Raw genomic sequence first — 144,179 nt, forward strand, 5'->3', positions numbered from 1 at the left:
TAAATATGTTAAATTCTGTGCGCAAGGATTTTTTTAGAATTTGAAGAACACATCATGAGAAAGGAAAATAAAAAGATAAAATATACGTAATTTCATAGTGGAAAGAGACAAATGATAAATCTAAGTTAAACATAGTGTGTGTAATACTATTTTCAAGGAAACAGCAAAGTTTTTAAGGGAGGGGAATGAGGAAAACCTATTAAACTGTTACCATATTTCTCCTTAAAAATTTCATATTTGAGTAGAGATGTGAAGAATGAAGGACAGGTGATGTATTTAAGTCAGTGGTGGAGCGGTATATTTGGTGAGAGAAATGTAAGTTGCAAATATCATGGAAGCCAAGGAATCTGCAACAGATTAAGAAGTTATAAAAGGCATCATTAGAATGGAAGCAAGAAATTGCAGATGATTTAGGGTTTGCATAGGTCATTTATGGCAACTTTAGCTTTTCTTTGGGTGAGGTCAGAGATTGTGATGAATATTTCAAGCAAAAGCATCACATGCTATGATTTTTGCTTTTTTTAAATGAGTTTTCTATATATTGCATAGAAGAGAATGAGGAAAGAAAAAGGTAGGGCCAAGAAACCAATTAAGAGGATGCTGCAGTTGTGTTAAGAAGTGCAAACTCTTTTATCATATTGGAGTAGTAGAAATGAGTTTCAATATTTCCATTCATTCTGAAAGTTGGGTCAGCAAGACTGGAAACCAAAATGAATGTTAAGAAAAAGGTAAAGAAGAGTCAAAACTATGTATGGCATGACTAAGTTGTAAGGATCATCTGACAAATACTAAAAAAAAAGAAATACGGTGTGGCCAACAGGCTTTAGAAGGTAGGATGTTACATTTTGAGTGTGTTAATTTTGAGGCAGCTATGAAATCTCTGAGAGGCTCTGTGTGCTTTTGGTTATGACACTCTAAGATTCAGGCAAGAATATCTACATAGAGTTATATTGGTGGGTCATTAGCATGCAGACAGTACTACACACTGTAACATTAAGGAAAATTGTCCAGGAGCTTAGGACAGATATAAGAAATCTAAGGACTGAGTTCTGGTCACTGACCTGATGAGAGAAGGGAAATCAGGCAAACGTGTAGTCCCAAAATGTCTGCGAAAGACCAGTTTCACAGCATAGACAGGCAATGATTGGGATCAGTATTGGACAGACCATTGTAAAACACATCAGTTAATTTGCAAAGTGTATTTTCCATACAATGGTGGATATAAAGGCTTAATTATTTTTTTATTTTTGTTAAAGATTTTATTTATTTATTCGAGAGGTAGAGTTAACAGTGAGAGGGAGAGACAGAGAGAAAGGTCTTCCATCTGCTGGTTCACTCCCCAAATGGCCACAATGGCTGGAGCTGGGCCAATCCAAAGCCAAGAGCCAGGAATTCTTCTGGGTCTCCCACACAGGTGTGGGGCCCAAGCACTGTGGCCATCTTCGACTGCTTTCCCAAGCCATAGCAGAGAGCTGGATCAGAAGAGGGACAGCCAGGACACGAACCAGCACCCATATGGGATGCCGGCACCTCAGGCCAAGGATTAACCTACTGCGCCAAGGTGCTGGCCCCCAGCCTAATTTAACTCACTTGTGAGGGTGACTACAAATGCTTTGAAGCAGATATTTAATTGGCAGATGAAATAAGTCAGCAACTAGAGAGAAAGTGGATGTCAGGAGAAGATGTTTTTCCAAAGAACAGCTGATATTTAATTAATAAAATGTTCTTGTAGAAGTGGGAAAGTTGATGATGTAAACATTAAAGGAAAGGGTTCCCATTTGGTCGGTGAGGGAAGCTAGGGTCTAGTGAACTAATGGAAACATTGCCAGAACAAAGGAATGGAAGCAGCCTGTATTTAGGAGCAGAGGAAGAGTGTAAAAGTCAGGAGTAAACAAAAAAGGTTAGTATCTGGGGAAAGCTTGTGAAAATTCACTTATAATGAAACAGAAAGAAAAAAGCCATTAGGCGGAGTAGAGTAATCCTCTGCCTGCGTGCTGGCATCCCTTAAGGGTGCCAGTTTGAGTCCCGGCTTCTCCACTCCTGATCCAGTTCTCTGCTGTGACCTGGGAAAGCAGTGGAAAATAGCCCAAGTCCTTGGGCCCCTGTACCCATGTGCAAGACCCGGATGAAGCTCCCGGCTCCTGGTTTTGCATCAGCGCAGCTCTGGCTGTTACAGTCATTTAAGGGAGTGAACCGTGGATGGAAGACCTCTCTCTGTCTCTCCATCTCACTGTCTGTAACTCTACCTCTCAAAGAAATAAACAAAATCTTTAAAAAGAAGGAAAAAAACAGCATAAGATGACAATGAGGAGGCTGTCATCCTTGAAAAGACAGGATACCACACCAAATAGTTTCGTAAAAAGATAGGAGAGTAAGGTAAAAACGTTATCCCACAGGACAAAAGCCTTGCTAGTAATTTGTATTGGGCTTTTCCAGGAAACCTAATGTGAATATTTTGTGATCTACATAAAGAAAAAGAAGAAGAAAATGGAAAGGCATTTCGGTGATTGCGCAAGGGAGTCATTAGAGTGATAGATCCTGTAAACTAAGCTGTGCATAAAGGAACGTTCTCTTTTTACTCACCACTTTTTTCGGTTATGATTAATAAATGTGTGATTAGCAAATTTATAACAAATGTTGATTAACATAGTGAATTCACTCAGCCCTGCCATGATGTTAGTATAGCGTTCAGTTTTTAATAGAGAAAGTTATTACAACAATCATACAAAAACATAGAATTACTATGGTGATAAGTGCCACAAAAGAAAAGGGTATTGCGTAGTGGAACTATTTCAACAATTTGAAAGATGATCAGAGAACCCTCAATTAGGGAATCTGACACTTGGCTTTTGATCTAAATAAGAAGTGCCAGCCACAGGCATTGGAAATGGCATTTGCAAATATACTCTGGTGGAAGGAAGTGTACCACACACCAGGGAAGAGCAGAAACTTGGAGCTATGAGAGTGAGAGGAGCAATGTCCAGGAAAAAAAGCTTCAGAGGAAGGGAGAAGGAAGATAATAAAATGCCTTTTAAGTAGGGGGAACATAAAATTTATTGTCCGAATTATGCCCCCCTGTGAATGAAAGGGATGCTGCTAACAATTGTGTTACTTGTATCACGGATGTAAACTTGGACTGCCTTTGGCAATGTAGCATGTATAGTCACCTTGTTCATAAAACATGTGAAGGACTTAAAACGTTATCACGCAAGTAGTAGGCAATCATCAAAAATTCTTATGAAGGGAGATGAGATTTTGAAACAGTTACTCTAGCCACCGTGTAGAGGTTAAAATGGGCAAAATGCAGAATACTCGTTAAAGATTAATTTAGGGGGAAATCACACAAAACAGAACAATAGATAGAAATGGACAAAAGGGATAAATTCAAGAAATGTTTAAAAAGTGAAGTTGCTACAAGTTTGTAATACTGTGGTGTTGGGTGGGGAGGAAGAGACTGCTGTGTTTTAGTCTTAACTAACTTCGTGGGTGATAGAGAAGGTTCCTGAAATGCGGAACATTGGAAGATAATAAAATGATCAGAAATAGTGAGAGCCTGTTTTGAACATGTTCATTTGGGGCTACTCTCCTTCATTGTTAAGTTCTGGGCACGATGTTGTACAGCAGCCGTTTCGTGTCTTCTCATCTCATATGAGAAATCACACCCACTGCGCACCAACCGCCTATTTCACTTCCCCCTTATTCCCTAGTACATACCAGTCTATGCTTTGTCTCTGTGTGTTTAATTTTAGATACTTGTGCTGTGCATAGTTAATGACAGAAATGTCATCCTCCATGCAAAACCTTAAGTAGGATCTTTAAGCGCCAGTTACGCCTTGAGGCCTTTGCCTTCAGTGAATTGTCAATATTGTGAGACTAGGTTTATCACTGTAGGGGTAAATTCCTTATAACAGATGAGTTCATACTCATCTGTCTGCACTTCTCTCTCTCCCCTCCCTCCCTCCTTCCCTCTTCCCCCTCTCTTCACCTCTCCCCTCTTTCCCTGTTCACCCTCCCTTCCCCTCCCTCTCCCTTCCTCTGTCCCTCTCTCTTCCCCTTTGCCCTCACTTGATTTTATACCACAGGACTGCACAGCAAAAAGATGGCTACCAAATGCTGACACCTTGATTTTGGATTTCCCATCCTCCAAAACCATGAGTCAACACATTTCTATTCATCATGAATTCCCTAGTGCAGGCATTTTGTTACAGCAGCACAAAATAGACTAAGACACATCGTACAGGTGGGACCGTAAAAATAATTTTTGTTCTGTGACTAGTTGTTTCACTTAGTGTAGTGTCTTTTGGGTGCATTCCCATTTTTCACCAAAGGCAGGGTTTCCTTTTGTATGTCTATACCGCAGTTCCTTTAGCCATATATCAGGTGATGGACATTTAGGATTCTCACAAATCATGGCTATTGCAAATAGTGCTGCAATTCACCAGAGTTTGCATATAATTCTTTGAGACCCTGTTTTCAGTTTCTTTACATATATTCCCACAAGATGTGTTAATAGATCATAGAGTAGATCCACTTTTCATTTTTCAAAAAACCTGCATTCTGTTTTTTATTGTTATGTCCCCACCAGCAGATTGCAAGAGTTCCAGTTTCTCCAAAGCCTTAAAAATATTTGTTTTATATATATATATATATATGTGTATATATATACACACATATATATACATATACACATACATGTATATTTTATATATGTATATATGCACGTATATAAAACTTCCTGAAAAGTACGAGTTGAAATCTCATTGTGGTTTTGATTTGCATTTCCATAGTGATTAGTAATTAATGATGTTAAGCATTTTTTTGTATACTTGTTGTACGTTTGTGTATTTCTTTGGTGAAATCTTCTGCCCATTTTCAATCAGGTTATTTGATGTTTCCCTGTTGACTCATAAGAGTTTCCTACATGTTTTGAATATCAACCCCTTATCAGACATGTGGTTTGCAGATACTTTATCCCATCCTGTAGTTGTCTTCTCCTGTAGTGGATTCTCCCTCTACTGCACAGATTCTTGTTGGCTTGATGCAGTCCCGCTTGTCTGTTTTTGCTTTTACTGCTTGTGCTCTTTGTTTCATATCCAGAAATTCATTGCCATGAGTAATGTCCTGAAAGTGTTCTTCTGGGAGCTTTATAGTTTCAGGTCTTAAATATTTTATCCATTTTGACTATTTTTGCGTAGGGTATAAGTTTCATTTTCTACCTATGACTATCCAGTTTTCCCAAGATCAATATTTAAAGGGACTTTCCCTAAAATGTGTTCCTCAGACCCTCAGTAAACACCAGTTGATCATATCTTGGATTTCATTGCTGGGATCTTTGTCCTGTTCCATTGGCTTATGTCTGCATCTCTCTTCTGTGGAAAACAGTACCTATTCTCCATCCTTCTCTTACACAGTAGCTTTTACTCATGCAGGAACTGTTCTGCCTGACTTTTCTTATTTTACCACAGAGGTAAGGACTGGGGCAAGAAAGACTGACACAGCTATTATTATGTTAACACTAATTATTTTTCTGACTCACTCAGAATTCCTCATGTGCATATGCCAGATAATATTAATAAAGGTGAATATGAAAAAAAAATCAACAAACCACAGCAGTGTAACTATAGATCTGATTATTAAACTACTTACTAAAGCATTTTTGTCTTACAAAACTAAAAAATCAAAGCTGCAATAGAAGATTAGTGTGGTTATTTAATAAACAGAATTAGGACAAAGCAAGAACCAAAAATAAATATTAGTATGAAAATTTTAAAACAAATCATTATAGATTAGCAATTTTTTTCATTATATGTAGAATATGTGGTATGTGAAATGACTAGTTTAGATATTTAGCTCATAATTATCTTCATAAATTAACAGAAAATACTTGAGGACAACTATGTTTAATAGTTATTAAATAGGAAATAGTAAGTTGTAAGGTTATGAAAGAGAAAATAAAGATTAAAAAGAAAATTTGACAGCAAAGTTAAAAGATACAATGAAGTAGATACACATTAAATGTTTGATACTCTGTCAAGGAAATATGATAATAAATTTAAGTAATACCTATATAATTTAATGCAGAACATTTTTTTGAAAGATGATCAGCTTAGAGAATAAGAAATAAACATACAATGGTGCTTTACATGCACTGGATGTGTAACAAATAATATGTAGAACAATATCTACTATCAATACACTAATCCAATTTGACAGGTGTCATTATAAGGACTAGAGATACAGTTGCACAGATACTGGAGTGGTAGGGAAGGCAGAGAGCACCAGGTGGCTAGAAGAGGCAGAGAATGAAGTGTTGCAGTTGGAAGCTAAAGCTTGACATGGGTTTGCCCAGCACCCGAAGTGGGGAGGAGGTAGGGCAGGCTCTTGAAGAAAGGTCCCAGATATGCATGGCCCTGCTGAAACTGGATTTCAGACATTTTGCCTCCAATAATAAACTTCTGTTAGGAAAACTAATATAATCATCGATTTCATAATTAAAATTGACCATACAGAAAAAATTTTTGAGAGTTTATGTGAAAAGTTATCATAGGAAAGTTGAGTAAATCACAAACAAAGCAATTATTACCTAGCCAGAAAATAGTAAGCATAATCATAACACTCTGAAATGTTAAGCAATAGATAATATTTGGAAAGGAAAAGCAATATAAACATTCAATATTGATTCAACTAAAATTAATACAGGCACAGTAGGATGATGGGTAAATTATAATATAGAAAGAATAACATTGACAAAGATCTAAATATTCAACTACCATTACAACAAGTCAATGTTTTTCAAAAAGAATTCATGAATCAAAAGATATCATTGTATGCATAGTAAAATTTATCTGGTTCAGCATTGCAGAAGAGGTGGGAGAATGGCGAATACTGCAAAGAAACCACCAGGGTAGACTTGTCTTTTGTTTCTTTTATTTTAAATCTTTTTTCTGTTATTTAAAAAATGTTTATATATCACTTCATAATAGCAATATAGATGATATAAAAATTTATAGGACACGTAATGAAATGTAAACATACAGAATACCATATTCTGGGACATTAACAATAGATTAATATCCATCACAAGTTAGAAGATAGGCACTACCATCTCAAAAATATGCCTGAAGTTAGAACACATTTTTGAAAGTACAAGGTAGATAATAAAAAATATAATTCTCTCAAGGATTAATCATATAAATTCCAGAAAAAGCATAAAGTATATAAACAATCGAGTACTAACTGTCTGAACATTCCACAGAAAAGTGGATAATACTCACTTTGGTCTGTTTGTCTTCTCAGTACTATCTCATGAGAGCCTCCATTTGACAGACACAGCTCAAAATTCCTGACTTCTTGTTTTTGTTGTTTTCATTTTTTTGAAAACCTCCCCTTGTCTCTTTCACTTCTGAGTCTTCTCTTACAAACTGCTCTACATGGAGACTTAACTATAATTTAGCTTAAATCTCTATTTTGATGCCATTTTGATGCCTCTTCTCTTCATCAACTTTCACCAACATCTTCCTAGTTTATATCTGGATGACATGGCAGTAGGGCCTTGGTTGGGCTTGGGTTTATTTATTAATGCAACTGTTTAGTTTTTATTGTGTTTAGTTAGTAGTGTAGAAGTAGCAGTACTTATTATTTAGATCACAAATCTGCTTTCCTAATATTGTCCTAGTATGTTTCCAATTTCAGATGGAAAAAGATCATGATTATTGTGTGTCTGTAACTTCTTCAGATGGACTGAAATCTGGCTTGAAATGTTAAGTCTACTTATATACTTAATATTCATGAGATTACTCTTATCCTAATATTCTCATTTTATATAGACTTTCACGTACTTTTTTTTTTTTCTGGAGCATGAAGTAACTTGTTTAAAGCTAAAATTTTTAAAAAATCTTGTCAACAAGTTTTCATTTTCAACATGCTTTTCCCAAGGCAATATTAGTGAAGCTTGAATATATATGAGTTCTGTCCTGTGTGTATTGCTTATTGGTAGACTAAATTATTTCATAAATAGCAGTTAAATAATAGTATTATTGGGTGCTAATTCATGCCTTTTGTAGAAGAGCAAAAGATTATATTTTCTATGTTTCCCTAATTTTTAAATCCATAACTGAAAAATATTTATACTTAAAATATGAACACAGTTTATTCTCTGAATTTAAAACTAAAATAACTGAACTATGAATAATAAAAATATTAGAAGTGATAATACCACATGTGGATGCACCATGTTTGAAGTCATGCTTGTCAGTCCATCTTGTAAAGTGGTTTTTATTGTTTTGGTGATCTATATTCAATGCATTTTTTGCCAATTATTCAAAGGCTATGCCTAACACCTTAAAAATATGTTTTTGAAAAACATTACTAAGCAAGTTTCCTTCTAGTTGGTAATGATTAACATTTTAAAGTGTTATTTTGTTTTTAAAATAATGTAATAAGAATAATAATGTGTTTTTGCACTTCTCTCAAAGCTTTCGTTCTCTAGTAAGTCAAATTTAAATTCAACACAAGTTTTTAGAATGTCTGCTTGCCACATGGGAATGGCATCCCTGGGGCTGAAGCAGACATACAGAGAGATTGCTAGAATGAGGAAGTGCTCTGAGCATCTCCAATAATATTCTTGTGTGGTAAAGAAAAAAGATAACCAAATAACACCCAATTTGGAAAATAAAAAGGAATATAACTAATTAAATATGCCAAAGTACCTCACATTCTTATGAATCACTAGTTTATCAGTTGAAAAATCACAGAAAAAATGAGGGTAAGACAAAAGATTCAGGCCGGTGCCATGGCTCACTTGGTTAATCCTCCACCTGCAATGCTGGCATCCCATATGGGCACCAGGTTCTTGTCCCGGTTGCTCCTCTTCCAGCCCAGCTCTCTGCTGTGGCCCAGGAAGGCAGTGGAGGATGGCCCAAGTCCTTGTGCCCTGCATCCCATGGGAGACCAGGAGAAGCACCTGGCTCCTGGCTTCGTATTGTCACAGTGTGCCAGCCATAGCGGCCATTTGGGGGGTGAACCAACGGAAGGAAGACCTTTCTATCTGTCTCTCTCTCTGTCTCATTCTACCTGTCAAATAAGTAAAAAAAAAAAAAAAAAAAAAAAAAAAAAAAAAAAAAAAAAAGATTCAGGATTACTTGTTCATCTATTTTTTAAAATAATTACCATACCATCTTCATTTATCTCAGAACTGCCATTTTTTTTTCCTCATGTCTCAAACAGATGCCTAACATGGATATTGCAGTTTTAAGAAAAATAATTCATAAATTGAATATAGTTTTAATGATTGTTTTGTAAAACAATTTCTAACAGAAGAAAAGTTTATTCAAATTAGTTATGAACTTGGTTCTTAGATATATAGATAAAATGTTGGTGAACTAATTTCCCTACTTAGGAGTATTTCTTCCTAAATATTTTAACTCATGCTATGATTACATTTGGGTGAGGCTAAGGCATACACATTAAACACTTCTTAAAATATATTTTATAATTGCTACGAATTTTTTAAAAAATATAAAATCTGAATATCTCTAATAAATACTATGGACCCCAATTAATACTGTGATATTTTCCCAATTTAGATTGAAATTTAAGACAATTTTGTAAGCATCTCTCTTTAGAAAATTTTGTCTAAAAAATGGCACATTAAGTCTTACTCAACTTTAGATTTCAAGGACCTATTGTAATTCTCATTTACTTCCATATTTTATCTTTTTTTAAAGTCTTATAAGGGCTATCGTTGTGGCATAGAAGGTTAAGCTACCACCTGCTATACCAGCATCCCATATGGGTGCTGGTTCATGTCCTGACTGCTCCACTTCCAACTCAGTGTTCACCTGGGAAAGCAACAGAGATTGATTCAAGTGTATGGGCCACTATGACCCACACAGGGGAACCAGAAAGTGCTACTGGCTCTGACATGGCCATTGTGGCAGTTTGGGGAGTGAACCAGCAGAAAGAAGTTAATCTCTCTATCTCTCACCCTCTCTCTATGTAACTTTAAGAACTTTTAAAAATAAAATCACATAAAAATCAAAATTCTTCAACTTTCTGCTGATTGTTCTGTATTTATTTGAAAGAAAAGGCAAAGTACACATCACTACTTATGCCACTTGAGAAAACAAGGGCTAACCCCAAACAATAAGAAGTCAAACTTGGGCCGGCGCCGTGGCTTAACAGGCTAATCCTCCACCTTGTGGCGCTGGCACACCGGGTTCTAGTCCCGGTTGGGGCGCCGAATTCTATCCCGGTTGCCCCTCTTCCAGGCCAGCTCTCTGCTATGGCCTGGGAAGGCAGTGGAGGATGGCCCAAGTCCTTGGGCCCTGCACCCGCATGGGAGACCAGGAGAAGCGTCTGGCTCCTGGCTTCGGATCAGCGAGATGCGATGGCCGCAGCAGCCATTGGAGGGTGAACCAACGGCAAAGGAAGACCTTTCTCTCTGTCTCTCTCTCTCTCACTATCCACTCTTCCTGTCAAAAAAAAAAAAAAGTCAAACTCTGTCAACAAAATGTATTTTCTATTCCATGTTTAAAATAACTCTTTGAAGAAAGAAAGCCTGTTGGATAGGGGTGCGAGTTAAATCACTTGTCAAATACAAAATGTGAGAGCTTCTGTCAAAGGCACAGTGGTTCAACAGAATCCATGTATGAAAGGAAACTGACACTGCAGCCAGTGTCCTATGCCCTGTCAGGCTGCACGATTTTGAAAATACTTGAAATGCCTGGCCCACATTTGTATCAGTGAAAAATGTTGAACTATTGAAAAACACTATTTTCTCATTACTGTAGCAATTTGATTAAATGCCTATCAATTCTGAATATTTTGCTTACTAATTGTGAATTTGAAACAAATCTTGAACTTAAAACTCATGTCCACTCATATTACATGGTTCATTAAGTTACAATTAGGATAATACTTCTAATTTGTCAAAGTCAGTTTTTGCATAAGTTTTGCTTTCTTCAAAATTTATAATGCTATAATGTTTAAAAACATTGTTAGTATTTTTATACATGAGAATGATGTAATATTAGGGCTGAAATCACAACTGCATTTCATTTGCAATTTCCTACTCCTTTTGGACATTCATATGCCACAGGTCTGTGGGTTACATTTAGGATGATATTAACTATAAGATTGATTTTCGATAATATTTTGTCCTAAAGTGAGTTCTTTTTATTGATATTAACTCGCTTCCCTTCAGAGCACAAATGCCTCTAATAAAAGGCAATTGGCAGATAATTCAGTTAGAATTTGTGTTTGTATGCCGAAGGCTAATCCCTATTAATAAATGGTACCTATTAATCAGACTCATCAAGAATGTGAATTTCTTGTGGGATACGAGAGTGATCTCAGTTTTTGTCTCACATGGAAGAATTTCCATGGTGACAGGGACAGTGAGTAAAACAAAGTTTACTGAAAGCAAGAAACCTCCTGCTTCACCAGTCAGGAGGGGGACTCCATTGGAGGTGTTACTAGAGAAGCTTGCAAGTGCTGGCTCTTTTATACACAAAGTGTCACTCTCTGATTGGCCCTTTTCTGAAAAGTGATTTACCCAGTTGGAGGAAGAGCAGAATAACAACAAATCAGGAAGTCAGAATAATAACCAATGAGAAGACAGGATTAACAAACAGGTAACAGAAACTGTACACAAATGAGGCTGCTATATGAACTAACCGTGGAACTGACATTGGAGTAGCCTGCTTTGCACTGAAGTGTGCAGCATGCTCAATCAGATCTATTCAGCATACTCAGCAATATTTGAAGATTACATTGCATATGTCTCCCCCTCCCTTAGGGCTCCTCTCTTCTTTTCTTTTTCTGTTTTTTTTTTTTTTCTTATGGTCTTCTTTCCTTTCCTTGGGTTCATGTAGCCTCTATCACTTTCCCCTCTGAAGATACACCTATCTGCTGTTATGGAGAATGTCAAAGACAGGTCTAGCTGTTTCATGCTGAAAGGGGCATTGTTGAGGGACTTAAGCCAGGGAACTCCTTCAGAGGCCTATCCAGAGGTATTCAGTAGAAGGAGGTTTACCTGAGAGGTTCCAGCAGCATGACCATTTGAGACTTGATTGAATCTAAATGAGAGCGAGACCTAGGGCTATCAAGAGTAGGAGGAACCACTAAGTTGGCCTTTTATTGGGTTCCACCATTCAAAGAGGTGGCTTAACTGAGTGATGATGTCTTCAGCCCTATGCAGGGTCATGACCACCTGCCCTATAGCTTAGAGGTGGTGTCACAGGTTTAGGTCAGGAAAACAGGAGTGAGAGAGGCAATCAGTAAGGAAGTATATGAAGCTGTGCCAACAGCATGCTATAGTACTGTATGTTATACCTTATGGGTACTTCACAGATCCCTCCTTGCCCTCTCATTCTCCAGAACCTTGAGACACAGTTCCAATCCCAGGAACCTGCTTAGAGGGCTTACCACTCCCTGTGCCACTCATAGCGCAGTACACACAAACACACATGTAAACATTCATAGTATTCTAAGAAAATAAACCTTGGTCACAGACTCTGCTGTATTACCTACAATCTGCAGTGTGCTAGACCTGGGCCTCTGCCTGGGTAAATACACTTATGTGATGATAAGCAGTTGTTTTATGCCTCTTAACCTTAAGCCATGTCTTGTAGGCTTTGTGGGGCATGAGCGTGGCCAGGCCAGGCCAGGCCCGGGTGCCCCCGCCCGAGCTGCGTGGAACGAAGCCGCGTGGAGCCAAGTAAGATGGGCGGAATCCAAAGTTGTTTACCACTAAAACTAATTGGCTGCGCAACATGAGGGGAGGTAACAAAACTAGTAACAAGTGTATAGACATAGGGCTAGCCCTATAGAAATCCCCCCATAAGGTGATTTTTTAAGTGATTGGTTGGTCCTTAGCCCTGCCCCAATGACTCTGCAGTTTTGTGTTATAAAAGGTACTATTATGCAAAAGGTGACTGAGTCCTTGCTAAACTTGGCTCCCCGCTGCGTCTGATTGTCTCCGGGACCAGGAGGCTGGGGAACGGGTGAGTGGCGCGCTTACCTTTCCTCGGACCCAGTCCATCCTTGTACAGGTGGACTAAGACCCAACAAGGCTTGAATGTACAAGTGAGACTTCACTACAGGCATCTTTGCAAAGGTGTTTTGAGCTACAATGGGCAGGGATGGCGCCAACCCTGGCCGCTGCTTGGGTTAATGACTAAGCCGATGAAGGGATGAAGGAACATGATAGGAGGATGAATATTCTCCCCAGTGAGTTACCTGGGGGATATGGGCTATATAAAAAAGGACCTGATGGAGGTGGACCCAAAAGAGCGAGAGATCAGAATATGATGGAGGAGGACACCACAGAACATGCCAGAGGATCAGTCTCTACAAGTCCAGATCACAGGAGGGTCTGTGCCTAGGGAAGTGACTGGGTGGAAAAGACTGCCTGAATCTCCCAAGGATATCTAAATTCTGACCCAAAATCAAATAGACAGTTAAGGAGATACCAACTAGTAGAATCAGGAATTAGAGCTCATTAGAAATGAAGAGAGCTGGTGGGACAGTGAGAACATCCGGAGGTCACAGTGTAGCAAGGCAGGCAGAAAAAGAGAGGGAGATCTCATCAGAGTGTGGGGTGAAGTAAGGAGTCATTGAGACAGTGGGGCCTGGAGCCCATGGCTTCATCCCAGAGTAAGCCCAGTCTCATTGACAGATCAATCTCCATAGAAAGAAGAGAGCTCAGTTCTCAGCCCATTTCCTTTATGAGCTGGCGGACTCATCAGGAGCTCTTAAAAAACACAAGAATGCTGCCTTGGCCTGGACTTCACAAGTACTCCAAGACCTTCTCCAAGTCTCCCAGGATGGCCTACTCCCTATGACACAAAACAGAGTCACACAGGACTAACATTCCCAGAGTCTAGATGAGAAAGAGTGGGAGTGGAGCCTCCAGTGCTGCAGCTCTTTAGGATGCTGAAAGAGAAGGTTATAGGTGCTATAGTCTGAGTTTAAATAAGAAGGTATTGGGGCATTGGGGCCCAGAGCCCGTGGCCTTTCTCCAGACTCCTCTTTGCAGGGAGTGCTCTTCTCAGCCCAATAGCCTGATGGGTTGTCCGAGTCTGGGATCCAGCCAAGAGAGTTTTGGGAAGCACAGGGTTTAGCCCCAGCTAGGATCCATCAGTCATCTCAAGGTCTATCCCAATTCCTCACAATGGGCTGATCCACACAAGACAGAGGAGAATTAAAACAAAGTCTGGGTTCCAGGGGATTGATCCAGCCCTAGTCAGCAATTCTGACCCTTGTGTCTCAAGATCAGAAGCTATACTAAGTGCTTTTAAGTGGCTGACAAGGTTCCAGTGTTCTTGAGAGAGAGTGGGTATGGAGAGAGTGAGGCTTTCCAGAAAAACAGCAGGAGTAGTCCACTTGCTCACCCATCTGATGAGGTGATCTTAGTCAAATCATTGTATCTAAGTCACAGCACATTTTTGCCAAACGATGAGAATGATCTCAGTTCCTGTCCCATGCCAAAGAATTCCCATGGAGACAGGGACAGTGAGCAAAGCAAAGTTTGTTAAAAGCAAGAAGCCTTCTGCCACAGCAGTCAAGAGGGGGAGTATAAGGGAAGATATGCCAGAGAAGCTTGGGAGTGCTGGTTCATTTATACACAAAGTATCTCTGGCCCCTTTCTGAAAAGTGAGTACAGATTTAACCAATCAGGGAAAGAGCAGAGTAGCAACCAATCAGGAGGCCAGAATAAATGCCAGTCAGAAGGCAGAGATGGCAGCCAATTAGGAAACTGAAATTGTAAGCTAATGAGGCATGCCACATGAACCAATCAGGTGCTACATTACAAAAGCGTGTTCCTTCCCTTGATTGCTGTATCTAACTTTAGCAAGACAAAATGCTCTCTAGTTACAACTGGAATTCCATGCAGTAGAGTGTCACTTATTCTGACAAAGTACGATGCCCTTTCTAGTTGTCACACAGGGTCTTCTTTTGCTGCTGTTCCAGCAGTTCCTAACCAGTGTCCTTTCCGTCATCCTGGAGGAAAGCTCATTTCTACCCTCCAGTGGAGTTTAAGTAGTAATTCATGTCCTTGCCAGAGATGTTTTTCCTGGTTTTTCAAAAATTCTCACTGTGCAATTCTAGTTCTAGCCAGGAAAATAGGAAAAGTGTATCTTCTCAACTCAGCTAAAAGTACTTGTTCATGCCTCAAACCAACAATATTAGACCCAAAATATCAAAAAATTTCTCAGGAAATTATTTTTCTACCTCCTCCATTCATCTTCTTGTCTCCTACAAAAGTAAAGTTTGATAATGAATCCTCTGTTGACCTTACCACAAAATATCCTATTTCGTTCAATTACACATAAAACTTTTTTCTTTTGCTTCCCTATAGTACTCCACAAAGAATTAAAGCATACTTCAGACATAAAATTCCAGCACATCTACATTTATCAATGCATGTAACATTCTGATGGATAAGCTAATTTCCATTTAACTGTTTCCCAACAGTAACTGAATCCCAAGCCCACTAGGATGATTTACCTAAAATGAAGAATCACCCTGCCGTGAATGTAAATTGAAGTATCCAGCTGTAGCGACGAATGAGTTGAGTTTCAAATGACCCTGTCTGTCAAAAATGATGGGCTGCAACCTCACAAGTATACCCTCCTATCCCCTTGGAAATTTGACACACTTTCATTGGATATGAATATGCCTGGTTTCAGTCAAAAGCTTGCCAAACACATACTTACCCTGGAATTGGATAGTTAAAGCCCCAGTTCAATTATTTGTTGTAAACTGCTGTGTTCAAATTAATATACCTATTTTCTGGAGGTGTACTAAATAAATAACATGTATCCAGAAACACTAACAGAAAAACATCCTGAGAGTTCACTTACACCTAGCTCAACTGTACTCTAAGAGAATATGCCATGCCTAATATGGACTGTGAACCAGTGGATATTTTTTAAAATTATAATTACCTTACCATCTGCCATTCTCAAAGCACCAGCTCACAGAGCCTAATCTTGAAACAATACTTTCAGTTTTGTGCCACAGTCCACTGATGCTCCGTTCTCTTTTTTTTAAAGCCTTTCATATTTCATTGGTAATATTGCTACATTCAATTTCAATAGCATTTTCTTCTACAATGTCTAATATGCCATTCATGTATCTAATGTTTGTCTTATCTCACCATCATAGCTTTCATCTTTAAAAGACTACTATGGGTTGCTTTGAAATCTTCCGTTTTTATCTTAAAATTTGATAAATCCCCAATTGTCTTGGACATTTAAAATAAAGCACGGTGTTTGCATGCCTTTGCTACTAATTCTTTCTACTATTACGTTGATTTTAATTGATTTTTTTCTCCATGTGAAGGAGTATAACTTTACTCTTCCTTTGTTGTTATTGGTTGATTTTTTTTTTTGGCATGCCCGTAACTTTTCCTTAACTGCTAGACATCGTGAATTTTGCTTTGCTAAGGGCTGGATATTTTTGTATTCCTTTGAATATTTTTTTTAGTTTGGTTCTGGGATACAATTGTTAGTTGAAAACAATACAGTCTGTTGGGATCTTGCTTTCAAACTTTGTTGAGTGAGACTAAATTAGCGTATACTCAAGGCTTATTTTTTTCTTACTGTTGAATGGTCTATCATCTTTCCCAGGAATTATGAAGTCTTCCACTCTAACTTGTGGTGTTTCTGGCCAAGTGTGAAATATAGAGATTCTTCCTTCTGATGTTTCTTTTCTAATACTTCTGGCAATCCTGATTTGGATGGTTTTCTAATATGCACGTTGTAATTAGCACTCAGTTGAATGCTTATGGGACATTTGCATCCCTGGAGCTCTGCACTGTGCTGGTCTTTTATCTCTCATAAAGCACCTTGCAAACTCCAATCATTTTGGCCTCCACAGACACCTGGTTCCATCACCTTTATTCCAGGAGACTCACAGGCCCTATCTGGTTTCCTTTCTCTGTGCCACAATCGTAACTCTCTTCAAGGAATGAACTGAACTCATTGGAGATTCAGTTCATTTTCCTTCTCAGGAAGATTGTGGTTCACTACCAGTCCTCAACGTTGAGGATCATTGATTCATATATTTAAGGTTTTTAAAAATGTTATAGTTAGTGTTATGAATTGCATGTTTATGTCACCCAAAAACTCACATGTTGAATCCCTAACCACTGTGGCTACATTTCCACATGAGATTCTAAGAAAGCATGGATACCTGATCCAAAGGGTTGCATGCAGATAAGAAGAGACAATAGGGGTAGGTGTTGTGGCAAAGAGGTTAAATTGCCATCCGGATGCCTACATCCCATATGTGTGTCTGGTATTGGGTCTAGCCTCTGCTTCCAATTCAGCTTCCTGTTAATGCACTTGGGAGGCAGCAGATAAAGGCCTATGTACTTAGGTTCCTGCCATCCATGTGGGCACCCCAGATGGAGTTCTAGGATCCAGGCTTCAGCCTGCCTCAGCCCTGGCTCTTGCAGATGTTAAGGAGTGGACCAGCAAATGAAAGATTCTCTCCATCTCCATCTCCATCTCCATCTCCATCTCCATCTCCATCATCTCCATCATCTCCATCATCTCCATCTCCCCCATCTCCCTCAATCTCCCTTAGTAGTACTTGACATAACTAGTATTTTCAGGATAGATATTTCAAAAATTTAGGAAATAGTAATGTTTTCTGCTTTATCAACAATTAAGCAATTAAAAGCTCAAGTCAGGAGTAAATCTCAAATATATAACCTACACTCCCTTTTTTTTAAATATACTGCTGAAATACCTATGAACCTTGCTAGCAATTTATGAGAGGGAACACTACTCAGCCTTTGCTTTTCAGCTGAATAAAGCCTGAGATAATATAGAGAGGAAATTTTAAATGCAGTGGTGTAGGGCACATATGTTTATTTTAATACATTAGACATCAGAGAGCTGTTTTCTTGGTTATCTCTGCCCAAATCAATGTCTACTCTTTGGAGCATTTTAAAGATAGATGCAATAGAAGGCATTTGAGAGACTCCTAACCTCAAGCTGAATTAATCAGTATGTATTCCTTGGATTATAAAATTGGAGAAAGTGAATGAAGACTAAAATTTTAAGTGACAAGTCTTGGATATTTAGTAGTTAATTCTCTCCTATAAGAAAAGCAGAAGAATTTTGTCTTTAGAAAGGAAAATAAAGGTGAAGAAGTGTCAGAGGAAGAAGAGAGAAAAGCAGCCTTTGGCCATTTTTCTTGTGTACTATTAAATTGCTTTTAGCAGAAATGCATAGATTCTTACCATAATATAATCTAAGACTTTGGAAAATTATTTCATTTTGTGTTTTCTTTTTTGGAATTTCTTTGTTTCTATAGTGTGAAATGAAGATTATTTTGTATACGCATATATATGAAACGTATATATATGTATATATATATGAAAATTGCAAAAGATATCATTCATTGACTTGTGTACATTTTTTCAGTGATTTGAGATGACACTTTAAACAAAGCAGTCCATGTAATAAGATGTGCGACACATTCTAGTGTGATATGTTTTCAAGAATGGGAGCTGAGACACCAGATAAGCAGAATGGTATTGAAAGTCACCCTTACCCTTAGGTTGGTTTGTTGCCTGAAAATGAACTTGGCTGCTTATTGTCCCGATAAGTCCAGATAGCATGGACTACATGGCAGGATATATTTTGAGTCTACTACAGTCTAATCTTATACATTGTTTTTTTTTTTAATTTTTTTTAATTTTTTTTTTTTTTGACAGGCAGAGTGGACAGTGAGAGAGAGACAGAGAGAAAGGTCTTCGTTTTTTCGTTGGTTCACCCTCCAATGGCCGCCACGGTAGGCGCGCTGCGGCCGGCGCACCGCACTGATCCGATGGCAGGAGCCAGGTGCTTATCCTGGTCTCCCATGGGATGCAGGGCCCAAGAACTTGGGCCATCTTCCACTGCACTCCTTGGCCACAGCAGAGAGCTGGCCTGGAAGAGGGGCAACCGGGACAGGATCGGTGCCCCGACCGGGACTAGACCCGGGTGTGCCGGCGCTGCAAGGCGGAGGATTAGCCTATTGAGCCGCGGTGCTGGCCCTAATCTTATACATTGTAAAGAGAAAATCATTCTTACTACTGTTTGTTGAGATTACACAATTAAATATATTTATTAATATCATTAGGTAGATAGTAAAATATACATTTTATTTCATGAATATTTAATATGTTTGAAATGCAGAGACACAGACAGATGTGGTCTTCCATCCTCTGATGCACTTCCCAGATGCTTTCTACAGCTGGGACTAAATCTAGATCTCCTCCGTTGGTGGCAGGGACCCAAGTACTTGTGCCATCACCTGGTGCTGGAATTGAGAGCAGAGCCTGGACTCACGGTGAGGCACTCTCGAATGGAATGCCGCTTTCCCAGTAGCATCTGAACTACTGAGCCACACTCCCGTCCCAGCGTTTTAAAAAATAGCTCAAATAATAACACATCTCACAATATTTAAGGAAAGCATAACATTTTTTAATATTTTAAATTCTTCCATAGTTCTGCGTTAGTGATAGCCTTATTTCCATGTACAAGGCTGAGTTCTGAGGAAAAAATCTTCCTGTTCTTCCATTGGGGAAAAAATAGTGTGCTTTCTCATTAACCCATAGGTGAAATTTTAACATGATAATCATAGGATTAGCAGGAAGTTCCATATATGCATATTTAAGTGTGTCATACATAGGTTTGTTGGAAAATGTAGTTATAATTAATATCATCTTTCCATATTTATAGCTTTAATATTGATAGTTGTTATTCTCTATTTAGAAAAGTCTCTTGTTTAAAAATAATGGTCACATTATTTTCTACAAAGGAAATATCTTTCTAGAATATCATGTTAGTTTCTTTAAAAATTGTTCAGGAGAATATTGATCTGAGTAAATATCTAAATAGATGATAACTAAATGGGCATCAAAAACATGGTGTGTCACATCGCCGTACTCCTGCCAGCCTGTACTTTAACTGATATATAAGTGCATTCCAACTCTCTTAAATGAGAACAATTTTCTGTGGAGTTCCTCTCTTATTTTTTTATTTCATATGGATTGTATGTTTTATCTGTTCTTATACTATTAAATGAATCACTAACTGGCTGAAGATTTAATTAATCTCCATTTGCGTCAATTTCTAGATCATTAATAAAAGTAATGTAAAGATTGATCTCTTTATCAATTCCCTTCAACTTGGCAGTCTGCTGTTCTCCATCATTCTTTGTTTACTCTACTTCAGTAGATTGTCAGTCTGTCAGAATCCTCCTAGCCCAGGTTTTATGAGTTAATTTTTCAAGCAAGCTAAAGTGACAAATATGAAACATTCAGTGTCTTACACTGATGAATTTTCCTAAGGCATAATTTCATCAGTGTCTGTTAAAATTATGTATGAAGTTGTTTGTCATTAACATGAGAAGAGAATATAGTCACAATTACTCATCTAATGTATTTCAGTAGTCTTTGCCCTATTAGATGTATGGTAGAGTATTAGTAAAAATATGATTATAAATTGCAACAAGCCAAACCATTTTTATGATAAGATTTTACTGTGATTCATTTGTACTTAATTCATTTCTTTAAAATTTGAGCTTATCATTTTTAAAACGTTTATTGATTGATTGATTTGAGAGGCAGAGGGACAGGCAAAGAGAGACCAAGAATCTCCATCCACTGGTTCACTCTCCTAGGCAGGGTTGGAGCAAGATAAAGATAAGAGTTGGTAACTCAATCCAGAACTCCCATGAAGGTGTCAGAACTCCAACTACTGAGTTCTCACCGATTCCTCCTAGGATGTTCATTGGCAGGAGACTGCATTTGTATTTTCTCTTGGAATGCAAGGCTGGCTCTTTTTTACTTTTTTTTAATTGTTTGAGATCCAGTTATAAATTGGACAACAGTAATTTGATATTATTAATCTAAAATATATGCCAGTTTGTCAATTGTCAATTTAAAAATGGTGTCATTCATTCCGTAGAGGGGCTCAGAAGCAGAGCATCCTGATCACAGGCAAGATTTCTCTTATAGTTTTCAAAAAGGGATATATTTCATTATTATATTGTTAGTTTCCACCAGGGATTCCTGTAGTCTTCAGTCAGTATTCATTAGGTTTATTAATCAAATGATTTTTTAACATTTATACAATTTTTCCTAATATGCCTTCAACCCTGGATCTCCTCAAAGATGTCTCTTTTTGTTAATTTTAATAATAGGCCATTCTTTCTGGTGTTTGTACAAACCTATATTTATATTTCCAAGTAGGTGTTTCTGTTTTATTACAGGGTAGAAGCACTAGTGATACGTGAATCAGCTGAATTTGAGTTATGATAATCATACGATGGCGTTTATTCACAATTTTCTCGACATCCAAATGAATGGTATTAGCACAGATGTCGTTAAATGTTTGAAAGAACACATTTTCCAAGTGAAAATATCAAAATACCTCAAGACATACAACAGATAAGAGCCGACATTTTGGAGGGTGGTCTACCACTCTCCCTGTCACTGGGCCAACAAGATTTTTCATCTCACATGCCCTAAGGCATCTCCAGGAAACTGTAAGATGGGAAGAATATTATCCTTGTCTCTTGGAAAAGTTGGCCTGGAGGAGCATGGATTAAGAGACACACATTCAGAGGTGAATGAATGACTTAGGTTAGTGTTAGTGTTAGTGTTAGTGTTAGTGTTAGTGTTAGTGTTAGTGTTAGTGAAATAATGGTTAAACATACATACACAGAAAGTATGCAAGTGGTCCATAGAAGGAGCTGATTGCAAGGGTGTTCTTTGTTGACAGATATACAAAATGTTCTAAAGGGTGTGAAACTCTTTCCTAAACCATTTGTTATTCATTTCATATTGTGGTTTACATATTACATATCACTCATCTGAGTTCTGCATTTATTTCCAATTGAATATGCTTGAGTATGATACTAGGATGCTTGAGTATGATACTTAGGATACTCTAAGGTGCTTTGTGAACAAAACTGGTTCTCCCATTTTACAAGTAGCTGTACTCAAAAATTTTTAAGCTAATACATAAGTTACTTCCAATGAAAAAATCAGGTATGCAAGAAAGATAATTTTGAGAGAACTTTCCCAGTATGTTCTGAAACGAAAGATATAGAAAAAGAGATTGGGGCCAACACTGTGGCACAGCGGATGAAGCCACTGCCTGCAGTGCCAGCATCCCATATGAGTGCCAGTTCCAGTCCTGGCTGCTCCACTATTGATCCAGCTCTTTGCTGTGGCCTGGGAATGTAGTAGAAGATGGCTCAAGCCCTTGTGCTCCTGCCACCACATGGGAGACCCTGAAGAAGAGTTCCAGGCTCCTGTCTTTGAATCAGCCCAGCTCTGGCCATTGCGGCTATTTGGGGAATAAACCAGCAGATGGAAGACCTCTCTTTTTCTCTCTCTCTCCCTCTGCCTCTGCAACTCTGCCTTTCAAATGAATAAATAAATCTTTTAAAAAAAGAGAGATTGTCATTGAAGTACACTTAAATTCAATAATTGACTTATAAAATTGGGATGACATAAAAATTCAGTTCATTCTCATAGAGAAGTAAAAGTACATAACTGATGAATATTTGTATTAATGTTCAGTGCTGATTAGCAATGTGATATCAAGTAGCTGTACTCAAAAATTTTTAAGCTAATACATAAGTTACTTCCAATGAAGAAAACAGGTATCAATTTCTGGTAAATTTTTTGGTGAATTTAGGTTTGTCAAACATTATAGTTCAACTTATAACTGCTGTCTGAACAGTAAACACAGCATACTCAGCAAACTAAAAATGGTATGCTGGAACTCATGTCATTTTTTTGCATTTCTTTTCTTGAAATGTGCTTATTATACTCAACAAAGCCTTTAAATTTCATGTATTTTCTGTGTAAACACACTTATCTAGCTAATGTTTTTGATTATTCAGAATACAGTGAGAAAAGTTTTTCTTCCTAACTGTGCTCATAATTTGGACGTGAAACAAATATACTCATGCAACTGAGGGTGACTAGACAGTACTGCTAACTGCGACATGTGCACTTTCAAAGTCTGTCCCTTCAATAGACCCAGAATAGAGAGGCACCTGGCTGCCCTTGGCCCATTCTGGCTCTCCTTCAACCACAGGTCTCATCATGTGTGTCCTTGCAACATCAAAAGTCTCAAGGGTTCCCCCTGGATCCCTGGTTCTCCTTTTAATCCCCTCTGCGGGGTGCCTGATACCTATAATTTTCTATCTTGGAAACTGCTGCCAGCACAGTGTGACCACTGCCTAGGAATACACACCTCTAACCCTGCGGGCGGCCAGGCTTCAGCTGCCAGCGGTTTAGGGAAAGGACGGTGAGGGGTGATAAAGTGAGGAGCCGTGGAGAGGATCACAGGAGTTCGTAGAATATTTCTTTGAATTTCGGAGTTGAGTTGGAACTCAGATGAGCAGAAGAAACATAAATTCAGACCTGGACTTCCAGGTTTTTATGAAGATATTTATGAAAGTAAGACAGTATGGACTACTATGTAAGTTGTTTTATTTTGTAATGTTTATATATTTATAAATGATATACAACCCCCGTGTTAATTTGATCCCACACACCCTAATATCAAATATGTATCTAGCTAAAACTGTTTAACATGCTGAATAGCAGAAGAAAATTGTTTAAAATAAGCCATCTTAGTTTACCACTGCTTAAAGAATTTCTGTATATTTGATTTGATTTTAGTTATCCTTTTTGGGATAAACTGAATGGATAGTCGGCATGGCCTAATATGATAGGAAAAATTGGATATTGGCCAGCTGCTGATTCTATTTGGAAAGGGGGGAGAAATAAATGAATGATAAAATTATTACCTATTCCTTTCATTTTTTACAATTATACCCCATGTCATAAATTACTGTAATACAGATATGACATAATATACCTATATGTTATTATAGTTAATATTTTAAGGCTGTAGTCTCATGAATAAATTATTCATAAATTCTTTACTTTGAAATCAGGAATAAAATTATCTTGATTCAAAAGCTAAGTGACACTGAGGAAAAATCACACATTACACGAGGCCAGAGGAGAGAGAAGACCTATAACATCAGGTGATCCTCATATGTGTCTTGGAAGGTACTGAGTTAGCCTTCAGAGAACAGAAATTTTTAAAATATTTTCTCAGAAGTGATTCATGAATAAAAATATTAACATAAGAATTCTGAATGATGAAATAAACACTTTCAGACTCAAAGTATTTGCAATGATAGGATTTTGATGATGATAAATTATCATATGACCATATTTTCATGGATATTGTCTGAGGACCAATTTAATATCTGATTGATTTTCAAAATGTGTTCAGTGGAATACATTTTCAAGGTCCATTTACTCAAGATGAAGTTCAAGTCACATAAATATAAATAATTTCTTATGAGTTCTAAAGACAAAACAGTTCTGAAACACCAGAATTCACATGGATTGCTCTAGTAGAGTTCTTTTATTAAATGATACAATACTTTAATCAATTTTATAGAATAATACACATTTCCAAAAAACTCCACTGAACTCTGTAAACTGATTATTCAACTTAATGTCAACCAGCATATAAGGGAAGTTATTTTTCCTTGAAACTTTCTTCAACAAATGGGTACCAAACACTTGCCAATATCTCATTCATTCATTAATTTCCTTATATGTACATTCATTGAATCAAGTAATTATTATTTAAGAGTGGCAGCTATTGTCTTAGGTAATGGGACACAAATATGCATAAATACACTCACATACACACAGATTGCTACACAAAATATATAGATATTTCACTGAATTTGATATAGATGCTAAAACTTACAATAGAAGAAATTCTCTCCCTGTGTATCTCCAACTGCTGAAGTCATTGAAATTGTATCATCCTTTCTTCAACATGAGCATTATGACTTCTTTCAGTTTAATAAAGTTATTTAATTAAGGTTATTTATATTCTATACTTATACTCAGATGCCACTAGCCCTAACACAAATCAACAAGTTGAAATTAGCTGGCTTGCAATTGATGTGGAAGCTAAAATTAACAAAATTTTGAAAACAATTGCAGTAACTCCATTCTATAAATTCAAAAATTCTATAGAAATATGGAAGATAGTAAAAAATAAAACCCTGAAGAAATGTATGATGATGAAACTTACAATATGTTGTTCAGAAGCTTTATGGGATTAATAGTAGCTTAGACACTGCGGTAGCAAATGATGGCCTTCAAGATGTGGCAGTAAAAAATGAAGCACAAATAAAAAGAAACTAAATAACATGAACACAATACTAGTGAATTGTAAGACAAATTTAATGGCCTACAGATTTTGTAATTGGAGTTCCTAAAGGAAATGAGAGATGGGGGAAATATTTTCTAATTTAAAAAAAATTATAGGGGCCAGCGCCTGTGGCACAGCAGATTAAAGCCCTGGCCTGAGGCGCCGGCATCCCATATGGGCGCCAGTTCTAGTCCCGGCTGCTCATCTTCAGATCCAGCCCTCTGCTATAGCTGGGGAAAGCAGTAGAAGATGGCCCAAGTCGTTGGGCCCCTGCACCCATGTGGGAGACCCAGAAGAAGATAGTGGCTCCTGGCTTCGGATCAGCGCAGTTCTGGCTGTCATGGCCATCTGGGGTGTGAACCAGAGGATGGAAGACCTCTCTCTCTGTCTCTGCCTCTCTCTGTAACTCTTTCAAATAAATACAATAAATTTTAAAAAATAAAGAAAATTATAAATTTAGAGAACAAAAGTCTGCCAAATGGCAAGCATAAGAAATATGAAGAAAAATATAACCAAATTACTCAGAACTGGCAATTTTGAGGAAACACTAAGGCATCAAGAGAGGAAAGTATAAATTGGATACGAGAACTACAGATAATGATGACAGCATGTACCTTTTTGGCAACATTACAGGTGAGAAGACAAAGGTGTAGTATACTTTTTGAGCACAGAAACAAAAATATCTCTGTAAATCTAGGATTCTGTACCCAGCGAAAATCTCTTTCAAAAACAAAAATCAGTTGTAGATGTTTTTAGACATTAAAGATCTGAAAAAAATTAATCACCAGGACATCTGTATGACAATAAATATTAATGGAAGTCCTTTCAGAAGGAAAGTTTTACACAATGGAAATAAAGATGAATATAAATGAATGGCTAAAAAGCCTACATAAATGGAATTGTGAAATGTACTCACTTGATCCAGAAAAACAAACAAAAAGATAGCAGAGAAAGGAAACAAATAATAGGATGAGTAGAAAACAAATAGCAAGACCACAGATACACATGTAACCATGCTATTACTTACATTAAATAAAACAATAATCTCCAACACAAAAGGGAGAGGTTATTAGACTGGATTAAAAATAAGGCCTGTGTGCCCAGCGCCTTGGCTCAATAGGCTAATCCTCTGCCTGCGGCACTGGCACCCCAGGTTCTAGTCCCGGTTGGGATGCCGGATTCTGTCCCAGTTGCTCCTCTTCCAGTCCAGCTCTCTGCTGTGGCCTGAGAGTGCAGTGGAGGGTGGCCCAAGTGCTTGGGCCCTGCACCCACATGGGAGACCAGGGGAAGCACCTAGCTCCTGCCATCGGATCAGCGCGGTGCGCCGACCGCAGCACGCTGGCCGCAGCGGCCATTAGAGGGTGAACCAACCACAAAAGGAAGACCTTTCTCTCTGTCTCTCTCTCGCTTACTGTCCACTCTGCCTGTAAAAAAAAAAAAAAAAAAAAAAAGGCCTGGGTGCCATCTGCTGCAGTGGTTAAAATGTCACTTGGACTACTCACATGTAATATGAGAGTGCATGGGTTTGAATTGTGGTTCCTCTTCCAATTCCAGCTTCTTATTAGTGCACGCCGTGGGAGGCAGCATTATTGGCTCAAATACTTGGGGCCTTGCCATGCACATGGGAGACTCCAGTTGACTTTCAGGGTCTTAATATCATCCTGGCCTGGTCTGGCTCCTACAGACATTTGGGGAATGAAGCAACAAGTAAGAGTTTCTCTTTCTCTCTCTCTCTCTCTCTCTCCACCCCCCAACTCTGGATCCCTCTCCATCTGCTTCCCTCCCTCCCTTACCCCCTTTCTCTCTGCCTTTCAAGTAAGTATAAGTAACCATAAGTTTTGTTTTGTTTTGTTTTTTAAGTAAGACCTACCTATATTCTGCCCAGCAAAAAACCACGACAGAACACTTTAAAGATCTAATTAAATGAAGAGTAAAAGCAATGTGTATTGTTGGCTTCTTTGAAACTCAAATATTTAATGAAACTGGCTCTGGCTTCCAACAGGAATGATGGACTTTGTAGTTCACCCTGGAACACATTGCCAAGGTGAATATCAAGTACATTAATGGCAAGTAGATAGTGTTGGCCTTATGCCTTTTGAGCTGGGTGGCCTTAAGTGCATGTGTGCATATTTTGAATTTGGCTCTGCATCCCAGTAACTAAAGCCAACGCTGCTTATACTATAAAGTGGTAGAACGTTCCAGTTTGGAACTCTTGGTTGTATTTTAGCAGATCAGGGCACTCCACTTTCTACTTGGTGCAACAATAAGAGAAGAACTATCACATTAAATAGACCATTCATATTCTTTATTACGCGCAAAGCAATAGGTTATTAGGGAGTTAGAAGAGAGAAGTGAAATCTGCTGTGAAAGATGTGAGGGTAGTCACAAAGAATTAAAGGGCTGGCTTACAAACCTTTAGTACTGTATAATGCAGTTTAACATTAGGGTAGTAAATATAGATTTCCATTACATGAGTTGATACACTTTTTAGTGAAAATGGGACGCAAGTGTTGGAGATGATGCAGGAACTCAATCGAAATCTTCCCAAAACGTTTCAATGCTGGACCTTTCACTCCCTGAACTGGCTGCAGTTAAGGATCCTAGAGGCTAGCAATTATTCAAAGCTGTATACTTTGACTATTCATTTCATCTATCCTACTAGCTTAACCCTTATTCATGAAATAAGACAATGCTTTTTCATTGTTTTAAATCTAATGTTATGCAACATAATTATCACTAAATTAAGAGGTAGTAACTTGTAGTAACTTCCTTAAAAAAAAAATAAGGTGACACAAGTCACAACGTTGCATATCCTATGGAAATCAGTCTGTATATATGACACAGAGTAAATGAGCATGAATTTTGGAATGAAAAATTACTGGTTGTGATCCCAAATCCATCCCTAAGCAGCTCTTTCAACTTCATAAAAATAATATTCATAAAATGTTATATAGTCAGTTTTGTTTCCCAAATGCTGTCATGAAAATACATTCCACATACTCTTTTGCAACATGACTTTGCCAGTCCCCTACAAGACTCCTTGAATCTGGGCTGGCCTTAGTGACTTTCTTGTAACCAGCATAATGTGAACAAGGAGATGCTACATGACTCTCCAGACTGGGACAAAAGGAGGCTTACAGCTCTGGCTAGGTCCCTTGGATTGGCTGTTCCCCAGAAAGGCTGCTGCCATTATTCTGGAAGCCCGACTCTCATTAAGAGGTCATAACTGTTATCTCCAGTTGACAGTCTCAGCTGGACTTGCCTTCAACTCTTGTGGACCTCAGCACCGAACCCTTCAGTGAAGTTTCTAGGTGATTTTGAGCTCTCAACCATTCCTGTCACTCGTGCTGTTCAAGTGAGAAGTGAGCATGGCCCCAGGCATCATGGAGCAGAGACAGGTGCTCTGTGAATTCTTGACCTAGAGCATTGGGGAACATCACATAATGATTTTTGTTATTATATATCTAAGTTTGGGGTGATTTTGAGAACTGAGAACTTAATGTATGAAGTCATTTATTAAACAGTCTATTAGACCTCACAAAAGGTTAATTTCCTACTTTTATTTCTCCTTAGATTGAGCTCAGTCACATTAGAGTTGGTAATATGCCAAAACTCTGCAATGCCCTAAATGGAAATGTTAGCCTTGGGGCCAACACTGTGGCACAGAGAGTTAAGCAGCTGCCCACGACACCAGCATCCCATGTGAGCTCTAGTTCAAGTCCAGCTCCCTGCTAATGCAACTGAGAGAGCAGTGAAAGACAGCACAAGCTTGTGGGCCCCTGCCACCCACATGGGAGACCTGGATGTGGTTCCAGGCGCCTAGATTTGGCATGGCTCATCTCTGGTCATTCCAACCATCTGGGGATTAAAGCTGAGGATGGACAATCTCCTTTTCTCTGTCTCTCCCTCTCTCTCTCTAACTCTGCCTTTCAAATAAATAAATAAATAAATCTTTTTTAAAAAAGAGAAATGTTAGCCCTGAAAAAATGCATATCTTTGCATAAAGCACTGTGCATAGTTTTTGAATTCACACTTTAGTAGCTACTATATCTCTTTTTTCAAAAGTTATACAGAATTAAAGAAATAAAAATCCTGTGCCCAATGTTCCTGTGCAGTTTAGTTGTTTTTTTTTAAAGGAGAAATGTACTTTCTCTTGAATGTTAACATCCAGTAATAATGATGACTGTATTAGATCCACAGTTAGTAGGGTAGACCTTGATGCATAGGAACAGTCACAGCTAAGCTGGAAGCCTGCAGTTTTCTCAGCATGATCCTTGTGTGGGGAACTCTCAGGAACAACATGCCATTGCATTAAGTTATTCCTCTTTTAGCAAGTGTATTATTTCAACACATAGCTTTCCCTAAAAATGCAATCATACTGTTGCTTTCGATTGTACATACTTCTAAATATATAATGATTTGAATTTTGCTAAACATAAAAACAAGCTATGGGGCACTAACTGTTGAGGATGCAGCCCTGGCTCCAGGGCAAACATAGATTGCTCAAATATAAAACAGAACAGGTCATCCTGAGGCTTTACTTCTTATCACCGAGAGGCAGGACTAAGCTCCCGGAAAAATGTTAACCAGATATGAAATTGTTAATATTTATTAATTAGAAATTTCAATTTTTATGCCTATTGGAAAAGCTTTAGTTTTCTCAACATGGATAAAAGGAAACAGTAAAAGATTCAAATTTACCAAGAAATGTGTAATTATTGTTAATAAACATTCACTTTGGTTTCCAGGACCCACTCACCCTCAGGGTAAGATCCAGACAAAAACCCTAACAATAACAATGGTGATGACAAAGCATATGTAGATGAATAGGAGATCAATACTAGTTGCATCCTCCCAAATGAGTCCAAATGATACAGGCTTCCTAGGTATGATGTGGTATCTGACTTTTCTCTGTGATCATGTCAGCTGTTATAGGGTTCAATTTATTAATTGTGCGAAAGAGAGAGAGAAGCAGGAAGAGGGAGAGCATTCATTCACTGGCTCACTCGCCAAATAACCACAATAGCAGTGATGCCAAAGCTGGGAACTCGGAACTCAGGCCTGGTCTCCTTCATGAGGCTTCCTGCTTCGGCAAACCCATCACCTGAGTCACTAGCCATCATCTGCCAGGCATTATCCATGCCCAGGTATGCTGATACCAGATGTGTGGTCATCCTAACCAATGTCCTAATCACTAGGCTAATTGTTCTCCCCTGACAGCTGTTACAATGACACTGAATGACACTTTTTTTCCTCTGGTCTATGTTTGGCATCAAAATATACTTTTAGATGTGGTTTTAAAGAGTCTTTATTGGACATATCATATATTCCTCTATTGGGCAAGCATAAAATTTTTTCTTCACTGTTTGGAAATAGATTATGATTTAGTGCTGTTTTATGCAAGTTTAAAAATTCATTGCAGGGGGGAGGTTGTTGGCATTGTGGCATAGTTGGTGAAACCTCAGTCTGTAGCACTGTTATCCCATATGGACACTGCTTCCAGTCCTGGCTGCCCCACTTCCATTCCAGCTCCCTGCTAATGTGCTTGGGAAAGCAACAGAGAATGTGCCAAGGGCTTGAGACTCTGCACCCAAAAGGGAGAGCCGAATGAAATTCCTGGCACCAAGCTTTGGCTTGGCCTAGCCCTGGTCATTCTGGCCATTTTGGGGGTGAACCAGTAATGAAAGATCTTTCTCTTCTCTGTCTCTCCCTTTCTCACTGTAACTCTGATTTCATATAAATAATTCTTTTTAAAAATCTCACTTTGAAACAATTTAAATACGAATGAAATATTACATGAGACTAGGGAATTTGTGACTAATTTTTGTTAGAGTGATTTCCTTCTATTCTTTTCAGATACACCATAAATGTCATATATTTTCATTTCCTGTGTATATGTTTATAGTGTATATATTGCTGTCCAAGTGTGTAGACTTATTTTTATAATCTTTTTGGGTTAGATAGAAAGGAGAAAGATTTCAATTGCAAGTTGAGAGGCAATATTGTGTATAGGTCACAGGAATTAACTATAGTTGGGCTTTCTTTTACCAATGGGGTTTCATGTCTATGATGAAAGTATTCTCCCTGGTTTGCTTGCTTGCTGCTTGCTTAATATAGGCTCACGTGTTTCATAATGCAAAATGTATTCTATTAAAAATCATTGCATTAGTACTCATAACTCCGGTTCCCCAGCCATCTCTCTCTCTCTCTCTCTCTCTCTCTCTCTCTCTCTCTCTCTCTCACACACACACACACACACACACACACGTAAAATAAGCACAGTCAACTTAACCTTTAACCTAGGTCCTGCTGAAAATTGAGACTACTTTGTCATCTAACAGTTCTGAGTTTCAGATTATCAATGGGTCTTGGCTAGTAAAATTACAGCTTTAAATGTATATATGAGATTATTGAAATGTCATGAATTGAATATCTGCCTTAAGCAACTAAAAAGGAGAATGAAATAAGTACCGTACTCACTTGTTAGGGAAAATTAAAGAAACAGTAAGCAAAAACTAGAGAAGCACAGTGAATAAAACTAGCTATTTAACTAACTTTCTTTCTTCCTTTCTTCCTTTCTTTCTTTCTTTCTTTCTTTCTTTCTTTCTTTCTTTCTTTCTTTCTTTCTTTCTTTCTTTCTTTCTTTCTTTCTTTCTTTCTTAACAGGCAGAGTGGACAGTGAGAGACAGAGACAGAGAGAAAGGTCTTCCTTCTCCATTGTTTCACCCTCCAATGGCCGCTGCGGCCAGCGCACTGTGGCCGGCGCACCGCGCAGATCCGAAGCCAGGAGCCAGGTGCTTATCCTGGTCTCCCATGTGGGTGCAGGGCCCAAGCACTTGGGCCATCCTCCACTGCACTCCCAGGCCACAGCAGAGAGCTGGACTGGAAGAGGAGCAACTGGAACAGAATCCAGCACCCCGCCCAGGACCAGAACCCAGTGTGCTGGTGCCGCAGGCGGAGGATTAGCCAATATATTGAGCCAGGGCGCTGGCCCTAGCTATTTCATTTTAAAAGCTACTGAAATTAATAAATCACTAGCAATGCTAATTTTTAAGAAATAGAGAAAATACCAATTTTCATTGTTGTGAAGAGTGATAGTAAGTATATGACTACTTTTTTATGGATATCAAATAATATTTTGTTAGTATTATAAACAATTTGGCCGGCGCCATGGCTCAACAGGCTAATCCTCCGCCTTGCGGCGCCGGCACACCGGGTTCTAGTCCCGGTTGGGGCGCCGGATTCTATCCCAGTTGCCCCTCTTCCAGGCCAGTTCTCTGCTGTGGCCAGGGAGTGCAGTGGTGGATGGCCCAAGTGCTTGGGCCCTGCACCCGCATGGGAGATCAGGATAAGCACCTGCCTCCTGGCTTCGGATCAGCGTGATGTGCAGGCCGCAGCAGCCATTGGAGGGCGAACCAATGGCAAAAAGGAAGACCTTTCTCTCTGTCTCTCTCTCTCACTATCCACTCTGCCTGTCAAAAATAAATAAATAAATAAATAAAAATAAACAATTTTATACAAATAAATTCAACCACTTTGATGATTTGGGTAAATCTGTTGAAATATATAAATTAACCAAGAAAGTTAAATAAGAATTCAAAATTTGAAACTGTTTTATATGGATTAAAATATTGATTTCCTAACAACTTCTCCATAAAGATGGCTTGAATGTCTGCTCACATTACATCCGTTCCACACTGTACTGCGTTGGTAGCCAATGAAATGAAGTACATAAAAGGAATGAAATGCATAAAGAACCAAAAGAAAATAGGAAAAAGTCTTCACTATGGGTCACATGATTGGCTATAAAATTACAAGAATAATCCAAAAAAGCCTCTATTCCTTAGGCATGCATTTAGGCAGGTGACAGTGTACCAGATAACTGTATATTTTTCTAATAGCAGAAGAACTGAAATACAGTATGTAGAGGGAAAAGGTTATACGTTGTTAGGCAGGAATTTAGCTTAGTGGTTAAGCTACTAGTTAAGATGTCATGTCCCACAGACCCTGGACGATAGCATTCATGACTCAAGTAACTGGGATTCCTGCCACCAACATGACAGAACTCTGATGAGTTTCCAGCTCCTGGTTTTCGTCTCAGCCCAACCCTGACTGTTGGCATTTGGCAGTGAGCTAGTGAACAAGAGCTCTCTTTCTGTCTTGTCCTCTCCCCAACCTCTGTCTCCCTCTCTGCCTCAAAAACAATTGTTAAAAAATTTAAATATATTGAAATGAATTAACCAAAAACAAGTGAGCCTCCAAGTTGAAAATACAAAAAGCTACTAACAGAAATTAAAGAACATTTACATGATCGATAAGTTATACTATGTTCATGGATTGGAAAACTCAGTAAATATGCAACTTCTTTCAAATGCTCCCATAGTTCTGAAACAATCTCAATTAAAATAATAGTAGTCATACCTATAGACAAACTGATTCTGAAATTAATGTGGCTACAAAAAAGAATGTTATAAAATAAAAATGCACAAAAATATTTTGACTTACTTGTTTTCAAAACTGAAAGTAACAATATTAGTGTGCATATGTACAGGATAGAAAAAGCAGTCAATGGAACCAAATACAGAGCTCCTGAATGGAGATATATATAAGTAGATTTTTGATAGACTCCAAAACAATTCAGATCTAAATGGTAAACACTATAAATCTCCTAAAAGAAATATAATAAAATATCTTCTATATAGCAGACCAAAAAGGACAAAAAGCCCATAAAACATGAAAAAATAGATTTTGTAAATTTTATAAATATCTATTCATTAAAAGTCACCATTAAGGAAATGAAAAACAAAAGTCATAGACAGAGAAAATATTTGCAGAGCCATGAATCAAACCCAAGCTTTCTGACGGGGGAGGTGGGCATCTTAACTGCTAGGCTGAATACCCACTCCCTTCGTGCAATATTCTTTAGGAACAAAAATTATCTATTGATCCATGCACAAGTATGAGTCTCAATATAAACATAACATTACATTAACTAGAAAAAGCCTAATATGAAGAAACTTACAGAAAATAAAATATATGGCTTTTGAAAATTGGCACTGTTAATATATACTAATAGTCAGAAGTGTGACTCTTTCTAGAGGTTGGGATCAATTTGAAGAGACCAAGAGGAAACTTCCTGGAATATTGAAAACACTCTATATGTCAACATTTGACAAATCTCAGCAAACCATACCCTTAAATAAGCTTATCACTCTATAGAAATTTTACCACAAGGAGAAAGAAGTTCAGAAAAATCAAGGTGATGATGTGGAATAGCTGCATTTCTTATTCATTTGTGGGAGAAGTCTAATACAGAACAACTACTTTGTGACACTTGCCAGTATGTACTAAAGTAAACACAGGTAGAATATCCACAAAGTTGATAGGAGACATGTATAATGAAAAACCGTACGTGAATTTCATTATTTTTGCACCAAAATAAACTAAGGTTTTTTATACATTATATTCATTTCTATTTCCTTTGTAATGCAGAGACAAGGAGAAACAGAGAAACAGACATTTCATCCACTGAATCACTCTCCAAATATCTGAAATAGCCAGACAGGCCAGGCTGACACTAGGGGCCCAGAATTCACTCCAGGTCTCCCACATGGATGTTCTTGAGCCATCATCTGCCACCTCCTAGAATGTGCACCTGCAGGAAGCTAGACTGCAGGCAGAGTTTCTGGACTTCAGCCCAGTCACTCTGATGTGCATATGGGCATCCCAATTATTTTCTTAAATGTGGTGCCAAATCCCTATCCATCCCAAATTTGTCTTAATTTCTTTTTCCTATGAGCTTTTAAAGTACCCTCATATACATACCTTGTGACCTGGTATTTCCATATCTAGTTATTTACCCAGAAAATATTTCACTTGGGATACAAGCTTTTCTTATCATAGACCTAGAATTCAAATCACGCATATGCTTCTTATTCTAGCTTCCTACTAATTCATGCCCTTGGAGGTAGCAGGTGATGGCCCATGTGGAAGACCTGGATTGAGTTCAGTCTCCTGGCTTCAGCGTGGCCCAATCCTAACTAATGTGGATATTTCAGGAGTGAAACAGTAGATGGAAAAATCTCATGAATATTTGTCTCTCTGTCTCTTTCTCTCATTCTCTCTCTTTCTGGCTCTCTGCTTGTCCAACAAAATAAACCAAAAATTTTAAATATATATGTATGAATATGTTGACAGAAGAAATGTTAAAAATGACCAGGCCTCTCTATTTATAATTGATATAAATGAAAATCAAGACAAATGTCCACCAAAAAGGAGGATAGTATTTTGTCAAGTGATAATATTGACGTTTTGCACCAAGTAACTATTATGTGGCATATATCTTATGCATCATTCAGTAGCACATATGTCCTCTACCCTCTAGACACTACTGGCAACCTTATTTTTGTGATGACCAAAAATATCTCCAGACATTGTCAAATGTAGCCTCAGTAATCAAAATCACACCCAACTGAGATCAAGCAGAATAAATAAACAAGGTGTATTAATAATTCATATTCTTTAAGAAGGAACAATTAATGAATTTAAGTGAAAATAGTCTGCCGATACATGTTTAACAACTTGTTCTATGAGGAGGAATTGAGGGCGTCGCATGTTCTCTGAGGAGGAAGCAAAGGGAAAGCTGCTAAGATAAGAGAATTTGACAATATCCATAGTGTCTACCAATGTTTTAATGCCTTCCTTTTGGGTGGCTTTACATTTACGTTTCCACAGAAAGCATTTTTAACATTTGGGCTATACCACAAAGTACATGAAAAATAGGTAAAGCTCCATTAGTGAGTTTATAGATGCTGTTTGGCAATTTATTGAGGATATTATGTAAAAATATATGAACCCATAAACTTAGAAGTCTACTAATTTTGTGATTTTATAATACTTCCAACACTGATATTTGTTCTTAGTATCTATAATAACTTGTTTCCAATTAATGAAAGCAGATGATCCCAAATTTTTAGTGATTTATATCTTTAAATATATATTCCCTTTTTATATATTATAAATTCAAAATGTATTTTTATCATTCCCTCATTAAGAAGTAACTGATTTATATTTTCATTTTATATACATATATGGGTATGAAGAGGTCCCTTATATGCAGAAGTAACTGAAAGTCATAAAAGATGTCTCAATGAGAAATCCAGGTTGACAGTGGGATCACTGCCATTCTTTCTCTTGAGACTGTAGGTATACAGAATGTGATACTGCATTCTATTTACAGGTAAACAGAAAGGAAAAGGTAGTTAAGAACAGTAGCACAAATTTTGACTCTGTAAGAAAAGATTCACTATCAGTTTGTCAACCAAATTGAAGGACCAACAAAATAAATAAAATTGCTTTCATAACAATTTGGCATTGACATTTAACTTTCCTTGTTCATCTCCATTTTTTTTGTTTGTTTTTTACTCTGCAGACTCAAAATGGTGGCTGATTAAAACTGCTTATTCAGTTAGGAATTATTTAACTTTTTTTGGCTTTGAAAAATTCCTGGATTGATTTTTTAAATTAGCACCTCATGTATTAATGGACTCCCTGAAGCTACCATTACTTCTTTTCAAAGCAATGGGCATTTTGCTTTGAAATCAGTGTCACTGTGTAATCAGGGGAAATCATGCTTCCTTTTTCTTTTTTCTTTTTTTTTTTTTTTTTGACAGGCAGAGTTAGACAGTGAGAGAGAGAGAGACAGAGAGAGTTATATACAGTGAGAGAGAGACAGAGAGAAAGGTCTTCCTTCCATTGGTTCACTCACCTAATGGCCGCCACAGCCGGCGCTGCGCTGATCCGAAACTAGGAGCCGGGTATTTCCTCCTGGTCCCCCATGCGGGTGCAGGGACCCGAGCACTTGGGCCATCCTCCACTGCCCCCCTCCCCTGGGCCACAGCAGAGAGCTGGACTGGAAGAGGAGCAGCCGGGACTAGTACCCAGCGCCCCAACCGGGACTAGAACCCGGGGTGCCAGTACCACAGGCAGAGGATTAGCCTAGTGAGCCGCGGCACTGGCCAAATCATGCTTTCTAAACTGCGTTCACTCACATCACACATGTGTAATTTCTTAGAAAGCAGAAAATGATATTAAACTCAATTTTCCTCATGTTCGCAGAATGTAAAGTAAATGTTAGTGAGGAGATTGCAAAATTCAGTTATCCATTTCTTTTTCATCTTTCAGTAGAGTTTAAAATAGCTAATTTCGAAAGAATTTCATTAACTTCTTTAAAATTTTAGTGATGGTTCAGGTGCATACAGTGGAAGTTCGTTTTTACTCATCCAGTGGCCGCATCTATGTTCATGAAGCTTAGTTTACAATTCATAAACTCCTCATAAGCCTCTCTGCTTATAATTAGCCTTGTGGACACTAGATAGCAATACAAAATGTTTATAAAAGGAGGGACATTGGGCTATGGAGTCGAAGGATGCCCAGGTCAGAGCCACAGATCTTATTGGCTCTAAGCTGAAAAGCCCTACACTCAGCCCAACTTCCAAAGTAACCACTGCAGCTGAGGGGATGGTCAAGTAGGGTCAGCAACATTGCAGGCAAAACTGTAAATTTCTCCTTAGAGATGCCCCCTGCCTTTACCTGGCCAGCTCTCCTCCCAGGCCAGCCAAGTAATGAAAGTCAACAGAGTGCCTTCCCCTAGGAGGTTCACACCTCCCTTAGGATATACCCCATGTGAAGAGATAGATAGGTCTGGGCCTCTGAATTTACAAGGCCTAAAGCCCACCAGATTATTATCAAGCCCCTTCTGTCAGGTTCTATTTGCCTCTCAATCAGAAAACTTAATTGTAGCTTAGATAGCACCTTTCTTAGCTCCTCTAATAATGACTCTGTCCTTTGTTCTAGACCCTGTCTAGTCCACTTGGGCCTCATTCCTTTGTAATCATAACCTCTACTCTACCACCAATGGCTCTATTCCCAACCTGTGTGTACTGATGGTCCTCTTCCCCACTTAATGCTGTATAATTGTTCAAACCTGGTAGATGCCACTCTTAGGATCATTGGTTACTATCCTCACTCTGTCTTTTATGACCTTGTCTAAATATGATCAGAGTCGGCAAACTTGGAAGGCTTCCATAGCCTTGGCAACTCATGACAAGAGCCTAGGGTGTTTACTGGCGCCATAAACTAGAGTGTCAATTTGTTGGGTCAACAACAAGAGCCACTTGCTCCTCATGTGGGATCTCTGTCCTTAATGTGCTATACATTTTGACTTAATGCTATAACTAGTACTCAAACAGTATGTTTCACTTTGTGTTTCTATGTGGGTGCAAACTGTTGAAATCTTTATACTAAATTGATCTTCTGTATATAAAGAGAATTGAAAATGAAAAAAAAAAAAAAAGGAGGGACATTGGACTTGGTCTGGAAGCAGTCCTTAACAGGTCACACATGTGTATATATGAAGGTGTTATCTAAATTGTTTGTGACAGGCAAAGCAACTGCCCCTTTCAAATACAGAAACATGAACTAGCGTGCTTTGTTATAAATGTAAAAGTATGCCCTAACACAAATGCAGTACCACAATATAGTTGTAGTTATGTGATAAGAAATCTCATTTCATATAATTCATTATAAATTATAATGAATTTACACATTTGCCATTGCATGTCTAGCACAACTGTTTGGTATCTCCTGTTTATAAAATTTGCAACCTTAAAATCATTTCAAAGGCCAGCTGTATGGCCTGACAGTTAAGACAATGGTTAAGATACCCATAGCTTGAATCAGACTACCTGGGTTCAATTTCTGTCTCTGGCTGCTGACTTTGGTCTCCTGCAAATTCAGAAGGAAGCATGTGAGGAAGCCAAAATGACACAAGTAATGGAGTTCCTGCCACCCACCTACAAGCCCTGTATTGAATTCCTAGATCCTGGCTTCAGTCAAAGCAATCCCAACTACTGTAGGTATGGGGAGTGAACCAGCAAACAGGAGCTCTTTGTCTTTCTCTATTTCTCAAAGTATATATATTTTTAAAAATCACTTCTAAACATCCCTAACGATATGAAACACATTGAACTTTCTTGTAATTCAGACCTAAATGCAGTTTGTTTTATGCAGGCACTTTCTACCTTAGTTCTTCAGAATATGACCATAATTTCCTATAATTATGAAGTACTTCATACCTTGAGCAAATTTTACAGCCCACTAAAAATCTAATTAATGTTAAGTTCAAATTAGTTCTCTTGTACTGATGTTGCTCTGAGTAGTTGGCTTGGCTGGAATATAAAGTGCACTTTCCTTCGACCTTATATAACTGAATGCAAGGGTAGCTCATTAAGAGACTTGTAGCATTTCTCTTGCATGGATATATTACTAATGCTTGGCTTTCAGAAGCAGAAAAGGAGAATGAAGGTCAACCGATGAGAGTTCAGGCAAGATCAAAACCTTCGTGCAGTTTGGTGTCTCTGGTAGTTTGCTGTTGACCTTGGGCAGGAAGTAAGTCTCTCAAAGTCAGATGTCAAAGAAAGTTGTTACGCATTCCATGTGCTGACCTTTCTAATTTGGGTTTTAGAGTGTCCAGCCTGAGATCCTTTAACCTTATGGAAAATTTATTCAAGGCAATGTTTTTGTTGTGATTTTTGAGTATATGTATAAGGTAACTGTTGTGTCCACTTCAAATCTTCCTGGGCCTAGGTCTTGCTAAACCTGTGTGCTGGTCATCATTTCCTTATAAACTTTGACCAGATGCATGTACTTGAACATACTTTGGCTCATGCCAGGGGCCTGTATTTCTTCTCTCCTGCCCCAAGATACACGAGTTGCCCAGACATGTGGGGAGATTGACAAGTATGAAACCACTCTCAACTGATGGTGATAACTCCTTTTCCCTCTCTTTCAAATGCAGGGATTCCTGACCTAGTTTAATAAAACTCTAGGTAGTGCATCAGGATGAGTCTCAGGTGACTAATAGCAAATGCCAGTGTATACTTGGATAATGTTCTTCTGTTTCATTTCTTTTTTTAAAGATTTATTTATTTATTCGACATGCAGAAGTACAGAGAGAGAATGAGAGTGAGAGAGAGAGATGTTTCATCTACTGGGTCACTCCCCAAATGGTCACAATGGCCAGGAATGCACCATGCAAAACCAAGAGCCAGGAGATACCTCCCAGTTTCCCATGTGGTTGCAGGTGCCCACAGACTTGGGCCATCTTCCGCTGCTTTCCCAGGTGCTGTAAAAGGGAGCTGGATTGGAAGTGGAGCAGTCAGTACTCAAACCAGTGCCAAAAAGAGGTTCTGGCACTGCAGGCAGAGGCATAACCTTCTATACCACAGCACCAGCCCCATCCCTCTCCCATTTCCTAACTCTTGCTTCCTAGGAGCACTTCCTAAATAAACTACTACGTGACAAACATTCCTTCTCTTTGCTTTGTAGAACCTCAGGCAAGTCAGTCAGTAAGACCCAGAATACTCGACATAGCAGGAGTGGTTATTAAATATAGTTGTCTCATGCCTTATGATATGATACATATTCTTAGACTAATTTCTAAGCTTTTTTATTTCACTGGCAAAATTTTTTTAAAAAATAATAAAAGACTAATTTAATATTGCCAATTTTTTAAAAACCAGCATAAAAAAAAACTTGGTTTTAAATTGGAAATTGCATAGAAAATCAATTTTTAAAAAATATCATGTAGGATCTCTGTCCTTAATGTGCTGTACATTGTGATTTAATGCTATAACTAGTAGTCAAACAGTATTTTTTACTTTGTGTTTCTATGTGGGTGCAAACTGTTGAAATCTTTACTTAATATATGCTAAACTGATCTTCTGTATATAAAGAGAATTGAAAATGAATCTTGATGTGAATGGAAGGGGAGAGGGAGAGGGGAGGGGGAGTGTTGCGGGTGGGAGGGAAATTATGGGGGACGGGGAAAGCCATTGCAATCCATAAGCTGTACTTTGGAGATTTATATTCATTAAATAAAAGTTTTTATAAAATTAAAAAATTAAAAAAAATAAAAACCAGCATGAATATTTAAAAACAAAGTAATCGCTTTTTTACCATCTTAGGTCCTAAAATTGTGAATGTAGTTGAATCTAAGAGATGTTACATGATAGGGGTCTGACGTTAAGCAAGTTATGAACATCTTGAAGCAAAGTTTCTTCATCTGTAAATTGGAGGTTATAATAGTATGATAGTTACAATACTAGCATAGCAGGTAATCGTCAGATTTCTTTTGTGAATAAGTCAACCTCAAATTAAGGGGCTTAGAATACTAAGTTTCGCTTGCTCAGGATTCTACAGAATGGTCTGCACTTAACAGGCATTTCTGGAGTTGCTCGGGCTTCGCTGGTGTGATTCGTGTGGTTGTGATCCTCTAAGTTTCAGGGAGTTGGGCAGTTTCAGAGGACCTAACCATCCATCTCAGGAGCAGGACCTGGGCTCGTTGATTCTCCCCCACGAAGCTGTACTGAGGACTTCAGGGGATTCTTAGTTTGAGACAATCAGCATATTAAGTGGGATAGAGTGGAAAATACAGTATCTGAAAATAAAGAATAGTTTTTCATGTTACAAAGTTAGCCTAAGGGAAACTAAGCATTTTTTTTTATTTTTCTCATTTCAGACCAAACATTAAACAGATGCAGAAATAGAACACTGTTCTTGCTACCAGGAGCACCAGGGTTAATAATTTCTGGTCAGAGCATCAGTTTTCCTTTTATACACTAATCATGTAGAGTGCAGTTTGCCTAGTGTGTTGTAGGTAACTTCTAATAACAACATGGCTGCCACAGGAATTCTGTATGTAATTTTCTACCCCATCAGACTCAGAGGATTGAAATATAATGAGACCATGTCTATTCTACTTGGGAACAAATTACAAGACTGGAATTGTGTGATTTCCTGTTGCACAAATGTTCCTAAAATTTAAATGTGAGTTCAGGCACAAACTTAACTCTAGCAATGAACATAAAACGAGTATGAAACTTTTGCCTCAAAACATCTGACCAGGTATTATTTCCATTTTTTGGAGACTTTCAGCCACGCTCTTTAAAGTTAGGATAATATTTCTCATGTGTGGTTTTAAGTATTATATGAAATAAACTAGGTGTGATGTCTTAGGCCACAATTGATTATTTATAAATGTGTGTATGTGTATAACTTCAAAAATGTAATTAAAAGATAAGCTTCTTTTGGTGCATAGCCTCATGCATAGGTTTTTCATAATATATATTTTCTATGAATTTTTGAAGATCCCTCATGTGCATGGATTTCAAAATATTTTACAGCAAAATAAAATTACCTTTTGATTACACTTTCCATGTAGTTTCTGAAGTTTCCTCATGTATTTCCAACACTAGCCTTTAACTAGGCAGAGAATGTTGCCTCACAAAACCCTCCACAACCATCTGATGTCTGCGTCTCTTGGTTTGCTCAATTTCACACTCCATTTGCATATGTCCGAGTGCCTCAACACTTCTTTTCATGTAGTCTTTTCCTATAGCCAACCTAGGTAATTATACCTGCTAGCATCCTTTAGGTTAAAACAGACACTGTGCTGCCCTCTCAACTCCCACCGGAACATCTATCTGGCTTTGTTGGTACTCAAGATCTATGGTGAAAGGGTAGAATGACTGTGATAATCAGTGTAGTTGACCTTGCACCTCTACTACTTATCTGTTTTAGGTGAATTGGATCAGCTGCTCAAAGATTTTCTCTAAACAGCAGTAAATTCCACCAGACACTCTAATTCCCATCCTAACTTTGCAGTACACTGACATCTTTGGACAAGTCAGCTGAAATCTTCTAAAAGCCAAAGATGCTATCATTCAATTATATATGACTCTGAATTTTTCCAGAGCACTTGTGTCCAGCTTCCAGGATTGATGTAAATCTGATAATGTATAAACACTGAATAATTTGTGCCTTTCAATTTCCTTCAAAAGAAACTGTACATGGTTAGAATTACTTTGTCTAATTCCAAACCAGCTATGTTATTTTCTAAGGTACATTAACTATATTTTTTTTATTTTGCTGAGTTACATAACGGGAGTTATACTTTCAGACAGTCAGACTTTCAGAGAAATCTTCTAAGTCCTATGGTTTTCAATGATTCTCATTTTACCTAGTATATATATTCAAAATTCACAGAAATTTTTTGGATCAGATTTTACTAAGCATAATTTCTATTAACAAGCAAATGCTTTATAATATTTAGAGAATGCTTATCCAATGATAGTCTCTTAACATCTTTACAGAAAATGAGAGAAGAGATTAGAGAGTAAAGAGTACAAGTAATTGGAGCACTTGGGCTAAGAAATCTAGCTATTTAAAAATTAAGATCTTAAATGGGTTCCAGTGATTGAAAACTAAATATTATTGTCTCAGTACATTTATGCTATTACAAAATACCTGACACTGGGTAATTTAGAACCAATTCTGCCCAAGGCCCTGGATGTTAGGAAGTCCAACATCAAGGAGCCATCCTATCAGCCTACAGCAAAGGCCTGCTCCTCAGCGACAGCACCACATAGGAGCTCTTGGGACAGATGGGACAGAATGACAAGGGAGATGGACATCATGTCATTATGCGGCAGAGAGCCAAAGAACAAAAAATGCCTGTTAGCTCCACACAGCCCTATTTTTTTGTTTAACTACTTGGTAGGAAAGGAAAGAGACTCAGATAGGGAGAGAAAGATCTTGCAACCCCCACCTCACTCTCCAAATGCCATCATTGGCCAAGGAGTAGACCACACGTGAAACTGGGAGTCAGGAATGCAGGCCCGGTCTCCTGTGTGGATGACAGGGACCAACAACCTAAGCCACTGCATGCTGCCTCCCATGAGCTTCCTTATCCTGAAGGGAATCCAAGAAGACAAGTAGCACATGTTTTCCCTGATCCGATGCTGCTAACAGAGTACCTGAACTGTGATATATTGGAGCGAAGTAGACATTTTGAGAATGGAAGATGGCTTATAGCCCTTGTCTCTTCCATTGAGGAACAAAATTTAGTTTTATTTTGTTTTCTTTCTCTTCATACTATTTGCTGAACTCCTTTACTTAGAGTAGGGTTAACTATATGATCACTAAGTATACCGATAATAGATCATTGTAAAAATTAAGAATGGGAGGGGCCGGAGCTGTGGTGCAGTGGGTTAATGCCCTGGCCTGAAGCGCCGGCATCCCACATGGGCGCCGGTTTTAGTCCCAGCTGCTCCTCTTATGATCCAGCTCTTTGCTAGGGCCTGGGGAAGCAGTAAAAGACTGCTCAAGTACTTGGGCTCCTGCACTCGCATAGGAGACCAGAAAGAAGCTCCTGGCTCCTGGCTCCTGGCTCTGGATGGGCACAATTCCAGCCATTGCTGCTAATTGAGGAGTGAACCAGCAGATAGAAGACCTCTCTCTCTGCCTTTTATGTAACTCTGACATACAAATAAATAAATCTTTAAAAAAATTAAGAATGGGAATCTGAGATAGAGGGAGGGGTAGTCCCACTATGTTCCTAAATCTGTATGTATGAAATATATGATACATGTATAACTTAAATATATTTTTTAAAAAAGCTAGAACTGGGAATAGAGCCAGTTGTGAAATGCAGTCAACCCCATTCTTGTCTTAACCAGGAGGCCCTAGGACCCAGCCCCAACAGCCCTTTTACAAAGCACTAATCCACCCATGAGGGCCCTGCCATCATGAGTTAATCAGGTCTCCAAAGGCCTGAAACACCAGAAAGGGCACTGGGTTTCACCCTGTGAGTTCTGGAAGGGACACAAAATAAACCAAACAGTTTATATTAGGAATAGTCACAGTTTTGTGTGAAGTGAACAGCTGTAAATGCAGGTGGATAACAGGATTAGAAAAGAGCATTCACCACTTCACTGTATAGGCATTTCTGCTTGACAGTCTTTACTTTGAAAAATGTTCTTGTGAGCAAAAGGTGGTGTAAATTTGAAAAGAAAAAAAAAAGCCTCAGTGAGGACATTTTCATGATTTTGAGAGAATTTGTTTTTCTCATGTGTCTTTTTGACAAATAAAATGTTTTCATCTAACCATTGAGGTTTTTAAAGGAAAATAAAGTCTTTTCCATGAAGATTGGAAGTCAGAGAATGAATTGCCCAGCACTGGAAGCAAGGCTGCAGTAGCAGTAGATGACTTTGGAATGGAAAAGCAAAGGATGAAAGTGCATCAGAAATTGTGCGGAAGAAAGGAATGAAACATGAGAAAAATGTATGCAGAAGAAACAGGAATGCGGATACGCGGCAAGTGTACGGAAGCTTTACAAGTCGCAATGGGAACAGGACAGTGAGAGAGTTGGGGAAGCGGCAGTTAAATGTTCTGAAATGAGCAAGAGCAGAGACTAGAAGAGATAAATCAGGACAGCTCTTGAGGGAGCCTCACCGCAGTTCCAGGGAGCAGCATTTGGAAGACAAAATTTAAGTCACCCGTGGGTACTTCTGTAATTGGATTTGGAATATTTGCAATGATAAATGGTTTAGTAAAAATATTGATTGGAAGGATGATACAAAACGGAAAGATCTGAGAATGTACAACATGACCAAAAAAGCTGGGGCTTAAATTCCAGCTCTCACTTTTAATAGCAATGTGACCCAGAGCCAATTATTTCACTTCTCTTCAGACAATTTTACTGAGATATTTATTGAGATAAGCCTCAGTCTCGTTATCTATGAGATGACATTTTAACTGTTTCTCATTCTGTTGTGAATAATACTGAGTTAAATCAGGTATAATAATTAGAAATGCTATATCTGGGTGCTGCTTAGAAGAGAAATACTTATTCCTGAGGGGACACAAAATTTCTTTAAATCAGCACTCTAGTGTCTGTCACTCCATGTCTTGTTGTCCCTGTTGTTTCATAAAAATTACTAAAGTTTAAATAAAAATGAAGGAAGTGGCTGCATCTAATATTAGTAACATCATACAGTATCAGTATTTAAATGTGTAGAATGATAATTTTATTGTGTAATTTAAAATGGTTTTACAGGAATGCTGGGCAAGAAACACTTAAGCCTTTATCCCTTTTATAATTTGGCCTATAATAAAGCAATTTGCTATTTTATTTTTATTCTGTTTTATGTATTCATAAAAGACAAGTGAGCATGAAAACCTCATTAAATGGTTGCCTAATTAATTTTGAAGGTTATAGTCCCACTTTCTTCAGTAAAACTTTCAGAATCATAGCACCTTAAAATAATTGGAAAAAGACATGTTTGTTCAGACTCGTAAGCCAGATGTTACCTTTAGGAAGGGTTTCCTAGAGCTTCTCTTTACGCATCCCCTGTCAGCAGGAGAGGGAATTTTTCCACAACAGAAGAGGCTTTTATTTTTTATGTATTCATCACCTGCCCCTTTTCCCAGCACTTCCGGTTAAGAAAGTAAGAAATAGAATTTAAGTACATGCGCCACACTATTTATTCATTACAAAATCTTGACGATCTAATAGAAGAATATGTAAAGATTATTTGGGGTCATCACTGTTTTGACATCCTTTATATATGATTTATGTCTATCTATAACTATAATTCATATTATGTCTTTCAAATAAGTTTAACTGTAAATTTGCAAGTTAATTATTTAAAGCCTTATCATTTCAATCAATAGTTTTTCTCACTGTAGCTTACTACTCTGCTGTAACAGTTAACGATTGTCACCAACTCCAAAGCTCCAGCTATCTCATTTTCTAGCACTTCTTCAATTAATTGTCCACTATTAGTTAAACTATGGTAGTGATAGCATTCTCACGACTTCCTTTGTAAGATAATTTCACAGAACAGTGAGTACAGCTTAAATGGGTTTAAGCTTTTGCTGAGTGTATCCTCCAGTACACATATAGGGCCCAGTATGGCACAGTATTTAAGACCATTGCTGGCCAGCACCGTGGCTCAATAGGCTAATCCTTGCGGCGCTGGCACACCATGTTCTAGTCCCGGTCGGGACACCGGATTCTGTCCCGGTTGCCCCTCTTCCAGGCCAGCTCTTTGCTATGGCCCGGGAGTGCAGTGGAGGATGGCCCAAGTCCTTGGGTCCTGCACCCACAAGGGAGACCAAGAGAAGCATCTGGCTCCTGGCTTCAGATCAGCGCGATGTGCCGGCTGCAGCGCGCTGGCCGTGGCGGCCATTGGAGGGTGAACCAATGGCAAAAGGAAGACCTTTCTCTCTGTCTCTCTCTCTCTCACTGTCCACTCTGCCTGTCCAAAAAAAAAAAAAAAAAAAAAAAAAAGACCATTGCCATGGAGCCAGAGGGAGGTAGGGTGGGAAATAACACTATGCTCCTAGATCTGTATATATGAAATACGTGAAAATTTTCACCTTATATAGATAAGAGTTCCAAAAAAAAAAAAAAAAACTTCAAGTCTACCACTTAGCTGTGGAGCTGGGAAAATCACTCAATGATCCTAAGCCTCAGTTTCCTCATCTGTACTGAATAGAGCAACAATCCCTATTCATAGAGTTTTCTGCTCTTTATTTCCTGCTGGCTTCCTCACCGCACATAGCTCCAACCTACTCTGCATTCAGCAAAGCCGTCCTTCCTGGATTCAACCATTGAACTCTCTTTTCACTTCACCCTGGATCACAGATGGAGGTGGGATATGTGAGACAGGGGTACTAATTCTCCTCTCTTCTTGTCAAGCTACTTAAAGTTAGTTGTATCCCCCAACCACAGAGCACAGCTTCTGGTGGACAGCATACTTCACACACCTGTGTTCAACTGGAGTGCTGTGATGTCTTCCATTTGGCCCTTCAGGCCTGGGGCTGCTGAAGTCACCCTCCACCCTACTTCTCTAGCCCAGTACCATCAGAACCCCTTCATGATGTGGATCCAGCTCTCTACATTGGCCACTTCGGATATGCCATCACTGTACTATTAGCACTCACGGAGTGGATGGATTAAACATTAAACACATGTCCAGTTCCTCAAAAAGTGTTGGCCATTATTAATGCTTCTGAATATTTAAAGTGCTTTTATGATATAAAAACAGCTGTCACTTATATAGAACTGGTAAGTTCTAAGTGCTAAATGTAAATAATTTATATTGCAGCCCTAAAAACTAGCTTCTGTCATTCTACTTTACTCAAGAGGAACCTAAGGAATGGAGACACGGAGTAGCTCACCAAAGATTGTGTCTCTAGTCAGTGACAGAGCAGGAATTTAAGCTGTCAGTCAAAACTTCCACCACATTTGCTCTTAATGCTGCCTGTGTTGTTTCATCTGTATCTTCTGATGAATTAGTCATTCTAAAGTCTATTTTTACTTTAAAATGTCTTCACTTTAATATCACTCTGTGACTCTACTCATTTGCCTCCACATAAATATAATTTATCTTATTTCTACACTCATGGCTATGCCTTTGTGCTGACATAAACATCTTGACCAAATACTAAATTATCTTGCCTCCTAAAAAAACAAGTTGAGATTTTTTTAAAGAATTATTATTTTTTATTTGAAGGACAGTATTACACAGAGAGGGAGAGAGAAAGCGTGTTGTTTCATCCTCCGGTTCACTCCCCAAATGGCCACAATAGTCTGGACTGGGCCAGGATGAAGCCAGGAGCCTGGAACTCCATCTAGATCCCCCACATGGGTAACAAAGGCCCAGAGACTTGGGCCGTCTTCCACTGATTTCCCAGGTGCATTAGCAGGAAGCTGAAATATAAGAGGAGTAGCCAGAACTTGAACAGGTACTCACATGGGATGCCGAGTCACAGGTGACAGCTTAACCTACTGTGCCACAGTGCCAGCCCCTTGGGTTTTGGTTTTTGATTTTTGTTTTTTTAATATGTGTTGTAAATATTTGTACTCACATGCAATAAGGAATAAAAGCCAAATTAAGAACTAAAATGCCCTTCTTTTGGTGATGTAATTTAACATTAGTAAACAAAAATCCTGTAATGTTATATGGTGCTAATAGAGAAAAGGAGACAGGTTGGGGACTAAGTAAAGAATATTAAAGGGGGCCCGTGTTGTGTCATACTGGGTAAAGCAACCACCTGCTGTGCTGTCATCCCATATGGGCTCCCATTAGTGTCCTGGCTGCTCCACTTCTGATCCAGTTCCCTGCTAACACATTGGAAAGCCAACGCAGGGTAGCCCAAGCACTTGGGCCCCTGCACCCACGTGGGAGAGCCTGATAAAGCTACTGGCTCCTGGCTTCAGCCTGGTCCAGCTGAAGAATGAACCAGTGGGTGGAAACTCTCTCTCTACTTCTCTCTGTAACTCTGCCTTTTAAAGCAATAAACAAATCTTTAAAGCAAACAAATAAAAACAAGTTACTATCTCAGAAAGGGATTTATAAAAAAAAACTTAGAGAAAGGTAATAGAAAAAAATATCTCCAAGTATAAACCATGTCTTGCCATCTCAGGATGTTAAATAGGATAACATAATTTAAATAGTAATTCCAAAGCCTAATTCTGATCCTTACTGTTTTGAAATATGGAATATTATTAATTTTATATCTCTAAGTATAAACAAGATATGATTATCAAGTAATAACATATGTGTGTAGTACATATCCAGCACCTAATTAAGTTTCACAGTACACTCTTTTCTTTCCCTTGTCTGGTGCTATTTTTGTTACTCTCAACAACAGTACTTTTCATGTTCATCTCAGTAGGAAACAACTTGACATTTTAGATATGAAAGAATACACAATCTTAAGAAGTAACTTATACAGAATAGAATTTTTATCTAATTTTCAGTTAGAATTTCATAGAAAAATATATATTATAATATTTAATGCAAAAGAATGTATATTAAAATCTACTGTGCTCCAGTTACTTTGCTGGTTACTGTGATAGGAAGAAAAAATGAGGTTTAGGATTCGCCCCAGGAACTTAACATCCAGTCAAGGGGATTAGATAGAAGAATAAAACCTTTCAACAAAGGAAGAATGAAGTATCCTGAGGAAACCCCCAGTGTGTGGAACATGCATACTGTTCAGAAGTTATCAAGGAAGGTTTACTTGAACTGGTTTTTATATTAAAAAAAAAAAGACTTTGAGTAGGAGATAGCACAAGGAGGATGAGTGAGGCATTTGTAGTGCAGAGAACTCCCTAAGAGCAAGGATAGTGACAGGAAGTTCAGGGCCCTCTACCCTGAGCAAGCTCATCTTCCTGGGGGTATATTGTGCATGCAGTGCACTAGCCCAGAGCAAGGCAAAAACAGCTGGATGGGAGCAAACCATGGAGCTTTGTGGATGCTAGCTCAGGAGTTTAGACTTCCTTGTTGGAAAGCTGAGTGCCTCTGGTTTAGGAAACTTATGATGTCATCAGCATATGTGGTAAATTGAGAATCAAAGATTACAGTGGCAGAGAAATCAATTAGAAAGCCATTGCAATAGTCAACATAGGGGACAATGGGCACTAAAGTAAGGTAAATATGTTAGAAACATTGTTGTGACTTATTTATGATCATCCATAGAATACATTAGCAAATTTCTTCTGAATAAAGCCATCTATTCATCATCTAAATGACTTTCCACATTTCATATTGAAACCCTATGAATAATTAGTTTGTATTTACTAAGGCAAGAGTAAAGACAAAATGGACAAGAAGGCAAAGCCAGCGAAAGAAGGAACAAGTTAGAGTGAAGGGATAGTTCTTACAAAGAATTGTAATGACTTTACCAAGAACTGAGGAGTTCCCAGTTCATTGAGGCACTCTTCACAGTAGCAAAGACATGGAATCATCCTGGGTGTCCATAACCAGCTGTCTCTTATGGCTCAATAGTTGCATATATCATATTATTACTCATATAAACAAATGAAAACAAACTTTTCACAAATATTAACATTTGCAGTGAATAAGCAAATATGTTATTTCTACAAATATAGTATATATAAATAAAGCACATTTAGTATATATACACAGTGGAATATCATTCAGACATAAAAAAATTGAAATCCTGTCATTTTGAAAATTGAATGGAACTGCAGTGCATTGTGTTAAGTTAAATAGGCCAGATACAGGAAGACAAACACTACATATTCTCTTCATATGTGGAAGCTGATGAACTCAACCTGAACACAAAATGCAGAATGATAATCACCATTATTAGGGGCTGGGAGAGTTGGGGGAAGGTGCAATGGAAGGAGTTTGGGTAATAGATACCGTATCAGAATTCAGATGGGAGAAATTGCTAGTGCTACACAGCAGAGTGGGGTGACCAGTGTTCATAGTCACATATTATATATTTTAGAGAAGAGGAGCACCAAGGCTCCAGTCATAATGCCAAAGAAAAGGAAATTCCAGCATCCATCCCTAGTCATTTTTCCAGGCATCCATTATATAGCATCGCTTAAGTAATTGGAGTTGTCAGGATACCAGTAAACATGGTGGTGAGTGCTTTGCTCTAAAGAAACTTTTAGATACCCTGAGCAAAGCATCATTGAATTGCTTTCAACACAAGGACAGATAGAAATAGTGCATGGTAGTGCATTCTGGGCTTCCTGATAAGTTTGTACTTAGACAGCAGCATGCTTTGGGAGTTTCAAATCTCCTTTAGGAAATCAACCACTGAGGTGTAGTGCTGTCATTTATTTTTCCTATCTGAATGTATTAATTACCATGAACTTCAACATTTGTGAAAAGTCTTTCACTTGTTTATTCTCATTAATAGAATAAGGTACAATACCGAGTCATAAGGGACAGTTGGTTTGTGATCACTTTGTGGATAATGTGGAAAATAATAGTGCTGTTTAGCAAAAAAAAAAAAAAAAAAAAAAAAAAACTAAATTTATGTTAAATGCATCATAATTCTTTTTTGAAAATGCTTATTTTAATCAGTCATTCCTAGTACAGGTATATTATAGAAATATGTAATCACAAAATTCCGCTAATAGTTATGAATATCTAACTTATAGTTAAATAAAAGATTTATTATCCTCAGTTGAGTTGTTGCTCTAATGTGATTTTAAAAAACAAATAGCACTCTATGTATGACCTTATTCCTTCAATAATGATTTGAAAATGATGCTCAACTGTTTCTTCATCTAGAGTGTCAGCGATCCCTCATGTCAATCTGCTGCCTGCTCTTTTGGGCAGAACTACTCTCTTCACTTAGAGAAATGTAAAACTACTTTAATTATTCTTTAATTTCACTACAACACATTTAGATTAACATCTATTATGTGTATTGATAACATTGTTTTGAAGTTTCTGCCATACATATATTTATAATTATATATATGATGAAATATGTACACAACTATACAAAATTCTACATATAGATGGAGGAGAGGTTTATTTAAAGGAATTTGCTCATGGTATAGTCTGTAGGGACTGGAATTTCCAAACTCCGTAAGGCAAACCAGTGGTCTGTAAAGCAAGGCCAGAGTTCATGTGTTGAAACAAAATTATTTCTCTGGGAAACCTTAGGTTTACTTAAGGATTCCAAGTGATTGGATCAGTCTCACTCACATTACAGAGGATAATCTTCTTTACATAAAGTCGACCGATTATAGATGTTAGTCACATCTACAAGGTTCTTGCACAGCAACAACTGAATTAGTGGTTTTATTAAATAACTGAGTACAGGTAAAATTAACCATTTCAGCCATCTTTACCATTTTGAAGAAGATGCTGACTTACCTAGCAAATACATGAAAGAGAAAAGATGACAACTGAAAGACACCAGGTATTTCTCAGCTGGATTGTCCAAGCAACTTTTCTATGTTGTTCACTTTCATACACACTGAAAAATAACTTCCTTCTTTGTCCAAAGTGATACAAAATTTTATATTTTGTCTTTGATTCATCAATTTATTATTATTATATGTTTAAGACCTCTTTTCAAAGAAGAACCCAAAAGCTTAGCTTTGTTTTCTAAAGACAGAGAGTTCAAAGACATTTAGATACAAAGCATACTTTGTGACTCCTTCAATCTTAACTGGAAGAGGCAGATACGTCTGCAGGATACACCTGCAGATGTGTATCCTCAATAATACTTTGCTTTAAATAGAAGAGACAGTGAACTCTTAAGAGGCATTGGTTTATTCTTGTGTTTCCATTTTAACTATGAATGTTTGTAAGGTATATTAATTTCTTCTATGAAACAGTATTTTGTTTTCTCTTTCGTGGACATTGTTTATGTAAAATTTTATCTTCCATTTCCCACTCAATCTCAAATTCCCATTAATTTGTAGTTTGTGGTGAATGAAAACCAATGTATAAATGATTGTTATTTGGTTCCCCCACCTTTTTTATAGTAATATGTCCCTTTTAGTAGGTACAAATCTTTGCTTTGATCTTTCACTACAAACGAAGAAGTATTGAAAAATAAATAAATTTATTCCAGAATTTGATGCTAGCAAACTCTCATGTCAAGAAAAAGCAAAATTAGAATACTTTAATTGCATAAAGACTCAAAAATTTTATAATAAAAGAACCTACCTGAAATTATACTTGGAGGAAACAATTAAGGACAGAAATAAATATAAATGGTATGTAGGGATGAACAAATAATCTGAACTGTACTAGTTCTAAAGATGGAATTTAAAATACTCAAAAGAACACATAACACTCAAAATAATACTAAAATGATGGTTTTGGAAGTTGGGGTAGAGAGTGAGCAATCAGGAAATGAATATATGCCAATTATATTGAGGTAAAGGAAAACTATCATTAAAAAGTGATAGAAAAGGGGTTCTACATGACCTCCATAAACGAGATAATGAGGGGCAGATTGCTACAATAGGGTAAGCTGCTGCGTGGTAGGCCAGCTTCCCATATCAAAGTCGGATCAACTGCTGCCTACACTTCCTATCCAGCTTCCAATAATGCATACAATGAGTGGCAGCAAATGATGGCTCAAAAACATGGGTCACTGTAACCCATGTAATATAACTGGATGGAATTGATTTCTCTTCTCTTGCATCTGGTCCGGTACTGATCATTGGAGATAGTTGGGGAGTAACCAGTGGTTTAACAATCGACAGTCTATCATTTATTTCTCTTTGATGCTTTGCATTTCCAGTATAAACAAACTTCTATAAATGAGAGGACAAGTGAATCACAAAAAGTCAAATTTATAAATTTTGCAGGCTTTTGGAAGAAAACTATATCTTCATTGATTAAAATAAGAGTAAATGAGTTAAATTCAAATAGCAAAACAGAAATTACCTGAGTTATTTTATAAAAACAAGATCCAGCATTCATGTAGTAGCTAAATAAATACATACCAAAATAGGATGGTGTTAAATAATGAAAGACTGATAGTAAAAGAATGGAAGAAATGGAATAACATGTGCAAGGGAAAATGAATCAAAGGAAAGGAAGAGTCTATATCTTAATATCAGGTAAATTAGAACTTAATGCTAAACCATCATAAAACACCAATAATATAAGTATCCCCTAAACATAAAGCTTCTATAAACAAATATTCAAGAAAATTTGCGACTTTGGTGTCATTTTCCTTGATGGATCACTTAACTCACTAGGTGTTGGGTTTAGAAGAATGAAGTAGATAAAGAACTCCTGAAATTCAAGTAAGATTGTTAATGAATTAATAAATCCAATTAAACACATGGGATGTTTTGAATGAACAATTGAGAAAAGATGATGTATAAATTTCTAATAAAGTTGTGCAATATTAATATCAATTTAAAAATTAGACAACTAATAAAAGCAATGAGATAGAATTTCAGATCCAATAAAATTGTTAAAATCTGAAATACCAGTAAGGCCCAATGTTGGCAAAGATTTGGGACAGCTATACTTTTCCACTGCTGGAAAATGTCAAATCACTTTTGTAAAAACACTTTGGTAGTTAAAAGCCTATGGCATGACATAGCAGTTCTAGTCCTAGATATTTCCTCCGGATAAATGTGTCAAATATGTCAAAAGAAAACCTCAGAAGAATGTGAATAGGAACTCTGTATTATTCCAATGTGAAGGTAGCAAAAATGGTCATCAATAACAGAATGAATAAGCAAAATGTGTATTAATTTAACAGAATATTATTCAGTAACAAGCTAAGTCAGGACAACCTTAACAGAGAGCAGAGACTTGTTTCTCTACCAGGAAAGTCTCAATGAAATTCAGACTTTGGGTAATAAGAAATATGTGAATATACCAAAGCAGCCCATAACAATTCTTAGAGTCCCATTATTTTCCAATACAGGTCCTACATTTAAATAAAATGTGTAGGGAGTCTACTAATTCAACTTATTTTGTTACTTGACAACCCACTTGATGAGTCACTGTAATTTTTATATTATACCATTTTATCAAAGAATAAAAAGATTATCTTCAGAGGCACTATGGAAGATGTCTCAGTCTTAGGTATTTCAGTGAAGCAGGATTTTAAATCTTAAGGTTTAGTATTTAATTTTTTTTGTATAAACTCTCTCTAAGGAAGCTTAAAATAGCCAGCCTACTACAGTCTTTGTATTACATAACAAGCAGTTTCTTGTAGGTAAATGCAGATTATAGGTACCTCTTTCCTAGCTGTAGAATGAGTGCTCACTACCATTTTTCTCTGATATAATTGTAGGATCTATCTAAGAATACATTTACTCTTTTCAAAGCCAACCAGAGCAGTTCAGCATTCTTGGCCTCTTCTCTTGGGAGCTTTTGGCCTTCTGCATCTCCACGTGATATCTACATTACCAGTCTGTATTCAGTACAAGTAAAAAAAAGTACCTTTAATTAAACAGCAAATTAATTTCAGAGTGTTACATGGCTTACAAAATTGCTAGAAGGCCTGATGAGACAGAGTGAAGCCTGGCAGCTAAGCATGGACCACAGATCACCATGTGGCTGAGAGCTTCAGATGGTGTTCTCCCTTGATCACCACTGGGATTTCCTTTGCTACAGTGTATGGTTGCATTACATGAATTGAATTACATACGAGTGGTAAATAAGCTAATAATAACATAGGTAAAACTGCATTGGCTTATAGAATTTTTTCAGCTTTTCAACCTCTATACAATCACCTGATTAATTTATGCTAATTATGCAATCAACTCATTAATTCTATCAATAGTGAAATATATATATATATGATAGTATAGTACACTAGCATGTCTAATGCAATACCAACAAGTTGCATAATCTCCTTGAATAGACTATTTATTCACCACCGTCTTCCTCCTGGGCTGCTTCCCAGTGCTCCAGCTTGTGCCTTCTCTGTGGTTTCCCTGTCTCTGTGTATTTTGTCCTTATCCCAGTAACATGGGGCACAGGATTTTGAGGAACACATGCATCCCCCTATACGAGAAAAGCCTGTTGAACATCCTCTATTTTTTAAAAGATGTTTTATTTAGTATTTGAGAGGCAACAAAGCAGAGAGAAAGAGGGAGAGTCAGAGAGAGGTCTTCCATCCACCGGTTCACTCTTCAAAAAGTTGCCACTGTTGGAGCTGGGCTGATCCAAACCCAGGAGCCAGGAGCTTCTTCCAGGTCTCCCACACAGGTGCAGGGCCCCAGGGACATGAGCCATCTTCCACTGCTTTCCCAGGCCACAGCAGAGAGCTGGATTGGAAGAGGGGCAGCTGCCAGGCCTCCAACTGACACCCATATGGGATGCAGTGCTGCAGACAGAGGCTTACTTCTAATTGCCAAAAACATAATGTCTGGAGCATGAGATGTAAGACAGCATAGAACAATGTAGCATTTTTACACTTTAATAATGATCTTGCTAAAAGGGAAGTCAAGAAAACAATTACATTCATAATAGCTACAAAATATGAAGGAATAAGGCTAACCAAATGAATTAAAGATCTCTGTAATGAAAACTGTAACATAGTAATAAAAGAAATGATCAGGGGCCAGCATTGTGGCGCAATGGGTTAACACCCTGGCCTGAAGTGCCGGCATCCCATATGGGTGCCGGTTCTAGTCCCGGCTGCTTCCCTTCCAATCTAGCTCTTTGCTATGGCCTGGGAAAGCAGTAGAAGATGGCCCAAGTCCCTGAGCCCCTGCACCAGTGTGGGAGACCCAGAGGAAGCTCTTGGTTCCTGGCTTCATATTGGTGCAGCTATGGCCATTGCAGCCATCTGGGGAGTGAACCATTGGATGGAAGACCTCTCTTTCTCTCTCTCTCTCTCTCTCTCTCTCTCTCTGTGTGTGTGTGTGTGTGTGTGTTTCTCTGCCTGCCTCTCTTATCTCTGTGTAACTCTGACTTTCAAATAAATAAATAAATCTTAAAAAAAAAAAGAAATGATCAAGAACACACAAAAATGGAAAGATAGTCCTTGTTCCTGGAAGAACTAATATTTTTAAATGACCGTACTACCTAAAGCAGTCGACACAGGCAACTGATAATACATTTTCTAACCTTGCTCAATTATTGCTACCTTTTGTAGATTCATGTTATTTTTGTGAGTTTTAAGACTAGTTGAAGAGCTGGTGTTGTGACATAGGAGGTAAAGCTGACACCTGTCACACCACATCCTGTGTGGGCGCTGGTTCAAGTTTCAGCTGCTCCATTTCTGATCCAGCTCCCTGATAATGTGCTTGGGAAAGCAGCAGAGGATGCCCCACGTGCTTGGACTCTGTACCCATGTGGGAGACTCTGATGAAGCTCCTGGCCACCAGCTTCGGCCTGGACTAGCACCATATGTTACAGCCATTTGGGGTGTGAACCAGCAGATGGAAGATTATGTATTTCTGTGTGTGTGTGTCTTCCTCTCTTTCTCTCTCTCTCTGTAACTCTGCCTTTCATATAAAATAAATCTTAAAGAAAAAAGACTAGTTCAGAGAATCTTCATAAATGGAACAAATCTATATTATTAGCAACAAGTCTATAGAAGAATATTTAATGTTTGCTAGGATAAATTTTATGAAAATGGTCTTTAAATAGAACTAATTATATCAAAAATGAAAAATATTTATGAAATACAAGTATATGTAAATCCCATGTGTAAATTAGATTTTAGACACCATCTCTATATTACATGTACTACTGTGAAGAGAAATTCCTATTTTGGTAATTATTGCACTTTTTACAAAGAAAAAGAATGAAGTAAACTTTCATACTAAAAGTCTATATAATTAATTTCTTTACTATTTCAATAAAATATGTTTTTAATATGTTTATATATATAACCAAAATATTTTAAAGTTTCAAAACTGATAATATTTTTTTTACCTCAGCAGCATTAACCAGCTAGTTCCACCACTTTCCCAAAAATCAATACACTACATTTGTCGGGGGAATATTGTGTAAAATGTGGCCTAATTTCTATTATATGGTTCCTTAGAAAAACACTTCAAAATAGGTGTATTGTGCTCCTTTAAAAATGGAGACTAAAGAAAAAATATCAGCCTATTAAAAGTTATTTCCTCAAAAACATGAGTGCCCCCTAATGTACAGAAACCTTATTTTTCAAAAAGGAAGTACTATGAATATCATGTTCTCTCAATGCAAGCTGACTCAAATGATCTACAGTTTAACAACTGAAAAAGAAAATTAATCTATTTAAACTTTGAAACTGATCAGGAAGTTGTGAAACCTAACAGGCAGATGATTCTAAAAGCTAAGAGCAAGTAAGAACAAAGCAAAAAAAAAAAAAATTAAAAATACAAATAGTGCATTCTGCAGGACCAGTGTGGTCAGTGTGCTTGATGTGGTAGTGAGGTCGTTTGCCTTTTAAATGTGACTACAGCCTTGTCATGCTCTCATACTCCACAGCACAGCAGAATGATTGCAGCCAATATTAACTTGGACAGTTCTGGGGAGTCTCTACTTAGAAATAGCTGTATGACTAGCACAAACCTAATATGGTAGAACAGGATGGATAGTGAAACATCACATAATCTTTTGGTCATGGGGCACTGTTACATAAATGCATCTGTGTTGTTCATTTGAAGACTGCCAGCAGTGGTTTATTAAATTAAAACACGAGGGCTAAATTCAAAGCTACATGATGTGTCGCTGCAATCCTCTTCCCTTATGCTATGTGAAGCTGTACTAAAAGCATGCTTTTACTTCTTCATTTGCATTTCTTAGTCAAGTACCAGATCGTGTCATAGTGCTTAGGATAAAATGTTGTTGGGATCACAGATCTTGATGAGATTCCCAGCTCAGTAACTTTCCGCTGATTTGATCTAAACAAAGATCCACTCTGCAGAGAGAAACAATTGCACATCTTCAAAGAGAACTTAGAGACGTTTTCAACTAATATGTATATGAAACCAGTAAGATAATAATGAAAACATGCTAAGTACAGGGTATATTTTTGTCTTACCATTTTTTCTTATTCATTTTTAAAACTTTTATTAATGTGTAATACTGGGGGCTGGCACTGTGGTGCAGTGGGTTAAAGTCCTGGCCTGAAGCGCCAGCATCCCATATGGGTGCCGGTTCTAGTCCCGGCTGCTCCTCTTCCAATCCAGCTCTCTGCTATTGCCTGGGAAAGCAGTAGAAGATGGCCCAAGTCCTTGGGCCCCTGCACCCACATGGGAGACCAGGAAGAAGCTCCTGGCTCCTGGCTTCGGATCGTCGCAGCTCCAGCCGTTGTAGCCATCTGGGGAGTGAACCAGTAGATGGAAGACCTCTCTCTCTCTCTCTGTGTCTCTACCTCTCTCTGTAACTCTTTCAAATAAATAAAAAATAAATATATAAAAAAATCACCTTTAAATAAATGTGTAGTACTTGCATACCTTTGTAAGGTTCACTGTAATATTTAAACAGGTGCACATAGTACAAGCTGTGTCACCATTTTTATTCTCAATACTGTCAGTGATTCATTTTCATATGCTTTTCTCATTATTTGAAATTTCTCCTCACTTCAACATTTTAAAAAAATTTTCATTAATATAAAGAGAATAGATTTCATGTATTTCATAGGTACAGTTTTAAGATAACAATACTTCATCACCTTCCTCCCCCAACACCTGTCATTCCTTCCTTTCTTTTTTTTTAATTTTTTGCAAAAACTTAATTTCAATCCACTCTGTAATCACAGGAATAATGCAGCACTAACCATACTATTCAACAAGTAAAAAGTAGAAAGGCCACAATTCCACAGAGTATTAACCAGGGCTAAAAAAACCACTCAAATCACAAGATACCCATTACATTCCTGTGCATGAATATATTCATGTTTTCAGTGTTGTGTCTTCAGTTTTTTGTTTTTTGTTTTCTTCTGACAGGCAGAGTGGATAGTGAGAGAGAGAGACAGAGAGAAAGGTCTTCCTTTTTGCCATTGGTTCACCCTCCAATGGCCGCTGCGGCCAGCACATCGCGCTGATCCGCAGCCAGGAGCCAGGTGCTTCTCCTGGTCTCCCATGGGATGCAGGGCCCAAGCACTTGGGCCATCTTCCACTGCCTTCCCGGGCCATAGCAGAGAGCTGGCCTGGAAGAGGGGCAACCGGGATAGAATCCGGCGCCCCAACCGGGACTAGAACCCAGTGTGCCGGTGCCGCAAGGCGGAGGATTAGCCTGTTAAGCCACGGCGCCGGCCGTGTCTTCAGTTTTAACATTTAGGACACTTGATTTGAACAATTTTAGGACACTGATTTGAAGACACATATATCTAGTGTGCTTAAGAAAACATGTTGCATAAACAGAAAGAATGACAAGGGATGGAGAAAGAAAAGAACTGGATAATGATGAAGGGCAGTATAATAGCCCTTACAGCCTTCCTGTGCTCATGGAGTTGAGCTGGTGTAGCCAATTAACAAGTCTAGAAATCAGTCAGTGCAGTTCCTTTTAAAACCCAATAGAGCAACAGGTGTTTGGTGCAGAGGTTAGGTTGCTCCTTGGGATGCCTGTTTCCCATATTAGAGTCCCTGGTTTGAGTCGAGGATCCTCCAATTCTTTTTTTTTTTATTAAACTTTTATTTAATGAATATAAATTTCCAAAGTACAGCTTATGGGTTACAATGGCTTCCCCCCTCCCATAACTTCCCTCCCGCCCGCAACCCTCCCCTTTCCCGCTCCCTTTCCCCTTCCATTCATGTAGAGATTCATTTTCAATTCTCTTTGTATACAGAAGATCAGTTTAGTATATATTAGGTAAAGATTTCAACATTTTGCCCATATAGCAACATAAAGTGAAAAAAACTACCATTGGATTACTAATTATAGCATTAAATAGCAATGTACAGCACATTAAAGACAGAGAACCTACATAATTTTTTTTTCAAATTAATTAATTTTCTATGCCATTTCCATTTTAACACCAGGTTTTTTTTTTTCATTTCCAATTCTCTTTATATACAGAAGATCACTTCAATATATAATTAGTAAAGACCTCATCAGTTTGTGCCCACACAGAAACGCAAAGTATAAAAATACTGTTTCAGTACTAGTTATAGCATCACTTGGCTTTAGACGACACATTAGGGACAGATCCCACATGGGGTGTAAGTACACAGTGACTCCTGTTGCTGATTTAACAATTTGACACTCCTGTTCATGGCATCAGTAATCTCCCTAGGCTCTAGTCATGAGTTGCCAGGGCTATGGAAGCCTTTAGAGTTCGCTGACTTTGATCTTATTCCGATAGGGTCATAGTCAAAGTGGAAGTTCTCTCCTCCCTTCGGAGAAGGGTACCTCCTTCTTTGATGGCCCCGTTCTTTCCACTGGGATCTCACTCACAGAGATCATTCATTTAGGTCTTTTTTTTTTTTCCATGATATCTTGGCTTTCCATACCTGCTATACTCTCATGGGCTCTTCCGCCAGATCCGAATGCCTTGAGGGCTGATTCTGAGGCCAGAGTGTTGTTTAGGATATCTGCCATTCTATGAGTCTGCTGTGTATCCCACTTCCCATGTTGGATCTTTCTCTCCCTTTTTGATTCTATCAGTTAGTATTAGCAGATACTTGTCTTGTTTGTGTGATCTCTTTGACTCTTCGAGCTATCAGAGCTATCAATTGTGAGCTGAAATTGATCACTTGGACTAGTGCGATGGCATTGGTACATGCCATCTTGATGGGATTGTGTTGGAATCCCCTGGCACATTTCTAACTCGACCATTTGCGGCCAGTCCGATTGAGCATGTTCCAAATTGTTCATCTCCTCCCTCTCTTTTTCCACTCTTAGATTTAACAGGGATCACTTTTCAGTTAAAATTTAAATACCTAAGAATAATTGTGTGTTAATTACTGAGTTCAACCAATAGTACTAGAACAACAACAACAACAACTAATACTAAAAAGGATAAAGTATTACTTTGTACATCTAAAGTCAGGACAGGAGCTGATCAGTTCATTGTTGCTTATAGTGTCCATTTCACTTAACAGGTTTCCCCTTTGGCGCTCAGTTGTCACCGATCAGGGAAAACAAATGATATTTTTCTCTTTGGGACTGGCTTAATTCACTCAGCATGATGTTTTCCAGATTGCTCCATCTTGTTGCAAATGACTGGGTTTCGTTGTTTCTTACTGCTGTATAGTATTCTATGGAGTACATGTCCCATAATTTCTTTATCCAGTCTACTGTTGATGGGCATTTGGGTTGTTCCAGGTCTTAGCTATTGTGAATTGAGCTGCAATAAACATTAATGTGCAGATGGCTTTTTTATTTGCCAAATTAATTTCCTTTGGGTAAATTCCAAGGAGTGGGATGGCTGGGTTGTATGGTAGGGTTATGTTCAGGTTTCTGAGGAATCTCCAGACTGACTTCCATAGTGGCTTAACCAGTTTGCATTCCCACCAACAGTGGGTTAGTGTCCCTTTTTCCCCACATCCTCTCCAGCATCTGTTGTTGGTAGATTTCTGAATGTGAGCCATTCTCACTGGGGTGAGATGGAACCTCATTGTGGTTTTGATTTGCATTTCTCTGATTGCTAGTGATCTTGAACTTTTTTTCATGTGTCTGTTGGCCATTTGGATTTCCTCTTTCGAAAAATGTCTATTGAGGTCCTTGACCCATCTCTTAAGTGGGTTGTTTGTTTTGTTGTTGTGGATTTTCTTGATTTCTTTGTAGATTCTGGTTATCAATCCTTTATCTGTAGTATAGTTTGCGAATATTTTTTCCCATTCTGTTGGTTGCCTCTTCACTTTCCTGACTGTTTCTTTTGAAGTACAGAAACTTCTCAATTTGATACAATCCCAAATGTTAATTTTGGTTTTGACTGCCTGTGCTGTTGGAGTATTTTCCAGGAAGTCTTTGCCTGTGCCTATATCTTGCAGGGTTTCTCCAATGCTCTCTAATAATTTGATGGTTTCGGGTAGTAGATTTAAGTCTTTAATCCATGTTGAGTGAATTTTTGTGTAAGGTGATAGGTATGGGTCTTCTGATCCAGCTTCCTGATAATGCACACCCCGGAAGGCAGCAGATGATGACATAGGTACTTAGTTCTGTGCCACCCACCTGAGAGACCTGGGTTTAGGTCTGGAGTGCTGGCTCCAGCCTAGCCTGGCCTGGCCAAGGCTGTAACAAGAATTTGGGGAGTGAACCAGCAGGTGGGGTATTTATAAACTTCTGTAATATTTCCTAAAATGTTATTTGATGTCTTAGTATCAGATCAGGCTGTCATAAAAAAAAATGCCACATACTAGGGAACTTGTAAACAGTCAAAATGTGCTTCTCACAGTCTGGAGCCTGGGCGTCCATGAGTAGGAGGCCAGCATGGTCAGGTGGTGGTGTGGGCGCTCTGCACAGGCTGCATATTGTTCATTTTCCATTACGTCTCCACAAGGAGGAAAGAGGCCCCTGATCCCACTCCCAAGGCCATCATCCTCCTGACCTCAGTATCTCCCAGAGTCTATACTCCCAAATACCATCGATTGGGATTAAGTTCAACTATGTGAGTTTTCAGACAACACGAACCTAGTCTATTGCGTTGTTAAAACCACATTTAAAGAAAATATAACCTCAAATGACTCATTGAGTAATTCAAATCACACATTATTGTTGCAAACTAATTCATTAGATTACTTCATACAAGAATCAATAAAATGCTGTAGTTCTAGAGGAAATAAATATAATCTAGAGGAAATAAATATAAAAAATTACTATAATAAAAGACAGAATAAAGTCCTAAATTTGAATATAACAGAAGCTCAGTAGAATAAGTACAGGCAAATAGAGCAATATAGGTTTACTAACATATGAAGATAATAACTATTACCTAATTAATATGTTGTTAATTGTTGGTATACCTAACAACAGTAGCAAGTCTACAGAAGAGTGTTGTCCAATATGCAACCTGTGGTGTTATGAAGTACCTAAAATGTGATGCTAATGAAGAACTAAATCTATGACTATTTTACTTAAATTAGATTTATATTACTAACTAAAGACTATCTCAGTAGTGCTTACAGAACTCCATTGTTTAGTAACAGGTAGAAATGATAATCTGGGATAGAGCACTGTGTAATACATAACTAAAATTGATTTCCTCTTTGTTTACTTGTGTAATGTGGCTACTAACAAAGGTAAAATGATATATGCAGCTCACATTTATGACTCCCATTGTGTTGGTAAAACTGTGCTGCTGTAGACAATGACAGCAGGATAAAATGTATCGATACTATGTTAACTCCCCCAATTTTCATCCGTATGTAGTTTCTACCACCAAGATATATCATTTCAGTGTGTGACTCTGATTTAGATTTCTACTACAAAAATTAAAATCCACATATATGTATATACGCATACATATATGATTTTTTAAAAGATTTATTCATTTATTTGAAAGAGTTACACAGAGAGGCAAAGAGAGAGAAAGATGAAGTGGGGATCTTTCATCCATCCGCTGGTTCACTCCCCAGTTGCCCACATCTGAAGCCAGGAGCAGATCCGAAGCCAGGAGCCAGGAGCCAGGAGCTTCCTATGGGTCTCCCACATGGGTTCAGGGGCCCAAGGACTTGGGCCATCTTCCACTGCTTTCCCAGGCCATAGCAGAGAGATGGATCAGAAGCGCAGCAGCCAGGACTTGAATTGGCACCCGTTTGGGATGCTGGCACTGAAGGTGGCGGCTTTACCTGCTAAACCACAATGCCAACCCCACATAAATGATTTTAAAAGCATGTTTATTGATGAAATTTAGTGAGTACTGAATTGTATATGTGCTAATATATATATATATATATATATATATAATAATTGCTCAATGTGTGTTAGAAGGGATCTCATCCTTCCTCTACTATCCTTTCACACTGGTGCTCTTGCTTTTGCCAGAATTTCACTACACCTCTGGCAGACTTTGAACAAATATGTCATTGGAAATTTTAGAGGAATTTGCTTCTTTCCAAAGAAGTGTGTCTTTCCAAAGTGCATTTTAATTTCATTCCAAACCTTTCACAATTCTTTTGACTAAAGTGTCATTTGACTCCTGAAAAATTGGTTTTGGCTTCATGAATTTTTTTGAAAATTTTATTTAGCAGTATTCTTCTGTTTCAAATGAAATTTTTACCTACTGTGGCTTTGTACGTTAGAAAAGGATTTTTAAAAAGCTCATACTCAAGGCTGCCTCTGTGGCGTAGTAGTACCTCTGCCTATGGTGCCAGCATATGTGTGCCAGTTTGTGTCCTAGCTGCTCCTTTTCTGATCCAGCTCTTTGCTTATGGCTTGGGAAAGTGGTGGAAGATGCCCCAAGTGCTTGGGCCCCTGCACCTAAGTGGGAGACCAAGAAGAAGATCCTGGCTCCTAGCTTTGTATCATTGCAGCTCCAGCTGTTGAAGTCATTTGGGGAGTGAACCAGTAGATCAAAGTCGTTTCTTTCTGTCTCTCCCTCTCTCTATCTGTGGCTCTGCCTCTTAAATAAATTAATTAATTTAAAAAAAAACTTCATCCTCTTAGATGTGTGTATCTTGAGTCTTTTTTTATATTTTGTTTGTTAATTCTGGTCCATAAAATATTTAAGCTCAATTATGCTGCCTGTTTTCCTGCTGATTCTCACTCGTAGGTTTTTTTTTTTTTTATTTTAAGTGTACGTAAGCTTTAATGTGATAAAATAGTTACTAGAAATTCATAAGTATTGATTCTTTAGTAATAACTGATTTTTAACTCACACATAAAAGTTTTTCAAATTTATCTGATATCATATGATGGTTCTATGCATGTATAACTTGTACTGTGACCAGCTGGGTAAACGTATCAATCTTCTCACACATCTATATTCCCTTAGGAAAAGAACATTCAGAACCCTTTCTTCTGGGTGTTTTAGAGGAATTGGCAGTACAGTTTAATTTAAATGCATGTGGATATCTAATTTTCCCTATAACATTAATTTAAACCTAAAATTACTACAAGGAAAGAAATAATAAAACTCAGCAGAAACCAGTAAAATAGAAAATCTGAAAACATAAAAAAATTCTTTGAAATAAAGAGCTAGTTCCTTTAAAGGGAAAAATACTGAAAAACAGAGGTAGATTAATTAAGGAAAATTAAGAGAATACTCAAATAAATAAAATCAGAGATGAAATGGGAGATGTTATAGTTAACAGTGACGAAATACAAAGGATAATTGAAGTTATCATGAACAGTGTACAGCAACAAATGATGACCTACATGAAACAAATTCATAGATACATAAACAAGATTGAATCATGGAGAAATAGAATTACTAATTAGACCAAAAAATAGCAGCAAGATATTATCAGTTAAACAGCACCCTAATGAAGAAAAGCCTGAGCCCCATCGGCTTCTCTGGGGACCTCTACTGAACAGTAAAAGAGGTAACACTAATGCTTCTTATTCTAAAAAGTAGAAGAGGCCAAAATCTGCTTGATACCAAAATCAGACAAGGACAAAATAACAACAAAGCTACAGGCCAGTATCCTTGATGAACACAAAGGTAAAAGTCCTCAGCAAAGGCAAAATCCAGGACCTTGTAAGACGTGGTATCTGCCGTGATCAAGTGCCTTTCATCCTGGAAACACAGGATGGTTCAGAAATGCATATCAAGAAATACGATATGGGATATGCCACATCAACAGAATGAACAAAACTACAGGAGCACCTCAGCAGATGCAGAAAATGCATTTGATAAACTCCACAACCTTCTTACTAAAAACTGAACGAAGTAGATAAAAAGGAAAGTAAAACAATAAAGTGCAAATATTTCAGGACAATATCTAATGTCATATTGAATGAGGAAAAGCTTTATCTTTAAGATCTATAACAAGACAAAGTTACCAATTTACTCCAGTTTTCTTTTTGCAAGAACAATTTACAAGTTCAAACCAGGGAAAATGGACTAGAAAAAATAAATGAAGAGCATCCAATTTGGACAGGATAATATCTAATCATCAATGTTTGCAGATGACATGATCATATATATATATATATATATATATAGAGAGAGAGAGAGAGAGAGAGAGAGAGAAAATATTCCATCTAAAAACACCTACAATTAAAAAACAAATTCAGCAAAATTGCAGGATACAAAGTTGATGTAATACAATCAGTAGCATTGTTATCTATCAATAGCAAAGTAGCCAAAAAAACTAAAAACAAATAAAGAAAGTAATGCTATTTTCTAACAGCCACAAAAAAAGCACTCTAAATATGTAGGAATAAATTTAATCAAAGAGAGCGTTCTCTCCAATGTGAAATATAAATCATTGATTAAAATAAACTAAAGAAGACCCAAGGAAAAGGCAAGTTATCCATATTGAATTAGAGAATCAAATCACTAAAATATCCATACTCCCTAAAGTGATATGTAATCCCTATCAAAATTCCAATGATCTATTTCACAGGATTAGCAGAAAAAACACATAAAATTTCTGTGGAAACAAAAAAGACCCTAATTATACAAAGAAATCCTCAGCAAAGTGAGAAAAGCAAGAAAAAGTACACTACCTGACAATAAAATATAAAGCTACAGTAATTAAACAGCATGATCTTGAAATAAAACAGATACATAGCCCAGTGGAGCAGGTCAGGTACCCTGGGAAGAAACTTGTCCCCTCCTTTTACCAGTTATCCAAATAATTGGAATCCATGTGTATTTATCTAACTTCCTCAAAGATAAATGCTGTAACAATGATGCACAAACTAATTTTAAATAATGAATGTTTGTTGACACATATTATGAGAATTCCATGTTCTGTAATATTGAATCTGTTTTATAGGAGCTTATAAGATAATTTTACAAATATAAAAAATATCTAAGTGATACATCATTTTTTGAAAATTCTATTGTGGCAGCATATATTTTAATTTAATCAAAATTTCCCAGTCGTTAAAAATTTTTTTTAACTTTTATTTAATGAATATAAATTTCCAAAGTACAGCTTATGGATTACAATGACTTCCCCCCCAACACCATAACTTCCCTCCCACCCGCAACCCTCCCCTTTCCCACTCCCTCTCCCCTTCCATTCACATCAAGATTCATTTTCTTTTCTTTTCTTTTTTTTTGTTTTTTTGACAGGCAGAGTGGACAGTGAGAGAGACAGACAGAGAGAAAGGTCTTCCTTTGCCATTGATTCGCCCTCCAATGGCCGCCATGTCCTGCACACTGCGGCCGGTGCACTGCACTGATCTGAAGACAGGAGCCAGGTACTTATCCTGGTCTCCCATGGGGTGCAGGGCCCAAGCACTTGGGCCATCCTCCACTGCACTCCCTGGCCACAGCAGAGAGCTGGCCTGGAAGAGGGGCAACCAGGACAGAATCCGGCGCCCCAACTGGGACTAGAACCCAGTGTGCCGGCATAGCAAGGCAGAGGATTAGCCTATTGAGCCATGGTACCGGCAAGATTCATTTTCAATTCTCTTTATATACAGAAGATCAGTTTAGTATATATTAAGTAAAGATTTCAACAGTTTGTACCCACATAGCCACATAAAGTGAAAAATACTGTTGGAGTACTAGTTATAGCATTAAATCACAATGTACAGCACATTAAGGACAGAGATCCTACATGATATTTTTTAAAAATTGATTAATTTTCTATGCAATTTCCAATTTAAAACCAAGTTTTTTTTTCATTTTCAATTGAATATCCATGTTATTTTTAGTTACACTCTCATTTTTTCCATTGTATAGCTCATAATTTTGTTAGTAAAACTGAATACAACATTCAATGCTTTTCTTTTTCTTTTTTTGAATATTTATTTATTTTTTTATTAGGAAGGCAGAGATACAGATATATAGAGGCAAAGAGAGAGGTCTTCCACCCATTCATTCACTCCCCAAATGGCCACAACAGCCATGACTAGGCCAGGCCAAAGCCAGGAGCCAGGAGCTTCTTCCAGTTCCCTCATGTGGATATAGGAGCCCAAGGACTTGGGCAAACTTCTACTGCTTTCCCAGGCCATAGCAGAGAGCTGGATTGGAAGAGGAGCTGCCGGGACAAAACCAGAGCCCATAAGCCACAGTGCCAGCCCCAATATTCATTGCTTTTCAAAGTAAGTCTTTAACACCCCTGATGCCTAAGAATTATCACAATAATATAATGAATTACTAAAGCACCCAGAACTACAGAAGGTGGCTCCACAATTGTAGACCCATCGTTGCCAATATCCAACCATTGATATTTGGAAAATGAATGTTTTCCTTCAGATATTTTTAAAAGTTTCACGAACTGACATTCACTTTATCTGGTGCATGAAAATTTGTTGACTGAAGTCCATAGCACTCTTGATAAAATATCAGTTGCTCAGTAAAGTACAGATAATTTTTTTCACTTCTTTCTATCCTAAAACTAACAACCTCTTACATAGTTGAAGGGATTAATTTTGTTTAATATTTGGAGATTTTTATGTTATATAATTTTCTATAAGAAATATTGAGACTTTTATTCTGCTAATTAGTACATATTTAGTCAACCTGGTGACAATAACACAGTTTTCAAATTCTTACTGTTACCAGAGAAGTAATGGGTCCTTATCTTCGTGCAAGAAAGAATTCAGGTGTGAGACATAGAGCAGTGGAAAGCAACACAGCAAGGTGTATTAGGGTAGGGACATCCGTAAAAATGGATGGGCACCTCTCCAGACAGGACCTGAGAGAGAGTGCCCAGTGCACATTTAGGCTGGGGCTTTTAAGGAGGTGGGTCTTACCTTCTCGCCTTTTCATCCTCTCTCCTTCTTCTCCTCCAGAATAAAGGGCTTGTTGGGTGTAAATACAAAAAAATTCCTTTCTGAGTTTTCCCCCTGAAGTTAGCAGACTTGGAAAGCCTAGCTGGCGTTGCCCCACCTTAGAGGAAGGATGATGTTTATCAGGCCAGGTAGAAGGGGAGGGACCCCCTGGAAGGCCTTCAGGATCTGGGCAGGACTTTGAAGTGCAAGATGCTGGGCTTCTGGAGCTTCCGCAGTAGGTGCTGGTCTTCAGGCCTTTCTCATACACACATAGGCTAATTCCTGAGTTCCTACCTAACACTTACCCTAAATTCCAGAAATATATTGTATCTTTGCTAATTTAATCAATGTATCAATGTATTTCCCTGTATGTTTTGCACTCTGCTTTGCTAGTGTTATTGCTTCACTTAAAAATATGTTGGCAGAGTAAGAATATGTGAAGTTACTTAATTATTGGACAGATTATAAAATCCAATATTAAATAATGAGCTAAATATAGATTATTATATTTTATTTATATTTGATATTCCTAAATAAGAATTTTAAATGTATTTATATTTATATGAAGAGTTTCCATAAATGACATAATTATAGATGCAAACTGACTCTTGTATATTATATTGGTAAATTAAATATCTTAAGAAACACTGTCATTGTAGCCTTATTTCCCAAAACAGTTATATTTGACAAATTGAACAAAATAATAGATAATGTTCACTGGAATTACAGGTTGAATCCAAGAAAATTTGGTTTGATTTACAATAGAAAGTATATTGTAAATACACATGTTGGAATTAGTTTCTAGGCTCATATAATTTTAAATGGTAGTATAAGACACTGAAACTTTATGTGAATTGGGGGATTTTTTAAAAAAATTTGAAGTTTCTCCATGCTTTATAAAATGTTTGGCATTCTTGGTCTTTACTTACTAATGTAGCAACATGTTCTATTATTTTAGCAATCACAAAGACACTTGCAGTAAATTTCAAGAATGACTGGAGACATTTTGGTCCTGCCTCTCATAAGAGTACTAACCAATGTATGAAACAATGAATTCATATAGCTATGTGAAAACATTGCAGACTTAAGCACTTTTGACTCTCATCTAGTAGTGTCATTGTATATTCAACGAATAATCATTGCTACATTGCAATCCCTTTCATAAAATCAGGTGTAATTAGAAATTTAACCTTTATAAAGGAATTTGGGTTTCACCATGGAAAAATGATATTGGGTGGCTTCTAGGAAGCTCATGAGAATTAATCATTTTTCTTGCATTTCTTACATTTCTGTAATGCCAGACTCATATTTTCACATTAAAACATAATATATGAATTCATCTTTACATCTCTATTGTACAAATCTAATCATTATTAGCAAATGTCACTTGACTACCATATATATTGAGCATGAAAGAAATCAATAGATTTCACCTAGAAAAAGAAAATAAAAAGATATCATTGACTTTTGCAACCAATATTTGGGTCTAATATAAGAAGGAAACTAACAGTGTGTACCTAATATTGGCAAATATTAAAATACTTGTTTAATCCTTACAACAATAGCAAGGAGCTATTTAAAGGCAAAGAAAGAAACCTCATAGGTTAAAATGTCTTCCTTGAAGGTCATAGTGAAGGTCAAGCTTAATTAAGCATTTCAGTTCTATCACCCTGGCTTTTTTATCCACATTGAATGCTCCAAACATTTCCTTTAAAAAGGCCACTTTGTGACTTACCAATAAATACCCCAATGACCTAGTACTTCCTTTTCAAAATATCAAAATGATTTTGGAAGTTGTGTTTCAGTGCATCTGTTGTTGGTATTATTATTTTAATGCTCCGACCCTTTTACTTGCTGTCATTCTACTAAATTTGTCCCTGTTAAGGTTTTTGAAGCATCCAGCTAGCCTTCTTTACATGCTTTTCAAGATCCTGAGCACTTAGGTTATAGAGCTGATACATGCACACTTAAGTAAAATGTTTGGGATAGTCTGTTGATGAATATCATAGAGTTTGAAACCAAACAAGCCAACGTTACTGTGTTTCACATTCACACTGAAATATTGATTTTCCTTAGGAGAGTGGGGCAGAAAGGGAGGGAGTGTGGGAGAGAAGGATATGTTATTATGTTCTTTGAATTGTATCTACAAAGCATATTGAATCTGTTAAAACTAATCAAAAAATTAAAGTTTAGTATGGAGAAAGCATTTTAAGAATAGTGATGGTGTCATAATTAGCACCATGACAAAAATCCTATCTTAGAAGACTTATGAGAACTCTCATTCTAAATAAACACATTTACTTCTTTTTAGACTCTCCTCAATATTTCAGTTTTCTGTGATGCTTTCTGTACTCATTTTCTTTTGAAAATCCACAAATCACCTGTTCCATTCATATTGCCCTCATTGTTTGAGGCACAGAAAAATCAGCTGGTCATCTCTTAAAATCAAAATGCAAACATCATTGAACTAAAAAGGAAGAAAGAAAGACAAGCCACTTACCATCTATATACGATCACTCAGCCATTCACTTCTTTTCCTTGTATTTGCCTTTGCTGCCTGTAAGTAGGCAGTTTAAGTCCAAACCTGGCTCTTCATTACTCTTTGATGTACACTTAGATTTGTAAGCTTTTGCTCCTGTGACTATTTGCACAGTTATTCTTGTGATTTTATGTTGCTGATTGATCCAGTAAGTGCTTATTCCCACATCTTCCTTTCCAATCATCTCTCTTACATTTTCCACCACAGAGTACTAGTCAGTGTTGTAGAATAGTATGCACATTCTCTCGCTAACTCTGCTGTTGTTTGCCCAGTACCTGCGGTAGGACACAGTGTTCCCCTGAGCAACAGTCTAGTGTTCTAGTGTTGACCTTAAAAAAAAAAAAAAAAAAAAGATTGAAACCGATTGGGGAAGGGGACTAAGAGAAGACAAATGACTCTAGACAAATTTGGGTCCATCTCTGCTTCCCAGATGAGCTCAAGATTGTCTTCACAATGCCTGTTCATCTTCATTGCAATGTTCTGTTTTCTCATTTTCCTCTGCTCTATAAAGTTGATATTTCACAGTTTCTCAAACTCACTGTAGAAATGAATGTAGAAATGAACTGATTTTATGTTTTTATTTTATGTTTTATTTTATATTTTAAGGGAGAACACTACATAAAATCAGTTCATTTCCTCATTCCTGGTATTGATGGCCTTTAAATTTATATTTGTAAATGTGAAATTGCAGCAAAGGATAGTAGTTTAATGTCAACCCTTAATATCTAGAAGTTTCTTCCACTCACTGGATACCCTATCAACATTTATTTTTTAGTAAGAAATTAGCTTGTAGAACCACTATTGATAAAATGTGAAAATAGCTATTATTTTCCACCTTAAAAAGAATAAATGCTTATAAACTGGATGGCGTATATGTATTTTGCTTAATGTGATAATGACTCTGATAGAAGAAGGTAAGTGCTAAGTAGAAATTGGAAAAAAGACAATATCTACAATTTTTACAGACAGACGAGGAAGCTATTGGGATGCATGTTGATACTACACTATTTTGACCAAATTAAAAGGCAAAATAAAGCTTAAAAGGGTGAAGTTAAGTATAAAATCAGACTTCTTATCTTAGAACTGAAGTATAATATATAGTTCTTTAAAAGAAACATGAAACTTCATGTATGTAAGACATAAAATAGAGGTATAAAATTTTGGAAAATTAAATTCACATTTACAATTAAAATCAAATATAAAGAAACTAAAAGCAGGAATCTAGAAAGTAACAAATTATATTCATTGTACCAGAGAATGAAATCCTAAAAAATATAATAAGTCAACTTCAAATACCAATTTACTTCATTTCCAAACACGTATGTTGGGATACTTGTGTTTCTGTAATTAAAAATGATGGAAGTCAATTTTAAAACATTTTATACTGCAAAGAGCTGTTCATAAAAGCATATACATTAGAAAACAGGGGAGAATGTATCCTTCACAAACACATCTTTTTCCAAATTATTTCCAGTCCTTGTTTTCAATCCTCCTGCTGTGGTTCTCCGTGAAACAGAGAAAACATACAGCTGCTTGTTAAGGGCCATGTTATGACAGTGACTTCCAAAGTGTAATGTACTTGAACAACCAACCAGATATAGTCACTATAAATAAAATGCTTATTCTCACTAAATAACCAAATAGAAAAATAATCACTATCACTAAAAATATTAACAAAGATCTGAATGTTTAATATCACAAAAATTAAGTACATATGCATTAAAATAAAGGGATAAATTTGAACAATATAAAATTAACAATATTTAGAATATAAATTATCTGATTTCAGTATGTGACCCTAATACATTTTAAAATAGTACTGTACAACATCATTTAAATAAAAATTAATATGTAATATATAAGCATTAAATATTATATAACTATATAATATAATTGTATTATATTGAACAAAACCAGGAACCTATAAAATTGGTGTCAAAGAAAATTTATAATGTTAACATTTTGACAGCTTTTATAATACATGAAACAAATTTTAACGTCGCTGGTAAAACAAATCTTCCAAGGAAATATATTTAAAACAAGTAAGACCTACGTAAGAATTTGTGTACACGAATCTTGTCATGGAGAGAAAGAAATTGACCTTGAAAGCCGTGCAGTTACTTTTCCTCACACTTCGGGGCAAAAACAGTAAGAATTACTCAGTGCCCCACGTGTTTCCATCTGTAGCAGCTAGCTATGAAACTAAGACTGGGCAATGGGCTTTTAGCAGAAGCGAGGTGCACCACTTCCAGGAGAACAGTTTTGACTCCTTTGTGTATCCTCTGATCCATGTGCTCTCTCTGGGCGCTCTCTCAGCGGCTGCAGAACAGATAATGGACATGCACCCTCAGAGAAAAGTAGATGTTGTATGGAGACATTGCAGCTCTGAGGCTCTTGCCCATCAAGATTGAGTCTCCCAGAGTGAGGGTTGGAAGTCCACGTGCACAGACATGCTGCACTCCACCAGCGTCGCTAGCCTAAATCCTCGGCTTCTCTTCACAAAATGCTTCACTATTATGAAGGAGTGGGCTGAGGTCATTAATATTTCCAAACAGGGCTATTGTTGGACATAATTCGCTGTATAAGTCTCAGTTTGAGTTTCTCACTGCTTAATATGCTTTCAGTGACCCACAATCTAAGAACTGCAAATTTTCTCTGAGTTCGAAGAAAAATATAGCTCAGTAGACAAATCTTAGAGCCAAAGAAATGTGAATTCAGATACCTTTCTCACCATTTAATGGCTGCGCAAACATGCAACCACGCTTTGCTTCAAAATAGGAATACACAATCTAATCCCATAGAACTGTTATTTGGAAGTAATAAAATAATCAACGAGGGTTCTTAGCACAGTATGAGGTGTATAATAAGAACTGGCAGCTATCATATGCATACTGAGTTCTCAATAAATAGAACTTATTAACATTATCTTGATTCTTCCTTAATAAGATTCTTCAAATCACAGTGAATATGTTATAAAGCATCATGGTCCTACTCCAGTCTGTATTTTCTCCTCCTTAAAAGTCTGAAAAAAAAGGGTCCTAAAATCATCTTTATAATATTTTGATCTATATTTTAACCAGATGATAGCCCACTTGTGATTTCATGTTAAAATTTGATCAAAGGTTTTCACAAACATTAAAAATACTTTAGGTTATGAATTTACTACACTACCTGTCCCACAGTAAGATTTTTTAAAGTAGCTTTATGATTATTATAACAAATCTATCAATATTTTCCTTGGCATGAAATTTTGACACATTCACTTGGTAAATGGATTCCATGCCTTTGTGTTTCATCATTCTACATGATCTCAAAATCTCAATCAAGCCAAGCTGTACCTTCGTGGGCTTCAAAGGAGTAAGGTTTAAACCATGCAGAGATGTTACTGGAGAAATGAGAGATAGCTAGAGCATCCTGGGTAGTACCTTGCATTTCTCCAAGCTTTCTTCTTGCTTTCCTGATACTCATCCCATTTCTTGCCCCTGCACTGACTTGTCATTGCCACTGCTGTTCTAACAGCTGGTTTACAACACACGGGGTCTATGCGGTACACTCTTGCCTCCCTCCCCTGCTCTCCCTGTTTATGACTGAATTTGCAGTAGCCCATACCACACACACTGCAAGTGACAGCTGAACATCCGTCTCCCTTCAAGTTTTCCCATTCTTCTTAACGATGTTATTTCACTTCCACAGGACACTCCTCATTTTTCCCTTATGAGGAAAAGGTGTCAAAAGTCATATTCTTTTAGGTCTCTTTAAACTATGAAAACATGAGCATTCTAGATGACGTGAAAATCTGCTCTCTATTGGAGGAGCTTAATGTCAAATGATTTTGTCAACAGAATCTGGCACCACCCTGGGCTATGGTGGTTGCTGTAGTGAAATATAGTTCTGAACATTCCGGGAAAACAATCATTCTGCATTGTCAAGCCTGAGGAATCTACGCCACTGCTTCCTCTCACTCACAGTTCTCACCTGCTGGCTGTCATTTGGAGAACGGCCTTGATTGCAAGTGGCCTTAGCTGCAGGGTAGATCTGGAGATATATATTTTTCTGCTTTTAGTTTATTTTTCTATCCCCCAGTTGTTTCTACTTCCTGCAAAAAATATATGTAAATATCTAAACATATATATATATATATATGCACATGCAAATTCACCTGGTATTTTATTAGGAACATAAATTATTGCTTATTTACTTGACCATGGAGAAAAGTTTCACTTTAGCTTTTCCAATTTTATCAAATGGATGTTTTGTGTTGTTTGACCTACTTCAGCTTGAGTTATTCCACTTCCCTTTTAATACATTTAGAAGTCGTGAAGCTTCATACATCTGCCTTAACATTTTTTCCAGGACTCCGATACAGAAAACATACTCAACAGTATAGCACTGCAACTAGGTCAGAGAGAAAGTCCCTGGAGGAAGCAGGGAATCTATCTATCATTCTCATATGCTTATTGCTAGCAGCCGATCTGAAATCTTATGAGTGCCAAGTGTGTGCGTGTGTGTGGTTTTTATCCCATTCCCTTTGGCTAATGACTTATTTATATATTAACTATTTCTTTGATATTTTGAGGAAAAATAGCTATCTCATTAGTGAATAAAATAGCACTCAAAAATATATTCTTATAAAAATACTTCTTAGTTTCACTAACCATCTGGGATGATGATTGTGTTGTGAAGTAATCTCTAAATGACTAGGGCTAGGGCTCCCTAATCAGCGTTGTTCACCACTGGCAGGATCTGACTGTCATTGGACTTGCAAATGCAGGTTTTGACTTATGGTGGCTTAGTGTAACGTGTGAAAATCGGAGATGGGGTGTTTCAAATCCAAAAAATTCAACTCTCATTTTACATGCATGGATAGTACTGGCCGGCTTAGCAAAATGAAATCCATTATCCTTTACCCCTTATTATTGTGAGGTTTGCCTGGGATTCTTGTGTGAGCTATTATATGAAACAGAAAATACAGGTTAAAGGTTTTTAAAAATTCTACATCTTCATAGAAAACTCTGTTAATGATGTAACTAACCTTACTAAACTATACACTCTAAATTAGGCTTCTCATATTATTGATAAGAATCTTTCTCTCTCCAGCAAACACTGGCTCCCAATACTGGTGTGTTATAGGACTAAGAATATCACAAACAGAAATAATATCTTTGTATTGAAAACATTATCCATAAAATTAAATGTATACCTGGGTATATTAAGTATCTGAAGAAATTATAACTTTATCCTTCCCTAATATCTTGGCGCCAATATAGGATGATTTTTTAAAAATTTATTCATACACATATATATTTTTCTTGAGAAAAGGAATATTAATGTCACATAATGTGGAATTCATGACAGTGATTATAAAGTGATAACAGACGGATATATTATCTTGTAGATGGTAATAAGCCAGTGAAGACAATGTTTGTGACATTTCCTATGCCAAAAAACATGACAGCCGCACAATTTTATACTCCCTTTGTAGATTTTTGAATTGTAATTATACAGAGTACTTCAAAAGTTGTGGATTAATTGAATTAATGCAAATTTTCCTAGAGCTTTTTATTTTTTTATCTAAAGAAAATAAATTTGATTTATTTCATATATACAAACGTAGGAACGTAATGTTACTTCCCATCCTACCCTCCCTGCTGCCCACACTCCCTCCCTTCTTCTCCCTTCCTCTCTTATTCCCTCCCTTAATTTTTACAGTAATCTACTTTCAGTTTAGATTAACCCTACACTTGAGCTCAAAAAATTGTTAAAAGGAAAAAAAAAAAAAACACTGTTGCTGAACCCTAGAGACAAGGGCTATAAACAATCACTACAAAAACTGTTGAAACAGAAGTTACATTTAACATCATTTCAATAAAGCAGTATTGTAAGTATGTTTATTACAGGAGACTAGATGCTTCGAAAGCAGAGATTTTGCTCTATATATACAGAAGGTAAATTCTGATACACAACCAACTTGTTTTTAGCAATATGTTTAGTATTATATTCACATATATTACTACTTTAAGTTATTCATCAATCTGGTGTTATAGCACCATTTGGAAGAAATAGGAATAATTAGTTTACTTCCTTTGCACTTAGAACAAATAAGATAAAAAAGCATTATACCTCAAAATTTTGCTGTTGAGGAACTTTTTTTTGATATGCACTAGGAATCCTAAACATATACTTATTTTTTGTGTTTATCTTATTTAAATCTTTGTTATAACAATCAGAGGTTGTTATTTTCTTTCCTCTTTTTCTCTTTTTCTTTTAAAGAAACATAAACTATCATGCAGAGGTGAAGTAACTGTCAGAAATTCAGACTACTTTTTGATGAAAGAGATAACTCTGTAATTCTGTTTTACTGCCTTCTATTCTAGCATAATTTCCATGTCCGTTGCAAATTGAAGAGAATAAAATTAATCTGTAGTATGAATAATTTAGCTATTTCTGTACTAAACAAAACTGTATATTCCTGTTAAATACCTAAGAAAAACTTCTATGTGTAACAAGACCTTCTTCATTCCTGGGTACATGCATTGCTTTGTTGGAGTAGATTTAAAGAACCAAGTCCACTGCCATGTTGATAGGAAGTGTCCCAACACAGGTACTGGTCCCTGGGTTTGGTTAGCAGTCTGAAGCCTACCTGCAATGGTTATGAATCAAGATTTGCCACTGAAGTAAACTTTACTCTTTAAGGAAGAGAAGAAACTTGGTAGCTGTGAACTCAGAGTTTTATATTATTATTTTTATTTACATTTAACAGGATTTCTCATACATCATAATTCAAAAAGATATTTCCTAGAAGCAGTAGCGCTTTACACACACATCAAGGAGTACCAGTCATGTGCCATTTGAAACACCTTTCTTTTTATGAGTATCTTTAATCTCTTATCATTAGAATATAAACTTTCTGTTACCAAAGATATATTCTCTGCCCATTGCCGTTCATAGTACACCAAAAAAAGTCTTGACTTACTAAATTGTAAACTACATTCTGGGGGCCAGCACTGTGGTACAGTGGGTAAAGCCTCCACCTGTGGTGCCAGCATCCCATATGGGCACCACATCATGTCCCTGCTGCTCCTCTTCCAATCCAGCTCCCTGCTATGGCCTGGGAAAGCAGTAGAAGATGGCCCAAGTCCTTGGACCCCTGTACCCACATGGGACCTGGAAGAAGCTCCTGGCTTCGGATTGGCCAAACTCCAGCCATTGCAGCCATTTAGGGCGTGAACCAGTGGTTGGAGGATCTTACTCTCTGTACCTCTGCCTCTCAAATAAACATATAAAAATCTTTTAAAAAAATAAAAAAAAAACATTTCCTGGTTCACTTTTTAATTGCTTGATAGATTTAGTTTGACTTGATTTATTTAGTATTTTAAAATGCTGCAACGTTAGAAGCATTGTTATTTCCTTCTTCTTGTGTGTGTCCAGATATTAATTAAATATTATCACCCTTTTTCCCCATGGCAGTTCTCTAGTTCTCTCCATCTTAACTGATTTCAACAATTTTTTTTTTGACAGGCAGAGTGGATAGTGAGAGAGAGAGACAGAGAGAAAGGTCTTCCTTTTTGCCATTGGTTCACCCTCCAATGGCCGCTGCGGCCAGCGCATCGCGCTGATCTGAAGCCAGGAGCCAGGTGCTTATCCTGGTCTCCCATGCAGGTGCAGGGCCCAAGGACTTGGGCCATCCTCCACTGCCTTCCTGGGCCATAGCAGAGAGCTGGCCTGGAAGAGGGGCAACTGGGATAGAATCCAGCACCCCAACTGGGACTAGAACCCGGTGTGCCAGCGCCGCAAGGCAGAGGATTAGCCTGTTAAGCCACGGCGCTGGCCAACAAATTTTTAATTCCTAGTTTTCTTAAGTTTGATTTAGAAATCCATAATTGATCATTCTTTTGATTCACTAGTATTTTACTCGTGTAATAACTGATCAAATTTTATCAGAAAGAGTTCCTTTAATTCACTGAAATTTTAAAATAATCTCTGCTGTCTTCTAAAATTGCATTTTATATATTATAATTACACATTTTCAAACAGGTATTCATATTTTCCTATTAGATGCTCTATGCTTTCTATAAAGCATTTCCTGCAATTGTATTTTATGCATATCTTTGAAGAAGTTACATGTTTGCAAACATTGCAGAGGTTCCAAACTGCTTTTCTTTTTAATAAAACAATATGACCCTTTCTCTCTCTCTCTCTCTCTCTCTCTCTCTGTCCACTCTGCCTGTCAAAAAAAAAAAAAAAAAAAAAGGCCAGTGCCGCAGCAAAATAGGCTAATCCTCCACCTGTGGCGCTGGCACAACGGGTTCTAGTCCCAGTCGGGGAGCCTGATTCTGTCCCGGGTGCCCCTCTTCCAGGCCAGCTCTCTGCTGTGGCCCGGGAGTGCAGTGGAGGATGGCCCAAGTGCTTGGGCCCTGCACCCGCATGGGAGACCAGGAGGAAGCACTTGGCTCCTGCCTTCGGATCAGCGCAGTGCGCCGGCCGCAGTGCTCCGGCCGTGGCGGCCATTGGAGGGTGAATCAATGGCAAAGGAAGACCTTTCTCTCTCTCTCTCTCTCTCTCTCTCTCTCTCTCGCTGTCCACTCTGCCTGTCAAAAAATATATACATGATATTTGATTTACAACAGCAAAATATCCAGAGAAACTTTTGAGCTTCCACAAATGACATCAGGAAGATCCTTGAACGTTTTTTCCACAAAAGACATTCAGATTTTGCTCTTCTATTAACTCTATAAAATTCTACTGTTTCACATGTTGGGAGTTATAAGCCAACATTCTTTAAAAGCAAAAACCGGGAGCACAGTTTTAGTGGCCATTTGGGGGGTGAACCAATGGAAGGAAGACCTTTCTCTCTCTCTCTCATTGTCCAACTCTATCTGTCAAATAAAAAAAATAATAATAATTTCGCGATAAGACAGGTTTGAATGGCTTATTCTGAAGAACTTCAGTATTAACTATAAATCAAGCTAATGTGGGGCCGGCGCTGTGGCACAGTGGGTTAAAGCCCTGGCCTGAAGCGCTGGCATCCCATATGGGTGCTGGTTCTAGTTCCGGCTGCTCCTCTTCCAATCCAGTTCTCTGCTATGGCCAGGGAAGGCAGTAGAAGATGGCCCAAGTCCTTGGGCCCCTGCATCCGTGTAGGAGACCTGGAAGAAGCTCCTGGTTCCTGGCTTTGGATCGGCGCAGCTCCAGCCATTGCGGCCACCTGGGGAGTGAACCAGTGGATGGAAGACCTGTCTCTCTCTCTGTGTAACTCTTTCAAATAAATAAAATAAATCTTTAAAATATAAATAAATAAATCAAGCTAATGTGGTATTGGTGGAAAAATAGAGCACAAGTGAATGGAATAAAAGAAAAAGTTAAAAAAAAAAAAAAAAGCAGATCTCTAAGCCAGAAATGTAGCCAAAGAAAATAAATGGGAAACAATTTGAGGTAATTGAAATATTCATAGTATAATTTTTTTTCATGTACAGGCTGTCTCTTTATATTTCAGAGGGGCTTTTTATATTTCTCTTTCATTTCTGCCTTCTAATTGATCATTGCTAGTATATATAGATATTCAATTTACTTTGAATATTGTCCTGTGTCTTAGTCCATTTGAGTGGGTATACCAAAATTTCATAAACTGGGTAGCTTATGAACAGAAAATTATTTCTCAGAGTTCAGACACCAGGAAGTCCAAGACTAAGGTGCCCTCAGATCTATGTCTGGTACCAGCTCATGTACCAGCTCACAGAGCACAAATTCTAACTGTGACAGGAAGGGCAGTGCAGCTCTCTGGAGCCCATGTGTAAGGACACTTACTCCTTTTACAACAGTTCCGTCATCATGACCTCATCATTCCCCGCAAGGCCCACCTCCTAATCCAATCTGGTTTTTGATTTGCTCTCGGGATATGACTTTGGAAGGAACACCGACATTTCAAATGGAGTATTATAATAACTTACAGAAATCTTTTATCCACTAGTTCAATCCTAAACACAAGCAATATTCATGGCTGGGTTTGGAGCTCAATTTTGTTCTACCATTTAGGTGACAGGGATTGAGGAACTTGAATCTCCGGAATTGTTTTTTTATTTGTTTGTTTGTTTGTTTTTAACAGGCAGAGTGGACAGTGAGAGAGAGAGAAACAGAGAGAAAGGTCTTCCTTTGCCGTTTTGGTTCACCCTCCAATGGTCGCCATGGCCGGTGGGTTGCGGCCAGTGCACCACGCTGATCCAAAGCCAGGAGCCAGGTGCTTCCTCCTGGTCTCCCATGGGGTGCAGGGCCCAAGCACTTGGGCCATCCTCCACTGCATTCCCAGGCCACAGCAGAGTGCTGGCCTGGAAGAGGGGCAACTGGGACAGAATCTGGCTCCCCGACCGGGACTAGAACCTGGGGTGCCAGCGCCGCAGGCAGAGGTTTGCCTATTGAGCCGTGGCACCAGCCCGGAAGTTTTTAATCATTTTCTAAACTTGGCAGTTTTGTCCATCTATTTCTAATTTGGTGAATGGTGTTTTCCCCGAGTGGATATTGAGTTTGTCATATTTTAAAGAACTAAAATAAGTGTGGTAGTTTTCTCTACTACTGTGGGTAATTATATTAAATGATTTTCTATATTTTTTGCATTAGGTCATTGTTATAGTCTCAGAAAATCTACATTTCCATGTAATGCATTTTTTATATAGCATCCACTTTGCTGATAATTTTTAGAGAAAGATTGCATTTATTCATAAGGTCCATATGGGATTCGGGTCAGTAATTTTCTCTTCTTAAATAACCTTGTCTTGGCCAGCACTCAGCTCACGTGGTTAATCCTCTGCCTGTGATGCCAGCACCCCAGATTCTAGACCCAGTTGGTTCACCGGACTCTATCCCAGTTGCTCCTCTTCCAGGCCAGCTCTCTGCTATGGCCCGGGAAGGCAGTGGAGGATGGCCCAAGTGCTTGGGCCCTGCACCCGCATGGGAGACCAGGAGAAGCACCTGGCTCCTGGCTTCGGATAGGCACAGCGCAGGCAGTAGCGGCCATTTGGGAAGTGAACCAGCTGAAGGAAGACCTTTCTCTCTGTCTCTCTCTCCTACTGTCTAACTCTGCCTGTCAAAAATAAATAAATAAGTAAATAACCAACCAACCAACCAACCTTGTCTGGTTTTGGAATCAGAGATAAACATGTGTTATTATAAGCTCAAAATAATCCTTTCTCTTCTATTTCCTGATATAAATAATCACTTCCTTAAATGTTTAGAATTCACTAAGTCAAATGTTCCTAGAGTTATCTTTTGGGAAACCTCCACATTTAGGATTGGATTTTTTTCAAACATAATGATATCCAAATTTCCAGTCCCTTGTTTTGATAATTATGTCTTTGGAACAATTACTCAATTTCATCCAAATTGGTGAATATACTCACACAAAGTCATTTGTCATTTTTCTCATTTTCTTGTTAATGTTGATGCTCCTAGTCTCATCCTTTATTTTGGTAATTTGTAGCTTTTATCATCCCAGAGGATTAAAGATTTTGTTATGGGCCACAATTGTGATGCAGCAGGCTGAGCCACTACTTGCAACACCTACATTCACTACTGTGGTGTTGGTTGCATTCCCAGATACTCCACTTCTGATTCAGCTTCTTGCTAATGCACTTGGGAAGACAGTGGAAGATGACTCAATGGCTTGGGCCTCTGCCACCATGTTGGAGACCAGAATGGAATGGCTAGCTCCTGACTCCTGGCTTCAGGGTAGCCCAGAGCATCCAGCTGTTGTGAAATTTTGGGAGTGAACCTGTAGATCAAGTATCTCTCTCTTTGTCTTTGTCTCTGTTTTGGTCTCTCTCCCTTTCTCTCTCAGAATGCCTTTCAAGTAACTAATTAAATCTTTAGGGAAAAAAATTGGTTTTGTCTTTCAAAACGTCAGTTTTTTGCTTGGTTAATGACCTCTGCCATTTGTTCATTTTTTAGTTTCAGTGACTTTCAATCTTATCTCTCTCTCTTTTTTAAGTCCTTTGCCTACTCTTTATTTATTTATTTATTTTTAGCATCTTGCTTTTTTGTGTGTGACAACAAAGCATGCAAATAGGTCCAGAACACTCCTCCAAAGGTGTCCCAGGGCCCAGTGTTAGGACAAGGTGACATTTTATCAATTGGCTTCAGTTTATCTGGGAAACAGGATGAAGCTATCACCTACCTGTCTAACAAACGAGTTTTGAGATAAGCAGCTGAGAAAGAAGAAACAGGAAAGTGATCTTTCTTGGCCAGCTAGCAAAGATGAAGTGCTTTACTTACATCAGGTTGTTTTCAAGAACAGTGCTTCCTAGTGCCAAGAGGATGTAGTTGTTTGAAGAGGAACAGCTTGGGGTGGGAAGTCCACCCAAACTGGGAGCTGGGTGCCAGTGATAGGAGAGACCTTTTTTTTTTATTTTTTGACAGAGTGGACAATGAGAGAGACAGAGAGAAAGGTCTTCCTTTTCCGTTGGTTCACCCATCAATGGCCACTGCGCCCGGCTCACCACGCTGATCCGAAGCCAGGAGCCAGGTGCTTCCTCCTGGTCTCCCATGCGGGTGCAGGGCCCAAGCACTTGGGCCATCCTCCACTGCACTCCCGGGCCACAGCAGAGAGCTGGCCTGGAAGAGGAGCGACCAGGACAGAATCCGGCGTCCCGACCAGGACTAGAACCTGGTGTGCCAGCACCACAGGTGGAGGATTAGTCTATTGAGCTGCTGCGCCAGGCAGGAGAGACCTTTTGATACCTGCCCTCTATGTTAGGGTAGAGGCCAGAAGTTCTTCTCTTGTTTATTTATATAAAGGGAATACATTTCATGTATTTCATATTTATAGTTTTAAGAGCACAATGATACTTCCCACTGTACTCTTCATTACTCCCATCCTCTCTCTTTCTTTCATATTTTTCTTTTAATTTTAACAATGACATATTTTTCAGTTTACTTTATAATCACAAGCTTAAGTTTCCACTAGAAAAAAGAATTGAACGAGTAGTAAATTGAAAAATCACTGTTCCTCAAGAGTATAGACAAGGACTGTAAACAATAAATTTCAAAGTGACAATTCTCATACACATTACTTTTTGAACTCTGTTATTTACCACAAATCAGGGAGATCATCTATTTGTCTTTTGGGGACTAGCTTATTTAACTAAGTAAATAGTCTTCAGTTGAATCCATTTCATTGCTAAAGACAGGATTTTCTTCTTTTTATGGCTGAGTAGTATTCTATCATGTTTAAATACAACAGTTTCTTCATCTGATCATCAGTTGATAGACATCTGGCTTGATTCCTTACCTTTGCTATTTGTGAAATGAACTGCTATATACATGGAGTCCTGATAATTCTTTAATATGCTGATTCCATTTCTCTGGGGTAAATTTTCAGGGCTAGAATGGCTAGGTAATACAGTAGACCTATTTTCAGATTCCTGAGGGATCCCCTACTATCTTCTATAATGGCTGTACTAGTTCACATTCTCACCAGCAGTGTATTAGGGTATCTCTTCCCCCACGTCCTCACTAGAATTTGTTATTTTTTTACTTCTTTATGATAGTCATTCAAACTAGGCTGAGGTTAAACCTCATGTGGCGTGCATTTGCATTTCCCTGATGGATAGTGATCCTGAACATCTTTTCATTTGTCTGCTGGCCACTTGTGTTTCATCCTTTGAAAAGTGCCTGTTCATATCTTTAGATCACTTTAGCCCGTTTCCTTAACTGAATTGTTTTTGTTGTTCAATTTTATGAGCTCCTCATATATACTGGATATTAATCCTTTATCAGATATATAATTTGCAAATAATTTCTCCAGTTCTGTCTGTTGCCTCTTTGTTGAGTGTTCTCTTTACTTTGCAGAAGCTTCTTTGCTTGATATAATCCCATTTGTCTATTTTTTCCTCTATTGCCTGTGCTTCTAGGGTCCTATCAAAGTAGCCTTTCCCTATGTCAATATCTTGCTGTGTTTTTCCTGTTTTCCTCTAGTAATTTGGTGGTTTTAGGTCTTAAATTTAGATCCCTGATCCATTGTGAGGTGATTTTTGTATCGGATGTAAGATATGGGTCCTCTTTGATACTTCTGTATACAGATGTCCAATTTGGTGAACACAATTTGTTGAAGAGACTGTGCTCTGTCCAGGGAATGATTTAGCTCATTTGTCAAAGTTTAGTTGATTGTAGATGAGTGCATTAACTTCTGGGGTGTCCTATGAATTCCATTGATTGACATGTCTATTCTTGTGCCAGTACCAATCTGTTTTGATTATAACTGCTCTGTAATATGTCTTAAAAGCTGGTATTGTGATGACTCCAGCTTTATTTTTATTGTTTAGGATTGCTTTAGGTACTCAGGATCTTTTGTGATTCCATATTAATTTTAGGGTAATTTTTTTCCAGATCAAAGAACATCTTTGGTATTTTAATTAGGATCATGCTAAATCTGTAAATTACTTTGGGTAGTGTGGACATTTTGATGATATTAATTCTTCTAATCCATGAACCTGGAAGATTTTCCAATCTTTGTGTCTTCTATTTATTTCCTTAAAATTATGTAATTTTCATTGTAGGCATCTTTCATATCCTTGGTTTAATTTAACCCAAGGTATTTAAATATTTTATAGCTATTGTGAGGGGGACAGATCTTACAAGCGTTCTTAGCTATGGCTTTTTGTGTGTATACAAAGTATATTGATTTTTGTGTGTTGATTTTGTATCTTGCATCTTTACCAAATTCTTCTGCGAGTTCCAATAATTTCTTAATGAAATTTTGGTTACCCTATGTATATGATCATATCATCTGCAAACAGAGATAATTTTACTTCTTCCTTTATCATTTGTATTCCTTTGATTTCTCTTTTTTTCTAATGACTCTAGATAAAATTTCCAGAATTATATCAAATACTAATGTTGAGAGTGGGAATCCTTGTCTAGTTCCAGATGTTAGTGGAAATGCTCCCAGCTTTTCTCCATTTAATATGAGGCTGGTTATAGGTTTGCTATATATTGTCTTGATTCTGTTGAAGTATATTCCGTTTATACCCAATTTGTTTAGAGTTTACATCAGGAATGAATGTTGTATTTAATCAAATACTTTCTCTGCATTTATTGAGATAATTTGATTTTATTTTTTAATTTGTTTATGTGATGCATCATATGTACTGATTTGCATATGTTGAAACATCCCTGAATACCAGGGATTAATCCTATTTGGTCTGGATGAATGATCTTTCTGATGTGTTGTTGAACTTGATTGGCTAGTATTTTTCTGAGAATTTTTGTGGCTATGTTCATCAGGGAAATTGATCTATAGTTCTCTTCTTTGTTGTTTCCTTTCTGGTTCTGGAATTATGGTGATGCTAGCCTCATCGAAGGAGTTTGGGAGGAAGTATTGGAATTAGTAGTTCAGAAAGAAGAAATCTATCCATTTCTTCTAGTTTTTCTGTTTTGTTAGCATATAGCTATTATTGTAATTCCTGATGATTCTTTTTATTTCAGTTGTATCCATCTCCTTTAGGTCTCTCTCTCCCTCCATTGCTCCATCCCTCCCTCCTTACCTCCTCTTTCTTATTAGTTGGGACAATGGTGTATCTTTTTTTTATTATTTTCAAATAGCCACCTCTTCATTTAATTGATCCTTTGTATCTTTATTTTGTTTCAATTGTGTTTGTTTCTTCTCTAATTTTAATTATTTCTTTCCTCCTACCAATTTTTGGTTTGGTTTGTTCTTATTTTTCTAGATCCTTGAGATACCTTGTTAGGTCAATTATGCAATGCCTTTCCAATTTCTTGACGTAGGCACTATTTGCTAAAACTTTCCTCTTAATATTGCTTTGACTATATCCCTTAATTTTGATATTTTATGAAATCTTCTTCATTCATTTCTAAAAATTTTTATTTCCATTTTGATTTCTTCTATAATCCATTGTTCACTCAGAAATATGTTGTTCAGTCTCATGTGTTTGTATATTTTCTATTCCTTAAATAGTTAATTTCCAGCTTCATTCCAATGCGGTCAGAAAAGATATATGATATAATCTCAAGGATTTCTTTTTTATTTGTTGAGATTTGCTTTATAGTCTAGCATATGGTCTATCCTAGTGAAAATTCCATGCACTGCTGAAAAGAATGTGTATTCTATAGCTGTGGGATGAAATGCTCTCTAGATATAAATTAGGTCCATTTGATCCATAGTCTAGAATAGTTCTGTTGTTTCTTTGTTGATTTTGTTATGTAGTTATCTGTACAATGATGACAATGGAGTTTTGAAACTCCCCATTGCCTTGGCATTGGGTGCATATACATTTATTATGGTCATATCTTCCTGTTGAATTGATCTCTAAATCACTATATAATGCTTTTCATTGTCTCTTTTAACAATTTTTGTGTTAAAATCTGTTTTGTCTGATATTAGGATGTCTGCTCCTGCTCCTTTTTGCTTTCAGTTAGTATGGACCATCTTTTTCCATCTTTTCACTTGTTCCCTGTGTGTATTTTTGGTGCTTAAGTGTGTTTCTTATAGACAGTAAATAGATGGGTCTTGAATTTAATACGTTCAGCCAGTCTGTATGTTTTAATTGAAGAATTTAAGCCATTTAAATTCAAGGTTATTAGTGATAAGTAATGAATCTTTTCAGTCATTTTTCTACAAATATTCCTTTTGTTTGTTTTGGATTTTCTTGTATCTTTACTAAAAGATTTTCTTCCTTAACATTCTTTCATGATGCTGACCATCTCTCTTTCTGTGGGTAGTGCGCCCTTACATATCATTTGTAACACCTGATGAGTGGTGACAAATTCAATTTCTGTTTGTTTTGGAAGGTCTTTATTTTACCTTCAGTAATAAATGAGAGCTACTGGGTATAGTATTCTGGGCTGACAGGTTTTTTCCCCCTTTTAGGACTTGGACTATAGTTCTCCTTGCCTAATGAAATAATTAGCTGCCACTGTAATTGGAGAATCTTTGAAGGTAATTCAGTGTTTCTCTCATGCATATTTTAGGATCTTTTCTTTATGTTTTACTTTTGTAAGTTTGATTTTAATGTTTTGTTGTGAAGAACTTTTTCTGGTCATTTTCACCTGGAGTTCTATGTGCTTCCTGTACTTATATGTCCCTTTAATCCTCCAAATTAGGGACTTTTTCTGATATTATTTCACTGAGTAGGCCTTTTTACTCCATTATTTCTTTGTACACCTTCAGGAACTCTTAAGACATGTATGTTGGCTTGTTTGATTGTATCTCATAAATCACAAACACTATTTTCATTTTTTCCAATTTTTCTTTTATGTTCTCAAAGATATATCCAAGGAGTTATCTTCTATCTTGGATATTCTTTCTTCTGCCTCACTGAATCTTTTGTCAAAGCTTTCCATTATATTTTTAACTTGTTATATGGAATTATTCATTTTTAATTTTCAGCTTGAATCTCCTGTCAGAATTTCTCATCCATGTCATGTATGGATTTAATTCATGTAGTTGCTTCTCTGTGTTTTTGAATAATCTTATGATCATTCTTTTGAATTCCTTTTCAGTCATTTCATCATTATTTCCATCTTCACATTCTAATAGTGACTTGTGTTTCTTTTGGGGAGTCATTGTTTTCATTGTGCATGTTTCTTGTATTTCTACATTTATTTGTGGACAGCTGTAGAAATACTTGCTGGTTTTCTCCTCTGAGGGATTTTATCATTGAAATGTGCCTTTATGGCTTAGTGGAGTATGTCCTTCAGTGTATATTCAGAAGTATGTGCTGGATGAAGTCAGGGAGCTCTGGCCAGTGATGGAGGGTAGGACAAGAGCCTCGAGAGACACCCAAGTTGCATGGTATATCTCAGCTATTGTCAGCCGGGGGTGACTGCATGATAGCATAGGCTGGCATGATCATAGCCTAATTTCCTCTGACAAACTGAACCAACTGTTCAGAGGCTGCATACCCTCCCCATATAGGCACAGGAACTCCACGATGGATCTGCATGCTCCTTAGTGTGATTGGAGAACCTTCTGCCATGACCCACCCCAGGCACTCAAGGAACTCCAAGCCTCTGCAGCCAGACACAGTGATTGCCCAAAGACCCAGCCACATCCCACACCTTTCACATATTCATAGATTTCTCACAGCCATTTTGTGCAGAGCTCCCACAGTCACAGGGAACAGAGGATCCATTCTCAGCCCCATGAGCCTCTCCCCTCTGAAGACAGCCACAGTGTTCCCTGAGCCAGCTGCCTGCCCAGTAGAAGTTGGTCAGTTCTCTGCCTTGGCAAGTCCTGTCTGTGCACCTTGATAGAATGAGGGATGGGGAGCAAGCCTAAGTGGGTACTCCTCCCCTCACCCTCTGTCAACCCTCCAGGCCAGATTCAAAGTCAATGGGGACTGCAGATTTATACCTCCTATAAAATCCCCCATCTGTCTATACTCACATTATTCAGATCGAATTTCCTCCCTACAAGTCAAAGGGTGCCCTCGGGGTAGAGGGGCATGGGAGGAAAGCAATGTGCTCTCGTGTCATGGTGTTAGGTGGGCACCCTGTCCCCTGCTAGCACACCAGGCCATCATCACAGTCACTGGGGTCGGTGAGGTTCTCCCTCAGGCAATGCTACCAGTGATGAGGGCTGGTTCCTCTTACCTCACTCCAAGAAGATGATTTCTTCTCCCCAAATCTTATCATTTTCTGTTTGTTTCCTAGTTTCATAAGTTAGAATCACATGTTGTGTTACTAATTTTTACCTTTGAAGCATAATTGTTAAATGCTTTAAATTATCTTACAGCAGATACTGAGCTGCATCTTCTAACATTATAATTTGTGGTATATTACTTGTGTATAAGTTAGTATCTTTTGTGCTTTTCTTTTTTTCTTATTTAACCCATGGCTATTTAGAGTTTGTTGATTAATTTTCACAACTGTGGTGTTTCGTAAAATATCTTTTATTGATTTCTGTTTTAGTTCCCACATGGTCAGAGAACAAACTCTCGATTTCTACCCTTTAAATCTTATGTAAACATATTTTGTTATATTTATACTTAAGCGCTTCATTTTTACGTTATGTGAGTGGTTTTTCTTTTTGATTTCAAACTACACTTGCTTCTTTTTTGGTGTAAAGCAATGAAAGGAAGGAAGAATTGGAACATTCAATAATGTTAAGATGTCAATTTTTCCCAGTTTGTTCTACAGATTCAACAGAATCCAAGTAAAAATCCCAGCAAGTCTTTTGTAGCTATCCTGTTGACAAAGTAATTCACTATTTATATGGTAAAGTTATAGGTATTGGAATAACCAAAACAATTCTTCCAAAGAAAAACAATTTTAGGACTCAACATTACCTTATTTTTAACAAACCTTATTAAGTTTCATAATCAAAGCTGTTCCTGATTGACAAAAAGAATAAATGGATCAATAGAACAAAAGGGAGACCATAGAATAGACTCACACCAGTATAGCCAAGGGATTTTTGGCGATGGCACAAAGAAAAGTCACCAAAACAAATTATATGTTCACAAGTAAAACAAATGAAACTAGAAACATATCTCAGACCTCATGCAAAAATTAACACAAACTGGATCATATACCTAAATGGAAAATGGGAAACCATGGGACAATACCTGCATTACCTTGGATTTAACAATGAGTTTAATAGCAGAGCATTAAAAGCATGCCATATGAAAGAATACAGTGAAATTTTATACTTTATTCAAGATTATTTGAAAATACATTTTGGATCTGTGGACAACATAGTTACAAAAATGAAAGGTCAAGTTATCATGTGGTAGAAAATGATTGCAAATGACAAACCTGATAAAGAACTTGTATCTGTGTATGTGTGCATGTGTGTGTGTGTATTCGTAAATCTTGAAGAAACACGGTTGGTGTTGTGGCACAGTGAGCTAAGCTGCCACCTGCAATGACAGTTCCCCATATCAGAGCATCCGTTGGAGACCCAGTTGCTGTTTCTGACCCAGCTCCTGCTAATGTGCCTGCAAAGGACTCAGATGATGACTGAGTACATGAGCCCCTGCCATGCATATGGGAGACTAGGATGGTGTTTCAGGATCCTAGCACCAACCTGGACCAACTATGGCTGTTGCAGCCATCTGGAGAGTGAGCTAGAGGAAGGAACACCTCTCCCATTTCCCTCTCCTCTCCCTTGCGCTTGCCCTTTCACTGGTCCTCACCCTCCCCAATGGTGTTGCAGGCTCCAGGCTTCAGCGTGGAGCAGCCCTGGCTGTTGCAGCCATTTGGGGAGGGGGGGATGTGGGGGGGATGTTGACAACTTTCATTCATTGTTGGTGGGATACAAAATGGTCCTTTGCAAGGTAGTCTGGCAGTTTCTTGTAAAATTTAACTTAGGCTTATCTTCCAATGTGACAGTCATTTTTCTTGGAATTTATCCAATTTATACAAAAACTTTTATCTACAAAATTACATACTAAGAATTGTTTTTAGCCATCCTTATTTATAATTGTCAAACTTTTGAAGCAGCCAAAATATCCTTCAGTCGGTGAATGGGTAAACTATGGTACATACAAACAGTGAAGTAATATTCCATGATAAAAAGGAACAAGCTATTAATTTATGCAATAACATGAATAAGCTTTATGTGACGTTATGTGAAAGAAATCAGAGTGAAAGTTTGCATGTTGAAGAATTTCACTTGTATTACATCTTGGAGCTCAAAACTATAGAAATGAAGATCATTATAAGCCAAGGGTTCAGGCAAGGGAGAATGTTTGATTAGGAGTAGCACAAGTGATGTTTTAGTTTGATGTAATTAATCTCTATGACACTGTAGATATGGATAGATGATGATAGGTGTCAGTGAAACCCTACAGAGATTTACAACCCAAAGAGTAAATTTGAATATAAACAGATTTTAAAAATTAGAAGAATTGTGTGTATTGAAGATTGTGAGCAAAGATCCCAACTATATTACAAGTGTATAACACACCCACACTGAGATGAGGAGGCAGAAAAGGAACTAACCTAAGTAATTTTGGAAAATGATATTTTAATATGATTGATAAGACTAGAGACAAAAGGAACTAAATATCAACACTCAGTACTTGTGTTGTTTCTCAGAGAGACATGGGTTAATAAATCGGAAAATCTGTCTGGTGTGTATAGTTGACTTGGCCAGGTAAGTAAACTCATGGTGAATACTATGATTCAGCATTGTTACATTGGAGAGGGCATTTATAGATAGATAGGCAAGGGGACGGGGGACCAAACTGTACCATGTGGTAATGAATTACAGGAGGCAGCTGTGTGCACTCAGGTTTAGCTTACAGATAGAAATGCACATTTGTGTATATAAGTGTAAATACATATACATGCATGTATCCAGTGTACAGTGATTCCCATTTCTCCAGATTCTCATCAACTCTGGTAATCTCGTGTTTTTCACATTAGGCCTACTCTGGGATCATCTCATTTATTTCTTCCCTCTTCAGTATGTTAGGACATTTCTCCAAGGAATCCTGATTCTTAGAAGTGGGGAATGGTTTACGAAACAAAAATCATGGAGTTAAGTAGGCTTGGTTTCTATGCAGTTGTTTCTTGCAAGCTCTGCTCTTCATTTTACCTTCAATGGGTTAGGCAGCCATACAGAAGAATGAAAACACATCATTTGTGACAACATGCATGTAACTTGAGTGCGTTTCACTAAGTGTAGTAAGTCAGATCGAGAAAAACAGATAGTGTATTATCTCACCATATATAGACTGAGAAAGTTTAAGTCATAGAAACAAGGCGTAAAGTGGTGATGGCCATGGGCTGAGGGATGGGGAAAAGAGGTGACACAAGATGAATCAAACTTTCATTTATAAAATGAATAAATTATGGGAATGTAATGCACAACATGGTGACTATAAATAGCAGTACTATATTATATACCTTAATGTTGCTAAGAGAGAAAACCATAAATATTCTCACCACAAAAAAATGGTTAAGTAACATTTTTGACTAAGTTAATTGTATTAATCATTTCACTGTGTGTAGGTATGTGTGTATCACGTTGTGCACTTTAAGCAAATTCATTGGTCAGTTGCACTTTAATAAATCTAAAGTAAAGGGAATACTTCAAAAAGGATCAGAGCATATCAAGGGGACACAGGAAGCAGCTTGAAGAGCTTCAATAACCAATGCTGAAATAACTTAAGAAATGAAGCAAATAATTCGGTAGTGAATCATTGATACTAAATAAATAAGAAACCTACATAGATAAACTTTTAGAAATTCCAAATTTAGGTGTGTGGTACAGCCCCCACAAGAAGGTGGAGCTTAACTCCCTACTGTAGCCTGAATGTTTGTGTTACTGGAAATCCATATGATGAAATCTAATCACCAGGGTGATGGGATCAGGACGCAAGACCTTTGAGAAATGAATGGGATTAGTGTCCTTATAAGAGATGCAGAAGGGCCAGTGCCGCGGCTCACTAGGCTAATCCTCCGCCTGCGGCGCCGGCACACCGGGTTCTAGTCATGGTTGGATCACCGGATTCTGTCCCGGTCACTCCTCTTCCTGCCCAGCTCTCTGCTGTGGCCCAGGAGGGCAGTGGAGGATGGCCCAAGTGCTTGGGCCCTGCACCCGCATGGGAGACCAGGAGGAAGCACCTGGCTCCTGGCTTCGGATCAGCACGGTGTGCCGGCCGCAGCAGACATTGCTGTGTGAACCAATGGAAAAGGAAGACCTTTCTCTCTGTCTCTCTCTCACTGTCCATTCTGCCTGTCAAAAAAAAAAAAAAAAGAGAGAGAGAGACACAGAAGTCAAGTGCTTTATGCCTTCCACTGTGAGGGTTACAGCAAGAAGATGTCCCTCTCTGAACCAGAAAGGGGCCCTCATCAAACCCTGAAGATGCCTGCACAAGGATCTTAGATTTCCCAGCCATCAAAATTAGAAGGTACCCAGTTCACGGTATGTTTTAGAGAATCTCAAATAGACATGCAGCCTGTGCCAAGAAGTAATTTGTTTTCAATTTGTCCAGCATGGAGGGGAGTGAATTTCTTTCTAGGAGAAAAACCTATTAAACACTTCTTTGACCAGGTAATCAACATTAGCATCAGCAACAGTTAGGCTGACAGCACAATTTCTGGATGCCATGTGATGAAACGGATACTTCATAATCTAAAGAGATTTATCTTCTTTTGCTAATTTTACCAATATGAACACTATGTGGGCAATATCCTCCCCTTTATTACTACACACAGATGTGATGCAGAGTAAACACCCTGAACTTCTGTCCTGGAACAACTTTCTGGAAAAAGCAAATGACAGTGACTTCTAAGGTGATAATTGATATGTTTAAGTCTACTACAGTGGATTTGTTTTCCATCTCTGGAGTAAATTAATATTTTCCATGTCCATCTTATCTCCTCTGTTGATTTTTAATTATGTATCCTTGTGTCTTTATTTTGTGATTTATTGCATCACATGTGCCCTTGAAATATTCTACTACTTTATCAATAATAGAAAATTCTTACAAAAGCTTACTTTAGTTTTTAAAATTTATTTCCTTTTTATTCATACTATAGAGTGACAGCTTCCATCAACTAGTTTGCTCTACAAATGCTCAAAACAGCCAGGGCTAAGGCAGGAAAAAGCCAAGAGCAAGAAATCCATCCATGTCATCCTCTTGGCTAGCTAAGACACAAGTACTTGACCTATCACTTGCCACCCCATAGGATGTTCATTAGCTGGGAACTGAGTTGGAAGCAGAGGAGCTAGGACCCAAGTAAGCACTCCAATATGGGATGAGGTTATCCCAAACAGCACCAGTGCCAAATACCCACCTGTAGTAGCACACTTGGAATGACTTCCCTCCTGTTCTTTGTGCCTTCATCAAATATTTAACTACACATATGTACAACAATCTGTTGTTTTATTTCAGTTGTCAATGGTGCTTTGAAGATATTGGAATATATAGACATAAATGCTTTTACAAGGATATTTATACAGGCATAAATATTTGCAAATATTTTAAAATATATTCTTTGTGTTTACTTAAGTATTTGCTTTCTTGTGTTCTGTGTTTAAGTACACTAGGTTTATATGTATTAATCTTGTGCAGCCTAAACCATTCCTTCCATTATTCTTCTAATAAAGGTTTGCTGCAGATAAATTCTTTGAGCCTTTGCCTGTCTTGCTGTATCATTATTTTACCTTCATTTTCAAAGGATATAGAAACCTTCGTGAGTGATTTTTTTTTTTTCACACACTGTGAAGATGCCATTCTAACATTTTCTAGCTTTCACTAATTTCTGGTAAAAATTAGCCATGCCCTTATTTTCCCATTGACTGTAATGTCATTGTATATCCACACGTTTTTAATATTTTCTTCTTGCCTTTGGTTTATAGCAGTTTGACAATGATTAACCTCTGAGGTGATATCTTTACAATGTTCAAAAACACTTAAGCTGTATACTTACTATTTTTTATAATTGTCTACTTAAACAGATTTTCTGCTGCACACTTACATCTTCCTCTTGGTATTTTAATACATATGTTTTATATTATTTTTTAAAGATTTATTTATTTAAAAGTCAGAGATACTTATAGAGAGAAGGAGAGGCAGAGAGAGAGGTTTTCCATCTACTCGTTCACTCCTCAAGTGGCCGTAATGGTCAGAGCTACGCCAAACCAAAGCCAGAAGCTTCTTCCAGGTCTCTCATGTGGGGACAGGGGCCCAAGGACTTGGGCCATCTTCTGCTGCTTTCCCAGTCCACAGCAGAGAGCTGGAGTGGAAGTGGAGCAGCTGGGACTCGAACCAACAGTCATATGGGATGCTGGCACTGCAGGTGGAGGTTTTACCCACTATGCATAGTGCAGGTCCCCCTCTCTTAATTTTTACAACAATCTACTTTCAGTTTACTTTATACTTATAAGATTAATCCTTCCTACACCAAGTAAAGAGTTCAACAAATAGTAAGAAGATAAAAACAGTAGTGACAAGGGCTGTAAATAATCATCAAATCTCAAAATGAAAATTTCCCTCCTTACATTACATTTTTTCTATTCTATTATTGGTTACCACAGATCATGGAAAATATTTGGTATTTGTCTTTTTAGGACTGGCTTATTTAATAAAGTATAATGGTTTCTAGTTGCATCCATTTTGTTGGAGAAAGACAGGATTTCATTCTTTTTTATGGCTGAGTAGTGTTCCATAGTATGTATGTGTGTGTGTGTGTGTATATATACACACACAGTTGATAGGCAACTGGTTTGATTTCATACCTTAGCTATTATGAATTCAGCTACAATGAATGTGAAGGGTATAGATAACTCTTTCATATGCTGATTTATTTTGGTTTGGGTAAATCCCCAGGAGTGGAATGGTTAGATCATATGGCAGGTCAGTATTCAAATCTGTGAGGTATCTCCATACTGTCTTCCACAATGGCTGTACTAGTTTACATTCCCACCTACTGACAGTGGATTCCGGGACCTTTCTCCCCACATCCTCTCCAGCATTTATTGTTTGTTGATTTCTGTATTAAGGCCATTCTAACTGGGTTGTGGTGAAATCTCATTTTGGTTCTTATTTACATTTCTCTGATGGCTAGTGATCCTGAGCATTTTCTCATGTGCTATTGGACATTTGAATTTCCTCTTTAGAAAAATGTCCAAGTCCTTTGCCCATTTCTTGATGGAATTGTTTGTGTTGTTGAATTTTTGAACTCTTTATAGATTCTGGATATTGATCCTTTGTCAGTTTCAAAGTTTGCAAATGTTTTCTCTGTTGTGTCAGTTGTCTCTTCACTTTGCTGAATGTTTCTTTTGCAGTACCCAAGCTTCTTATTTTGATAAAATACTATTTGTCTATTTTGGCTTTGATTGCCTGTGCTTTGGGGGACTTTTCCAAGAAGTCTTGCCTATGTAAATGTTTACAGAGTTTCTCCAATATTCTCCTCTAATAATTATGGTTTGATCTTTGAATAAGGTGTAGGTAGGTGTCTTGTTTCATACTTCTGCACACAGAGATCTATTTATCTCAGAACATTTGTTGGAGAGACTGTCCTTTCTCCAGGGATTAATTTTAGCTCCTTTGTCAAAGATTAGTTGGTTGTAGATGCGTGAATTGATTTTTGGGGACTCTATTCTGGTCCATTGGTTCACATGTGTATTTTTTCAATAATATCTGGCCATTTTGAGTATAACTGCCCTGTAGTATGTCTTGATATCTCATACTGTGATGCATCCAGCTTTGCTTTTGTTGTTTAATATTGCTTTAGACATTAGCTTTTCTCTTGACAATGAATCTCATTTTTATTTTTCTTAATTTGTCAAATAATATTTGTTTAAATATTAGGAAACATATATATTGCATATATAAATATGTATAATTTATACAAATATATTTTATAATTTATAATATATTCTATATAAACATATGCAATTTATAATTATTATATAATACTAAAGTAAAGATTTATTTCTAGAAAAAAATCATTTTTTTCTGAGTAAACATAGTAAGCAGTTGAACTATGTCTAGAACGTGCTGTTGCTTTACATAGATTTCATTTACTATAGGTTTAAAATATTTGGGGTGTCTGGAACCTTTCTTTTAGGCTACTTGGAACATCAACACTTGTGTCATTTTTTATTTTCTAGTCCTCAGACTCCATGTTTATGTTCCCTGGAGTTTTAACACGTCTTTATTTTACTGCACCCAGCCACGGGTGATCAGTGTCCTGTGTGTTACAAGATGCAGAGTGCTCTGGAGAGTCCCTCCACTCTTTCTCATGGGTCTCATAATCATTAATCTATGCGCACCTGCTGCACCCTGGGGGTGACTCTCAGCTCCCCTCCAGCATGGGTTGATGGCTTCTCCTTTCTCAGTGTATGCCCTAGAGGCCCCAGAGAGCTTCTTTCAGTTGTCCTTGCCTGCCCTCAAATTTTAGCAAGCCCATCACACCTCTGCAGATGAGTACCTGGTGTGCTTATGGATCTCTCTCAGTGCTGCGCTCTTTGACTTCAGCAATCCCAACACACCAGAACCTCACATGGAGTCTCTCTCAGCTCTCCTGTGCCACCCTTAATATTTCTTAGCACTGCTCAATCAATCTTCCAGAAGAGTTTTTAGGTAGGTGTAGGTTTTCCTTGTCTCTATCTCTCAGGGACTTTGAACTGTCATACCAACCCATTATCAGTCTTTTACAACTTATTAAAATTATTATTGCTACCTCTTTTGTCACAGTCATGGTGGCTTCTTCCTTCTTCAGTGGTTTCAATAGGATTGAAAAAAGGATGCATGGTTTACTTCTATTGTAGATCAAGCTAATCAGTTTTGGGGTTGTAATTGAGTAGACTGCATTGCATATTCATATATCTGATGAGCTGGAAAAACTATGGCTTCAAGAGTCTCATTGTTAAGGTTGTTAAGATGGGAAGAACATCTTTAGGCAAACTGTGTATCCTAAGAGGATGCAGAAATTCTCATCCATTGTTTTTAATGATCTAGTTCCTTTAATAGTGTCTTTGAATAATGGCTAGTGAAAAATGTTTTGAATTTTAAAACTATTTGCACTTAATTAATTTTGTTCCTGAAGATTATTTAATTTCTCTGGAAATATTGAATTCCCCACTATTGGGATTTTTGTTTTTTTTTTTCAGAAAGATGCATAATTTATGGACCATGAGTTTACCAAGTTCCAAAGCATAAATGTGATTTTTTAATAGTTGAGGCAGCAAACATGGCTGATTGCCAAGAGAGGATTCTGGTTTCCCAAGAGTTAAGAGGGAAACTTCTCTGCACATAAAAGTGGAACAGTATTGCTATGAAACTAGGAGATTAAGAATTGCAGTGTAAGTACAAAGTCCAGGTGAGAACAAGGTAATTGTGGGGACATAAAAAGTCACACTGAATACAGATTTAGCACTTAAGCCTAATCCTAAGGATAATAGAAAGCTGATGTAATTTATTGAAATAATAAAAGGTCCATTTCTTAGACCTAACATAAAGCACTGTTTAAAGCTTAAAAGGAAAGCAGTGTGTTTCACATAATCTAAATATAAAATATTATTTTCATTTTAAGTTAAAAATCACCTTGCATACAAGCTTGAAAACTTCACATTAAATTCTAAAAACTGATAAATGACTTTATCATTAAAGTAAATAATAGTAAATTCCAAAGGATGTGTAATCATCCAAATGTAGAAACCAATTAGTATTATTTGATTTCAACAATGAATTTCTAGCTTGACAATGAATAATTGCACAATTAATGAAGAAAATTCCGAGTTACAAATTACCAACCAAATAATTCAGAAACAAAGAGGAGAAAAACAAGTTTTGATTGGAGTGTAGACATACAATAAATGTTGACTGAAAACCTACATTTGTGATATTTCAAAAATCCCTCCTTGAATCCCTTCAATACAAAAGTATTAAGTGTAGCTGCAGTGTGAGTAAAAAGGAAAATGAGAAACTGAGGTTCATTAGAATTTACTATATATCTGCCTCTATTATGGCACAACTTCATTCATTTATCACAACCTGCATTTTATGGAACCGGTGACTCTGGGGTCAGTAGCCCAGCCATACCTGAATACCAGCAGAGCTTCCTTTCAGAATCAGGTATGAATGACTTCTAACCCCTTACTCGGAAGAAACAAACTGGAAGTAATAAGAACAGAAGGATAAGTAGGGGAAGCCCAGCTTCAAAGATAAAATTTTTCTGTAAAACCTTGGAAAGCAGACATCAGAATGGGGAAAGTTTCAAACAATAAAATTCTCTCGGGGAACATGCAATTGGTTCTTGGCCACAGAGAAAGAAATACAAATATTCTGGCAGCTCTACACACTGGTTATCTAATAGTGAAACAACTTCAGCAAGGATTTAAATATTTCCAAATCACTGAGGGCTATAGCTGGAAGCATCAATCAAACGGGCATCAAAACGCCTCATAGTTGAGCCTAGGGACTCTTTATAAAATAAAGTTTGTCTAAAACATAGCTAGAAATCAGCAAATAGCTTGAATATCCTCCAGCAATGCCCTCGGCGATGCAAGAGTTGACTGTGCTTGTACATACAGCTGGAAGATATTCAAGTAGTAATAGATTGGCAATTTAAAGACACAATGACCCTGAGATAGCATTCTGCTGGGAAAGGCCACAACCTTCTCCTTTCCTGAATAATTGTCTTCCTGTCTACACTACATATTGCCCCTGAGCGTTCTTCATCAAATTAACTAAGAATTAACTTAATATGAAGCATCTTTCAGAAGTTCATAGAAATGAGTTTTATGAAGAAAGTATGCATGGATTTCAGTTTTTTCTAATCTTTTAAAGATTTGTTTATTTGAAAGGCAGAATGACAGGGACAGAAAGAGATCTTTCATCTGATAATTTACTCCACAATTGACTACAAAGGCAGGGACTGGGCCAGGCTGAAACTAAAGCGTCTAGAACTCCATTCAGGTCTCCCATATGAGTGACAAGGGCCCAAGTCCATGGACCACTTTCAGCTGCTTTCCCATGCACATTGGCAGGGAGCTGATACAAAGCAGAGCAGCCAGGGCTTTGATATGGGATGTCAGTGTCCTAAGCATCAATTTAACTTTCTGTGCCAAAATACCAATGCCTGAATTTCATGTTTTCACAAATAAACTAATCTTTTAATTTTGTTTCATTTTATTTTATATTTTTTATTTGTATAAAAACAACAGATTTCATGTATTTTATTTATATGGTGTCAAGCCCATAAACTTCCCACCCACCCTCCTCCTCCTTTCTTTCTTTTTTCCTTTTAATTTTTACAATAATATACTTATTATTTACTTTTTAGTCACAGGATTAATCCTCTACTAAATAAATAATTAAACATGAAAGTAGAAAGATCAGTGTTCCATAGAAGTATAGACAAGCACTATAATCAAATCTCAATATGTCAAATTCACTAATATATATTATATTTTTGTATTCTATATTAACTACAGATCAAAGAAAACATGACATTTTCTTTTTGTGCCTGGCTTATTTCATTAAACATAATGGTCTCCAGTTGCATCTGTTTTGTTGCAAAAGACAGAAAATTCAATCTTTTTATGCCTGAGTAGTATTCCATTGTGGATATGTACCACGTTTTCTTTTTCCAGTGATCGGTTGATAGACATTCTGGGTTTAATCCATATCTTAGCTATGGTGAATTGAGTTGATATAAACATGGTGATAAAGATTAGTTTTAAGCTTACCTTGCAATTCAGTTTTTCACAAACTTTCTGTGCTACACTCATGTATAACAAATTTCTAAGTTCAGTTCACTTGTCATATCTTTTATAATATATAATGTCCCAAAAGAATACATTTGAATGTCAGCTATTATTTGTGTTGTTAAAATATGGCCATTTGAATGAGAAAACACATGGATAAATACATACATGCTTATATATGAAGTCAAGAGCCTAATCAAATACAAATTATCTTCTGATGCTGAAAAATTTTTGTGATAGCTGACTATGAATATTTTAATGGCTATGTTGCAAGCAAGATTAGCTTCTTTAAAAGCTTTGCCTATGAAAATCAGCAATATAGGCTAATAGATTGTTCTCAAGAATGATGCTGCTTCAAAATACGTCTCAGTAGAATTAATTCTAGTAAGTTATTGGCATATTCTCATATGAAGAACTTGGAAAATTTGGTAAAACAAATGCTAATATTAATTATCAAACTATATAAATATGCCTGTGACATTTCATGTTTTAACTATGGTGAGTGATTTTCCAGCAAGTAAAAGAGAAACCAACCAAGAAAGAAGAAATTTTATTTCCCACGATGACTACCTAAAGCTAGGCAATTACCCTTTCCATTATGTGACTCTAAAAAAAAAAAAAAAAAAAATCAAGAATCTATGTCAGTATTAAGCATCATTTAGAATTAGTTTTATATTTAAAGACAAGAAAACTACAATTAAAATGGGATGAAAATAGAAGTTTATATTTTATAGTACAACATTTCCTATCTGTAGTCATTGTCTCTAGTGGTACTCCATAAGCTAGAGATTCATCATCCTCCTATCACGGTGCATAATTGTTGAATGGCTTACATTCCCAATTTGCCTTATAATGTGGAAGATTGCTTTAGCTACAGTTTTATTATTCATATATTATAATATAATATAGAATATTCATATAATACCAAAAGATACAGGAGAGAAAACACCAGCGGCTACCTATCGTTGGTCAGAACTTAAACTGACAGCAACCAGCATCAAGAATAGCTGGTGCATGTAGTTTTATCCCAAGCAGCCAAGAACACAGATAAAATTCACAAAGTCTCTTATTAAATAAAAGGGTGGAAGAGCTGTTCCTTTTACTGTATTCCCACAACTTTTGTGTTTTACCACTCAAGTACAAATGAATTGTCCCAGCTCTGACCACCACATATATTCAGATTTCATTCAATGGCAGGAGGCAGGACAGGCAAGAACTATCCTGATGTGTTCTCCCCTTATGCACTCAAAGGATCGCTGTTTCTCAGCGCTCTTCGGGATTCCTCCAGGTGCACCTCACTGGGCAGAACTAGCCACTGCTGACTAGCAACTGCAAGGACACTTATGAGAACAAAGATCTGTCAAGGAGAACAAGGTTGACTGAATAATGAAAACCAGTGATAATTAATCCTCTTCTCTTGGGAACATTGCAGTCAAACTAGACAGCTTTTCTAGTAAGCAAAGTTGTAGAGTTGCCATTGGCTAAGCTGCAACCTTTGCCATAATTTAAGGTTTTGTGCTTTATTAAAAATGCAATGATATAATAAATCCAAACATAAAAGAATTTTTCTAAACTTTCAATTTTATTGTGAGATTAGAAAATGGAAGGAAAAGAAAGAGAAAGAGTGAGGAAGGAAGCAGACCACATATTTTTTTTAATTTCCAAATATTTCTTGGCTTACATAAGAAATCAAATCATACTATAAACCACTCAGAATTGACCTAAACTGAGAATGCCACCTATAAAAATGACATGCAATGCAGATGAAATTTTAGTGGAAAATTAAAGTGTTAAAAGTTTTATGAGAAAGTAAGAGTGAATGAAAAATAAATAATGTAAGCATTCAGTTTTGGAATTACAAAGAACAATGTAATAAATCTAAGTATAAGAAGAAATACACCAAGATGAAGGGGAAAATTATTTATAAGGTAAATTCAAGAATATCTTAGAATTAGATATCTCTAGGCAAATTTGTTATTAAAGGAGAGAATACAGTGTAATAGCCTTAAATGCTGCAGAGGTATTTGAAACAATCTGTATGCATCTTCAACTTTTAAAAATAATTATATAACACACTAAGACAATGAGAAAGCACTTTGTCCTACTCAAGAATCTCAGAAATGAGTAGAAAACAACTTATTAATACTCAACAAGGAAATAAATCATCAATTTGATGCCCCAGTCATCAGTTATTATTCACATTATTCCAAGATATATAGTAAAAATATTAGAGAACTAAGTCATCTGAAGAATGGGAAATTAATAACCTAGTAATAGTTCTATTCAACCACCACTTGGGATGTTCACATTCCATATCAGTATGTCTGGGATCCACTCCTGCCTCTACTTCCTACCCAGCTTCCTTCTAATGAACAGCCTGAGAGGGATCCAATAGTGGCTGAAGTGTTTGGGTATCACCACCCACGTGCGAGATCCAGATGGAGATCCTGGCTCCTGGCTTCTGGCTGCAGCTGGGCCTAGCCTTGACTGTTGTGGGCTTTTGTGAAGTGTAGCAGCTGCCACACATTCTCTCTCTCCTTCTTCCCCTCCCTCCTATTCAAATATATAAGTTGATTAAAAGCATTTTGCTATCAGTTAATCATAAATAGAACATACAGAGTTAAAAACCAAAATAGTATCCAACCTTATGAGAGAACCCAACTAGATGTCAGAAGGGTACATCATACCTATACTATATCACACTCTGGGGTCTTTTGGGGTTTTTTTGTTTGTTTGTTTTGTTTTATTTGACAGGTAGAGTTATAGACAGTGAGAAAGAGACGCACAGAGAAAGGTCTTCCTTCTGCTGGCCGCTACGGCCGCTGTGCTGCGCCGATCTGAAGCCAGGAGCCAGGTGCTTCTTCCTGGTCTCCCATGCGGGTGCAGGGCCCGAAGCACTTGGGCCATCCTCCACTGCACTTCTGGGCCACAGAAGAGAGCTGGACTGGAAGAGGAGCAACCGGGACTAGAACCGGCGCCCATATGGGATGCCGGCGCCACAGGCAGAGGATTAACCAAGTGAGCCACGGCACTGGCCCCACACTCTTATATAGCTCTATAATATTATGAAAAACTGATTTTTAAGAAGTAATGTGAAAGTATTTTACTTACAGTACAAATAAATAAGACTGAACAAACAACATTAATCTGTAAGATTTCTGTGAAGAAAACAATAAATCTCTCAGAGAAACATAAAACAACAGTCGAATCAAGAGGTTTCACATACTTCAATAAAAATACCACTAGATCAATGGCCTTCCCTAGATATAAATTCATGCAATCCAAATTCAAGGACAAGAGAGACCTCATATAATTAGTTGATCTGAGAACCAAGAAAACCTTGCAAGCCTGCCAGTTCCAAAGGACATGCGAAAAGACATTGTGCTTAGAAAAATAATCCATGACATTACCATCACTATCACACGTATGCATAGAGCAGAGGAAACCATGAGTCCAACTAATACATAGTCCCTGTGATAATTTGAGACAAAGCCTCTGCTCACAATAGTTAGCTCCAGATTAAGAAACCATAGGGATTATTGTCAACAATGCAATAGTTTCCCTGAATCAAGACAGATAACCCAGCTCTTCAGCAACAACTTGATTGTACCACCAATAGCAGTCCCAAAGCAATTGTTTAAATTGAAAATTATCCTACACTTAGAACAGAAAATATGAAAATTTTGAAAAAGAATGACAAATGTTCCTCACCAGTTAGATGTTATTCTGTAAAGAAATTGTAAATAAAAGTTCAGTCATATCACATGACCAACAGATCTATGAAACAAAACACAAAGTACAAAAACAAATTGAAAAGGAAATACAGGATTTGATGAAGGATTAGGAGTCATGATGGGCGTGCTTTAGTTGAATGTCTCCTCCAAAACTCAGCGCACTTTATTTGCTGGTTGAGGCCTTTAAAAGGGAATTAGGTCCCGAGAGCTCTGTGTTCCTAAATGGATTGAAGCCCTTATCGTGGGTGCGGGTTAGTTACTGCAGGAGTGGGCTCCTGCTAAGAGTTTGCTCAGCTTTTTTTTTCTCTCTCACTCACATGTTCACATGCCCTTTCACCACGCTGTCATGTATTCTCACCAGATCTCTAACTCCCAGCCTGTACAACTGAGAGCCAAATAAACCATTGTTTTTTATCCTCTCTGTGCTGTTTTGTTGTACCAACAGAAAACAAAGTGTGCCCATAAAATGCAAGAGTACTACAAATGTTCATGGAAAAATGAAATTAAAGGATGTTTATTTTGGTGCTAAGAAATGATGGCCTTCAAGCACAGATTTTTCATTATAACATTTGCCATGAAGACCCTCATGGTATTGACATGAATGACTATAAATCTGGGGGGAAAACACCAAATATATCCAGTCCTCCTATCTTCATAACAACAAAAAAGATTAAAGTGCCAAATACTAAACATTTCAGAAGTAAAATTTAGGAAGGTATGTCAAATATTTGGATACAATTTTTTTTTAGGTGTGATTTGTTCAGAAGAGGATTAGTAAACAGATATAAATTATAAGATACCAGCACATTAGAGTACATCCTCAGAGGAGAGACTGGCTGTTCATCTCTGCTTTTTCTTTTTTTTTTTTACCCCCTGGAGTAATAATTTGAAATCCTCCTCAATCATTTAAAACACATGATAATAATTTCTTCTTTAACATTCATCTTTTATTCTTTTATCTTGAATTTACATTTCGGTTTTACTTACACCACGACAGTGCCATCAATAGAATATTACTTAGTGATTAAACCCTTTTACGAAAAACCTTTCTTAATTCTGTCACAAAATATCTATGTATCCTAAAATTTTAAAATGCTTTATATAGACTTTATTAAATCGATTCTCTTCTTGATAGAGTTACATTATCATCGTTATTGGTACATGATTTATCTTAACATCATAAACCTCCCAAATTTGGTAAGTAATTTTAACATATAATTAATTTTGTTCTAAACAAATGCATATCTTAGATTTTTCAATTGCTGAACTTGTTATGGGTTATTTTTAGAATATGGCATCTTATGGAACCTTACAATAAATCTTACATACATTTTTATATTGATGTATCAAGGACATGTTTATACTCATATATGCAGAGAGATGGATGGATAGAGAGAAAGGAACAAAAGAAAGAAGAAAGGGAAGGAGGAATAAAGGAGGGAAGGGTCTTAACAATGTAACTCAATTATTTGAGAACTTTTGCCAAAATAACAATGTCTAAGATGAAAAATTAATTATTATCATTTAGCAAGTAGATTAGGTTACCATTCAGTGGAAAAAGGAATTTGAAGCGATATGAATTACAAAATAACTTTTAAAATATTATTTGCTGCCTTGACTTTTGGAGGGATATTGCAAAATAATTTGTTATGAGTTCGCAAATAATTTGTTATACTGTTACTCCACCTTTTAAACCCATCTGTTCAGCTTCATATAAAGTGGATTTGTGTCAGGTGACTCCTGGATGCCCCTCCTAATTTATTCTTCTTTCTTCATTATTTTGTGACTTGGTATTTTGGCGTGTTTGGAGCAATCACTGGGTTTCCATGCCTTCTGGTTTCTCGGTGGCAGCACCAATAGAAAGCTACAGCAGATGATCTGAAAGACAGAAGTGAGTGAAGTCAGTGTTATTTGTTCTTGTGGATCCTTCTTGGCAACTACAGACTGGCTGTGTCCCTAATCAAAGAACAATGCTCATTTCCAAACACCAAGGCTGTAAGCTTAACACTCCTTCTAGATTTCAATAAGCTTTTCCTTCCCTGACCATTTGGCTACGTGGTAGTGAGAGCTTCACTGTTGCTTGGCTCTAATGCTTGTTGTACTCTCCGTGGTTCCTCTATAACTCATCATTTCCATAGAATTAATTCCTCTGTGAATCAATCATTGTCCCAAAAATCCTAACTTGAGTGTACTGTCTGTTGAGATCTTGACTGATGAAGTTGGAGGAATGAAGATGTTTCACTTCTGATATTGTTTATTCAATTAATATTTTACTACCAAACATTAAAGATTTTTGTCAAGACATTTTAGAAATGCAGATTTAGCCTATTCAATTTATGAAAAATGTTGACAGTACAGAATGATTAGTCAAGCCAATTTTCATTTTCAAACCAAATGTCCAGTTCTTTCATTTGTCACATAATGTCTGGTTTCATTTATCAATTTAGATAAATGTGTATGTGTATGTGTTTCAATGAATATTATTAAAAATATTGAGAAATAAATAGTGGCACATATTTATAAGATAGATTAGCAAATGTCACACACTCAGGGTTGATATGCTATGCATCTGTTATGTTTATCCATTTTATATTATAACAAGGATAATATATGAATATGCTATTTTTCTTTATAAAAATTCTACAAAAATTTCATTTGTGATGCAAGGAATATGATAAAATACATTATTTTAATGTTTGACAGGTATACTTCAAAATAGAATCAAAAGATAAATTTAGGGGTCAGCATTGTGATGAAGTGGTTAAGCCACCACCTGTAATGCTATTATCCCTTATTAGAGTGCAGGCTCAAGTCCCAGCTACACTGCTTCCAATACAAGTATCTGCTAATCCAACTGGAGAAGCAGCAGAAGATGGTCCAAGTATTTGGGCTCCCTGCCACACACACACAGGTGACCCACGTACAGTTCTGGGCTTCTGGTTTCAGCCTGGCCATTGTGATCATTTGGGGAGTGAACCAGCAGATAGAAGATATTCATTCCTCTCTCTCCCTCTCCCTCTCTCTCTCTCCCCATGGCTCTGCATTTCAAATAAATAAAATAAGTCTTCACAAACAAACAAACAAAAAGAAAGAGAAGTGTAAGGGATGGTGTTTGGTGTAAAGTGGGATGTCCTCATCCCACTTTACAGTGCCTAGTTTGAGTTCTGGCTCCTCTGCTGCTGATCCAACTTCCAGCTAATGTTCACCCTGGAGAGTAACACAAGATGACTCAAGTGGTTAGGTTCCTGCCACCCACATGGGAGACCCAACTTACGTTCCAAGCTATGCTTCATGTTGGCCCAGTCCTAGCTGGTTGTGGTTAGTTGGAGAGTGAACCAGTGAATTCTTCTCTATGCCTTTCAAATAAAATCAAAGTTTTAAAATGAGAAGTCTATTTTGGTACAAAACAACCCATAAATCCATGTATAGGTTTTTCATTATGTGTATTTTCTATGAATTTTTGAAGATCCTTCTATGCATGTGGTAAGATAATGTGTTAAGGAAAATAATCACCTGTTTCTGATTATAGCCATAATACAGTACATACTATTTAACTTTCACAAATTAGAGAGTCATGAGTTAAACCTTTTCTAGGTATAAATAAGATAAATATTGACTATCATTGGAGATATAATTTACAATATGACTTATTAACCTTCCTTGTTAGATGGAATGAAACTGCAAATCTGAAAGAAATCTCACACACGTACACACAAATACATGCACAAAATATTACATTGAGGAATTTACCTTGATAATTTTGCCATACCACATCGTGTTTTCATTTATAAATACATTTATTTCTGGACCACATTGATTGTGCAATTTGAAAATGCTTTCATTATAAGGAAGAGTATTGAAAATAGCAGAAAAAATTGCTTAAGTTTCAATAGGAGTCATAAAGGGAGGAAGTTGTTGTTAGCATCCAGTAATCTCTTTGTGATTTTTCTTGAGCTCAAAAAAACCTCCCCTCTAATATGATGGATCCCTTGCTAGTTGCTAGGAATGGGAAGAGATGATGTCGTAGTTACCACCTCACTCTACCACATATGAGATTCATTTTATCATATAAAAGGGCAAATGTCCCCTTTCAATGATTGTGTTTTGTGCTTCAAATACTTCATTTGTAAAAGGTGTATTTATGGCAGGAGTGCACAGCTCTGTGGGTTGGGGGGGGTGGGGCACTAGTTAAATCATTTCAGTTGATGTTCAGGGGTTATCAAAAATGCATTTTTGTGGTTAAGGCAGCCTCAAACATCTAAAAGTTCTTTTTCTTAGAACTATCTTGACAAATTATACTTGAAGAATGTGTAAAAATGGACAAAAACTTACCAAAAGAGAGGTCTAGCTTTTGCACTCCACTATCCTCATTCACTACTCAACTAGACCCTTGGCATGTCCTTGATGAGGGTGGATTTGTTTACACAGGGCCATGGATGCAGGAAAACAGGATTATGACAAGAGCTTGGGGTCAGGTGGTATCTATTCAGCTTCCCACAGTGTGGAGACCACAGATCAACTATGTGGGCCATCAAACATGGAGTCTCACTACAGACTGGTTCCCAAGGCTCAGATGAGTTTCCTTCCTTGCCCATCAGCACTCTGCACGTAACATCAGACATTGACGCCAGGAGTGTAGTGCGTCCTGAAAACAACAGAAGCTTCACATTTGGAAACTTTTTCTTCCCTTCTCCACCCTATGCATCTCTTTGGCTGAGTTTAATCTGTATCCTCTCCATATAACAAACCTCAACTGTCACTTTATGAGTAGAACAGCTTTCAGTGAGTTTTGTGTATCCTATGGACGGTTTTAGGAAACTGCAAACTTGTATCTGGGGTTTAAAGTGGACATAGTCTTGTGGATCATGCCTCTTAATAGAAAGACTGTCGCATGCTTCCCCTGGCAGATTACCACCCTCTCCACCTTGAATGATACTGTGCTAGAAGATGCTGAATGGATGCAAAGCCAGGACCTCCATGGGTCTTTAACATGGAGTCAAGAAAGCAATAATGAGCTGACTAGCTACCGAGAGATCAGGAAGCCAGAAGATGTCCATAGAGTTGCTGTTCCCAAAGGTCTGAGTTACTGAAGAAAAGAGGAATCTTTGGCTCAGAGTGGACCATGTGAGCCCGTGCTGCCGTACCTGTTTCTTCACTGGGCAATTTGGTAGGGTTTCCAGCTGGAAAGACAGCACGGCCTGGAGGACCTTGGTGGTCTCTACCATCCCCACGTGTGAAATCACGCACATTTGGGAAAAGGGATAAAGATGTCTAGGTCATAAATTATTGCTTCAAAGGGGAATCCTGACCCTCCAGTGAGCCTAATGAGCTTGGAGAAATTGTAGAAAAACCAAAGAATCGTCAGGTTGAAGCCTATGGTTTGGGTGTCTAACAGAGGATACCGTGTTGTAGAGAAGCTCAGCTGTGCTATATTTCCTATCCTGACTTTATTAACACCAGAAATGCATTCATCTGGCAAAGAGCTTTCTTCTAAAAATTGTAAATTATTTCACAGCTTATAATAAGCTAATGTTTAAAGTGTACATATACCCAAATATGAAAATATAAATGTTTAAAAATAATTTTAATAAATTAGCAATAGTATTCAGATGACAATAGGAACTGCAATTTGCATTTGTCAGAATTGGTTGTCAAGGTAAGTAAGATGATATAAGCTTACACAAAATAAAAAATGCCACTAAGTTGCATTTAAATCTCATCACTTGCATGACAGCGTGAATATGCAGCAATCTGCCAAGGGTCCTGTTTCTGAAATGATTGGGCTTAATGAAGGAATCAAAATGCTGTGTCAATATTAAAGAATAAGGCGCTAGCACTATAGAAGTTAAGGGAAAATTAGAGAAATATTTTTTAAAATATGTGGATTTGAAATGTGTAAAATTAACTAATGCATTGTTTATGCAATCATTTCACTTCTTAAAAATCCAGTGACAGTAAATTTCTCATCACGCTTTCTACGCAGTAAGAGACCCCTGTACATACCATAAGTAAATGGCTAATGTATGGAGCTGTAAGCCTGGAGGTAGGCTGAAATCGGCCATTTCAGCTTGTTTTTCGAGAATTCAGAGTATCTAGGCTGAGTGGGAAAAATGAGCCCCTGAAGGTAGTACTCAAGGGCCTCTCTGGAGAAAAAGAATTGAAAATACATTGGTAATATTCATCAGTGGCTGATCTGTGATTGTAGGCGAGGCACTGTGCTAAGTGCAATCCATGTGTTGCTTCCCAGGAAATAAAAGCTGTTGTCAATTATAGTATCTGATGAAAATGGTAAATTATCTGAAGAACTATTTAGTCTCACAGCCTGACCCTTTCTACCACACTCCAGGGGCAGGGAGTATGTATTTGCATATTTAGGAGCTTTCCAGTAGAATGATTTTTGTGTTTTGATAGAATTAAGAACCGTATAAATGCCTCTGATTCTAAAGATTGCAGCTAGCTTCCTTAGCTTCTGGAAGTCGGCTTATTTTAGTGGCAAGGTCATTACCAGGCATAACACACATTTCTGAATGGGCACAGCAGATTTTGCAGTGCTTTGCTATTTGGAGATACAGTGTTGTGAATGACAGCTGAGTGACAGGGGTGGCTAAATAGCTCACCAATACATTTGAGGTCACTAGTGAAGAAAGGCGACCAGTATTTTAAGCTGGTTTCTTAAATCATTGCATCTTGGCAGTAGAACTGGGCGGGGGTTGTGGGCAGGGAGAAGAAATAAAAGAGATCAAAAACACAAAGCTCTGGAATAAAAAGTGATGAGCATTTCAAGTGACTTAACTCCCTTCATCATATTTCCTCTGTGCATGCGAGGCAGCATTGTTTAACCTAACAGTGGAGAAGTAACTATTATTGATGGCTGTTTGAACTCTTTCGGAGAGGACAAAGCTGAGCACTTCTCCAACCTGTAGCCTTATCTCTGCGAAGCAGCAGCCCTGAGATCATAGCTCTCTCCACCTGTTGTATTCTGTGATCATAGCAGCTGAAGAACAGCAGGTGATGGGTTCCTAACCTCTAGGGAGCTGGAACAACCAGACAGCAAAGAAATAATACTCTGCATAAATAACTCATTGTATCACCACTGTTCACCTTCCTAGAGCTCATTGGAAATTATGAATTATCAGTTTCAAATCATGCATCTTCAGTTTCCTGATACTTGAAGCTGTTGTACCATTTGGCTGGTAGCCTGAATTTTAGTGTGTTATAGACTCCAAGATTTTCTGAATCGTGTGCCTTTGATGCTAGTTTCATTTCATTACAATGAACAGTGCTTATCAACTAAGATATTGCATTTTTAACAATTTGATGCATGAGCAAACAATTCTGTAAAGAGTAGAAGGAAAAATTTTCAAAGAATTCTGCTTTAAAGTTGCATATTATATAAATTGTGATTGTTGCTTCAGTACATTTGTTATTTTTGTTTTTGTTTTTGCCTGTTGTTTCCTTAGCGGAACAAGAGGAGCAGGTGTTTTTACTTCACACTTAAGTAGGCTAATAAAGCATCCAAGCTGGAACAGGAAGAGAATACAGGATACCCTGCAATTGATGAGAGATCTGCACAATTCTCTTAGGTACTCATTTTGCTGTCATTTATATGGCATATAAATATTGCCCATGATTTTAAAAGGATGCAGATGGCTACTGTATGATATAAAAGTTCATTTTTGCAAGTCATGAACAATTGGTGAGTTAATGAAAGAGGGAAAAAGAAAGAATACTTGTAAACACTAAGTCAGAAATGCTTACTAAAGGATGTCAAAGTGAATGTTAAGACATACGTGACATATCAAATCTTCCCTTCAGATTAATATGTGTATATCAAGAGCTTCCCTCCAAGTCCCAGTATGAAACTGGAGAGAAAAACTAATCTCTTTTACTCACCTATTGCTATATAAGACTAAGACCCCTATGTTATGGGACAAATTGTTAATGTAAAAACATATAAGTTTATTTCATCTAAGTTATGTGTAATAAAGAAGCCTTCAGAAACAAAAAAATTATGAAAAAATATATATTTTATGCTACATCTGATGAAATGGACAAACATGGTTAGACAAAAGGGGCTAAGATCCAATCACAATAAACTGGAGAACTCAGCAAATGCATTTTTATTTGTTTTATTTTGTAAAATTCTTCTCTTTCTTTCTTTTATTAAAGATTATTTATTTATTTGAAAGTCAGAGTTACATGGAGAGAGGAGAGGCTGAGACAGAGAGAGGTCTTCTATCAGCTGGTTCACTCCCTAGTTAGCTGCAACAGCCAGAGATGGGCTGATCCAAAGCCAGGAGCTAGAAGCTTCTTCCAGGTTTCCCATGTGGGTGCAGGGGCCCAAGGACTTGGGCCATCTTCCACTGCTTTCCCAGGCCACAGCAGAGAGCTGGATGGAAAGTGGAGCAGCCAGGACTCAAACCAGTACCATTATGGGATGCTGGTGCTGCAAGCGGCGGCTTTACCAGCTCTACCACAGCACGGGCACTCTCTTTGTTTCAGTTTACCATTCCTTTCCTGCTCACAGAAGGAAGGACCCCTGGAATGGGAGTCCTGTGGCCCTTTCAGAGAAGGGAGGTCAGCTGGGTTTTATGGCTTACTATTCCTTATTTTAGGGTAGCGTGTCGTGAACTGTTCTAAGTCTCAAACTCTTTGTATGTACATGTTTCCTCATATGAAAAACATTCAAAAGGAAAGTAAATCGATCTGTCAGGAGTAATGGGTTAACCCATTAGGAATCTAGAATCACATCTGACACTAGCTTAGAAAATGCTAGCCATTGTTACCAGCCAGATTCCTTTCCTCAAAGTCACCTATTAAAAGATCAGTGTGCGTGGATGCTTGGCTTAGCAGTTGAGCTAGCAGTCAGTATACCCATGTCCCATGTCTCAGTATCCAGGTTCAGTTCCTATCTCCAGCTTCTGATTCCAGCTTCCTACTCATGCAGACTCTGAGAGGCAGTGGTGATGGCTCAAGTTATTGGGTTCCAGCCACCACGTGGGAGGTATGTGTTTGTGTGTGTATGTGTGTGTGTGTGTGTGTGTCTAACGCTTCTCTACCTCTACAGTAAATCTAAAATAAATGTTTTTTTAAAGGTCAAGTTACCTAAATCATAAACCAGTCATTGTAATTCTTTAGGCTTGGTCCTATAAAAGTTCATTTGTTTAGTAAATTCCATCTATTTGTGTTGTTTTAAAAATTTGCATGTAATGCTTAACATTCTGTGTTTCTTCTAACTTTTCAATGCCAACCGTACAAGTTTCAGGTAGTAGGACATAGTATGCATGAGGGAAATAAAATCTGAGATCAAATTAGGTAACATTTGGCAGATGAAGAGATGTTTGAAGTCCTTTGTATCGGCACACATTGCCTATTTTGGATTTAATTAAGACTTCAAAAATTTAATTTTATTAGAAGTTTTTTTGTTTGTTTGTTTGTTTGTTTGTTTGTTTTGACAGGCAGAGTGGATAGTGAGAGAGAGAGAGACAGAGAGAAAGGTCTTCCTTTGCCGTTGGTTCACCCTCCAATGGGCCACTGCGGCTGGCGCATCTCACTAATCCGAAGCCAGGAGCCAGGTGCTTCTCCTGGTCTCCCATGCGGGTGCAGGGCCCAAGGACTTGGGCCATCCTCCACTGCCTTCCCAGGCCATAGCAGAGAGCTGGCCTGTAAGAGGGGCAACCTGAATAGAATCTGGCGCCCCGACGGGGACTAGAATCCGGTGTGCTGGCGCCGCAAAGCAGAGGCTTAGCCTGTTGAGCCGCGGTGCCGGCCATTTTTATTAGAAGTTGTCTTCTTAATGCTGTCATCCAGATACATTATTTACTCAATAAAACCTGGTCTTTGGGGAAGAATTGTTGTGTCATTTTGGTGCATTATATTCTTTTTTTTTTATTTAGTGAATATAAATTTCCAAAGTACAGCTCATAGATTACAAAGGCTTCCGCCCCCCACAACTTCCCCCCCACCCGCAACCCTCCCCCCTCCCACTCACTCTCCCCTTCCATTCCCATCAAGATTCATTTTCAATTCTCTTTTTATATAGAAAATCAGTTTAGTATATATATATAGATTTCAACAGTTTGTCCTCCCATAGCAACACAAAGTGAAAAAATACTGTTGGAGTACTAGTCATAGCATTAAGTAACAGTGTACATCACATTAATGACCGAGATTCTGCAAGATATTTTTTTTTTAAAAAAGATTGATTACTTTTCTATGTAATTTCCAATTTAAAACCAAGGTTTTTTTTTTTTTTCATTTTCAATTATCTTTACATACAGAAGATCACTTTAGTATATACTAAGTAAAGATTTCATCAGTTTGCACCCACACATAACCACAAAGTGTAAAAATACTGTTTCAGTACTAGCTATATCATTACTTTACCTTTGACAACATATTAAGGACAGATCCCACATGGGACGCAAGTACACAGTGACTCCTGATGTTGATTTAACAATTTAACACTCTTGTTTATGGCATCAGTAATCTCCCTAGGCTCTAGTCATGAGTTGCCAAGGCTATGGAAGCCTTTAGGGTTCGCCGACTTCGATCGTATTCCGACAAGGCCATAGTCAAAGTGGAAGTTCTCTCCTCCCTTCAGAGAAAGGTACCTCCTACTTTGATGGCCCTGTTCTTTCCACTGGGATCACACTCGCTGAGATCCCTCATTTAGGTCTTCTTCTTCATCTTTTTTTTTTTTCTCCAGCGTGTCTTGGCTTTCCATGCCTAAAATACTCTCATAGGCTCTTGAGCCAGATCCGAATGCCTTAAGGGCTGATTCTGAGGCCAGAGTGCTATTTAGGACATCTGTCATTCTATGAGTCTGCTGTGTATTCTGCTTCACATGTTGGATCCTTCTCTCCCTCCTTTTTTTTATTTTATCAGTTAGTATTAGCAGACACTAGTCTTGTTTGTGTGAACCCTTTGACTCTTAGGCCTATCAGTGTGATCAGTTGTGAACTGAAATTGATCACCTGGGCTGGTGAGATGGCATTGGTACATGCCACCTTGATGGGATTATATCAGAATCCCCTGAAACTTTTCTAACTTCATCATTTGGGGCAAATCCAATTGAGCATGTCCCCTATTATACATCTCCTCCCTCTCCTTTTCTCATTCTTATATTTAACCAGGATCACTTTTCAGTTAAGATTTAGACACCTCAGAATAATTGTGTGTTAATTACAGAGTTTACAAAAAAAAATACTAAAATGGATAAAGTGTTACATTGTACATCAACAGTCAGCACCATAGCTGATCAAGTCACTATTTCTCATAGTGTCCATTACACTTCCACAGGTTACCCTTTGGTGCTCAGTTAGTTGTCGCCGATCGGGGAAAACAAATGATATTTGTTTCTTTGGGACTGGCTTAATTCACTTAGCATGATGCTTTCCAGATTGCTCCATTTTGTTGCAAATGACTGGGTTTCATTGTTTTTGACTGCTGTATAGTATTCCATAGAGTACATGTCCCATAGTTTCTTTATCCAGTCTACTGTTGATGGGCATTTGGGTTGGTTCCAGGGCTTAGCTATTGTGAATTGAGCTAGGTGCATTATATTCTAAAACTGACTTTATGTATAGTTTGAAAAGACTCATTGTTAGAAAATTAGGAAGGTCTACAGGAAAGTATTCACTTGGACTGATACATGGAATTTAATGTTTAGTGTTTTATCTCAGCAAGCAAAATTTTGAAGAAATATGCTCTTGTGCAGTGTAATTAGGGCCCCTCACATTGATCTTAACCTTCTGTGCTTCACAGCGAGTGAGTTTATTCCACAAATTCCTCAAATGTTCAGAGGGGATCCGGGTAAAATGCTGTGAATGAGGGTCAGAGACTGGGAAAAGGGGCACACCTGTCAAGACAAACTATGGGCAATTGGTACTTGCAGCACTACAGAACCACATTTGCCAACTTCTTGATCCCTTAGAATCTGGTCTTCTTTTCTCAGCAGACTGGAAAGTCAAGTTAGGGAGAGAAGACCCATGAGTCTCCTTGGAGGAGTGGGGCTGTGGCTGGGGTCAAGTCCATGGTGGCTTCGTGAAGACTGCAGAGATGGGACAGGGCTAGAAGGACTCAGAGTCCAGAAGTGTCAGGCAGAGCCAGGTCTGAGCCCAAGGCAAAGGCGAATTCTAGGCTCATTTCTGTCTTGTTTTCTCTCTACTCCCTACCGATTTCTCTCTGCGCTCTCTTGTTTGTACACTTTTGTACACTTTCTGAGAAGCAGTTAGATGTGTTGCTCATCTTTGCTTCTGTATGGATGAAGTGTTTTGATCCTCTGGCTTCACGCATATTTTTTAGCTAGAATAAGTTTATATGTAGGTTATATTTTAAAATTTTCCGGGTTTCCAGGATCTGTGATTTGGTCTCTGGTGAAATTTATGGAAATAGCCTTTATTGTTTCCAACATCCCGTTTGTTCCTTTATCTCTTTCTTGTCATCTACATTTCCAATGATGTATATGTTGTTCTTTTTTAGTTGTTCCATGGTTCTTGAATGCTCTGTTCTATGTTTGATTTGGTGGTTTTTCTTGTTTGTTTGTTTGTTTGTTTGCTTGTTCATTTTCAGTCTTTGCTGTTTTTGTTTTTGAGTTTTGGAAGTTTCTATTGATGCACCCTCAAGTTAAAGAGTTTTTTCTCAGATGTTTCCAGGCTACTAATAACTCAATCAAAGGCAATATTCTTTTCTGCTAAGCACCTTTTCAATGTATTGCTTTTCCTTTGGGTTCCTAGGATTTCCAGTTTCTGTGCTTATATGGTCCTTCCACACTGTCTGCTGTATCCATTAGAACCCTCAGAATGCTAGTCATCACTGTTTTAAATTCTCAGTCTGGGCATTCCAATATCCCTGCCATACTTGGTGATAAGGTGTGTTCCATCTCTCCAAATCAGGCTTTATCTTTCAATGTGTTCTGTAAATTGTCCTTGGTACCTGGACAGTCTGCACTTTAACAATGAGGTGAGAAGGTAGGTGTGTGTGTGTAATCCATTTCCAAGATTAGGTTTCAGTCTCTTAGTAACTTATGTCTCTGAACCATGATCTTCACAAGTGATTCTCCGTTGTTCGCAGCCCTTGTGGGAGACATTGTCACTAGTGTGTGCTGGGGTTGGCTATTTCTCTTTCTCTAGGTCATTTAGACTGTAATCAAAACCCAGCAGATTAGGCTCTGCTTAACTCATTTGTCCTGAGGGCAGACTTATTAAGAGAGTAGAGTGCTCTAGCAGATTTCTTTCTTTTTTTTTTTTTTTAAGATTTATTTATTTGAAAATAAGAGTTACACAGAGAGAGAAGGAGAGGCAGAGACAGAGAGAGGTCTTCCATCCGCTGGTTCAGTCCCCAATTGGCTGCAATGGCCAGAGCTGCACTCATCCGAAGCCAGGAGCCAGGAGCTTCTTCCAGGTCTCCCACGTGGATGCAGGGTCCCAAGGACTTGGGCCATCTTCTACTGCTTTCCCAGATCATAGCAGAGAGCTGGATCAGAAGTAGAGCATCAGGGACTCGAACCAGCACCTATATGGGATGCCAGCACTGTAGGCAGCAGATTTACCCACTACACCACAGCACCAGCCCCTAACACATTTCAAAATGGTTGCTTTTTTCCTCCTCCTGCCAAAAACATGCACATTTTTGTCTCTGATATTTACTGTAAGGACCTGATTGAGTTCATGGAAGTAAAATTCACACAAGCATGGGGGAAGGAACTATGGCTGGGTCACCTTAGGTTTTGCTTCTCAGACATGTCCACCCTGAGCCTCCAGTGTTCATCAATTGTGTTTCTGTTTTTCCTGCTCTAGTGCTGGTTCCCAGGGAGGTGTCTGTTCCTGAGTTCCTACTCCAGTAAGTTGTGATTCTCCACATGTACCTATTTCTGTCTCCAGTTTTGGGGCCATTGCGGATAGGGACTGATGGAGGCAGGTGTCTCAGGTGGTGAAAGAGTGCACCAGCAGAACACAGCAGTGAGCAGAGTTAAATTTATTAAAATACACCACAAGGGAACAGCTGGAAGCTGGCAACAGCTACAATGCAGATTATAATCTGGGAGATTTCTATCTGAGGCAGATTGCCACTGGTTAGGGGATTTTCCATCAGTAGCAACTTTATGATTCCTGGAGATTTTTACCAGAGTGTTCCATATTGCTGTGGGCACAGGGGATCTCCATGGGGCAGGTGTTTGCCTTGTGGCCACATTTAAGAAGAGTTTTGATTTTTCAATTTTTTTATTTTTACTTATTTTTAGCTGTGAGTAGTGACTCTCAGGCTCCTTACATGCAACACTGGAAACCTCATGTTTCTTTATGTTAATTCTGATGTTTAGAAATGTTGCATTAAGGCCAGCGCCGCGGCTCAACAGGCTAATCCTCTGCCTTGCGGCGCCGGCACACCAGGTTCTAGTCCCGGTAGGGGCACCAATCCTGTCCCGGTTGCCCCTCTTCCAGGCCAGCTCTCTGCTGTGGCCAGGGAGTGCAGTGGAGGATGGCCCAAGTGCTTGGGCCCTGCACCCCATGGAGACCAGGAGAAGCACCTGGCTCCTGCCATTGGATTAGCGCGGTGTGCCGGCCGCAGCGTGCCAGTCGCGGCGGCCATTGGAGGGTGAACCAACAGCAAAAAGGAAGACCTTTCTCTCTGTCTCTCTCTCTCACTGTCCACTCTGCCTGTCAAAAGAAATATTGCATTAAAACAGTGTTTATCTTGACTACCGGGTTTTTTGGTACCCCTGTTTCTTCTAGAGTGGAGTGACTTCCTCAGTTGTTTCACCCATGCAGCCCTGCTGCACACATAGAATTTCCAGATCAATAGAAGAAATGTTAATAGAATAGGACTAAGAAATTTTATAATGTGCATCAGTTATATTTAAAGAATTTTCTCGGCCGGCGCCGTGGCTTAACAGGCTAATCCTCCACCTTGTGGCGCCAGCACACCAGGTTCTAATCCCGGTTGGGGCGCCAGATTCTATCCCAGTTGCCCCTCTTCCAGGCCAGCTCTCTGCTATGGCCCGGGAAGGCAGTGGAGGATGGCCCAAGTCCTTGGGCCCTGCACCCGCATGGGAGACCAGGAGAAGCACCTGGCTCCTGGCTTCAGATCAGCGCGATGCACCGGCCGCAGTGGCCATTGGAGGGTGAACCAACAGCAAAACGGAAGACCTTTCTCTCTGTCTCTCTCTCTCACTATCCACTCTGTCAAGAAAAAAAAAAATTTTTCTCATGTTTGATTTGTGTTTTCTTCTTCGTCTGGCTCTTTTTATTTTATTCCTCTTTATTATATTTCTGAAATGATTAGACCTTTATTAATATTGTGATTTGAAGGGACATTCCTAATTTTTGTATTATTTATGATACAGAAGGAAAATGTTTCAAACAATATATCCTTAAGTATAATTATTAATATGGGAATCTGATAGTTATCGTTTATGGGGTTTAAGATGCCTGTTTTGTTTGACCAGGAGTTCTTATCAGTCATAAATGCCAAATTAGTTATTGCAATAGAAATGGTAGGAATTGATTCTCTAGTTTCAAGTTAGGCTAGTACTTTTGGAATCACTAATAAATTGAATTTCCCACTATTTTCAGAATTTTTCTCTCTCATCAATTTATAACTTTCTTTAGGCATATTATCATATAGAATTTTTACCAATGTTTATCTGGATTAAAGAGTAGTTGAAAAGCATTTTTATATTTTTAGTCATTTGGAATTATGTATAGAAGCTGAATAATTTATTTCTTGAAATTTGGTAGGCTTCACAATACAATCCTTGACTGTTTTCTTCATAAGTAGATCTTTAACATTCAATTTTATACTTCAAGTCATAATTTGTAAATTTTTGCAAGTTATGTTTGTATACATATTTATTTCACATTTTCAAAATTTGGGGGTAAAATATTTTTTCATGGTTCTGTTTTCTCTAGTGCATTGTGGTAAACTTTGGTCATCAAAAAGCATGTCCTTTTAAATTTAAATTTAAAATGTTATTGTGATAAAACTGTTTTTAACATCCTCTTACTATTATATTTTAACATCTTCAGGATCTATAATGATGTCCTCTTTTCAGATGTTTTAAACTTGCAGTTTCTTTGTTGATCTCTCTTTCTAGAGCTTTGTCTCTTTGATTAATCATTTCAAAGAAAAGAATTTGTTGCTTTGTTGATTTTCGCTTTTGCATGTTTGTTTTCAGATTTTTGACTTTGCAGGTCATGCTCTCTGGGAAGCAGACTACAGCTAAAAATTAGCACAGGATGTTGATTAGATAGAGTCTTAGAATTAACACCTGGAGAGGAAGGAAAGGAAGCAAAATACAAAGCCAAAGAAGCTAGGCTCTGACTCTTTAATTACAAACATTTCAGTAAATCCCAGTTTTGGAACTGGGTGGCTTTTTAGCATTCTTCTCGGTTGTTGCAATTATACCTGAACTTTCTACTCCTGTATTTCTCTGGTGTTGGGCAAGGGATGCTTTGAGGGAATTAGATTTGGCAGTTCTGCGACACAGCCCACTCCAGTGGTTCAGATGATGAAAAGTAGCTGGGAAGTGGGGAGTCAAGCACATCATCTGCTTTAGGCAATGTGTTGCTAAGGTCCACCTTTATATTTCTGTTGGGAGCAGCTTGTCTGGGATTCTGTTGTGTTTTTTTTTTTTTTTTTTTTTTTTCTGGGTAAGAACTTATTAGGGGAGGAACCACCCAGCTCCTGATGGCAGCAGATTTTGAAGCTGCAGCTGACACACAGCAACACCCTCCTTGTTGAGGACTGAATGTGTCCTCCAACCTACATTTGTTGAAGCTCTGACCCCCAAGGTTCTGGCATCCGGGGGAGCAACTTTTGGGAGGTCATTAGCTTTCAATGAGTTCTCTTGAAGAGATTAATGTCCTCAGAAGATAAGAATTATTCCAACTCCCAGTCGCTATCATGTGAGGACAGCATGAAATAGCCATCTGCCAACCAGCAATAGGGCCCTCACCAGAATGGGCTTACTGTTCTCATGACTGTTAGGATCCAAGTTGTTATTCAACTCCATCACCCCTCCACCGCCGCTCAGTCTGTGGCAATTTGATTTAGCAGCCAGAGGTGAATGAATAAGGTGCTCCTTCACTTCCCATTTCCATTCCTTCCACCATCAAAGAGCTCCTCTGCCAGTCCAATGGCCTATCATTGGGTGACTCAGTCTTCATCCAGGAGGGTTCTAGAATCCAGGTCACCATGCCTTCTCAGGCCATTGCTGCTATATTATTATACTCACTCCCAAAATCATGCAAGGAAATATCAGCAAGCACTAAGATGGACATTTGCTGCTAAATATGTCTCTCCCTGCTCTGATCTTGTGTCATGGCTCCACCATATTCTACATCAACCAGCCCTACCAGGATGGTGATTTTTTAAGTTTCTTTTGAAAAAGTTGCCTGAAGTACCCAAGAAGAAGCCAGAATGTTTGGCTGGGATGTTTGTAATGTCTTAGAGTAAATACTATCTTCCTTTGTCATTCAGAATGTCTCTGCCCAGAAAGTAGAAAATTCAGACTCCCCAATTAAGTCATGATGATGGTGGAGTTATTCAGATGTTAAGCCTTTAATTTTCATGTTTTCTAACTATTAGGAACCTCAAGCCATGGTGTGGTTGTTAATTTAGAATAATTATACAGCCTAGATTATTACATCAACTCTGTGTTTGGTTTCCTGTCTGAAATAGGCACCCCATTGGAATCCTACTTTAGCCATACAATTGTTCTACCATGCCACCACCAACTACCTGATTGCTCTTCAGGCAGAAAGGTGCAAGTTGGAGGGCTCAATTTTTGTCTCTGTATGAATGAACATCATGCAGTAATAATAATTAGATTAGTGTTGTAGAGAGGGAATTTATAATACTGAGCTCATGTAGTCTTTTTTTAAAAAGATTTATTCATTTATTTATTTATATGAATGGCAGAGTTACAAACAGAGGCAGAGAGAAAGAAAAATGTTCCATTAATTGGTTCACTCCCAGATGGCTGCAAGGCCAGAGCTGAGCCGATCCAAAGCCAGAAGCCAGGAGCTTCTTCTGGGTCTCCCACATGGGTACAAGGGCCCAAGGACTCAGGCCATCCTCCACTGCTCTCCCAGGCCACAGCAGCAAGCTGGACAGAGCAGCCAAGACTAGAACTGGTACCCATATGGGATGCTGGCGCAGCAGGTGGTAGCCTCATCCAATATGCCTATATGAGCCCACCCAGAGCTCATATAGTCTTTGCTCACATCACTATGGTTACCGTGTTCACATGCCCATCATGCTTGTGCTTGGGTTGTTGTGAACTGGGAAACTAATTCTGTTTAAATACATATTTAGTACTTGGTACATTAGTATTTCTTCCATAGTTATTATGTACTGGTGAGTATGATTGTCTGTTTTGTCTACTGTGTAAGCTGTAACAGCATCCATACATGTGAAGTATGTTGCCTCCTGTACCCAAAAGGGACAGCTGGATAGTCTGCTTCCATCTTATTTGTGGGCAGTGAAATGAGAAATAACTTGTTCTTTGCTTTGTAGATATCCTGTCATGCCCTAAATCACCAAACTCCTAAATTTCACTGATTTGGCAGCTCTGCTTTTGTGTAGAGGAAGGGAGAGATTCATTAATCTTCCTACATTGATATCCTTTTGTTCCTGGACCATTCTTTACCCCACTAAATTATGTTGGCAAATTTGATTTAAAAAAAAACCTGATGATAAATGCATGCATACAATTCTGGGTTATATTATTCCTTTATTCTGAGTATATGTCCTTATGCAATCACCCCACTCTCCTCATTGTTGTAACATATAGGTCTTAAAAGTACATAATGTAAGTTCATCAATATTGCCCTTCATTTTAAAATCACTTTGACTATTCTTTGCATTACATAGAAACAGTAGTTTGCCAATTTCTATAAAATCTTGCTGAGATTTAAACTGGGATTTGTTTGTTCTACAGCTCAGTTGGAGAAAATTGTCTTAATATTGAATTTTTCAATCTATTAGCATGTTATTTATCCTCATTTACTTTGCTTTCCAACTTTGCCTATTTTGTTTTAATATTGTGGTTTTTAATATTCTTCATTATATCTACTTTGGACTTCTTAGTCAAAGCCCTCTCTCTGACTTTCTGTGGTTTCTCTCATGTTTATCAGATGTGTCTTCAACTCATCTCACTTCATTGCCAAATAAAACTCTGCCGTGGTACATACATTAGCTTACAACTTGGGAATCTTACAGCTGTGCCCTTCTAGTTCCTGGATCATATCCTCTTCTTATTGTTCTCATACCTGTTGTTTTCACATATGAAGGTTTTATCATTATTTCTTAAAATTATTCTAGAACCTTAATCACATAATGTTTACACCCCTTGAAATTGCCTCACAGAGCACTGAGACTGTTCTTGATGGTGTTTCTCTGGGTTTTATTTTGAATAGTTCTCCTGATGTCTTTGAGTTCATTGATTTCTATCTCAATGTCTAGGTGATGTTAAAAATCAGAATTTTTTTAATTTCATGCATTTTGTGTCTTCTAAACTTTATGTTCAGTAAATATCCCTACTCGTGTCTTTCTTTAAATCCTTCACCATTTTTAAAATAACTTCTGTGAATTCCTTCTCCTCTAAATCCATCGACCTTTTCATTCTCTGTTTCTCCCACCTGCTCTGATTGATCAGTTTTTCTGATGATCACAAGTCACATTTTCCTGTTCCTTCTCAGAAACAGTAATTTCATACTGAGTCCCACACACGGTGAGGGCTTTATTACTGACTGGATTTTGTTGTTGTTCCCTTAAACATATTAATATTTGCTTTTTGAGGCAGATTTGTTATTGTGGGCCAGCTTCATTCTATAGAGGCTTTTATTGAGCTTTTCAGGTTGACTTAGAGGGTCCTTTACCTGTGGGCTACTTTAGTCCTAAGTCCTGACCCCTCTGATGTTTATGTGGAGTGCCCTGGATAGCACGTGCTTTCCTTCCTTCCTTCCTTGAACTCTGGGGATTTTTTAAGATTAAAGCTTCCAGCACCGGGCCTGTGTTGTGGTGCAGCAAGTTAAACAACTCCTTCAACACCAGCATCCAATATGCATGCTGGTTTGAGTTCCGGCTGCTCCATTTCTGAGCCAACTCCCTGTTAATATGCCTGGGAAAGCAGCGGAAGATGGCCCAAGCGCTTGGGTCCCACCAGCCATGTAGGAGGAGATCTGGAGGGAGTTCCTGGCACCTGGCTTCAACATGGCTCAGCCCCAGACATTTCAGGTATTTGGAAAGTGAACCAGCAGAAGGAAGAACACTCTGTGTGTGTGTGTGTGTGTGTGTTCTGCTTGAGTAAATTTGATTGCTAATTGAATAGATTAGATTGTGCATGCACTCTATTTATCGGCATACTCCAGGGAACCTGTCCACGTATTCCTGGAGCTACGTTTCATGTAGTTGCCTCCTTATTGTTCACCTGCCCTGCACCTGCCATGTCCCAAGTGGTTCATCCTTCTCTTACTCTGACCCCTATTTCCTCAACTCAAAGTGATCATACTCGGGAGAGGGGAGAGGAACACTGTCTCGCACTAACCACAGTTTGTTAAGGGATTTCAGATCGATGGTAGGATTCAGCTCATTTCTTTGCTTGGACCACAATCCTATTTTGCCCATATCTGAAAGAATTTGATACATTTTGAAGCTTTCTGGATATTCATATAGTTAGGAAACTCCATAGCCAGAAGCAGAATTCTGTATTAGTCCATTCTTGATAACATTTTAGTCCATTCTTGATAACATTTTGTTGTTCACTGATTTTCTTATTTCACTTATTCTTTACTTAATCATTTTATATAGTCACATTTTAAATTCCATGCCTGATGATGCCAATATCTGGAGCCCTTGGGAATCTTAATTAGCTGTCTGCTGTTTGTAGTTCCATTCTCACAGCAGTCTGATTTCTTTAATCTCTGTCTTTAGGGTCAAATTTTTCTCTAAGGATAACTTGAGATTATTTCTGGTAGGAGTGGGATGTGGTAAGAGCTGAGGTCAAGCATACGGACATGATGCCAGCTTCCCAAGATCAGCTGCCTCAGGGTTCCTCTCCGGAATATGATGCTAATACCCACATTTGTCTCAGGCTAGCTCCAGCCTGCCCGTCTGTGTCTTGCAGGCAGCTCAGTGATTCGGTATCAGGATTCAGGTCATTTTATGCATGTTTATTAGGCTGTTTATTTAAGGACTGCTTAGAGACTTAATTCCCTGCACACACAGTAACACATTGAACTGGAGATTTTATGAAGGATCTAGCAGTTTGCTTCATAGGTTATTTATGTTAATCTTGAAGGTATTCTTTATGTCTTGGGTGTTTTAGGTTTAGTTTCACTACAAAATATTGTTTGTGTATGTGTATGTGTGTGTGTGTGTGTGTCTATGTACTTTATTCCTCTTGCTCCAGACCCAGCCAGATCCAGAGTGCTTCTGATATTTTAGGATTCATGGTATTTATTTTAAAATATTTATTATCTTTATCTTACCATCACTTCCATGTGTCCTATTACCTATTTCCTTATTTGTTCCTTCTCAGACTTACTCTAGTCTCTGTGAATTCCTCAATTCTTTCTCTCTGCTTGCTAATTGGGCCTTGGGAATTCTTTTAGCTGCTTTTAAACCATTGTCAGAGTCTACAATTTGCTCCTTCAGCTACGACTCCACTTGTAATAATACAATTTTTAGCTGAGTATGTGTTCACCCAGCTCAATACAAGATTTTCAAGCTTTCATTATAGCTACCTATTGCCAGATCAATAGTACAAAAGTAAAATTGATGATGTGTACAACTTTGAAACAACAGTTTTAAAAGGAAAGAAGCAGTCCTCCCATTTATCTACCCCCTACAATGGACTGAATACTTGTGTCCCCTCCCCACAAAATTCTATGTTGAAATCCTTATCCCAGTGTGCTGTTATTTGGAGGTTAGCACTTTAAAAGATAATTAGGTTGGGGCCAGCACTGTGGCATAGCAGGTAAAGCCGTCGCGTGCAGTTTAAGCATCCCATATGGGCGCCAGTTCGGGTCCCAGCTGCTCCACTTCTGATCCAGCTCTCTGCTGTTAGCCTGTGAAAGCAGTGGAAGATGGCCCAAGTCCTTGGGCCCCTGCACCCACATGGGAGACCCAGAAGAAGCTCTTGGCTCCTGGCTTCAGATCCGCTCAGCTCTGGCTGTTGAGGCCAATTGGGGAGTGAACCAGGCCTCCCTCCCTCCTCCCCCCAAACACCTCCCGCCTCTCCCACCCTCCCTCCCTCCCTCCCTCCTCCCTCCCTCTCACTCTGCCTCTCCCTCTCTTTGTGTGTAACTCTGACTTTCAAATAAAATAAATCTTTAAAAAAAATAAAGATAATTAGGCCACCAGGATAGAGACTTCACAGACTGCTTAGTGCCCTTAACAGAAGAGGTCAAGGGGGAGAGAACTCTTTCTGGCCTGTGAGGAAAATGAGAAGTTGCCTGACTATAAATCAGGAAATTAGCCCTAGCCAGACACTAAGTCTGCTGATATCCTGACCTTGACCTTTCCAGCCTCCAGAATGGTGAGAGCTAAGTATCTGCTGTTTAAGCCCACCCAACCGCCTGACTTGACTGAAACGCTCAGTGTCTGGGATGAAGACCTGATGGCTGGATGCTTAGCAGCCATGCTGGACGCAGATGTTAAAGTGTATTGGGGATGTTGCAGATTGATTTCTGTTTCACTGACAATTTGGAAATGCCTTTATCGGTCACCAAAGACCTGAATTGCTTGCAGATAGGAAAGAAAAATAGACATCTGTCATGTTTGAACTACTGTTTATTTGCAATTTTGTCATACTCGCATGTAACCTATTCAGACGGTACACCTAACTATTAAGCCTATAAATTGGAAAGTTTTTTCCTTATTTAATTTTTTTCATTTATATAACTTCTGTTTGGCCTCTTTTCAAATATATCATCTTTTTATGCCATCTTATCTCTTAATGTAATTGATTTTTCCTTTCTTGATTCATTCACTTTAAAGCTGCTTATGTTATAGTCTCTGTGTCAGTCAGACTTTGCTCTGAGAAGCAAAACCACCAGATGTGTGTATAGTAAGGGATTTGCTATAGGGATTTGCCTACTATGTCTGTGGGGAATTTTTTGAAAGTCTTTACAAGGCTATTGTTTCTGTTTTGGTACTGAGCCAAAGTCACCAGGACCTGAAGCCAGGAAGAAAACATTTGTGTTAAATGAGTGAAGCAAGGACAAATTTGCACTTGCAAGAATCAGCCAGTGTCCCTCAGGACAGAGTGTGCAGTCTACAACAGTCCTTGTCTGCTTCCCAGTGCACAACAACAAAAGTAGGATGACCCGTGGGAAGAGGTGATAGAGATGAAACATCTCAGTCAGAAGGCAGAGGGCCTACAAGGCGTGGGGGGAGGATCAGACACGTGTGCACGTCTGTAGGTCCATCTGTTGCCCCACGCAACGTGATGAACCAGCAGCCAGTTGACACCCTACATGAGCTGCAACAGTGCTGTGCCCAGCAGTGGCCTTCAGAAAGCAAGAAGGGCAAAACTGCTGCTTCACTTCAGGCTTCCAAATCTTAGGCAAAAGTCTTCTCTTGACCTCACTAACAAAAAAGCTACGCTGGGATGAGAATTCTGGGAAATAGAATTCCAGTTTAGTTAATTTGTCATGGTACAAACCCACCTCAATCTCTGATGTAATCAACCTGCAAGATGTCCCTAATAATCCCTGCCGCCTGGCATTCAGATCCCCATGTAATCCTCTTCTACATTTAATGGGCCTGACTGGTATGACAAATAGGATCTTGCAGAAAGGACAGAGTGTGTGATTTACAAGGTTAGGTCATCCCGTCTTTGCATTTGATTATCATTTATAGCCCTTGCCTGTTTCCCTGCTGGACTGTGGTCTTATTACTTTTTATTTGTTGATCTCTTTATTTAATGGAGCATTAAGCCTTTTTGACTATAGTGAAATCCAGTCTTAGTTTGTGTTTCCCTGAAAGCATTACCTGACCGGATGACTCATGCGGAGATGATGTATCTGGGAGGCAACCCAGGAAGTGAAACTGAAGGCGTAAGGAGAGTAAACCAAAAAAAGGTGCAAACACCAATAAAATGTTTGCTACTGAACCATAGTCAGCACTGGAGTTCCCTGGAGCTCTCCTGGAAACCAGGGTGATCCACAAAGGAAAATAATCGAGTAACAGTTTCCTAGCTCCCACCCCTCATTAATTCAGGATTGTCCGAGAAGTGCTACAAACTTCAGAGGACAGCTCAGAGTAGAGGGTGGGTTGCCAGTTACATTAGAGGAGAAGCCCACCAGCTAAGTACACAAAAACTCTTCACAACAGCTGCAGCTGAAATTGAAGATGGGACGTGGTATGTGATACAGAACCTCAATATCATTTGTCACACATAAGTATCATTCGCCACACTGTATATTCTAAAAGGGATATTTGTTACCCTCTACCCAGAGAGCAAATCACCAGTGAAAAAGCTTTTGGACTATGTCCCTATGCTAGTTGGGAAATAATGATTTTCTGTTCTATCACCCTCTTGAAGGTCTGAGTAGCATTTTGAAGATCCCAGCTATACACATGAAAACTCAATTCATACTTAACTGCTGCACACGCTATTTCAGCTTCTGTTTGACCTGCACATTCAAACCTGTGATTGCTTGTTCCACAGGAATGAACCTGCAGCATCAGCTCACAAATGTACACTCGAAGATTCTATTCCCTCACCAATCTGAACCATAGATTTTTTTTAAGATGTATTTATTTGATAGGCAGAGACACAGAGATATCTTCTGTTCGATGGTTCACTCCCCAAAAGGCTGCAGGGGACAGGGGTAGTTCAGGCTGAAGCTAGGAGCCCAGAACTCCATCCAGGTCTCCCAAGTGGATGGCATAGGCCCAAGCACTAGGGTCATCTTCCATTGATTTCCCAAACACATTAGCAAAGGAACTGGATTAGAAGCAGGGCATCCTGGACTCAAACTGGCACTCCTATGGGATACTGGCCTCACCAGCAACAGCTTAACCCAGTGTACCACAGCACAGGCCCCTGGAGATAACATTCGGCTATATGTTTATATTTTTCCAATATTTTTATCTAGCATTTTCTGTATTTTAAAACAGGAAGATAATAGATCTATTTCAATATACACATTAGTGAAATGGAAACCTCTGATCTTCTTGCTTGGTTGTAGTGTGGAAGTTGTCTGAGGAAAGAGATGATGGTCTTTGTCATGAAGTTATGGTCACTCTCTGGTGATTGGGGAGGGATTTTGAATACAATGGCCCTACTGTATTTGTATCCCTAGTGTGTGGTTTTAGAAGTCCTGAGTCTTGAAAGGGAGGGGCAGGATGGTAGTCGCACTAGCTTTGGCTTCAATAGGTAGGCTGCGATTGAAACCATTCTTTCTTTGAAGCTAAATCAAGTAGAGCATTGGAGCAATCATCTAAACAATTCATGTGAAAATAAAACATAAGTAGGCTTTGCCTCTATTGCGTTGCTATTTCTGGATATTTATTTTTAGGGAGAAACAGCACAGAGGTAAAATTGCTACATCATGCTAAATATCGACAATTATTTTCTAAACATATAGTTATATTTCCTAGCCCTCTATAAGGGCATAAGCTAAAGAAACATTTACACTTCTTAATTCCATTTTATATATCCTGGGTTTCTTAGCAAGTATCTGTGGTCCTATTTTCCTTCTGTAGCTAAGGAAGGAAATTTAGATTTTTTTTAACTCTCTTTGACAAGTTAGCTTATCTAAGTTGTTAATAGCAGTTGAATTTTCCCTTTGAAGAAATGCACACATATTTCCTTGATCCTATAAGTTGATGCAAATCCACTTATCAGGATTTTTCTAGTTCTTACTCACTGCTTCTAAAGAAGTACTAATGTTCAAAAATGGCCAGTAGTTTCCAAGATTGGCCATGCATTAAATAGTCCAGGAAGACTTTTAAAAAGTATTTTCCAGTTTCGACAGGAATTAGCATTTACAAGGAAATGAAGGAAGTACTGATAATTTTAACAAACGTTTCTAGTAAGACGTATAAACTCAGCTTAGTCTTGGTTCTCAACTTGGCAGTGAGGATCACTCAATTAGAACAGGTATACTAATGTTTTCTATGATTTATTTAAAAGTAGGTAGATGTTCTAAAATTGGAGATCTTCTACCACCTTAATGTTTCCTGCTATATCATACTCTTGAATGAATAACAGAACTATGGCTTAGAGGGCAGAAATGAAATGCCAGTCTAGAGGCTGGCACTGTGGCGCAGCAGGTTAACAGCCTGGCCTTCTGAAGCACCAGCATCCCATATGGGTGCTGGTTTGAGTCCCAGCTGCTCTACTTCTGATCTGGCTCTCTGCTATGGCCTGGGAAAGCAGTGGAAGATGTCCCAAGTCTTTGGGCCTCTGCTCCCACGTGGGAGTCCCAGAAGAAGCTCCTGGCTCCTGGCTTCGAACTGGTGCAGTTCAGGCTATTGTAGCCAATTGGGGAGTGAACCATAGGATGAAAGACCCCCCCCCCCCTCTCTCTCTCTGCACCTCTCCTCTCTCTGTGTAACTCATTCAAATAAATAAATAAAATCTTAAAAAAAATTCCTTTTAGTAATGACAAATTGTTTACATGAAAGTAGTTGAGTTATAGGTGTTTTTTAGACATGAGTTAATTTGCTGTTTTATATATATCTTCAGTGGAGAGAATGAAAGAAAATCATGTTACACAAAAACGTAAAGAAATTCTTCTCTTGAGTAAAAGCTTCCATTACTTTCCAGTTGTTTTATATGATTGAACTTATTTTATATGTGAGTACAATATATGCAATTATTTTAGAAGCAAACATTTCATATTTTATTTTCATTTTTAATTGTGTGACTAATTATCAATTATTCATTTTTAAAGTTAAATTTTTGTAAGTTTTGACGTATGCATACGCCTGAAGAATCATCACCGTAATGAATATGGTGAACATATCATCACCCCAAAAGGCTTCCCCTGAGTCTTTGGCATCCCTCCCTTAAATCTTATCCCAGCCCCTACAGGTAAACATTGATCTTGTTATCACTGTAAATTGATTTGCATTGTAGAATTTTATGTAAATGTAATCATGTAATATATAAACCTTTTTGTCTGGATTATTTCACCTAATATGGTTTTTCTACATTAAACCATGCAGTTGTTAACATCAGATATGTATTTGATTTTATTGTTCAGTAGGATTCCATTGTAGGGATATACCACTATGTGTTTATTAATTCATCTGCTGATAGTTTAGTAATTTTCAGTTTTGGCAATTTCAACAAAGCTTCTTTGAACATTTGTGTGTAAATCTTTGATATATGCTGTATTTTTATGTATATAAATACGTAGAATTGAATGGCTAGATCACATGGTAGGTTTTTCGATTTTTTTCATATTTTTAAGAAGCTACCAAAAGTTTCCCAATACAATCTTCAAATCTCATATACAGTGTGTGAGAGTTGCAGAGTCTTCATATGCTCACCAACAGTTTGTTTAGTTGATCTTCAATTTTAGCCATCTGATAAGCACGCAGTGATATTGTGGTTTTAATTTGTGTTCTCCTAATGAGGAATAGCATTCACTATATTTTCTATGTTCATATCCCTTCCACAAATCTTTGATTAGGTGTCTTCTCAAATCCTTTGTCATTTTTTAAATAGAATTTTATTTACTTTCATTTTATTTAACGCAGAGAAACAGATGGAGACCTTCCATCCTCTGATTCACTCTCCAAATGCCTGTGAAAAAAGCAGAGCTGGGCCAGGCCAAAGCAAGGAATCCCTATTGGCAGGTCGCCCATGAAGGGGCAGGGACCTAACTACTGAAGCCATCATCTGCTACATCCCAGGGTACATATTAGTAGGAAGTTGAATCAGAAGTAGGGAAGCCAGAACTTGAACTTAACACTCCTAAATGGGAATCACCATTCCAAGTGGCACCATTCTAAGTGGTATCTTAACCACTGTGCTGTGCTATTTGTAAGATTTTTTTTAATTGTTATTTTTATATTATTCAGTTTTGAGGGTTCTTTATATTTTCTTTATAAATTCTGAATATAATTTGTTTTCACTGTTTTGCATAGTCATAGGTTGGCCTTCCATTCTTAATAGTATCCTTTTAAACACTAAAGATTTTAGTTTTGTTGGATTTAAAGTTATCAGTTTTCTATGGATCATCATTTTGTAGTGTCACCCAAGTCACAAAGATTTTCTCTTAGAAGATTTATTGTTTTATATATTGTTATGGTTTCATATTTTATTTTTAACTCTATGATCTATTTTATGCTATGTTTGTGTATGCTGCAATATGGAGATGGAAGTTCATTTAATGTAATCAGAGTAGAGGGAAGATACAGAATTCCAATTGTTCAGACACAAGACCTCTAAAAGGCTATACGTTCTCCACAGGCGTAATTTTCACCTTCGACCAAAAACGTTATCCATTTCTGGACTTGTGTTTTCATTCACCAAATTATTTGTCTATCCTTAAACAAATATCATATTGCCTTAAATACTTTTTCTTTCTGTTTTGAAATCAATTGGACTGAGTGTTCCTACTTTGTTGTTTTCAATGCTGTGTAGATTGTTCTAGGTTCTTTGGAATTCCAAATAAGTTTTAGAATCAGCTTGTTAATTGCTACCAAAAAAAAAAATGCTAGAATTTTTGAGGTCATGTAGAATTTGTGTATAAATTTTTGGAGAAGTACTAGCCTGCCAACATTAAATATCTTGACCCACAAACAAAATGTTTCTCTATTTGTTGAGATCTTCTTTAATTTCTCTTAGCATTTTTTTTTATTTTTAGTTTTCACTGTTTAGGTTTTACACACCACTGATTAGATTTAGTTCTAACAGTTTAAAGTTTGGTGCTATAAAATATTTTTTTCAGATTTTAGCTTCCTATTTTATTAGCTAGAATATAATAATAAAATTGGTATGTTGAAAATCAATGTTTTGTTCTAAAGACTTTCTAACATGGCTTACTAGTTTTAGAATATTTATTGTAGATTTCTTCAAATTTTCTATATCTGCTAGTAAACACAATTTAACTTTTTCCTTTACAGTTCTTGTTAAGAAATTATCCCATGTCACTGAAGTTAAATTTATTGACATACCATTGTTCTTAGTATCTCCTTAATATCATTTGATATTTACAGAAATTCTGTAATTCCACCTTTCTAATTCCTCTTACTGTTAATTTATAAATTTTCTATCCTTATTTTTCTAATTACTCTGATTAACAGAGTTTAAGCTGCTTACTATTCAGTCAACTTAATATGGTCAAGGTAGTTTTAGATGTTAGCATAACATAAGCCTTGTGTTTTAGAATTAAAAGGCTTGAGACTACATCTCCACTACATCTGGAGGAGAAGTACTTGAGGCTTCCTATGAATAAACTTAATAGTCGCCATATCTCATCGTGCTACCTACCAAATTTCAGGGGCCTTCCTCCACTGTGAGCTGAAGGGAGTGATATTAAAGGGCATTTGGTTCTTGGGAGGCACTGGTACTTTCCAGGGTCATGAGTTATAAGGCAGTAATCCCTAAGCTTAAATCTGAGGCCAGATTCATTGCCATGACGGTGATCAATCATATAAGGACAGGGAGAGAGTTTAGCACAGCGGTTGTTTTCAGATAGGCTTTGAGATATTTGTGTTTAAGAGGTTAATCAGAACTTACAGGTAGTTCCCAAAGCAAAGCCCATTGTTTCACAATTCAATTACTTATACAAATGAAAAGGAGAGTGATAGAGATCTATTATTAGAAGTCAGCAGACACTCAGAGTGGGACTGAGGTAATGGACAGTGGTGAGAAACAGGTCCAGTCTGATTGTCAGGGAAGTAGCTTCCAGGAAAAATAAAAAAAAGCTCTGGTAAGTGGGGATTGGAACCAGATGCCAGTAATGCTCAGCCATGTGCCTTAGCACATCTGGAAGAGAACAGAAGAAGGCAGGCTGAGAGTACTGGGACTATTGGCTTGTTAAGCAATTCATTTAGTAAATGGATAGGTGATTAGGACCCTTTATGTTGGTTAAAGCTATGAGAAAATACTGGAGAGGGCAGAGGCAGAGAATTACCTTAGAACTTAAGGAAATGGAGTTCAGAACAAAATTTGAAAAAGGCATTAAAGTACTTGAAAGGGTTAACAAGATTAATAAGATTTCTAGAACTGCCCTTTTTATTAAAGATGAAGGAATGGAAGAGGTTGTTTTCCAAAGTTCTTGTGATGCAGAGTTGTGTGCACTATGCTGTTCACAAAATTCTACAGACATGCACAGATCCTTAAATAATTAACAAATTTTGTAAGATTTCTCAGACTTCAGTTTTGGCCTCACATTATTTTATCAAAGAATATTAAAAACTATAAAGCAGCATTAATTATGGACTCATATTACCTACCTGCTATTATATTTCTGCCTCACATAGAATATTTTTAAATAGAGTATTTTTTCATTTAAACAAACTCTTTCACCTAATTGAATCATAGGAAATAATACCTTCATCTAATTAATTATGTGAGGACCACTAATATTATTTCATAGTAACTGAAAAGTAGGTTCTATAATATCCACTGTAGTAAGATGTTTTGTGAACCAATTATTGAATATGTTTAGCACTGCCAAACTTATTCATGTATTTTTATCATTGTATTCCATAAAATCATTTCAGCTATAGTAATTATTTTTCCAAACATTTTTATTTTTTATTCATTTATTTTTTGAAAGACATAATTACAGAGGCAGAGAGAGAGAGAGAGAAGAGCTGAGGATTCCATCTGGGTCTCCCATAAAAGCAGCAGTGGTCCAAGTATATTGGGCCATCTTCCACTGCGTTCTCAGGTAGATCAGAAGTGGAACAATCAGGGCAGTGTTGTGGCATAGAAGACTCAGCCTCCACCTGCATCTCTCTCTCTCCTTCTCTCCCTGTATCTTTGCCTTTGAAATAAATTGTTTCTATCACTGTCTATAACTCTACCTGTCAAATAAATTTTAATAAAATAAAATAAATTTTAAAAAAATTAAAAGAGAAAAGAAGTGTAAAAGTCAAGATTTGAGCTGGCACACATATGGGAAGCTAACACTGCAGGCAGTGGCTTAATCCACTGTGCCAAACCACCAACCCCCCAAACATATTTTTCTGATTAAAAAAAGTCATAGAGGGGGCTGGCGTTCTGGCATAGCAGGTAAGGCTGCTGCCTGTAGTGCTGGCATCCCCTATGGGCACTGGTTTGAGTCCCGGCTGCTCCATTTTCAATCCAGCTCTCTACTATGGCCTGGGAAAGCAGTGGAAGATGGCCCAAGTCCTTGGGCCCCTGCACCAACCTGGGAGACCCAGAAGAAGCTCCTGGCTCTTGGCTTCGTATGGGTGCAGCTCCATATGTTGTAGCCAATTGGGGAGTGAACCAGCGGATGTAAGAGCTCCCTCACTCTCTCTCTCTCTCTCTCTCTCTCTCTCTCTCTGCCTCTCCTCTCTCTCTCTGTAACTCTGACTTTCAAATAAATATATCTTTTAAAAAAAGTCATAGAAAATCAAATACTGAAAAATATAATAAAGAATGTTAGATATAGAAATTATAAGGCATACTTCCAGTCCAGCTCCCTGGTGATGTCCCTGGGAAAGCACAGAAAATAATCCAGATCCTTGGGCCCCTATTTCCACTCATCCACGTGCGTTCCAGGCTCCTGGCTTTGGTCTGGCCCAGTGCTGGCCATTGCAACCATTTAGGGAATGAACCAGTGGATGGAAGATCTCTCTCTGTGAGTGTGTGTGTGTGCCTATCTCTACCTCTTTCTCTGTAACTCTGCATTTCAAATATCTATACCTTTCTAAAAAAAAGAAAAAAAGAAATTATAAGGCATAATGTCAAAACTACTCAACACATGAAAAGACCAAAGCAAAAATTTTAACAATTTTTCTCTACCTATAAGCATATATAATAAATATATACATCACATATAAATGAATATATTCAATAAATATGTATGCAATATGTTTATATGTACATAAACATATGCATGAACATAAACATATACCATGAAAACAGAACCAAACTTTTTTCAAATAATTTGTCTTACTCTTAAACATAACTAAAAATGTACATGCATTCTTTGACAGTGATATTCTTCTTAGATACTTCTGAAGCTCACATCAATCAAACCCATGTCATTACAGCTCTAAATATCAAATATTATTTAATATATTTGAACCTATATTAAGATGCTAAAGAGTATTAAATTTCTGTTCCAGAAGTCTTTTGACCTTTGCAGACATTTATAGGCAAATAAGAGGTATACTTCAGTAACAAACCTAGCAAGACCAAAATTACCAAGTTACATCTATGTAGAGCAGCTCCAAACCATCTTTGGCAGTGGGAATGCGGGGTAACTAGATTCCCTCCACTGCTGGAAAGTCTCTGAATTTAATTATTTGGGATATCTTTGATGATTTTGGGAGTCACATACATCTGTAGGTTGCAAATTTCGATCTTGCATTTAACAAGCACTTTCCTGAAAGACACCACAGTGGAACATTGTTTTAAACATCAAAGCAATTTTTTAAACATCAAAAAAAAATGCAGCTTCTTGCTTTGTTCTCTAATTATAACCCTAATGTTTGGCCAATTTTTCCTCAAAGATGTGTATTCTCTTTCAAAAAGAAAATAAAGGGGGTCTTTCTCTTTCGCTTTATACACAAAATCTGTTATTTAATTTATGTTGAGTTTAGTGAGGAATTAGCCAATGTGTTATAACAGTCTGCTGTTAATGGGAAATGGCAATTTCTGCTTAATGATTATTAAATAGCTTTGTTGCCAAATTGCATCATTAATGCACATTATTAAATTGGTGTGGAATCTGAAACACAAACTGTATTAATCGTTTCCTTTTCATCTTCTCCATATTTTGGCTCTGCACCATCGCACCCAAGTGACACCCACGGAGTGCTGGGTGCAAAGTCCCTACCTTCTTTGAAGCAGATGTCCACCACAGCTGGGTGGGCACAGCATCACTCAGCTTCGCTCACATGTGATGTTCCAAAAATTAATCACAGAGGATGGGGAAGCAGATTCTGTTTTTCTTCTGCCCTGGAAAATTAGGTTCAAAAAGGAGAGCCAAGGCCTACATTATTCATCATTCCCCCTAAACTAGGAGGGAAGGCTAAGCACTAAAAATGCAGTAGAAAGGGAATGGATTCTGCCCTGAGGTGTTACTCCTTCCTAGTTATAGGAAACTATTTCCAAAATATGAGAGGACAAAATGAAGTGGAAATACTAATTTCTTTCTTTTCCTGTTATTTTATTGGTACTTTGTTAGAATTCTCAGTTTTATTTCACAGGGCTGTCATACTTCTATAAAATGAAAGCAAATAATAATGAGCATAACCACAGAGTGTAGCTAAAATGATATATCAGGAGCGACATGGAGATATGAGTTAAGGGGGAAAAAGAAGAACTTGCTTGTAAGCACTCATTGCAGAATGTATTAGCCAATGATGACAGGTTTCGAATCATTTTCATGACTCCCATAGTAAGCTTTCCAACACTTTCAGTAGTTTGTTCTAGTTATTATTAATTCAATGTAGTATACATAACGGACAGAGACTTGAATGTATACTTTTCTTTATAAGATATTATGACAAAATTATGATTTTTAGTGAAAATAGTACAGATAAAAGTCTTGAGAATTGTTTCTTTTTGAGGAGCTGGACCTGAAACATTAAATGGGAAAAAAGGAGGTTAAAATCACTGTCTATGTAATGGGGAATTATTTACTACCTCTTAAGGTATACACACACACAACCCCTCACACATACACACACGGTGAATATAGTATAAAGTTATCTATCACCTGCTCTCTTTTATTTGCATATTTCTATTGAAATGAAGCAGCATTTTCTCAGAAGATTCTGCAGTAGGCTAGGAGCTCACAGAACACAAGACTAGAACTAAGGAAGAATCACAGTGAACCATTCTTTAGTGCCTGTAGCAGCATCACATAATAAGAGTGAGGAAACAGCCGCTGTCAGTTTGATCTTCCAAGACCCCGGATGTGTGCTATCTTTTAGCTTTAGCAAACATAACTGCATATGCTAAGAATTCCTTATATTCTTTTAAGTAAATAAATAGTCATTTGACCTGAAGCATTATATTGCGTGTGAAGCCAAATTTTGGAAGCATATATTGGGGTCAACAAAGCCCAAGAAGGAATGTAGGAAATTTCAAACACATTTGGACATGAGAGACAGCACAGTTTGTATTTTACATTTCAAGTACAACATTTTATACATAAATACAACCTAAATGTTATCAGATGTGTATCCATCTGTTTGAGGGCCTAATCGGTCTTTGGTTTTGTTTTGTTTGTTTTTTTTTAAGATTCAGGAGCTTCTTCTGGGTCTAAAATATAGTGCAGAGGCCCAAGCCCTTGGGTTATCTTCTGCTAGGCCATTAGTAGGGAGCTAGATCAGAAATGGAGCAAACAAGACTCAAACCGGTGCCCATATGGGATGCTGGGACTGGAGACAGCGGCTTTAGCCCGCTGTGCCACAGTGCCAGCCATCTCAACTTGATTTTTTGTCCTTGCATTGTTTTGTTTTTTTTTTTTTTTTTTTTTTTTTTGACAGGCAGAGTGGACAGTGAGAGAGAGAGAGACGAGAGACAGAGAGAAAGGTCTTCCTTTCGCCGTTGGTTCACCCTCCAGTGGCCGCCACGGCCGGCGCGCTGCAGCTGGCGCGACATGCTGATCCGAAGCCAGGAGCCAGGTGTTTCTCCTGGTCTCCCATGCGGGTTCAGGGCCCGAGGACCTGGGCCATCCTCCACTGCACTCCCTGGCCACAGCAGACAGCTGGACTGGAAGAGGGGCAACCGGGACAGAATCTGGCACCCCAACTGGGACTAGAACCCGGTGTGCCAGTGCTGCAAGGCGGAGGATTAGCCTGTTGAGCCACGGCGCCGGCCCTTGCTCTGGTTTTACACTAAACACTGTTCTTGCTGTCAGGAAGCTGAGGACATCAGGCCTCAAGCCAGCAATGCTCTGAGTTTCTAGCTCAGGTCCCCTCCGTGTGACAGATCTGTGCACACGCATCAGCTCACACCACTGACCCGGGTAGAAACACACATGCACATACATGTGGCGAAACAACCTCAGGGCAAGATGGAAGCAGGAGGGACTGGTCCCCAGTAGGTCATCTGGAAAGTGAGATCCCAGAGCATCTTTCTGTTACAGGCTGAACACGTGTTAAAATTAAAACCAAGGCAGAGCATCGGACAAAGCTAGGATACTCAGACAAGGGAGTGGATAGATGAAGATGCAGGGGTGTTGAGAAAGCGTCTCAGAGGAGAGGTTTATCCTTACTGAGAACCCAAAAGGGCAGAGGTTCTGTGACTCCATTGATAGCCTAAGGCTCAAGTAATATGCCTTGGCACTGCTGCTGCATCTTGTGCCCTCTTCCAAAGTGGAGAGAAACCACAAACACACACCCTGTGGCCCTGCCCACTGACACCCTTTCTCTACACCTGCGCGCAGCCCTTTCTACCTGAGTCTAATTAATAGACCCCTATATTTAGATGAATTGCAATTCAGCGATTAGATACCTTTCCTTTAATCAGATACTGCTGAATGCCTCTCTTTTGTAAGGCCCTGCCATGCTTTTCTCTGCCTGCCTAGGGAGTATCCTCGCCTACACATCAACTGGACCAACCCCAGAAACTAAGGGTCCCCGTAGAGTTTGTGATTCTCTTCCCCTGGAAACATGCTCTAGATACCTATGTGCTACTCCATTACTTTTCCCAATTATCTGCCCTGGAGGCTGCAAGAATTTTATTTGCACTCTGTTCTGCAGAGATTTCTAACTATGTATTTTTCTCTGTTGCCACTCATACCTCAATTTACATTTTTCTAGATTTACAGCTATACTTGTCTTATAAAGTCTATCTTACAAAGATGTTTGTCTTTATACATCTCAGTCTTACAAAATATCTCCTCTTAAAAATCTCTTTTTTTTTTTTTTTTTGACAGGCAGAGTGGACAGTGAGAGAGAGAGACAGAGAGAAAGGTCTTCCTTTTTGCTGTTGGTTCACCCTCCAATGGCCGCCGCGGTAGCGCGCTGCGGCCAGCACACCGCGCTGTTCCGATGGCAGGAGCCAGGTGCTTCTCCTGGTCTCCCATGGGGTGCAGGACCCAAGCACTTGGGCCATCCTCCACTGCACTCCCTGGCCACAGCAGAGAGCTGGCCTGGAAGAGGGGCAACCGGGACAGGATCGGTGCCCCGACCGGGGCTAGAACCCGGTGTGCCAGCGCCGCAAGCCTGTTGAGCCATGGCGCCGGCCTAAAAATCTCTCTCTTATAACGATGTTTCCAAGGTAGGTTAAATGATAAAGGGTTAACCCTTTTGTTCCAAATTAAAATTTATTTTTGAAAAATTTCTTAAGGGTATAATCCTATCAGAGAAATTCTTACCATATTTTTATCCTTTTCCTCTTCATTGCATTTCCCCAGTTTAAATAAAACATCTTCAAAAATGAAAACTTAGGTGCTGAACATGAGACAGCACATCGAACTTGACTGGGGACATATGGAGAGACAGAATTCAGCTCACCTAAGAAGTAACTTTTTAATAGCTCCTGCTACTCCCAATATAATGAGGTAACTCAAGAAAAAAGTGAGCGAGTCTGAAGACATTAGACTACAGATTATCCAATCACAGATAGGTGATACTGTATGTATCTTAAAGTAGCAGAACTAGAATTAACTAGAATATGAGCCCTAAAGCCACTCCTAATTTTGTGATTTTATGACATTGTGTAACAGTAAACATTGACTCTAGCTAAGGTTACAAATTCAGCTCTTTTCACATGATGTAGCTCTTCACAGAGTTTGCTGATTGTATAAAATGGAAGTAATAATACATTACTTCAGGTTTGTGGTGAGGATTAAAGAGAATTTTACATTTTGGTGGCAGTTTATCTGCAGACAATTTCATGGTGTCATTAAAATTATTACTAAAGCATTCTTTAAAAGGACTTTACGTATCACCTGGTTCAACACACATTCAAGTGTTTAAATTTCCTTTGCAACACTATTTCCAGATGATTACATTATTCAGTGGTTGTAAACTTTTAAAACATGTCTTTTATTTTAACCTTACAAATATAGATAACTAAAATGCAAAAATATGGAGTTGCTCCTATTGAGTTAGGAATAGAGGTTTACTGTCCTATCAATTTGTCTCCTTAGTCCTGTAACATCCTCTGAGCTTGAAAACCACTGATGATTATTCTATTTTCAAATTGCATAAACCTTAAACGTTTCGGTGAGCCCTTCTTTATTTGAACAGCTACCACTATTAGAAAACTCTTTTACAGTGAGTCCAAAGTCTGCTCCAGCACTGCCACTCTATGAGGTGAGATCAACAACTTGGGGCCAGATGGAAGAAGACTCCATAGTCCTCCAATAGGCATTCTCAAACACTTGAAAAGAAAATTTTTCCCAAGGTACAAGTCCATTATGTTAAGAGATGCATTCATATATCTTTTAA

The sequence above is a fragment of the Lepus europaeus genome, chromosome 11 (genome assembly GCF_033115175.1).
Source record: "Lepus europaeus isolate LE1 chromosome 11, mLepTim1.pri, whole genome shotgun sequence".
Lineage (NCBI taxonomy): Eukaryota > Metazoa > Chordata > Mammalia > Lagomorpha > Leporidae > Lepus > Lepus europaeus.